General features: G+C 45.5%; 1 long non-coding RNA gene across 1 annotated transcript; it reads left to right on the plus strand.

Annotated features, from left to right (window-relative positions):
- Nucleotides 1-13,468: 13,468 nt before the first annotated feature.
- On the plus strand, nt 13,469-79,531 carry LOC140458999 (uncharacterized). Its single transcript, XR_011953808.1, has 3 exons — nt 13,469-13,571; nt 18,384-18,509; nt 79,326-79,531. It is a non-coding gene; the product is annotated as an uncharacterized lncRNA (long non-coding RNA).
- The last annotated feature ends 64,648 nt before the right edge of the window (nt 79,532-144,179 follow it).

Genomic DNA, 144,179 nt, shown 5'->3' on the forward strand with positions numbered 1-144,179 from the left:
TCTTGGATCATCACATGCATAACAATAAAATGAAGGGTATGTAGTTTAGTTTGATCTTACAGTTGGATAAAAGGTTGGCATGAAATCATGGCATGAAAAGTTGGCATGATAAGGTTGGCCGAAGGGTCTTGGGCTGTACTGTTCTGTGTTCTACGTTCTGTACAGTAAACTGGGTAATAAGCTCAGATCAGTGTAAAAGGGTATGGCATTCTGGAGGAGCTCGTGAACAGGAAACAAAACTAGCCTGATGGTAGGAGACAGAGGGTGATGGGAGACATGTTGCCTTTCTGACTGGAGACATGTTACCAGCGGTGGAGTGAGTCCCCTGTTGTTTGTCATTTGGATAAATGGTTTGGATGGGAATATAGGTTTCCTGGTAAGTAAGTTTTTTGGGTGACACTGAAATTGGTGGTAAAGTGGACAGTGAAGAAGGTTATCTATGATACAACAGGATGGACAGTACTGCTGGGATAGTGGCCTGAAGAATAGCAGATGGCGTTTAATTAGATAAAGGTGGGGTGTTCCATTTGGGTGAAACAAACCAGGGTGGGACTTGTACAGTTAATGTTCGGGCACTGGGTAGTGTTGTCAGTCAGTGAACCAGGTACACAGTTCATTGAATGTGGTGTCACAGGTAGACAGGCTGGTGAAGCAGGTGTTTGGGATGGTTACCTTCATTTGGGAGAGCATCAAGAGTAAGAGTTGGAATGTCATGTTGTATCTGTAAAAGACATTGTGGCAGCCACCATTAAAACATTGTTGATCAGGAGGAAGAACTCATCTAGTTCACAAACCTCCTTTAGGGAAGAACATCAAATATTCTCACCTGGTCTGGCCGACATGTGACTCCAGACCCACAGCAATATGGCTGACTCTGATCTATCCTCTGGGTAATTAGCAGAGGGGTCAAAGAACGTTCTTTCATGCAGTGACACCCACATCCCATGAATGAATATATAAAAATACCTATGTCCCTCCGTACCTCTGCAAACCCCTCCAGCTGCAGCAATCCATCCTGGCCACACTCTGTAACACTCTCACCACCTCCAGCACCTTCACCTCTCCCTGTTCCTATTGTGTCAATGAACCCTGACCATGATTCCCCTTCCCACAGCCCTCCTCCTGAGAGGAGACCCATTGCAATCCATTAAGATTTACTCCTAAAGTACTCTCTCACTTCAGGATTTTAAGTACTTTTTGATGATCTTCTCAGCCTCATAGTCTAGTATGATCCCTTTTGTCCTGAGTGAGGGATCAGTGGGAATTTCTTGCTGAGGGCTTTACTGTTTCAATCGAATGACTTTCTGTTGTGTTTTACACTGTTCCTTCAAATGGTTTCCACTGTTCATTTCCAGCCACATATTTCAGTCTGTTTAGCCTGTTTACTTTGGTCAGTTCTCCTCTCACACCCATGTAATTGGCTATTTTTGTTTCTAGTTGTAGCTTGTCCTTTCTGTGATTCACTTTAAATCTTTATATTTATTTAAACTGCACTTTATCACAATTTCCCGAAGGATCTCTCCAGGTGACATTACTCATTCACTAAGTTTCATCACATGGTCGCTCTGCGATAGTTATGTCTCTAGTCAGTTGCACAATGTGTTTTTCAAAGAAACACTGAAAAAAATTCTCCTAGCTCCTTTTCCAATATCAATGTTGTCCGTGTGATTGTCCCAGATTATACAAATATTGAAGTTTTCCAAAATTACCGCAATGCCCTTTTTAGAAAATTCCAACGGGTTCCTGTTTAATGCAGTGATGAGCAATGAAATGCTGTTCGGTGGCTAAAACTGTTCTGCTGCTCGTGTCCTTGGCAAGTCGTAGCCAGAATTTACATTCAGACTGACTTTACTTCATGATCTGAGGGCAAATGATTTCTCTTTGATGCCTTTGTTATCCATTATTGTTTGTGTTGTCCGTTTTGCCTGAGTTTGCACAAGATTGTGAACCACTGAATATTTTTGTTCACCCTGTATTCATCTCTCCCAGCTGTCTAAATCACTTTTATCTCTGTGTCTCAAATCCATCTACCTTATTACAGCGACGTTGTCCATTTAAAAAAAACCACAACTTACTCTTTCCCACAATTTTCTGTCACAAATCTATTCGCTGATGTACAATTTTAGTTCAACTCTGTCCCTTCCTGCTCCGTTCTGCTTGTCTTCAGCTGCACTCACATACTGTTCCGATGCTCCATGTTTTCTCTCTGGATTTGGAAAGCTCCTTTCACCTGAACCCTGTCCCTGCATCCTCTCTGTCAGTTTAAAGCCCTGTCCATAAACCTACCGACATGACTGGCCATGACACTGCTCCCAGCACGGTTCCAGTCGTACCATCCTAATGGATTATTTATTGAATCAGGTATGGGATGTAGGTGTCTCTGGCTGACCAGCCTTTCTTGCCCAGCCCTCGCTGACCTTGAGCTGAGTAACTTGTTCGGCTATTTCAGAGGGTAATTGGGAGGCAAACACTTTGCTGTGGGGATGTCGTGCAGACCATATCAGGATGGGCAGATGTCTTTCCCGAAATGACAAGTGTTTGGGTTTTTTGTACATCAGCAATGGTCTCATACTTATTTGTTTATTGTTAATTACTATTTTTAAAATTATTGATTTCAAATTCCACCATTTCTGCTGGTGGGATTCAAACCTGTCTCCCCTGAACATTAGCTGAGGTTTTGGGTACCTGCTCTAGCAATAATACCACTCGGCCATCACTTCACCTGCTCACAGGCTGCTCATTCCTCACCAGTTATATCAGTGCATGATGAAGCAAAACCTGTTCTTCCAACACAGTTGTGTGTGATCCGGATATCTTCCAGCACTCTGGTGATATCACTTAGTATCTTGCGCTCTCTCTCTCTCTCTCTATTGAAGCTACGCCAGAACCTGAGGCAACAGAATTCTCCACCCCAGAGAGACGAGGCACGTACCTGCCCAAATTGAACCTTTCTCTACCACTTCCCCTGGAAGCTCATTCCATAACTGCACCATCCTCTGTGTAGAAACTTTTCTCCTAAAATCGCTTTTAAGTCTTTCCTCTCCACCCCATATTTTTGCCCACTAGAACACAGAACATGACAGCGCAATGCAGACCCTTCGGCCTTTGATTTTGCACCAACGTGTGGAACCAATCTGAAGCCCAAGTAGCCAACACTATTCCAATTCTTGTCCAGATGCCCATCCAATGACCGTTTAAATGCCCTTAAAGTTGGTGAGTCTACCATTGTTCCAGATAATGCATTCCATGCCCCGACTATTCTGAGTAAAAAACCTACCGCTGGCATCTGTCCCATATCTATTTATTAATATTTATATCTACCTCAATATAAAGCTATCTCACCTCGTGGTAGGCATCGCCACCCAAGAGAAAATACTCTCACTGTCCAAACCATCTCACATGCTGATTATCTTATATGTCTCAATAAATTGACCTCAAACACATTCTTTTAAACAAAAACAGCTTGAAGTCCCTCAGCCTTTCCTTTCATAAGACCTTCCCTTCATACTGGGTAACTTCCTAGGAAATCTGCTCGGAATCATTTCTAAAGTTTACACATCCATCCTGTAATGCAGTGACCTGAAAAAATGTGGCCACACCCAGACTTTTGTACAGCTGCAGCATGATGTACTGGTTCTGAAACGCAATCCCTCCACCAAGACAAGCTCACACACTGAATGGCTTCTTAAAAAAGCCATAAACCTGGGTGGAAACTTTCAAGGATCTCTGTACATGGACATAGATATCTCTTTGTTCATCGACACTACCAACAATCTTACCATTATCCCAGTACCCTGTGTTCCTGTTACTCCCTCCAGAGTGAGTCGCCTCACACCTTTTCACATTAAACTCCATTTGCCAACTTTCAGTCCGGGTGTGCAGCTTATCTAAACCTTTCTGTAACCTACAACATCCTTCGTCAATATCCACAACTCTGCTGACCTTAGTGTCTTCTGCAAATTTACTAACTCATCCTTCAATGCCCTCATTCAGGTCATTTATATAATTGACAGCAACAGTGGACCCAAAACACATCCTGGCAGTACCCACCAGTAACTGAACTCCAGGATCGATATTTCCCATCAACTACTACCCTCTGCCTTCTTTCAGTGAGCCAATTTCTGATCCAAACTGCTAAATCACCCACAATCCCATACCTCCGTATTATCGGCAAAAGCCTACCGTGGGGAACCTTAACAAACGCCTTACTGAAATACATATACACCACACCAACTGTTTTACCCTCATCCATCTCTTTGTTCACCTTCTTAAAGATCTCAATAAGTTTTGCGAGGGCACGACTTACCCTTCACAAAACCGTTTCGACTATCCCTAATCAACTAACTCATCTCCAGATGATTATAAATCCTATCCCGGACAAACCTTTCCAACACTTTACCCAGAATCAAAGTCAGGCTCACAGGTCTATAACTACCAGGGTTGTCTCCACTCCCCTGCTAGGGCTGGCACGATGGCACAGTGCTTAGCACTGCTGCCTCAGAGCGCCAGAGAGCCGCCTTCAATTCCTTCCTCAGCCAACTGTCTTTGTGGATTTTGCACATTCTTTTCGTGTTTGTGTGGGTTTCCTCCTGCTGTTCCGGTTTCCTCCCACAATCCAACATGTGAAGTTTAGGTGAATTGGCCATGCTAAATTGCCCATAGTGTTAGGTGAAGGGGTAAATGTAGATAAACATGTTTATATAAATGTCTGTAGATTCACCCCTCAGTCTCTGATGCTCCAGGGAAAATAGTCCCAGTCTATTCAGCAACAACCATGGAAACATCTTATTAATCTTTTCTAAACCCTTTCGAGTTTCACAAAATCCTTTTGACAGCAGGGAGACTAGAATTGCATAGAGTACTCCAATTGTGTTGTAACGTAGTAATCTGAGTATCCCAGTCTTGGTGCACAGTAAGTCCTGGAATGAACAATTTGTTTAGCATCTTAGCCATATCCAGAAGTCATGCACATCGATGGCTTCATTGATCTTTAAGGGCCTCTACTTTGTCCTGAGTTAGTCGTTTACTCTTACTGTATCTATATTATCTAAAATCAGTTTTGGATTGTACTCTTCCTTATTTGCCGAGGCGATTTCATGTCCCCTTTCTGCATTCCTGATTTCCATCCTCCATCCCCTCTGGTCGTCAGGGATTCGCTTGATCCAGCTGGCTATACCTGACATGTGCCCCCTTTTCCTTGACCAGACCCTCAATGGACAGCCAGTGTTTCCGAATGCTGTCAGCATTAACCTGCACACAAACAGGAACATGCTGGCGCTGATCGCTCAGTTTAACTCACTTTTAAAATATTCTCACTTGCCAGACTTCGCTTTCTCTGTAAATAGACTCAGCAATCACCTTTTGAAAGGCCCTGGCTAACACGATCAAGATTAGACTGGCCCCATTTTATAACTTGAACCTGTGGACCAGGCCTATCCTTTTCCATCGCTGTTTCCAAACTAATGTAACTGTGATCACTTTGGCAAAATGCTTTCCCACTAACACCTCAGTGCCTTTCCCTACCTTGTTTCCCAAAGGGAGGTCAGATTTTGCCCAATTCTGTTTTCAGGCCATTTATATATTGATTGCAAGTTTACTGGAAATCAATTACCAAATTCCTCCCTTGCAAACGCTGAACACTGGCCGTCCTGGTCTAAGATGGAAAGTTAAAAAAAAATCTACCATAACAGCCCTATTATTATGATTGACATTTGAGATCTCCTGACATATTTGTTCCTCAGTCTGCCACTTGTTATTAGGGATTAGTAGGACAACCAAATCGAAGTGATGACCCATTCTTATTTCTCAGTTCCACTAACATAGATTCGCTGGGTGATCCCACAGGAATATCCTCTCTAAGTACTGCTGGGATGAGTCATGCAATCAAAACACACCACCACACATCCTGTCTTGCCTCCCCTTCGATGCTTCCTGCAGTCCCTCTACCTTGAAACAATGAGCTGCCAGTCCTGCCCCTCACTCAGCTGTGTTTCTGTAATAACTATAATATCCCAGTCCCATGTTCCAATCCATGTCCCGAGTTCATCGTCCTTAGCTGTCAGGCCCCTTGCATTGAAATAAATGCAGTTTAATCATTAGTGTTCCGCCATTCCCTGCTATGTTCTTGCCTGCCTTATCTCTTGAAATGGCTCTGTTTAACTTGTGTACCAGCATCAATCTTCTTTCTTACCCTTCGACTGTTTAAGATACAACACCCTGCCAGATTAGATTATATCCTGTCAATCAGCTCTAACAATTTGCCCCATCAGGATATGGGCCCCCTCCTGCTCCCAGTCCAGGTGCCTTCCCCACCCGGTCCACCTGTGCTGACACCTTCAGGGATCTTTGAGTTGTCCACTGAGGTCCCTGTATTCCTCAGCACTCCGCAAGGTCCAAGCATTCATTTTGTCTGTCCTTCGCTTATCGTACCGCCCACAGGGTATGACCTTACATTGATCAGAACTAAACTCTGCTCAGATTATCATCAGATCGTCATCAGACTGTAGCCTGAGATCATCCCCCTCACTCTGAACAACACCCTCACCTTTCATGTCATCTGCAAACAGACTAATGATATCTTCTGCTTTCACATCGAAGTTATTATTCCCCAGAATAACCAGCAATCGTTCCTGCACAGATCCCTGTGGTACACCCGCTGGTGAAACAATTTCAAACACGAAAAAGATTATCCACCAATTTTGTATCCAATTTGCCAACTTGCCTTGGATCCCATGGGCTCTTTCCTTTTGGATCTGCCTTCCATGTGGGAACTTGTCAAAGGCCTTAATGAACTCCATGTAACCCACATCATCTGCACTGCCCTCTTCAGTATTTTTAGACACCATTTCAAAGAGCTATACTGAATTCCTCCTATAGTATCTTCCTCTATCAAATCCGTGATGACTTATCCGAGTTGATCCTTGCATTTGCAAATTTTGATTCATCCTCAGGGTGGTATCCAATGATTTCCCTCCCCCTGCTGTCAGACTATCTGCTCTGTAATTACCTGGCCTATCCCTGCTGCCCTTCTTGAACAAAGGAAACACTTTAGCGATCCTCCAGTCATTCGGCACTTCACCTGTGGCCAGCAAAGTAGTAAACATATCCACCAGTGCCCCAGCAATCTCCTCCCTTACCTCCCGTAGCAGCCTGGGATACATTTCATTGGGCACTGGGGATTTCTGCACCTTTTTATGCCTGTGAAAATACTTAGTACCCCCTCCTTATTGATCTTAACATGTCCTAGAACCTCATCATCCTGTCTGATATCCCCGGCTACAATGCCTTTCTCATGTGTGAATACAGATGGGAAGTATTCATTGAAGACCTCACCTCCGTCCTCTGGCACCATGCACAGATTGTTTCTTTGGTTTCTAATAGGCCTCACCCTTTCCTCAGTTACCCTTTTAATCTAACTATACTGACAAAGTACCTTGTGGCCTTTCCTTCATAGGATCTGACAAGGATATTTCACAGCCATTTCTAAGGACCCCTTTGCACTCCCTGTCCTTGTGAATAGCTTCACCTGGTTTTATTGCACTGTGTTTTCTTCATCAAACTCACGATATCGCCTGATCTGTATTTGCTGGTCTTGCTGCCTTTACTACTCCCTCGTCATGAACACAATGGGATGGGGTCCTGTGAAATGAGGATCAGGCGTTAGGTAAGAAGTTAAAAAGCAGGACCTCAAGGGCAGTGATCTCTAGATTACTCCTGGTGCCAACTGCCCCAGTGAGGATAGACATAGAAAGATAGGCCGGGGGGTGGATGTATGCCTGAGGAGCTGTTGGAGGGGGCAGGGTTTTCAGTTCTGGATCATTGGGATCTCTTCTGGGGTAGAGGTGACCTGTATAAGGAGGGGATAGGTTAGGCGTGAACCAGAGGGGCACCAGTATCACTGTGGGGAGATTTGCTCGTGTTACCCTGGGAGGTTTAAACTAGTTTGGCAGGAGGTTGGGACTCTGATTAAGAGAGGGACCATCGAAAACTGAGGAGAAAATACATTAGCCATCGAGAGCAAGTTTCCTATTCAGGATATCCAGGGGGCACAGACGAGGGAGGGAAAAGACTTCTGGTTTAAATTCATTTATTTCAATGCATGAGGCCTGACTGGTAAGGCAGATGAGCTCAGAGAATGGATGAGATCTGGGGACTGGGATATTATAGCGATAACTGAAACATGGCTGAGAGAAGGGCAGGACTGGCAGCTCAGTGTTCCAGGCTACAGGCGGGACAGAAGGACATGTAAGTGAGGAGGGGAGTTGTCCTTTCGATAAGGGAGGACATAACACCAGTGCTTAGACAGGATACACTTAAAGAGTCATCAAATGAGGATACATGTTTAGAACATAGAAACAAACCAGGGGACTGTATTATAGACCCCCAAATAGCCGGCAGGTACTAGAGGAGCTGATGTGTAGAGAGATTGGAAATACCTGTCAGAATAATAGAGTAGTATTGGTTGGAGATTTTAATTTTCCCAGCATTGACTGGGTCACCCACAGGGTAAAAGGCCCGTACTGAGCGCAATTTGTCAAATGTGTCCAAGAATGTTTGCTAAATCAAGATGCAACTCTAACAAGGCCCAACTCTACTCCTGCACGTGCAACACTGGACCTCCCCTCAGAATATGTGGTCGGGCAAGTGTCAGTCAGACAGCACTTTGGGTCCAGTGACCACAACTGTCTTAGTTTTAACATAGTTATGGAAAAAGATCAGACAGGTCCACAGATTAAGGTGTGAAACTGGAGCAGGGCCAGGTTTGGGGCCATGAGGCAGGATCTAGCAGAGGTCAATCGGGTGAATTAAAAATAACACAAAACCAGGTTATACTCCAACAGGTTTATCTCACAGCACCAGGTTTCAAAGCGCAGATGATCATCCTAAAAGATGAAAACTTAAACTAAATGTGTTTGGTATTACATTCCATGACACTGCAATCCTGTTGCTATAAATTCTGTGCCTTATGGTTGTGCTCCATAACCCCCTGATGATGCAGTTCTCTGAAACCTTGTGCCTCCAAATAAACCCGCTGGACTGGAAGCTGGTGTTGTGTGATTTTTAACTTTGCCCATCCCAGTCACCACCGGCTCCTCCACATCATGCTACCGTCAACTTGGTGAGTCTGTTTGAAGGAAAAGGAATGACTGGCAAATAGAAGCCTTTTAAAAGTGTGATATTAAGAATTCAGGGCAAATCTGTCCCTGTTAGAGTGAAGGGAAAAGCGGGCAGGTTTAGGGATTCGTGGCTTATGAGGGATAATGAAGTTCCGGTCTGGAAAATGAAGATGGTATACATTGGATTTAAGCTTTCCATATCTACCTCACCTAGCTCACCAGACTGATTGACACAATCAATCTGTGAAGACCCTACAATCCTCACAGGTCCCTGCAGCATTCCGATCTGTAGAACCTGCTCCAATGCCTGTGGCTCTCCCAATCCAGCTCCTATAAGACTCCCTATCTGTGTGACATCCAACCGTCGCCAGCACACACCCTGTCAATGCAAGCTCCTCCAGTCTCTCTATAAATCCACCCATCTCTATAACCTTCTCCAGCTCTTACACCTCTATCTGTGTAAACATCACCGTCCTCTACAACATTTCCCACTTTGACCAACTGTAAGAGATTACTAATGCCCCCTTATCTGTGACACTGTCTCCAACCAAAATTGCCCTTGTTATCTCCTGGAAAATCTGTCCGATTCCACATCCTCCATGTCTAAATAACCTGTACAACCTAAACCTTCCTGTATCTATAAACATCTACTGTCACGACTACCCTCCATATGTCTGTATGTTCTTCCCATCTGTACAACCGTCTTTACCTCTGTCATCTGCTCCGGTCCCTAAACAATCCCTGTCTGTGTAAACCTCCCCAACCTAACAACATCCTTATCCCTGGAAAGTGCTCCATCCCTCCCAATCATCTTTGCTCAGTGAAACCCCTCCAGCTCTCCACATCTCTGCAGGATCCTGCAGTTCCACAAAACATCCCTCTATGTGGAACTTCCACGAGAGACCACTAACCACCAAATTTCTCATCCCCTGCTTATCCCTCTATCTCTGTTCCCAGCTTCAGTCCCGACAACCCTACTTCCATATATAACATCATCAAGTCCTTGCAATCCTCCAGATCTGAGGAAACTCCAGCAGACATTGTCACTCCCTCATGATCTATGACTGCCTACAGTGATTTGAAACTTCTGCAATTCAATAACATCTCCAGTCTCCGTGCTCCTGCCGATCATGGTGAACTGCTCCAAACCTCTCAACCCTCCCTGCCTGTGTTCATCATCAAGTTGATACAACTCATCTCATGTCTGTAGTGCCCTGCAGACCCTACAATCCTCCCCGTTTTTGTGAATTCTGCCAATCACAATTACTGTCCCTATCTGTGTAACTGCCTCCAGTTACTACAGCCTCTTTACTGTGTTGCCCCCATCAGACCCTAAAGCCATGCTATCTGTGTAACCTCCTTCAGGTCTATATCCTCCAACTTGCTGAAACCTGCTGTCACCATTGCAATCCCCATTATTACTCAACATTGCTCCGTCTTTAAAACCATCCCTATCAGTGTGATCTCCTCCACTTTGTACAACACTCCCAGTCTGTGCAATGGGCGATGCATGGTTTCATAAATGGGGAATTTTTAAAAAATCTGTTGGATTCTATATTTTGGTGTGACCATAATAGGCAGAATATATAAGGGTGGGGGAGGCTAGTAGCAGTCGAAGTATATTTGAAATTTCGGAAGCATTTTGATAAGTTTCAAAAGGGGCGAAATATTAGCTCGGGAGAGAATAGGGACCCTGAAAGGTCAATGATGTGATGTATTGAACAGAGTTCACATTGGATAACAGGATGGTTTAAAATGAAAAAAGATTGATAAAACCTTGGGACATGATCAGATGCATCCCAGCGCTCAGTGAGAAGCTCGGGAGGAATTTACAGGGCACGTCACCGAAATATGTGTATCATCAACAGCCACTACAGCCCAGTGAGACTGATGGAAGAGGTGGGTAAGTTGTTGGAGGAGATTCTGAGAGAAAAGATCATCATGCATTTGGAAAGGCAAGGATGGATCAGCGATAGTCAGCATGGCTTTGTGCATGGGAAACCATGTCTCACAAACTAGATGGAGTGTTTGTGGAGGTAGAAAAATGATAGATCAAGGTGGAGCAGTGGATGATGTCCACATTAACTTTAGCAAGGCCTTTGACAAGGTTCTGCATGGCAGACTGGTTAATAAGTTTATATCACACATAATCAGGGATCGGTCACCACCTGGATACAAAACAGGATTGACTGTAGGAGACAGAGCATGTTCATAGAGAGTTGCTGCTCAAACTGTAGGCCTGTAACCAACGGTGTGTCATGGGGTTCGGTGCTGGGTAACTGTTGTGCATCATTTATATGAACGGTTTAGATGATAATACAGGAGTCATGGTTAGCAAGTTTGTAAGTGAGACTGGAAGTGGTGGTAAATTGGACAGTGAAGGGGATTATCTGAGAGTGGGCCAGTGAGTTTACGAATAGCAAGTGGAGAAATACACAATGTTGCACTCTGGTAAAGCAGACCAGAGCTGGAGTTGTACAGTCAGAGACCCAGGGATGCAGGTAAAAGGTTCTTTGAAAGTGGTGTCACAGGTAGACAGGTTGGTAAAGCAGATGTTTGGGATGGTTACCTTCATTGGTCAGTGCATTGAGATTAGGAGTTGGGATGTCATGTCATGTTATATCTGTACAGGACATTAGTGAGGCCATCATAAAAATAGTGTTGATTACATGGAAAAAGTTAACTGGTTCATGTCTGTCCTTGAGGGAAGGACATCTGATATTGTTACCTGACATCTGACACCATGGTTCACGTGTGACTCCAGACCCGTAGCAATATGGCTGACTCTGATTTGCCCTCTGGGAAATTAGCTGTGGGGCAAAGAATGCTGACTCAATCCGTGACATCCTTATTGAATGAATGAATAAATAGAAAATACGTGTCCCTCCCTACTACTGCAACCCCCTCCAGCGCAGCAATCCGTACTGGCTTTGTAACACCGTTCAGGCCCTTGCCCCTCTCTGTAACACTCTCACCACCTCCAGCACCTTCACATCTCCCTGTTCCTATCATCTGATTAAACCCTGACAATGTTTCCCCTTCCTACTGCACTCCTCCTGTTAGTATCCCAATAGCAATTCCTTTAACAAATACTTCCATATTACTAAAGCATTGGCTTCTTCAGAATTGTTAGGGTTTTTTTTGTCTTCTGCGCATCGCTTAAAGAAGTCTGGTAAATCCTGGGAATTACTGAACCAAGACCATTCAAAGTGGGGGAGGAGCATTGGGATGGCGTCGAGCAGTTGGACACTTGATGTGGGGAAAAAGGTGAATCCAGGAGAAAACAGCACAAGGAGCGCGTTGTCACACCAATGTCCCAGCCATCCCCATCCCACAGCCACCTTCTGCCCCAAGTGTGGAAGGCCACATCGGTCTGTACAGCCACCCACGGAATCCCCTGAGAGTGGGAGAGAGTCAGCCTCGTTTGTGACCCACCGCCAATGGAATGGTAAGATAGGGAAGTTGAATCCCCTTTCAGTTGTCCTACTGTCTTTGTTACAAATTCCAATAAGTCCCTGTCCAATTCATGCCTCACAATGTAATTCTGTAATGGGGCCTTAACACTGCCCTTCACCTTCTCTGTTCTGAGTCTTATTACCCAGGATTTGGTTTCCTCATGATTGATAATCTGAGGCCCCATATAATCCCATTGTTATCCCGAACGATGAGAGTTTCCCATTCTCCTTCCCACTCTGCCTGACTTTCCACAATGTTGAGTAGCCGTGAATATTAAGGCCCCACCTTTTGTTCACCCTGTGACCACGTCTCCCTGATGGTGATTAGATAGAAATCAGAGTCACACGAGCATATCCCTTCTTACAAATGCTTCGTGCATTCAAATTATGAAATAGTAATTTACTTTTGAAATCACAAATTCTTGTCACAAACCTATCTGCTGATGTATAGTTTTAGTTAAACTTAGTCTCTTCCTGTTTGTCCACAGCCACAGCCCCATGTTTCAATATTGACACTGGTCCCAGAAATGTACCATCCCAATAAAATAACTGATTCCTCCCTGAGTACTGGTAGCAGTGCCCACTGCATCAGACCTACTTCTTCTGACACCATGGTTTGTTCCTGAAATCTTCCAGCACTCTGGTGATATCACTCAGTCTCTCTCCATTTGGTATCCCTCACTGTGTGGGTCTAATTGCTGCCTCTGTCAGCGTCTCTCACTCTTACAGCTACTCCGGATCCAGAGCCAAAATAATCCTCCGATCCGTAACAGCACAGACCAGGGATGGAGACTGGGACTTTTGTGATCTCTGTTGGACTCAGTGCTACTCTACATGAGGTATCCTCACTGCATCAGTCTAATTTCCCATTCTGTCTATTTCTGTCTCATGCAGGTAATCAGGATGTTCCTAACTCCTGTCTCATCCATCACCTCATTGAAGACGCTTGGTCAGCCAGATGGAGAGGGAGATCTGGAGCCTTCAGTAAATCCTGCAGCTGGTAAGATTACTCACAGTAAACAACACAGGGTGGAGTTAGTGGCCATCTTTATTCAGACCTGGAACACAGGACATAGTTACAATGCTGGGCAAGGAACAGCAACATTCTAGGCTTCATTCCCACCATATTGTGAGGGCCCTGCTGTCACCTCTGCTGTACTGGAACTCCCTGAGACTGCACAGGAGGTCCCAGGCATCAGTCTTGGCACATACTCTATGAGTGATCTCAGTAATATACTACAGTCCCGATAATCCTTCCTCTATTTGGAATCTCCTCTAGGACACACAATGCTGTCTGTCTCTGTCAGGTTCTCCAATCCCTGACACCCTAATCCCTAGAATTCTCCAGTAGATACTAAATTCCTTCATCCCTGTAATTGCCGAGCTCTGTCTATCCCTGTAAGCTCCTCCTACCAATGCCAACCCCCATGTAAATGTGTTTTGTCTCTAACCTCTCCATCCATCCCTATCTGGGTAAACTTCTCCAGCTCTTACAACCCTTCCTTACCTGTGAAAAAAATCGCAACCTCCTTATTGTTCGACTAATCTTGGATCTTAATCCATTTAAACTTCACCCTCTCCCTACCAACCCTCCCGACCACAGGAACCTTTCATTTTGTGCAACCCTCCCCATTTGTTTAACTGTCTCCGATCTGTGCAGCCTCCAGAACCGAGAAGCCTTCTTATATCTGTAAACATCTGTAGTCACTACAACCTTCCATATCTCTGTCAATATACACAATAAACTCCTAATGAAACACTCCCTGTCTGTGCCTCTCAGTCTGCCTGCCTCTCCCTATATCCATCCCTATCCCTATCTCCAGAATCTAATCCAGCTCCCTCTATCTCTGTAAATTCCTCCAATCCACAAACCCCTTTGTCCCATGAACATTATTGCCCAGATTTATCTCGAAAATCCTCGAGTCCCTGTAAGCCTCCCTATCTCTGCAACCTCTATCCATCCGTCCATCCTCCCACTACTGAGGAATGACTCCCTGTATTCGCCATAAGGCAGATGGAATGACAGGGAACAGATATGATGGAACTGTCATTCGGAGATGTAGCTGCAGAATGACCATCGCTGGGAAGGGAATATTGAAGGGTTGTTGGGATCTAGGGAGGACAGGCAAAAAGGCAACCAAGTTGTGAAAAAAGGATGAGGTTTATGAATTAATGAGATAGCCACGTGGAACTGAAGATCAAAATTTGGAGTCTATTTGGATGGAGCTGGGAATGAACAAGCAGCTGCAGCAATCATTGGCTGGAATTCTTTTAAAGGAATCAACCACTAATGGGAATGTCAACATGGTTACAGTCAGGACACTGAATGTACTTGTAGCAAGGGCAGTACAGTAACTGAGTGTGACAGTGGTCTCCATCCCGACTGGATAACTAATGAGTATCAGGGCTGTAATGGATGGAAGCCTGGGATTGGATACGAGATGGTTTTCTATAACTTCATAAGATGTTTATAAGATGATCAGAGGAATAGATAGAGTAGACAGTCAGAAACTTTTTCCCCGGGTACAACAGAGTGTTACAAGGGGACATAAATTTAAGGTGAAAGGTGGAAGGTATAGGGGAGATGTCAGGGTTGGGTTCTTTACCCAGAGAGTGGTGGGGGCATGGAATGCGCTGCCCGTGGGAGTGGTAGAGTCAGAATCATTGGCGACCTTTAAGCGGCATTTGGATAGGTACATGGATGGGTGCTTAATCTAGGTTAGAAGTTCGGCACAACATCGTGGGCCGAAGGGCCTGTTCTGTGCTGTATTGTTCTATGTTCTATGTTCTATCATATCAAGGGGACTGCAACAAATTTGTCCAGTGGAGTTCAAATGCTGTGTAGTAATAAATATCCAATAGACCCATTTTAGAGGAGTTTTGTGAGGAAAGACCCATAGTGTTATAATGCAGACATTGAGTTCGAGTTAAGACCATAACATGTCGGAGGGGAATGAGGCCATTTGACCCATTGAGGATGCTCTGCCCTTCAATCAGATCATGGCTGATCTGATACTCTCCAACTCTACATTCCTGCCTTTTCCACAAAACCCTTGTTTCCCTGATCCATTAACATCTAACCATCTCTGCTATCAATATTCTTAATGACGCAGCCTCGACATCCCCCCCCTGCAGTCAGGAATTCTCACAGATTCCCTACCCTCTGAGTGAAGACATTCCTCCTCATCTCCATCTTAAATGGGTGAGCTCCTGCTGGGATTTTATGCCGTCTGGTGACACATTCTCACACAATTGAAATGAAAGGAAGTGACAAAGGTAATTATTGCAGATGATATGAAAATTGATGGAGTTGGGGTGAATGAGCAAGGAGATCCAAGGTTGCAGGAGGTTACAGATCAGTTGGAAAGATGTGCAGAGAAATAACAAATTAAATTTAATCTGTCCAAGTGTGGCGTTATATCAAATTCATGAAGAAAGTTAGGATACTGAGGGACATTGATATACAGAAGGATCTTGGTGCACTGAGTGGTAAGGTCCTGGGGAGTGTTACTGAACAAAGAGACCTTGGAGTCCAAGTTCATAGTTCCTTGAAAGTATAATCCCAGGTAAATAGGATAGTGAAGAAGGTGTATATTCTGCTTGCGTTTACTGATCAGAGCACTGAGTAGAGGAGTTGGGAGGTCATGTTGTGGCTGTACAGGGCATTGGATAAGCCACTTTTGGAATATTGCATGCAGTTCTTGTCTCCTCCCTATCAGAAGGATGTTGTATAAATTGCAAGGTTTCAGAAAAGATTTACAAGGGTGTTGCCAGGATTGGAAGATTTGAACTGAAGGGAGAGGTTGAATGGGTTGGGGCTACTTGAGGCTGAGGGGTGACCATATAGAGATTTATACAATCATGAGAGGCATGGATAGGTTTAACAGACAAGGTCTTTTCCCTGAGGTAGTGGAGTCAGGGTGAGAAGAGAAATATATAAAAGGGACCGAAGGGGCAACTTTTTCAGGCAGAGGGTGATGCGTAAATGGAATGAACTGCTAGATGAAGTGGTGGAGACTGGTGCAATTACTGCATCTAAAAGGCATCTGGATGTGTATACGAACAGGAAGGGTTGAGGGGGATTTGGGCCAAGTGCTGGCAAATGAGACAAAATTATGTTAGTGTATGTGGGCAGCATGAACGAGATGGACCGAAGGCCCTGTTTCTGTGCTGTCCATCTCTATGACTGTAAATGTTTTCCATTTCTAGCCACACACTTCACTGTTTCCCCTGTTTACCTTGGTCAATTCTCCTCTCAAACACATGTCAATGGCTTTGGTTGTGATTGTTGGGTGTGCTTTATGGTCACTTTAAAAATCCATCATCTCGCTGAAATCCACTACACTACAATTTCCCAGAGGATATCTCAGTGGGACATTACTCGTTCACTCAGCGTCATCACCCAACGGTCGATCTGAGATAGTCACGTCCCTGGCCATTTACACAATATGTTATTCAAAGAAACACTGACACAAACACTTGAAGAGGAGTTCGGAGAATATCATTTTTGACAAAGATTGAAGTCTCCCAAAATGATCACATTGCCTTTGCATTAGTCAGGAATTCATTGGAAAGTGTAACAGTGTTGAGCAATGAAATGCTGTCAGGCAGCCTCAAAACTGTTCTCCTGCTTGTGTTTTTGACACGTGTTACTCATAATCTGCATTCAGGTTGATTCAGCTGCATCATCAGATGCCAAATGCTTTCTCTGTAATGCCTTTGTTCCCCATTACTGTCAGGGTTATCCATCCTGCACTCCTCGAGACCCCTCAAGAATGAGTACGATTGAATATTTATGTTCCACCTTTTGCTTCTCCTCTAACCACATCTTCCTGGTGACTAAATCTTATTTATCTCTGTGTCACAAGTCTATTACCTTATTGCAGATACTTTTTCCATTCCAAAAAAGAACATTGTAATGGACTTTTTTCCCAGAATGTCCTGTCACAGCCTAATTCACTGATGTACAGTTTTAGTTAAACTCTGTCCCTTCCTGTTCCTTTCTGCTTGACTTCAGCCACATTCCCATGCTGTTCCAATGTGTCCCCTTTTCTCTTTGGATTTGGAAAGCTCCTTTCACCTGAACCCTGTCCCTGCATCTTCTCTGTCAATTAAAGCCCTGTCCATAAACCCACCGACATAATTTGCCAGGATGCTGGTCCCAACAGTGTTGTTTTGAATTCACTCCATGGGATGTTGCTGTCTCTGGCTGGCCAGCATTTCACGCCCACCCTCGAGCTGCCATTGAGCCGAGTGCCTTGTGTGACTATTAGAGAAGGCAGTTTAGAGTCAACCCCATTGCTCTGGGTCTGGAGTCATATGTAGGTCAGACCAGCTGCCTATCGCAGATTTCGTTCCTGAAAGGATATTGAACATTCAGATGGGTATCCCTGCCACTGTCATTAAATTCTGGATGAACACTCTAGTGAGAGTAACACTAGGCCATCGCCTGTCCCACTGATAGCTCCCTCATCATGCCTGAGTACTAATCCCAGTGCACCATGAATCAATCCCTTTCTTCTTGACCATGGTTTGATCCTGACACCTTCCTGCAATTTGATGCTATCACTCAGTCTCACTCCATGTGGTATCTGTCACTATGAGAGTCTAATTGCTGCCAGTGACTGCAGCTTTTGTAGTTACTCCAGATCCTGAGCCAACAGAACTCTCCACTCCAGAGAGACGCAGCAGCACAGGCCAGGGATAGAGACTGGGATATTCCAGATCTCTGTGGTACTCAGCGCCATTCTCCCTGTACAACCCTCACTGCATCAGTCTAATTTCCCATTCTGTGTATTTCTGTCTCCTGCAGGTACTCAGGATGTTCCTGACTCAATAAACCTCCCAATTGTTGGATGTTTCATTCATCATCTCATTGAACACGATTGGTCAGCCTGGGGCAGGGAGATCTGGTTTTTTCAATAAATCCTGCAGCCAGGTAAGATCACTCACAGTGAACAGAGCAGAGCAAATTTAAGGGATCGAAGTTTAGTCCAGAAGACATTACACAGATATAGTATTGAAGGGTGAATACAGAGCATGATGGGTCAAGACTCAATCCACACTCTCTTGCTTACTTTCATCACTGCTGTACTTATGCTTCCTATGTCAATATAGGACGTTGACCGTTATCAATCCAGGCCTGTGCTGTCTTAGTGAGGATCGGGACAACAGAGGGGAAAGGAGGCCTCCCTTAAGAAGGTGGTATTGAAACCTGGGATCTTTCTGTTCTATATTTCCCCTCTCACACTTTCCCTTGTCTTGTGATAGAGTCATACAGCAAGGAGACATACCTTTCAGTCCAACGCATCTGTGCCAGTGTCTTGAATGCTTGTAATTCCCAGAAAAGTTCCAATTTCTGTCACTTCCACCCCTCCCATAATCCTGCTGTTTATTTGAAACCTACTCCAATGCTGACGACGCTCCCTATGTATAATTTGCTCCAAACTCGGTAACGTGCTCAATCTCAGTAACCTCATCCTGCACTCAGTACAATAATCTCTATTTCTGTAGTTTTCCACAATAACTACAGTCCACCCTGTCTCTGTGAAATCCTCCAGCCTGTACAAAAATACTCACCTGTGTACTTACCCCAAGCCCCAAGAGAACATGATATCACTGTAACCTTCTGCTGGCCAGATCACATTCTTGCCTCCTGGCCTATAGCACCACATGACCTCTGTAACCATCTCCCATCCCGACCTGACTCTTTATCTGTGTAAACACCTCCAGACCTTTTTCCAGCTGCAAAAACACTTCCCATCTCTGTGTGCTCCTCCCTGCCCCTCAAATACTCTCTCTTTGTGTAGCTCTGCAGTTTGGGATGGTTCAGTGGTAAGCACTGCTGCTTCACAGCACCAGAGACCCGGGTTCAATTCCCGCCTCAGGCGATTGACTGTGTGGAGTTTGCACATTCTCCCCGTGTCTGCGTGGGTTTCCTCCGGGTGCTCCGGTTTCCTCCCACAGTCCAAAAATGTGCAGTCCAGGTGGATTGGCCATGCTAAATTGCCCGTAGTGTTAGGTCAGGTGTATGGGTGGGTTGCGCTTCGGCGGGTTGGTGTGGACCTGTTGGGCCGAAGGGCCTGTTTCCACACTGTAAGTAATCTAAAAGTAATCTAATCCCTCCTTATTGGTGTAACCTCTTCCTGAAAACCTCTCAACATGTGGAGACCCCACAATCCTCCATATCTGTGTAATCCAACAGGTTCCCGCATTACTCTCAATCTGTAGAACCCAATCCAATGCCTGTGACTCTCCCAATCCAGTTCCTGCAAGACTCACTCTCTGTATAACAGTCTCCCGTCACTATCACCCACCCTGTCAATGTAAGCTCCTCTAGTATCTCCATAACCTTCTCCAGCTCTTGTACCCTATCTAGTAAACGCCACCCTCATCTATAACCCTCCCTCCGGTAGGAACCGTTCCACAGATTCATCACCCTCTAGCTGAATAAATTCCTCCAGATCTCCATTCTAAAGGGTTGTTCCTTCACTCTGAAGCCGTGCTCTTGAGCCCTGGTCTCTCCAGCAGTGAAAACATCTCCCCACCCCCGTCCACTCCATCTAGGCCCCTCAGTATTCTGTAAGTTTGAATGAGATCCTGCCACCGCCGCCTCTGAAAATTCATCAAGTACAGACTCAGAGACTTCACCAGCTTCTGATATGACAAACATTTCATCCTGGGCTCTTTCTTGTAAAACTAGTTCATGTACCCACTCAAATCCTTTGTCCAGACTGTTAATGTATAACATGTACAGGGTGGTCCCAACACTGACCTCTGCAGAGTTCCCCTCGTCACCAGTTCCCATCGTGAAAACGACCCCTTTATACCTACTCTGTCTTCTGCTAATTAGCCAATCCTCTACCCATGCCAAGCATGTTCTGAAACTGAAATTTCATTTCACAAACCCTGCTGGATTTGTTTTCCTGTCTGGCTGTGAATAAGCAGAGTAGATAAAAGGGAAGAATGGTTTGTCGGGATTTTCAAAAACCTTTCAACTGATCCCACTGAAGATGTGGATAAGCAAAATTGGCAAATGTGGGATTGGCGGGAATGTACTGGCATGGATTGGGAATTCTTTAACAGAAAACTAAGTGGGAATAAATGAATTAGTGCTTGACCCCCAACTAATCACAAAGGGATTCGATGCATTTGATGGATGGATAAAATCTACTGCTTCCATGTTTGTTGCTGACACAGAACGAGATGGGACAGTGACCCTGTGAAGGAGCAGAGTGGAGTGGGAGCTGGAGGATTGCACGTCCCTGGGAGTCACAGAGATGGTGACCCTGTCAGGGAACAGAGTGCAGTATGAGCTGGAGGATTACACTACCTGGGAGTCACAGAGACGGTGACCCTATGAGGGAGCAGAGCGGAGTGGGAGCTGGAGCATTACACATATCTGGGAGTCACAGAGATGGTGACCCTGTGAGGGAACAGAGTGGAGTGGGAGCTGGAGGATTACACGTACCTGGGAGTCACAGAGATAACTTTCTGTTCTGGGACCTGCCTGCACTGAGTTTGAAACAAGTGCAAGAGCCGTCACAGAAAATGCTGTAAGTTCATTGGCTGATAAATGCGCTGTTATTAGCGACTGTCAGTTAATTGCTATAAGTTAGCAAATTTTTTAAACTTCTCAAATAAGGGTTGAACACAAAAATAAGAGGGAGAAGTAAAATTGTGAGCCAATATAATAAATTACCCTCAGTAAGCCACAGTTGAATAAGGGATTTAAACATATTGTTATTTCCTGGATGTTAACTTCATTTTAAGTAATTAATTAAGTAACTCGAGACAAAATACATTTTAGGACATGTTTGTCAGATGGAAAATGTGTTCATAGCCCCTGCTCGTGTCCGAGATGGACACTGGGTCATGGAGCTCAGACAGTGACTAGAGACACTATGGGACATCTGTGATGCTGACATTAAGTGGACAGCACACACACACAGCAGATCACCCTGCAGTCATGACGGCCTGGAAGAAGGAAGGGTCTGGGGGACTAGGCAATCAGAGAGAAACAGTCTGGGAATACAAGCATATCCTGGTGTCTCCCTCCCAATTCAGTTTCCCAGTTTGGAAGCTGATGAAGGTATAGACTGCTCAAGGGCGGGCAGTCAGAGCCATGTCTGTGACACCAAAAGCAGCCTGACTGTACAGGAGGGGAGGGAGAAGGAAGGAGGAGCAATAGGCACAGGGGAGTCAGGAAAGTGAAGAAGGTGTCAGCCTGCCTGTAATTCCAGGATAGTGGGGTTAAGAATGTCACTGTGTCTGCAGGACATTCGTCTGGGGGACAGTGAAAAGTCAAAGATCATGCCCATGTTGGTAAGAATGACCTGGGTAGGAAGGGTGAAGTGGTCTGGAAGTCCGAACTTAGGGAGCTCGGTGGATGGTTAGCAAGCCCGTCCGCAAATGCAGCAATCCCTGGAATACTTCCAGGGCCGTGTCCAAGTGAGAACAGAACTCGGAGTTTTAGGTAGATGAGAGTGTGACTGAAACGATGGTGCAGCAGGAAGGGCTTCAGATTCCTGGGACATTGGAACTGGTTCTCGGGAAGTCAGCAACTGTACAAGCTGGATGGGCTAACGTGACGGAGCTGGGACTGAATTTCTTACGGGTTTTTTTTGGGAGGGATTAAAAATAACTTGGTGTGTGCTTAGGATCTAAAAAGAAATAGTATAGGAGACTACCAGGATTTTCAAAATAATGGGAGATACAATTGGCAATAATTTACAACAACACGGTTAACAGTGGAAGATGGAGTGAGAAAGAAAGCCATAATCTGAGGTAATCTGCATGGACCTGAATATTGGGAGTGTTCGGAGTTACAGAAGCAGTTTGGTGTGTGGAAATCTGATGTACTGATCACCGAGAGCTGGCTCAAGGAATGGCAGGACGGGATGTTAAATATTGCTGGGTATAAAATATTCCAAAATGATAGAAGGGAAGGGAAAGGATGAAGGTAGAAGTATTGGTTTAGATTAGCGTTAGTTAAGGAGTCCAAGAGAAAGAGGATCCGTCCAAGGACAGAATGAATTTGGCTGGAGCTACAGAACAAAAAGTTTACAATTACACTGTGAGGTAAAGTCTGTCAGCAAGCAACCAAAGAAATGATGGAGAGCGATGACAGTATTACAGATTAGTTATACTGAGAAACTTAATTTATTCAGATATTGACTGGGTTACTGGTGGTGCAGTGTCCTGAGGGGCGAGTGTTCCTGGATTACTTGGAGGAGAGTTCACTTCAGGAGTATGTGTCCAGCCCAAGAGAGCATGTACTGTTGGACCTGGTCCTTGGGGAAGAAGTGGGGCAAGTGTCAGTAGGGGAACGTTTTGGGGGGCAGCGATTATTTTATTGTAACGTTCAGGATGATGAGTAGAGACTGCCATGCAATAATTAAGAGTGAGAAACATTAGTTGATTGAGAGCAGCCTTCAATGGGGCAAGAATGAAGCTGGGAACTTTTCAACAAGGCCAGTGAAATGTTAGCTTTAAACAGTGTGAACCAGCTCAGATGTAGCTGGGATTATGGAGATGGGGTTGCAGTGTCACCATGACTGGGAAATGGATAATTAAAGGTTTTCCCCATTTCGACAGGAAGGATTAATAGACCAACACAATGAAGTAGCATTGTGTATAAAGGATGGAATCAGTAATATTGTGATGCTAATCAATTCACACACTGCTCCTCCCTGCCCTCACCCTCATCTCTGCGTATTGATTCTATCAGATATTGGTAACCTTTGAAAACTTCAGAAAATAGCAGTATAGACAAGATCAATCTGTCCACTGTCTGCATTGGACAAGAAGTAAAGTTGTTTTTTAAAGTCCAAGTTCTGTCTCCCCGGACACTATAGGACTTCAGCTGCAGATCCCGGCAACTTTTAAAAATGGTTTGAGAGTTTCTGCCTGTACTCCGCTTCCATGTGTGCCTCCCAGATCCCGAGCATACTCTGGGTGAAATTACAACTTTCCTCACCACTTTTCTGATATTTCAGCCAATTACATTAAATGTTCACCACTGGTAAAGCAGTTTATCAACAGGAACAAGATGTTATTTTCCTCTCTACACAGGCCCCTGCCAGAATGTGCACCCCGATCAAATCTCCTCTCAGCATCCTCCATTCCTATCTTTCCTCAGAACTGCACTTCCACTGTCACAGGGTAACGGATCTTTTACGTACCCTCTCCAGTCCAATTCCATCCTTCCCTGTGATGGGGTGACCAGAACTGCACATCATCCCCAAGCTGTGACTGAACTCATTATTTATGCATTTCCAGCATGAGTTTCCTGCTCTGAAATTCTGCCCTTTGGCTGATAGAGGAAATGACGCTATTTGCTACATTAACAAGATTATTGATGTTTCCAGCTACCTTCATTTATCCGCCCACACAGACTATGCTCTCATTTATTGTCCATTCCTCTCTATTGTTGATGTCCCCAAATGCCTTGCCTTGCACTTCTCTGGGTTGTTTGCTCCATTCACCTGGATCCCATAGTTTCTGTTTTTATTTTTTTAAAATTTTTTTTTACTAAACCCCACACTACCGCCTAACTGCGGTAGTGCTTATTTTTTCCCCAACACCCATGGTGTGTGTGTGTGTGCAGGTACGAGACACAGTGAAAGACACAAAGTGCACGAATCTTTATTCAATTTCCACCACCAGGAAGATAGGAAACCACCAGAGTGGCCAGTGACAAGCACTGCCCTTCACATCAAAGGGTAATGCTGTGTGATCAAAACAGTGAAGGGGAGGGTAGGGACTAAATCAAAATAGAGTTGGAGGAAGAAATAATACACTCCAGTCCCTGTGGCGCCCACCTCTCCCTGAACGACTCCAGGGTGTTGGTGGACACCGCGTGCTCCTTCTCCAAGGACACCCGGGCTCTAACGTAACCCCGGAAGAGGGGCAGGCAGTCGGCCCTAACGACCCCCTCCACGGCCCGCTGCCTGGACCTGTTGATGGCCAGTTTGGCCAGGCCCAGGAGCAGACCCACGAGGAGGTCTTCGGACCTGCCCTCCCTCCTCCGTACCGGGTGCCCGAAGATCAGGAGCGTGGGACTGAAGTGCAGCCAGAAACAGAGGAGAAGGTTTCTGAGAAAATCAAAAAGGGAGTGCAAACGCCCACACCCAATATATACATGGTCCACGGACTCCACAGCGCCAGAGAACAAGCAGTTGGGCTGGGAGTCTGTGAACCACTGCAACCTGCGGTTGCAGGGGACTGCTGCGTGCAGCACCCTCCACCCCAGATCCCCGAGAGAGAGGGGGAGGACTCCCGCGTAGAGAGCCTTCCACTGGGGATCTCCACCGCCCGGTGGCAAATGGGCACGCCAAGACGTGTCCGGGTGGTGGATGAGGGAGAAGAGGTGGACGGTGTGCAGCAGCAGTCGATACAGGGCCTTCCTTTTCACATCTTTGAAAGGGACAAAATTAAAATTCCGGAGGCGGCTCAGGTTGTGGGGCACAGGCTCCCGCGGGAAGTATGGGACCTTGGGGCCAATGTGAAATTCCGTCCAGGCCGAGTTTCTGTTTTTAAACTGTCTGCCATGGGATCGCTCATTAAATCCAATTAAGTCACATGCATTTCCAAGTTACTGCCTCAGACTGATATGGTCAGATTAATTACACTCGATCTTCCTTGCACAAATCCAGACCGACTGTCCTGGAGTCCCTGAGACTTCCTCAGTGACCGTTTATCCACTGTCTCAGAATTCCAGCCTTGACCTATTCAGTCAGTCCACATTAAACAAAGTTGCGGTATTAGCCATTCTCCAGGCCTCCAGCACCATTCCTGCATCCAATGAGGATTGGATAATGTAGGTGACTATAAAGCAGGAATTTTCCACGGCTCAATTTAACAGTTTGGAACGTTGTATTACCCCTTTTTAAGGATTTGAATCGCCTTTGTAATTCTCCACTCCAACTTTGTTGCTCCCAGTGTTTCACACTGCATCCCTACTTTGATTCAGACAAACAGAGGCCTAACCCATCTTATGATTTGGTCAAGTCTCACTTTAATCAGGATTTATGGAGGGTTTCTCTCCACAAGGTGAAGTGCATTTTCTCACGATACAATCCCCAATCTGCCTCATTAACTACCCTCCCTGCACACGTGGTTATCTTCTCATCTGACACTAACACGATGATTTTCCCCTTCGTCATAACAACTGTTCACTGACTGGATATCCCAGAATGCACCGGCCTCCCTGTTCCAGGTGCCATTAGTAAAAAGTCATTACACTCTTAGATTGTCAATTCGAAACACCCTGGACATGGCATAGGGGGTAAAACTGCGGCTTCACTTTGAGACCAAGCCACTGAGGTTCTGGTGGATGGCATGGGGCATGAGAGGTTCATTATCTTCCTCCAGGACTGGCAGGGGAGGCCATGATACTATACCCTGCCAGCTTGGTTGGTGGTTGACCCCTGTGTCAGTGAGGTGCCAGCCTGCTGGGTGAATGCCCCGCAGTGTTGGAAGGAGGTCAGTGACCTTCTCCACTCCACCATGGTAAGTACCACCATCTGCACTTTGTGAGCTCGCCCTCACTGTCTCTCTGTTACTGCACCCACCTCCCACAATGGCTCATGTTCTCCCACTCTCACTGAATGCAGCACCTTCTCTCGGTCTGTACCAGCTGTAACAAACAATTCTACCTCCCTTAATACCGCTTGGTAATTGTCACATTTCAGAAAGAACCACCCCACATGAGAGCAGAAAGAGCCAAGAGGGATAGGGGGCTCCCAACATTCTGCTTCTCGCCCCCTAACTGGTGAAGGATCCTGACCCTAACAACTACGAGAGGTTGTCTGAACGTTTCCAAGCCCCCGGACTGGAATCTGAGACTCCCCCTGTCTCACTGTGCTGGGCACCGTGACTGACCGTGTCCAAGCCCCCGGACTGGGATCCGAGACTCCCCCTGACTCACTGTGCTGGGCACCGTGACTGACCGTGTCCAAGCCCCCGGACTGGGATCCGAGACTCCCCCTGACTCACTGTGCTGGGCACCGTGACTGACTGTGTCCAAGCTCCCGGACTGGGATCTGAAACTCCCCCTGACTCACTGTGCTGGGCACCGTGACTGACTGGACAATGATATCAAGCTTCCTGAGTTTGTGTCTGTGCTAAACACAAAGACAAGACAGCAGGCGGGTGAGCCTAGTAGCTCTGGCTGCGGGGAAACACTGCGAAAGACAGGGTAAGGCGAGGCAATAATTCTGTGAACATTCAAGTCAGCTCAAAGTGAATGTGTAAAAAAACGGAGTGAGCAACCCAGTGGGACAGTCCATGAGCTGGGTGTGTGTCCCTGAGCACAGTGTCCTTGCAGCAGCATTGCAATGAGAGTTGTCAGTGCACCCTGAGCTGCAGCATTGAAGTGTAGAAGCGTACTGTCAATGGGTCGGAGATGTGCTGGGATGGCATGGTGAAGCTGGCATGTGTCAGATGTCAGCATTGGTGGGTGTGGAGTACATGCAGCTTCTGTTCATGCAGTTTCTCCCGAGACGTTGGAGTCCAGGATAGAAGTCTGCAGGAGCGAGCAGCAAGATGGAGTCACCAGATACCAGGTCTGACTTTCATGTCAAATTCTCTATATTGAGTTTCCCCACAGTGGGGGAGGATATGAAGCTGCAGGTTGATGGGGGGCGGGAGGGGGGATACACAATAATGTGCCTTTTGATCATCAGTAATCATTCAGTGAGCATCTCGTCACTCCTGCTCTCAAATCTTGTCTTAATGAACAGTCCAGTACAGGAACAGGCCCTTCAGCCCAGCAAGCCCGCACTGACACACGATGCCTTTCAAAAGTTGAAACAAAAGATTTTTTGCTCCAATACCCTCTATATCATTCTGTTCCCTACTTACTCATATCTGTGCCAAGATCCCTCTTCAACCTTGCTGTATTAGCTCCTTCCCCTCTATCAGTGCATTCCAGGCACTTCCACATTCTGTCTGGAACAGCAAAAATAAACCTTGCCGATCACATCTCCTGAACTTTCTCCCTTTTACCTAAAACCTACGGTCCTGAGTAATTGATATTTCTACTCTGGGGAAAAGCTTCTAACTGTCCTTCTATCTATGCCTCTGATAATTTTGTAAATATCTATCAGGTAGCCCCATAGCCAATGATGCCCAGGTGCAAACAAACCATGTGTGTTCAATTTCTCCTTTTGGCTAATACCCTCCAAACCAGACAAAATGCTGCTAAAACTTTTCCGTACCCTCTCCAACACTTCAGCATCGTGTGGCAACCAGTACTGTACACAATATTCTAAATGTTCTTCGAACTAAGTTTTTCTACAGCTGCAATATGACCTACTAATTTTCATACTGCATGTTCCGATGCCTGTCTGCAAGTTTGCCGTCAGTTTTCTTGATCACCCTCTCCACCCGTGTTACCACTTTTACGGAACTGTGGAGCTGTACACCTAGATCTCTTTGGATGTTGATGCGGCCAGTAGTTTTTCCATCCATTTTATACTTTTCTCCTGCATTAGACCTTCTAAATTGCATCACGTCACAATTGTCCAAATAAAGTTACATCGGTGTTCTCTCTGTCCAAGTCTGCAGCTGACCTATATCCTGCTGTATTCTCTGGCAATCATCCTCACAATCTGCAACTCCGCCAATCTATTTACAGATCTCCAGTCACAAAAACACTGTTCCATCACTACTTTGCCTTGTGTGACCAAGCAGTTCTCTATCCATCTTACTAACTGACCGCTGATCCCATTTCACTTCACCTTCTGTATGAGCCTGCCATAAGGAACCATATCAAAGGCTTTGCTCATGTCCAAACGGCCAACATCCAGCCCCATGCCCTCATCAATCAATTTTGTCACTTCCTCGAAACATTCAATCAAGTTTGTGAGACATGATCTTCCCCATGCAACTGTGTTGCCTGTTGCTAGTAAGTCCATACTAGAGTACTGTTGGAGCTACACTCATTCAGGCAAGTGATTATTCCATCATATTCCTGACTTGAACCTTGGAGAGGAGATGAGATTCCTTACAGTGTGGAAACAGGTCCTTTGGCCCAACCAGTCTACACCAACCCTGCAAAGAGTAACCCATCCACACCCATTTCTCTATGACTAAAACAGTTCGCAATTTAATGTGGTCAATACACCTGACCTGCACATCTTTGGACGGTGCTAGGAAACCCATGCAGACACAGAGGAAATGTGCACAGTCCACACAGTTAATTACCCAAGGCCGGAATCGAACTGAGGACCGTGGTGCTGCGAGGGAGCAGTGCTAAACACTGAGCCACCATGTCGCTCTTGATAGCACCCGTAGACTGGGAGGTAATTGCGCCGTGAACGGTTACTGTACAGTGGGAGGTATGTCGGGGTGTGACTGTTATTGTACAGTGGGAGGTATGTCGGGGGGTGACGGTTACTGTACAGTGGGAGGTATGTCAGACCATGATGGTTACTGTACAGTGGGAGGTATGTTGGGCCGTGATGGTCACTGTACAGTGGGAGGTATGTCGGAACGTGACGGTGAGTGTACAGTGGGAGGTATGTCGGCGTGTGATGGTTACTGTACAGTGGGAGGTATGTCGGGGTGTAATGGTTACTGTACAGTGGGAGGTATGTAGGGGTGTAATGGTTACTGTACAGTGGGAGGTATGTCGGGGTGTAATGGTTACTGTACAGTGGGAGGTATGTCGGGGTGTGATGGTTACTGTACAGTGGGAGGTATGTCGGGCCGTGATGGTTACTGTACAGTGGGGGGTATGTCGGGGTGTGATGGTTACTGTACAGTGGGAGGTATGTCGGGCCGTGATGGTTACTGTACAGTGGGGGGTATGTCGGGGTGTGATGGTTACTGTACAGTGGGAGGTATGTCGGGCCGTGATGGTTACTGTACAGTGGGGGGTATGTCGGGGTGTGATGGTTACTGTACAGTGGGAGGTATGTCGGGGTGTGATGGTTACTGTACAGTGGGAGGTATGTCGGGGTGTGATGGTTACTGTACAGTGGGAGGTATGTCGGGGTGTGATGGTTACTGTACAGTGGGAGGTATGTCGGGGTGTGATTGTTACTGTACAGTGGGAGGTATGTCGGGGTGTGATGGATACTGTACAGTGGGAGGTATGTCGGGTTGTGATGGTTACTGTACAGTGGGAGGTATGTCGGGCCATGATGGTTACTGAACAGTGGGAGGTATGTTGGACCGTGATGGGTACAGTACAGTGGGAGGAATGTCGGGGTGTGATGGTTACTGTACAGTGGGAGGTATGTCGGGGTGTGATGGTTACTGTACAGTGGGAGCTATGTCGGGTTGTGATGGTTACTGTACAGTGGGAGGGATGTCGGGGTGTGATGGTTACAGTACAGTGGGAGGTATGTCGGGGTGTGATGGTTACTGTACAGTGGGAGGTATGTCGAGCTGTGATGGTTACTGTACAGTGGGAGGTATGTCGGGGTGTGATGGTAACTGTACAGTGGGAGGTATGTCGAGCTGTGATGGTTACTGCACAGTGGGAGGTATGTAGGGATGTGATGTTTACTGTACAGTGGGAGGTATGTCGGGATGTGATGTTGACTGTACAGAGGGAGGTATGTCGGGCATTGAAGGTTACTGTACATTGGGAGGTATGTCGGGCCGTGACGGTTGCTGTAGAGTGGGAGGTATGTTAGGCCGTGATAGTTACTGTACAGTGGGAGGTATGTCGGGGTTTGATGGTTACTGTACAGTGGGAGGTATGTCGGGGTTTGATGATTACTGTACAGTGGGAGGTATGTCGGGGTTTTATGATTACTGTACACAGGGAGGCTTGTCGGTCTGTGATGGTTACTGCACAGTGGGAGGTATGTCAGGCCGTGATGGTTACTGTACAGTGGGAGGTATGTCGGGGTGTGATGGTTACTGTACAGTGGGAGGAATGTCGGGGTGTGATGGTTACTGTACAGTGGGAGGTATGTCGGGGTGTGATGGTTACTGTACAGTGGGAGTTATGTCGGGCCGTGATTGTTACTGTACAGTGGGAGGTATGTCGGGGTGTGATGGTTACTGTACATTGGTAGGTATGTCGGGTTGTGATGGTTACTGTACATTGGTAGGTATGTCGGGTTGTGATGGTTACTGTAAAGTGGGAGGTATGTCGGGGTGTGATGGTTACTGTACAGTGGGAGGTATGTCGGGGTGTGATGGATACTGTACATTGGGAGTTATGTCGGGGTGTGATGGTTACTGTACAGTGGGAGGTATGTCGGGGAGTGATGGTTACTGTACAGTGGGAGGTATGTCGGGTTGTGATGGTTACTGTAAAGTGGGAGGTATGTTGGGTTGTGATGGTTACTGTACAGAGGGAGGTATGTCGGGGTGTGATGTTTACAGTACAGTTGGAGGTATGTCGGTGTGTGATGGTTACTGTACAGTGGGAGGGATGTCGGGGTGTGATGGTTACAGTACAGTGGGAGGTATGTCGGGGTGTGATGGTTACTGTACAGTGGGAGGTATGTCGAGCTGTGATGGTTACTGTACAGTGGGAGGTATGTCGGGGTGTGATGGTAACTGTACAGTGGGAGGTATGTCGAGCTGTGATGGTTACTGCACAGTGGGAGGTGTGTAGGGATGTGATGTTTACTGTACAGTGGGAGGTATGTCGGGATGTGATGTTGACTGTACAGAGGGAGGTATGTCGGGCATTGAAGGTTACTGTACATTGGGAGGTATGTCGGGCCGTGACGGTTGCTGTAGAGTGGGAGGTATGTCAGGCCGTGATAGTTACTGTACAGTGGGAGGTATGTCGGGGTGTGATGGTTACTGTACAGTGGGAGGAATGTCGGGGTGTGATGGTTACTGTACAGTGGGAGGTATGTCGGGGTGTGATGGTTACTGTACAGTGGGAGTTATGTCGGGCCGTGATTGTTACTGTACAGTGGGAGGTATGTCGGGGTGTGATGGTTACTGTACATTGGTAGGTATGTCGGGTTGTGATGGTTACTGTACATTGGTAGGTATGTCGGGTTGTGATGGTTACTGTAAAGTGGGAGGTATGTCGGGGTGTGATGGTTACTGTACAGTGGGAGGTATGTCGGGGTGTGATGGATACTGTACATTGGGAGGTATGTCGGGGTGTGATGGTTACTGTACAGTGGGAGGTATGTCGGGGAGTGATGGTTACTGTACAGTGGGAGGTATGTCGGGTTGTGATGGTTACTGTAAAGTGGGAGGTATGTTGGGTTGTGATGGTTACTGTACAGAGGGAGGTATGTCGGGGTGTGATGTTTACAGTACAGTTGGAGGTATGTCGGTGTGTGATGGTTACTGTACAGTGGGAGGTATGTCGGGCCGTGATGGTTACTGTACAGTGGGAGGTATGTCGGGGTGTGATGATTACTGTACAGTGGGAGGTATGTCGTGCTTTGATGGTTACTGTACAGTGGGAAGTATGTCGATATGTGATGTTGACTGTACAGAGGGAGGTATGTCGATATGTGATGTTGACTGTACAGTGGGAGGTATGTCGGGCTTTGATGGTTACTGTACAGTGGGAAGTGTGTCGGACCGTGATGGTTACTGTACAGTGGGAGGTATGTCGGACCGTGATTGTTACTGTACAGTGGGAGGTATGTCGGTGTGTGATTGTTACTGTACAGTGGGAGGTATGTCGGGGTGTGATGTTGACTATACAGAGGGAGGTATGTCGGGCATTGAAGGTTACTGTACATTGGGAGGTATGTCGGGCCGTGACGGTTACTGTAGAGTGGGAGGTATGTCAGGCCGTGATAGTTACTGTAATGTGGGAGATATGTCGGGGTTTGATGGTTACTGTACAGTGGGAGGTATGTCGGGGTTTGATGATTACTGTACAGTGGGAGGTATGTCGGGGTTTTATGATTACTGTACACAGGGAGGGTTGTCGGTCTGTGATGGTTACTGTACAGTGGGAGGTATGTCGGGTTGTGATGGTTACTGTACAGTGGGAGGTATGTCGGGGTGTGATGGTGATTGTACAGTGGGAGGTATGTCGGGTTGTGATGGTTACTGTACAGTGGGAGGTATGTCGGGGTGTGATGGTTACTGTACAGTGGGAGGTATGTCGGGGTGTGGTGGTTACTGTACAGTGGGAGGTATGTTCAGTTGTGATGGTTACTATACAGAGGGAGGTATGTCGGGTTGTGATGGTTACTGTACAGTGGGAGGTATGTCGGGTTGTGATGGTTACTGTACAGTGGGAGGTATGTCGGGGTGTGATGGTTACTGCACAGTGGGAGGTATGTCGGGTTGTGATGGTTACTGTACAGTGAGAGGTATGTCGGGCCGTGATGTTTACTGTACATTGGGAGGTATGTCGGGGTGTGATGGTTACTGTACAGTGGGAGGTAGGTCGGGCTGTGATGGTTACTGTACAGTGGGAGGTATGTCGGGTTGTGATGGTTACTGTGCAGTGTGAGGTATGTCGGGGTGTGATGGTGATTGTACAGTGGGAGGTATGTCGGGTTGTGATGGTTAATGTACAGTGGGAGGTATGTCGGGGCGTGATGGTGACTGTACAGTGGGAGGTATGTCGGGGTGTGATGGTTACTGTACAGTGGGAGGTATGTCGGGGTGTGATGGTTACTGTACATTGGTAGGTATGTCGGGTTGTGATGGTTACTGTACATTGGTAGGTATGTCGGGTTGTGATGGTTACTGTAAAGTGGGAGGTATGTCGGGGTGTGATGGTTACTGTACAGTGGGAGGTATGTCGGGGTGTGATGGATACTGTACATTGGGAGGTATGTCGGGGTGTGATGGTTACTGTACAGTGGGAGGTATGTCGGGGAGTGATGGTTACTGTACAGTGGGAGGTATGTCGGGTTGTGATGGTTACTGTAAAGTGGGAGGTATGTTGGGTTGTGATGGTTACTGTACAGAGGGAGGTATGTCGGGGTGTGATGTTTACAGTACAGTTGGAGGTATGTCGGTGTGTGATGGTTACTGTACAGTGGGAGGTATGTCGGGCTGTGATGGTTACTGTACAGTGGGAGGTATGTCGGGTTGTGATGGTTACTGTGCAGTGTGAGATATGTCGGGGTGTGATGGTGATTGTACAGTGGGAGGTATGTCGGGTTGTGATGGTTAATGTACAGTGGGAGGTATGTCGGGGCGTGATGGTGACTGTACAGTGGGAGGTATGACGGGGTGTGATGGTTACTGTACAGTGGGAGGTATGTCGGGGTGTGATGGTTACTGTACATTGGTAGGTATGTCGGGTTGTGATGGTTACTGTACATTGGTAGGTATGTCGGGTTGTGATGGTTACTGTAAAGTGGGAGGTATGTCGGGGTGTGATGGTTACTGTACAGTGGGAGGTATGTCGGGGTGTGATGGATACTGTACATTGGGAGGTATGTCGGGGTGTGATGGTTACTGTACAGTGGGAGGTATGTCGGGGACTGATGGTTACTGTACAGTGGGAGGTATGTCGGGTTGTGATGGTTACTGTAAAGTGGGAGGTATGTTGGGTTGTGATGGTTACTGTACAGAGGGAGGTATGTCGGGGTGTGATGTTTACAGTACAGTTGGAGGTATGTCGGTGTGTGATGGTTACTGTACAGTGGGAGGTATGTCGGGACGTGATGGTTACTGTACAGTGGGACGTATGTCGGGGTGTGATGATTACTGTACAGTGGGAGGTATGTCGTGCTTTGATGGTTACTGTACGTTGGGAAGTATGTCGATATGTGATGTTGACTGTACAGAGGGAGGTGTGTCGATATGTGATGTTGACTGTACAGTGGGAGGTATGTCGGGCTTTGATGGTTACTGTACAGTGGGAAGTATGTCGGACCGTGATGGTTACTGTACAGTTGGAGGTATGTCGGACCGTGATTGTTACTGTACAGTGGGAGGTATGTCGGTGTGTGATTGTTACTGTACACTGGGAGGTATGTCGGGGTGTGATGTTGACTGTACAGAGGGAGGTATGTCGGGCATTGAAGGTTACTGTACATTGGGAGGTATGTCGGGCCGTGACGGTTACTGTAGAGTGGGAGGTATGTAAGGCCGTGATAGTTACTGTAATGTGGGAGTTATGTCGGGGTTTGATGGTTACTGTACAGTGGGAGGTATGTCGGGGTTTGATTATTACTGTACAGTGGGAGGTATGTCGGGGTTTTATGATTACTGTACACAGGGAGGGTTGTCGGTCTGTGATGGTTACTGCACAGTGGGAGGTATGTCAGGCCGTGATGGTTACTGTACAGTGGGAGGTATGTCGGGGTGTGATGTTTACTGTACAGTGGTAGGTATGTCGGGGTGTGATGGTTACTGTACAGTGGGAGGTATGTCGGGGTGTGATGGTTACTGTACAATGGGAGGTATGTCGGGCTGTGATGGTAACTGTACAGTGGGAGGTATGTAAGGCCGTGATGGTTACTGTACAGTGGGAGGTATGTCGGATTGTGATGGTTACTGTACAGTGGGAGGTATGTCGGGGTGTGATGGTTACCGTACAGTGGGAGGTATGTCGGTGTGTGATGGTTACTGTACAGTGGGAGGTATGTCGGAGTGTGACGGTGACTGTACAGTGGGAGATATGTCGGATTGTGATGGTTACTGTACAGTGGGAGGTATGTCGGGGTGTGATGGTTACTGTACAGTGGGAGGTATGTCGGGCCGTGATGGTTCCTGTAAAGTGGGAGGTATGTCGGGTTGTGATGGTTACTGTACAGTGGGAGGTATGTCGGGCCGTGATGGTTACTGTACAGTGGGAGGTATGTCGGGGTGTGATGGTTACTGTAAAGTGGGAGGTATGTCGGGGTGTAATGGTTACTGTACAGTGGGAGGTATGTCGGGGTGTAATGGTTACTGTGCAGTGGGAGGTATGTCGGGGTGTCATGGTTACTGTACAGTGGGAGGTATGTCGGGCCGTGATGGTTACTGTACAGTGGGAGGTATGTCGGGCCGTGATGGTTACTGTAAAGTGGGGGGTATGTCGGGCCGTGATGGTTACTGTACAGTGGGGGGTATGTCGGGCCGTGATGGTTACTGTACAGTGGGGGGTATGTCGGACCGTGATGTTTACTGTACAGTGGGAGGTATGTCGGGGTTTGATGGTTACTGTACAGTGGGGGGTATGTCGGGCCGTGATGGTTACTGTACAGTGGGAGGTATGTCGGGGTGTGATGGTTACTGTACAGTGGGAGGTATGTCGGGGTTTGATGTTTACTATACAGATGGAGGTATGTCGGGGTGTGATGGTTACTGTTCAGTGGGAGGTATGTCGGGCCGTGATGGTTACTGTACAGTGGGAGGTATGTCGGGGTGTGATGGTTACTGTACAGTGGGAGGTATGTCGGGCCGTGATGGTTACTGTACCGTGGGAGGTATGTCGGGGTGTGATGGTTACTGTACAGTGGAAGGTATGTCGGGGTGTGATTGTTACTGTACAGTGGGACATATGTCGGGGTGTGATTGTTACTCTACAGTGGGAGGTATGTCGGGGTGTGATGGTTACTGTACAGTGAGAGGTATGTCGGGCCGTGATGGTTACTGCACAGTGGGAGGTATGTCGGGTTGTGATGGTTACTGTACAGTGAGAGGTATGTCGGGCCGAGATGTTTACTGTACATTGGGAGGTATGTCGGGGTGTGATGGTTCTGTACAGTGGGAGGTATGTCGGGCTGTGATGGTTACTGTACAGTGGGAGGTATGTCGGGTTGTGATGGTTAATGTACAGTGGGAGGTATGTCGGGGCGTGATGGTTACTGTACAGTGGGAAATATGTCGGGGTGTGATGGTTACTGTACATTGGTAGGTATGTCGGGTTGTGATGGTTACTGTACATTGGTAGGTATGTCGGGTTGTGATGGTTACTGTAAAGTGGGAGGTATGTCGGGGTGTGATGGTTACTGTACAGTGGGAGGTATGTCGGGGTGTGATGGATACTGTACATTGGGAGGTATGTCGGGGTGTGATGGTTACTGTACAGTGTGAGGTATGTCGGGGAGTGATGGTTTCTGTACAGTGGGAGGTATGTCGGGTTGTGATGGTTACTGTAAAGTGGGATGTATGTTGGGTTGTGATGGTTACTGTACAGAGGGAGGTATGTCGGGGTGTGATGGTTACAGTACAGTGGGAGGTATGTCGGTGTGTGATGGTTACTGTACAGTGGGAGGTATGTCGGGCCGTGATGGTTACTGTACAGTGGGAGGTATGTCGGGGTGTGAGGAACACTGTACAGTGGGAGGTATGTCGTGCTTTGATGGTTACTGTACAGTGGGAAGTATGTCGATATGTGATGTTGACTGTACAGAGGGAGGTATGTCGATATGTGATGTTGACTGTACAGTGGGAGGTATGTCGGGCTTTGATGGTTACTGTACAGTGGGAAGTATGTCGGACCGTGATGGTTACTGTACAGTGGGAGGTATGTCGGACCGTGATTGTTACTGTACAGTGGGAGGTATGTCGGTGTGTGATTGTTACTGTACAGTGGGAGGTATGTCGGGGTGTGATGTTGACTGTACAGAGGGAGGTATGTCGGGCATTGAAGGTTACTGAACATTGGGAGGTATGTCGGGCCGTGACGGTTACTGTAGAGTGGGAGGTATGTCAGGCCGTGATAGTTACTGTAATGTGGGAGTTATGTCGGGGTTTGATGGTTACTGTACAGTGGGAGGTATGTCGGGGTTTGATGATTACTGTACAGTGGGAGGTATGTCGGGGTTTTATGATTACTGTACACAGGGAGGATTGTCGGTCTGTGATGATTACTGCACAGTGGGAGGTATGTCACGCCGTGATGGTTACTGTGCAGTGGGAGGTATGTCGGTGTTTGATGGTTACTGTACAGTGGGAGGTATGTCGGGGTGTGATTGTTACTGTACAGTGGGAGGTATGTCGGGGTGTGATGGTTACTGTACAGTGGGAGGTATGTCGGGGTGTGATGGATACTGCACAGTGGGAGTTATGTCGGGCCGTGACGGTTACTGTACAGTGGGAGGTATGTCTGGGTGTGATGGTTACTGTACAGTGGGAGGTATGTCGGGGTGTGATGGTTATTGTACTGTGGGAGGTATGTCAGGACGTAACGGTTACTGTACAGAGGGAGGAATGTCAGGCCGTGATGGTTACTGTACAGTGGGAGTTATGTCGGGGTGTGATGGATACTGTACAGTGGGAGGTATGTCAGGACGTGACGGTTACTGTACAGTGGGGGGTATGTCGGGGTGTGATTGTTACTGTACAATGGGAGGTATGTCGGGCTGTGATGGTTACTGTACAGTGGGAGGTATGTCGGGGTGTGATGGTTACTGTACAGTGGGAGGTATGTCGGGGTGTGATGGTTACTGTACAGTGGGAGGTATGTCGGGGTGTGATGGATACTGCACAGTGGGAGTTATGTCGGGCCGTGACGGTTACTGTACAGTGGGAGGTATGTCTGGGTGTGATGGTTACTGTACAGTGGGAGGTATGTCGGGGTGTGATGGTTACTGTACAGTGGGAGGTATGTCGGATTGTGATGGTTACTGTACAGTGGGAGGTATGTCGGGGTGTGATGGTAACCGTACAGTGGGAGGTATGTCAGTGTGTGATGGTTACTGTACAGTGGGAGGTATGTCGGAGTGTGACGGTGACTGTACAGTGGGAGATATGTCGGATTGTGATGGTTACTGTACAGTGGGAGGTATGTCGGGGTGTGATGGTTACTGTACAGTGGGAGGTATGTCGGGCCGTGATGGTTCCTGTAAAGTGGGAGGTATGTCGTGTTGTGATGGTTACTGTACAGTGGGAGGTATGTCGGGCCGTGATGGTTACTGTACAGTGGGAGGTATGTCGGGGTGTGATGGTTACTGTAAAGTGGGAGGTATGTCGGGGTGTAATGGTTACTGTACAGTGGGAGGTATGTAGGGGTGTAATGGTTACTGTACAGTGGGAGGTATGTCGGGGTGTACTGGTTACTGTACAGTGGGAGGTATGTCGGGGGGTCATGGTTACTGTACAGTGGGAGGTATGTCGGTCCGTGATGGTTACTGTACAGTGGGAGGTATGTCGGGCCGTGATGGTTACTGTACAGTGGGGGGTATGTCGGGCCGTGATGGTTACTGTACAGTGGGGGGTATGTCGGACCGTGATGGTTACTGTACAGTGGGAGGTATGTCGGGGTGTGATGGTTACTGTACAGTGGGAGGTATGTCGGTGTTTGGTTACTGTACAGTGGGGGGTATGTCGGGCCGTGATGGTTACTGTACAGTGGGAGGTATGTCAGGCCGTGATAGTTACTGTAATTTGGGAGATATGTCGGGGTTTGATGGTTACTGTACAGTGGGAGGTATGTCGGGGTTTGATGATTACTGTACAGTGGGAGGTATGTCGGGGTTTTATGATTACTGTACACAGGGAGGGTTGTCGGTCTGTGATGGTTACTGTACAGTGGGAGGTATGTCGGGTTGTGATGGTTACTGTACAGTGGGAGGTATGTCGGGGTGTGATGGTGATTGTACAGTGGGAGGTATGTCGGGTTGTGATGGTTAATGTACAGTGGGAGGTATGTCGGGGTGTGATGGTTACTGTACAGTGGGAGGTATGTCGGGGTGTGATGGTTACTGTACAGTGGGAGGTATGTCGGGGTTTGATGGTTACTGTACAGTGGGAGGTATGTCGGGGTGTGATGGTTACTGTACAGTGGGAGGTATGTCGGGGTGTGGTGGTTACTGTACAGTGGGAGGTATGTTGAGTTGTGATGGTTACTATACAGAGGGAGGTATGTCGGGTTGTGATGGTTACTGTACAGTGGGAGGTATGTCGGGTTGTGATGGTTACTGTACAGTGGGAGGTATGTCGGGGTGTGATGGTTACTGCACAGTGGGAGGTATGTCGGGTTGTGATGGTTACTGTACAGTGAGAGGTATGTCGGGCCGTGATGTTTACTGTACATTGGGAGGTATGTCGGGGTGTGATGGTTACTGTACAGTGGGAGGTAGGTCGGGCTGTGATGGTTACTGTACAGTGGGAGGTATGTCGGGTTGTGATGGTTACTGTGCAGTGTGAGGTATGTCGGGGTGTGATGGTGATTGTACAGTGGGAGGTATGTCGGGTTGTGATGGTTAATGTACAGTGGGAGGTATGTCGGGGCGTGATGGTGACTGTACAGTGGGAGGTATGTCGGGGTGTGATGGTTACTGTACAGTGGGAGGTATGTCGGGGTGTGATGGTTACTGTACATTGGTAGGTATGTCGGGTTGTGATGGTTACTGTACATTGGTAGGTATGTCGGGTTGTGATGGTTACTGTAAAGTGGGAGGTATGTCGGGGTGTGATGGTTACTGTACAGTGGGAGGTATGTCGGGGTGTGATGGATACTGTACATTGGGAGGTATGTCGGGGTGTGATGGTTACTGTACAGTGGGAGGTATGTCGGGGAGTGATGGTTACTGTACAGTGGGAGGTATGTCGGGTTGTGATGGTTACTGTAAAGTGGGAGGTATGTTGGGTTGTGATGGTTACTGTACAGAGGGAGGTATGTCGGGGTGTGATGTTTACAGTACAGTTGGAGGTATGTCGGTGTGTGATGGTTACTGTACAGTGGGAGGTATGTCGGGTTGTGATGGTTACTGTGCAGTGTGAGATATGTCGGGGTGTGATGGTGATTGTATAGTGGGAGGTATGTCGGGTTGTGATGGTTAATGTACAGTGGGAGGTATGTCGGGGCGTGATGGTGACTGTACAGTGGGAGGTATGACGGGGTGTGATGGTTACTGTACAGTGGGAGGTATGTCGGGGTGTGATGGTTACTGTACATTGGTAGGTATGTCGGGTTGTGATGGTTACTGTACATTGGTAGGTATGTCGGGTTGTGATGGTTACTGTAAAGTGGGAGGTATGTCGGGGTGTGATGGTTACTGTACAGTGGGAGGTATGTCGGGGTGTGATGGATACTGTACATTGGGAGGTATGTCGGGGTGTGATGGTTACTGTACAGTGGGAGGTATGTCGGGGAGTGATGGTTACTGTACAGTGGGAGGTATGTCGGGTTGTGATGGTTACTGTAAAGTGGGAGGTATGTTGGGTTGTGATGGTTACTGTACAGAGGGAGGTATGTCGGGGTGTGATGTTTACAGTACAGTTGGAGGTATGTCGGTGTGTGATGGTTACTGTACAGTGGGAGGTATGTCGGGCCGTGATGGTTACTGTACAGTGGGACGTATGTCGGGGTGTGATGATTACTGTACAGTGGGAGGTATGTCGTGCTTTGATGGTTACTGTACAGTGGGAAGTATGTCGATATGTGATGTTGACTGTACAGAGGGAGGTGTGTCGATATGTGATGTTGACTGTACAGTGGGAGGTATGTCGGGCTTTGATGGTTACTGTACAGTGGGAAGTATGTCGGACCGTGATGGTTACTGTACAGTTGGAGGTATGTCGGACCGTGATTGTTACTGTACAGTGGGAGGTATGTCGGTGTGTGATTGTTACTGTACACTGGGAGGTATGTCGGGGTGTGATGTTGACTGTACAGAGGGAGGTATGTCGGGCATTGAAGGTTACTGTACATTGGGAGGTATGTCGGGCCGTGACGGTTACTGTAGAGTGGGAGGTATGTAAGGCCGTGATAGTTACTGTAATGTGGGAGTTATGTCGGGGTTTGATGGTTACTGTACAGTGGGAGGTATGTCGGGGTTTGATTATTACTGTACAGTGGGAGGTATGTCGGGGTTTTATGATTACTGTACACAGGGAGGGTTGTCGGTCTGTGATGGTTACTGCACAGTGGGAGGTATGTCAGGCCGTGATGGTTACTCTACAGTGGGAGGTATGTCGGGGTGTGATGTTTACTGTTCAGTGGTAGGTATGTCGGGGTGTGATGGTTACTGTACAGTGGGAGGTATGTCGGGGTGTGATGGTTACTGTACAATGGGAGGTATGTCGGGCTGTGATGGTAACTGTACAGTGGGAGGTATGTAAGGCCGTGATGGTTACTGTACAGTGGGAGGTATGTCGGATTGTGATGGTTACTGTACAGTGGGAGGTATGTCGGGGTGTGATGGTTACCGTACAGTGGGAGGTATGTCGGTGTGTGATGGTTACTGTACAGTGGGAGGTATGTCGGAGTGTGACGGTGACTGTACAGTGGGAGATATGTCGGATTGTGATGGTTACTGTACAGTGGGAGGTATGTCGGGGTGTGATGGTTACTGTACAGTGGGAGGTATGTCGGGCCGTGATGGTTCCTGTAAAGTGGTAGGTTTGTCGGGTTGTGATGGTTACTGTACAGTGGGAGGTATGTCGGGCCGTGATGGTTACTGTACAGTGGGAGGTATGTCGGGGTGTGATGGTTACTGTAAAGTGGGAGGTATGTCGGGGTGTAATGGTTACTGTACAGTGGGAGGTATGTCGGGGTGTAATGGTTACTGTGCAGTGGGAGGTATGTCGGGGTGTCATGGTTACTGTACAGTGGGAGGTATGTCGGGCCGTGATGGTTACTGTACAGTGGGAGGTATGTCGGGCCGTGATGGTTACTGTAAAGTGGGGGGTATGTCGGGCCGTGATGGTTACTGTACAGTGGGGGGTATGTCGGGCCGTGATGGTTACTGTACAGTGGGGGGTATGTCGGACCGTGATGTTTACTGTACAGTGGGAGGTATGTCGGGGTTTGATGGTTACTGTACAGTGGGGGGTATGTCGGGCCGTGATGGTTACTGTACAGTGGGAGGTATGTCGGGGTGTGATGGTTACTGTACAGTGGGAGGTATGTCGGGGTTTGATGTTTACTGTACAGATGGAGGTATGTCGGGGTGTGATGGTTACTGTTCAGTGGGAGGTATGTCGGGCCGTGATGGTTACTGTACAGTGGGAGGTATGTCGGGGTGTGATGGTTACTGTACAGTGGGAGGTATGTCGGGCCGTGATGGTTACTGTACCGTGGGAGGTATGTCGGGGTGTGATGGTTACTGTACAGTGGAAGGTATGTCGGGGTGTGATTGTTACTGTACAGTGGGACATATGTCGGGGTGTGATTGTTACTCTACAGTGGGAGGTATGTCGGGGTGTGATGGTTACTGTACAGTGAGAGGTATGTCGGGCCGTGATGGTTACTGCACAGTGGGAGGTATGTCGGGTTGTGATGGTTACTGTACAGTGAGAGGTATGTCGGGCCGAGATGTTTACTGTACATTGGGAGGTATGTCGGGGTGTGATGGTTCTGTACAGTGGGAGGTATGTCGGGCTGTGATGGTTACTCTACAGTGGGAGGTATGTCGGGTTGTGATGGTTACTGTGCAGTGTGAGGTATGTCGGCGTGTGATGGTGATTGTACAGTGGGAGGTATGTCGGGTTGTGATGGTTAATGTACAGTGGGAGGTATGTCGGGGCGTGATGGTTACTGTACAGTGGGAAATATGTCGGGGTGTGATGGTTACTGTACATTGGTAGGTATGTCGGGTTGTGATGGTTACTGTACATTGGTAGGTATGTCGGGTTGTGATGGTTACTGTAAAGTGGGAGGTATGTCGGGGTGTGATGGTTACTGTACAGTGGGAGGTATGTCGGGGTGTGATGGATACTGTACATTGGGAGGTATGTCGGGGTGTGATGGTTACTGTACAGTGTGAGGTATGTCGGGGAGTGATGGTTTCTGTACAGTGGGAGGTATGTCGGGTTGTGATGGTTACTGTAAAGTGGGATGTATGTTGGGTTGTGATGGTTACTGTACAGAGGGAGGTATGTCGGGGTGTGATGGTTACAGTACAGTGGGAGGTATGTCGGTGTGTGATGGTTACTGTACAGTGGGAGGTATGTCGGGCCGTGATGGTTACTGTACAGTGGGAGGTATGTCGGGGTGTGAGGAACACTGTACAGTGGGAGGTATGTCGTGCTTTGATGGTTACTGTACAGTGGGAAGTATGTCGATATGTGATGTTGACTGTACAGAGGGAGGTATGTCGATATGTGATGTTGACTGTACAGTGGGAGGTATGTCGGGCTTTGATGGTTACTGTACAGTGGGAAGTATGTCGGACCGTGATGGTTACTGTACAGTGGGAGGTATGTCGGACCGTGATTGTTACTGTACAGTGGGAGGTATGTCGGTGTGTGATTGTTACTGTACAGTGGGAGGTATGTCGGGGTGTGATGTTGACTGTACAGAGGGAGGTATGTCGGGCATTGAAGGTTACTGAACATTGGGAGGTATGTCGGGCCGTGACGGTTACTGTAGAGTGGGAGGTATGTCAGGCCGTGATAGTTACTGTAATGTGGGAGTTATGTCGGGGTTTGATGGTTACTGTACAGTGGGAGGTATGTCGGGGTTTGATGATTACTGTACAGTGGGAGGTATGTCGGGGTTTTATGATTACTGTACACAGGGAGGATTGTCGGTCTGTGATGATTACTGCACAGTGGGAGGTATGTCACGCCGTGATGGTTACTGTGCAGTGGGAGGTATGTCGGTGTTTGATGGTTACTGTACAGTGGGAGGTATGTCGGGGTGTGATTGTTACTGTACAGTGGGAGGTATGTCGGGGTGTGATGGTTACTGTACAGTGGGAGGTATGTCGGGGTGTGATGGATACTGCACAGTGGGAGTTATGTCGGGCCGTGACGGTTACTGTACAGTGGGAGGTATGTCTGGGTGTGATGGTTACTGTACAGTGGGAGGTATGTCGGGGTGTGATGGTTATTGTACTGTGGGAGGTATGTCAGGACGTAACGGTTACTGTACAGAGGGAGGAATGTCAGGCCGTGATGGTTACTGTACAGTGGGAGTTATGTCGGGGTGTGATGGATACTGTACAGTGGGAGGTATGTCAGGACGTGACGGTTACTGTACAGTGGGGGGTATGTCGGGGTGTGATTGTTACTGTACAATGGGAGGTATGTCGGGCTGTGATGGTTACTGTACAGTGGGAGGTATGTCGGGGTGTGATGGTTACTGTACAGTGGGAGGTATGTCGGGGTGTGATGGTTACTGTACAGTGGGAGGTATGTCGGGGTGTGATGGATACTGCACAGTGGGAGTTATGTCGGGCCGTGACGGTTACTGTACAGTGGGAGGTATGTCTGGGTGTGATGGTTACTGTACAGTGGGAGGTATGTCGGGGTGTGATGGTTACTGTACAGTGGGAGGTATGTCGGATTGTGATGGTTACTGTACAGTGGGAGGTATGTCGGGGTGTGATGGTAACCGTACAGTGGGAGGTATGTCAGTGTGTGATGGTTACTGTACAGTGGGAGGTATGTCGGAGTGTGACGGTGACTGTACAGTGGGAGATATGTCGGATTGTGATGGTTACTGTACAGTGGGAGGTATGTCGGGGTGTGATGGTTACTGTACAGTGGGAGATATGTCGGGCCGTGATGGTTCCTGTAAAGTGGGAGGTATGTCGTGTTGTGATGGTTACTGTACAGTGGGAGGTATGTCGGGCCGTGATGGTTACTGTACAGTGGGAGGTATGTCGGGGTGTGATGGTTACTGTAAAGTGGGAGGTATGTCGGGGTGTAATGGTTACTGTACAGTGGGAGGTATGTAGGGGTGTAATGGTTACTGTACAGTGGGAGGTATGTCGGGGTGTACTGGTTACTGTACAGTGGGAGGTATGTCGGGGTGTCATGGTTACTGTACAGTGGGAGGTATGTCGGGCCGTGATGGTTACTGTACAGTGGGAGGTATGTCGGGCCGTGATGGTTACTGTACAGTGGGGGGTATGTCGGGCCGTGATGGTTACTGTACAGTGGGGGGTATGTCGGACCGTGATGGTTACTGTACAGTGGGAGGTATGTCGGGGTGTGATGGTTACTGTACAGTGGGAGGTATGTCGGTGTTTGGTTACTGTACAGTGGGGGGTATGTCGGGCCGTGATGGTTACTGTACAGTGGGAGGTATGTCGGGGTGTGATGGTTACTGTACAGTGGGAGGTATGTCGGGGTTTGATGTTTACTGTACAGAGGGAGGTATGTCGGGGTGTGATGGTTAGTGTTCAGTGGGAGGTATGTCGGGCCGTGATGGTTACTGTACAGTGGGAGGTATGTCGGGGTGTGATGGTTACTGTACAGTGGGCGGTATGTCGGGCCGTGATGGTTACTGTACAGTGGGAGGTATGTCGGGGTGTGATGGTTACTGTACAGTGGGAGGTATGTCGGGGTGTGATTGTTACTGTACAGTGGGACATATGTCGGGGTGTGATTGTTACTGTACAGTGGGAGGTATGTCGGGGTGTGATGGTTACTGTACAGTGAGAGGTATGTCGGGCCGTGATGTTTACTGGACATTGGGAGGTATGTCGGGGTGTGATGGTTACTGTACAGTGGGAGGTATGTCGGGCTGTGATGGTTACTGTACAGTGGGAGGTATGTCGAGTTGTGATGTTTACTGTGCAGTGTGAGGTATGTCGGGGTGTGATGGTGATTGTACAGTGGGAGGAATGTCGGGTTGTGATGGTTAATGTACAGTGGGAGGTATGTCGGGGTGTGATGGTTACTGTACAGTGGGAGGTATGTCGGGGTGTGATGGTTACTGTACAGTGGGAGGTATGTCGGGTTGTGATGGTTACTGCATAGTGGGAGGTATGTTGGGGTGTGATGGTTACTGTACAGTGGGAGGTATGTCGGGGTGTGATGGTGACTGTACATTGGGAGGTATGTCGGGGTGTGATGGTTCCTGTACAGTGGGAGGTATGTCGGGATGTGATGGTTACTGTACAGTGGGAGGTATGTCGGGGTGTGGTGGTTACTGTACAGTGGGGGGTATGTCGGGCCGTGATGGTTACTGTACAGAGGGAGGTATGTCGGGTTGTGATGGTTACTGTACAGTGGGAGGTATGTCGGGTTGTGATGCTTACTGTACAGTGGGAGGTATGTCGGGGTGTGATGGTTACTGCACAGTGGGAGGTATGTCGTGTTGTGATGGTTACTGTACAGTGAGAGGTATGTCGGGCCGTGATGTTTACTGTACATTGGGAGGTATGTCGGGGTGTGATGGTAACTGTACAGTGGGAGGTATGTCGGGCTGTGATGGTTACTGTACAGTGGGTGGTATGTCGGGTTGTGATGGTTACTGTGCAGTGTGAGGTATATCGGGGTGTGATGGTGATTGTACAGTGGGAGGTATGTCGGGTTGTGATGGTTAATGTACAGTGGGAGGTATGTCGGGGCGTGATGGTTACTGTACAGTGGGAGGTATGTCGGGGTGTGATGGTTACTGTACATTGGTAGGTATGTCGGGTTGTGATGGTTATTATAAAGTGGGAGGTATGTCGGGGTGTGATGGTTACTGTACAGTGGGAGGTATGTCGGGCCGTGATGGTTACTGTACAGTGGGAGGTATGTCGGGCCGTGATGGTTACTGTAAAGTGGGGGGTATGTCGGGCCGTGATGGTTAATGTACAGTGGGGGGTATGTCGGGCCATGATGGTTACTGTACAGTGGGGGGTATGTCGGACCGTGATGGTTACTGTACAGTGGGAGGTATGTCGGGGTGTGATGGTTACTGTACAGTGGGAGGTATGTCGGTGTTTGATGTTTACTGTACAGTGGGGGGTATGTCGGGCCGTGATGGTTACTGTACAGTGGGAGGTATGTCGGGGTGTGATGGTTACTGTACAGTGGGAGGTATGTCGGGGTTTGATGTTTACTGTACAGAGGGAGGTATGTCGGGGTGTGATGGTTACTGTTCAGTGGGAGGTATGTCGGGCCGTGATGGTTACTGTACAGTGGCAGGTATGTCGGGGTGTGATGGTTACTGTACAGTGGGCGGTATGTCGGGCCGTGATGGTTACTGTACAGAGGGAGGTATGTCGGGGTGTGATGGTTACTGTACAGTGAGAGGTATGTCGGGTTGTGATGGTTACTGTAAAGTCGGAGGTATGTCGGGGTGTGATGGTGATTGTACAGTGGGAGGTATGTCGGGTTGTGATGGTTAATGTACAGTGGGAGGTATGTCGGGGTGTGATGGTTACTGTACATTGGGAGGTATGTCGGGGTGTGATGGTTACTGTACAGTGGGAGGTATGTCGGGTTGTGATGGTTACTGTATAGTGGGAGGTATGTTGGGGTGTGATGGTTACTGTACAGTGGGAGGTATGTCGGGGTGTGATGGTTACTGTACATTGGGAGGTATGTCGGGGTGTGATGGTTACTGTACAGTGGGAGGTATGTCGGGGTGTGATGGTTACTGTACAGTGGGAGGTATGTCGGGGTGTGGTGGTTACTGTACAGTGGGAGGTATGTTGAGTTGTGATGGTTACTGTACAGAGGGAGGTATGTCGGGTTGTGATGGTTACTGTACAGTGGGAGGTATGTCGAGTTGTGATGGTTACTGTACAGTGGGAGGTATGTCGGGGAGTGATGGTTACTGCACAGTGGGAGGTATGTCGTGTTGTGATGGTTACTGTACAGTGAGAGGTATGTCGGGCCGTGATGTTTACTGTACATTGGGAGGTATGTCGGGGTGTGATGGTTACTGTACAGTGGGAGGTATGTCGGGCTGTAATGGTTACTGTACAGTGGGAGGTATGTCGGGTTGTGATGGTTACTGTGCAGTGTGAGGTATGTCGGGGTGTGATGGTGATTGTACAGTGGGAGGTATGTCGGGTATGATGCTTAATGTACAGTGGGAGGTATGTCGGGGCGTGATGGTTACTGTACAGTGGGAGGTATGTCGGGGTGTGATGGTTACTGTACATTGTTAGGTATGTCGGGTTGTGATGGTTATTGTAAAGTGGGAGGTATGTCGGGGTGTGATGGATACTGTACATTGGGAGGTATGTCGGGGTGTGATGGTTACTGTAAAGTGGGAGGTATGTTGGGTTGTGATGGTTACTGTACAGAGGGAGGTATGTCGGGGTGTGATGGTTACAGTACAGTGGGACGTATGTCGGTGTGTGATGGTTACTGTACAGTGCGAGGTATGTCGGGCCGTGATGGTTACTGTACATTGGGAGGTATGTGGGGGTGCGATGATTACTGTACAGTGGGAGGTATGTCGTGCTTTGATGGTTACTGTACAGTGGGAAGTATGTCGATATGTGATGTTGACTGTACAGAGGGAGGTATGTCGATATGTGATGTTGACTGTACAGTGGGAGGTATGTCGGGCTTTGATGGTTACTGTACAGTGGGAAGTATGTCGGACCGTGATGGTTACTGTACAGTGGGAGGTATGTCGGACCGTGATTGTTACTGTACAGTGGGAGGTATGTCGGGGTGTGATTGTTACTGTACAGTGGGAGGTATGTCGGGGTGTGATGTTGAATGTACAGAGGGAGGTCTGTCGGGCATTGAAGGTTACTGTACATTGGGAGGTATGTCGGGCCGTGACGGTTACTGTAGAGTGGGAGGTATGTCAGGCCGTGATAGTTACTGTACAGTGGGAGGTATGTCGGGGTTTGATGGTTACTGTACAGTGGGAGGTATGTCGGGGTTTGATGATTACTGTACAGTGGGAGGTATGTCGGGGTTTTATGGTTACTGTACACAGGGAGGGTTGTCGGTCTGTGATGGTTACTGCACAGTGGGAGGTATGTCAGGCCGTGATGGTTACTGTACAGTGGGAGGTATGTCGGGTTGTGATGGTTAATGTACAGTGGGAGGTATGTCGGGGTGTGATGGTTACTGTACAGTGGGAGGTATGTCGGGGTGTGATGGTTACGGTACAGTGGGAGGTATGTCGGGGTGTGATGGATACTGCACAGTGGGAGTTATGTCGGGCCGTGACGGTTACTGTACAGTGGGAGGTATGTCTGGGTGTGATGGTTACTGTACAGTGGGAGTTATGTCAGGCTGTGATGGTTACTGTACAGTGGGAGGTATGTCGGGGTGTGATGGTTACTGTACAGTGGGAGGTATGTCAGGACGTGATGGTTACTGTACAGAGGGAGGAATGTCAGGCCGTGATGGTTACTGTACAGTGGGAGTTATGTCGGGGTTGATGGATACTGTACAGTGGGAGGTATGTCAGGACGTGACGGTTACTGTACAGTGGGGGGTATGTCGGGGTGTGATTGTTACTGTACAATGGGAGGTATGTCGGGCTGTGATAGTAACTGTACAGTGGGAGGTATGTAAGGCCGTGATGGTTACTGTACATTGGGAGGTATGTCGGATTGTGATGGTTACCGTACAGTGGGAGGAATATCGGTGTGTGATGGTTACTGTACAGTGGGAGGTATGTCGGAGTGTGACGGTGACTGTACAGTGGGAGATATGTCGGATTGTGATGGTTACTGTACAGTGGGAGGTATGTCGGGGTGTGATGGTTACTGTACAGTGGGAGGTATGTCGGGCCGTGATGGTTCCTGTAAAGTGGGAGGTATGTCGGGTTGTGATGGTTACTGTACTTTGGGAGGTATGTCGGGCCGTGATGGTTACTGTACAGTGGGAGGTATGTCGGGGTGTAATGGTTACTGTACAGTGGGAGGTATGTCGGGGTGTAATGGTTACTGTACAGTGGGAGGTATGTCCGGGTGTCATGGTTACTGTACAGTGGGAGGTATGTCGGGTCGTGATGGTTACTGTACAGTGGGAGGTATGTCGGGCCGTGATGGTTACTGTAAAGTGGGGGGTATGTCGGGACGTGATGGTTACTGTACAGTGGGAGGTATGTCGGGCATTGATGGTTACTGTACAGTGGGGGGTATGTCGGACCGTGATGGTTACTGTACAGTGGGAGGTATGTCGGGGTGTGATGGTTACTGTACAGTGGGAGGTATGTCGGGGTTTGATGGTTCCTGTCCAGTGGGGGGTATGTCGGGCCGTGATGGTTACTGTACAGTGGGAGGTATGTCGGGGTGTGATGGTTACTGTACAGTGGGAGGTATGTCGGGGTTTGATGTTTACTGTACAGAGGGAGGTATGTCGGGGTGTGATGGTTACTGTTCAGTGGGAGGTGTGTCGGGCCGTGATGGTTACTGTACAGTGGGAGGTATGTCGGGGTGTGATGGTTACTGTACAGTGGGTGGTATGTCGGGCTGTGATGGTTACTGTACAGTGGGAGGTATGTCGGGGTGTGATGGTTACTGTTCAGTGGGAGGTGTGTCGGGCCGTGATGGTTACTGTACAGTGGGAGGTATGTCGGGGTGTGATGGTTACTGTACAGTGGGAGGTATGTCGGGCTGTGATTGTTACTGTACAGTGGGAGGTATGTCGGGTTGTTATGGTTACTGTGCAGTGTGAGGTATGTCGGGGTGTGATGGTGATTGTACAGTGGGCGGTATGTCGGGTTGTGATGGTTAATGTACAGTGGGAGGTATGTCGGGGTGTGATGGTTACTGTACAGTGGGAGGTATGTCGGGGTGTGATGGTTACTGTACAGTGGGAGGTATTTCGGGTTGTGATGGTTACTGTAAAGTGGGAGGTATGTCGGGGTGTGATGGTTACTGTACAGTGGGAGGTATGTCGGGGTGTGATGGTTACTGTACATTGGGAGGTATGTCGGGGTGTGATGGTTACTGTACAGTGTGAGGTATGTCGGGGTGTGATGGTTACTGTACAGTGGGAGGTATGTCGGGGTGTGGTGGTTACTGTACAGTGGGAGGTAAGTTGAGTTGTGATGGTTACTGTACAGAGGGAGGTATGTCGGGTTGTGATGGTTACTGTACAGTGGGAGGTATGTCGGGTTGTAATGGTTACTGTACAGTGGAAGGTATGTCGGGGTGTGATGGTTACTGCACAGTGGGAGGTATGTCGGGTTGTGATGGTTACTGTACAGTGAGAGGTATGTCGGGCCGTGATGTTTACTGTACATTGGGAGGTATGTCGGGGTGTGATGGTTACTGTACAATGGGAGGTATGTCGGGCTGTGATGGTTACTGTACAGTGGGAGGTATGTCGGGTTGTGATGGTTACTGTGCAGTGTGAGGTATGTCGGGGTGTGATGGTGATTGTACAGTGGGAGGTATGTCGGGTTGTGATGATTAATGTACAGTGGGAGGTATGTCGGGGCGTGATGGTTACTGTACAGTGGGAGGTTTGTCGGGGTGTGATGGTTACTATATATTGGTAGGTATGTCGGGTTGTGATGGTTACTGTACATTGGTAGGTATGTCGGGTTGTGATGGTTACTGTAAAGTGGAAGGTATGTCGGGGTGTGATGGTTACTGTACAGTGGGAGGTATGTCGGGGTGTGATGGATACTGTACATTGGGAGGTATGTCGGGGTGTGATGGTTACTGTACAGTGGGAGGTATGTCGGGGAGTGATGGTTACTGTACAGTGGGAGGTATGTCGGGTTGTGATGGTTACTGTAAAGTGGGAGGTATGTTGGGTTGTGATGGTTACTGTACAGAGGGAGGTATGGCGGGGTGTGATGGTTACTGTACAGTGGGAGGTATGTCGGTGTGTGATGGTTACTGTACAGTGGGAAGTATGTCGGACCGTGATGGTTACTGTACAGTGGGAGGTATGTCGGACCGTGATTGTTACTGCACAGTGGGAGGTATGTCGGTGTGTGATTGTTACTGTACAGTGGGAGGTATGTCGGGGTGTGATGTTGACTGTACAGAGGGAGGTATGTCGGGCATTGAAGGTTACTGAACATTGGGAGGTATGTCGGGCCGTGACGGTTACTGTAGAGTGGGAGGTATGTCAGGCCGTGATAGTTACTGTAATGTGGGAGTTATGTCGGGGTTTGATGGTTACTGTACAGTGGGAGGTATGTCGGGGTTTGATGATTACTGTACAGTGGGAGGTATGTCGGGGTTTTATGATTACTGTACACAGGGAGGATTGTCGGTCTGTGATGATTACTGCACAGTGGGAGGTATGTCACGCCGTGATGGTTACTGTGCAGTGGGAGGTATGTCGGTGTTTGATGGTTACTGTACAGTGGGAGGTATGTCGGGGTGTGATTGTTACTGTACAGTGGGAGGTATGTCGGGGTGTGATGGTTACTGTACAGTGGGAGGTATGTCGGGGTGTGATGGATACTGCACAGTGGGAGTTATGTCGGGCCGTGACGGTTACTGTACAGTGGGAGGTATGTCTGGGTGTGATGGTTACTGTACAGTGGGAGGTATGTCGGGGTGTGATGGTTATTGTACTGTGGGAGGTATGTCAGGACGTAACGGTTACTGTACAGAGGGAGGAATGTCAGGCCGTGATGGTTACTGTACAGTGGGAGTTATGTCGGGGTGTGATGGATACTGTACAGTGGGAGGTATGTCAGGACGTGACGGTTACTGTACAGTGGGGGGTATGTCGGGGTGTGATTGTTACTGTACAATGGGAGGTATGTCGGGCTGTGATGGTTACTGTACAGTGGGAGGTATGTCGGGGTGTGATGGTTACTGTACAGTGGGAGGTATGTCGGGGTGTGTTGGTTACTGTACAGTGGGAGGTATGTCGGGGTGTGATGGATACTGCACAGTGGGAGTTATGTCGGGCCGTGACGGTTACTGTACAGTGGGAGGTATGTCTGGGTGTGATGGTTACTGTACAGTGGGAGGTATGTCGGGGTGTGATGGTTACTGTACAGTGGGAGGTATGTCGGATTGTGATGGTTACTGTACAGTGGGAGGTATGTCGGGGTGTGATGGTAACCGTACAGTGGGAGGTATGTCAGTGTGTGATGGTTACTGTACAGTGGGAGGTATGTCGGAGTGTGACGGTGACTGTACAGTGGGAGATATGTCGGATTGTGATGGTTACTGTACAGTGGGAGGTATGTCCGGGTGTGATGGTTACTGTACAGTGGGAGGTATGTCGGGCCGTGATGGTTCCTGTAAAGTGGGAGGTATGTCGTGTTGTGATGGTTACTGTACAGTGGGAGGTATGTCGGGCCGTGATGGTTACTGTACAGTGGGAGGTATGTCGGGGTGTGATGGTTACTGTAAAGTGGGAGGTATGTCGGGGTGTAATGGTTACTGTACAGTGGGAGGTATGTAGGGGTGTAATGGTTACTGTACAGTGGGAGGTATGTCGGGGTGTACTGGTTACTGTACAGTGGGAGGTATGTCGGGGTGTCATGGTTACTGTACAGTGGGAGGTATGTCGGGCCGTGATGGTTACTGTACAGTGGGAGGTATGTCGGGCCGTGATGGTTACTGTACAGTGGGGGGTATGTCGGGCCGTGATGGTTACTGTACAGTGGGGGGTATGTCGGACCGTGATGGTTACTGTACAGTGGGAGGTATGTCGGGGTGTGATGGTTACTGTACAGTGGGAGGTATGTCGGTGTTTGGTTACTGTACAGTGGGGGGTATGTCGGGCCGTGATGGTTACTGTACAGTGGGAGGTATGTCGGGGTGTGATGGTTACTGTACAGTGGGAGGTATGTCGGGGTTTGATGTTTACTGTACAGAGGGAGGTATGTCGGGGTGTGATGGTTACTGTTCAGTGGGAGGTATGTCGGGCCGTGATGGTTACTGTACAGTGGGAGGTATGTCGGGGTGTGATGGTTACTGTACAGTGGGCGGTATGTCGGGCCGTGATGGTTACTGTACAGTGGGAGGTATGTCGGGGTGTGATGGTTACTGTACAGTGGGAGGTATGTCGGGGTGTGATTGTTACTGTACAGTGGGACATATGTCGGGGTGTGATTGTTACTGTACAGTGGGAGGTATGTCGGGCTGTGATGGTTACTGTACAGTGAGAGGTATGTCGGGCCGTGATGTTTACTGGACATTGGGAGGTATGTCGGGGTGTGATGGTTACTGTACAGTGGGAGGTATGTCGGGCTGTGATGGTTACTGTACAGTGGGAGGTATGTCGAGTTGTGATGTTTACTGTGCAGTGTGAGGTATGTCGGGGTGTGATGGTGATTGTACAGTGGGAGGAATGTCGGGTTGTGATGGTTAATGTACAGTGGGAGGTATGTCGGGGTGTGATGGTTACTGTACAGTGGGAGGTATGTCGGGGTGTGATGGTTACTGTACAGTGGGAGGTATGTCGGGTTGTGATGGTTACTGCATAGTGGGAGGTATGTTGGGGTGTGATGGTTACTGTACAGTGGGAGGTATGTCGGGGTGTGATGGTGACTGTACATTGGGAGGTATGTCGGGGTGTGATGGTTCCTGTACAGTGGGAGGTATGTCGGGATGTGATGGTTACTGTACAGTGGGAGGTATGTCGGGGTGTGGTGGTTACTGTACAGTGGGGGGTATGTCGGGCCGTGATGGTTACTGTACAGTGGGGTGTATGTCGGACCGTGATGGTTACTGTACAGTGGGAGGTATGTTGGGGTGTGATGGTTACTGTACAGTGGGAGGTATGTCGGTGTTTGGTTACTGTACAGTGGGGGGTATGTCGGGCCGTGATGGTTACTGTACAGTGGGAGGTATGTCCGGGTGTGATGGTTACTGTACAGTGGGAGGTATGTCGGGGTTTGATGTTTACTGTACAGAGGGAGGTATGTCGGGGTGTGATGGTTACTGTTCAGTGGGAGGTATGTCGGGCCGTGATGGTTACTGTACAGTGGGAGGTATGTCGGGGTGTGATGGTTACTGTACAGTGGGCGGTATGTCGGGCCGTGATGGTTACTGTACAGTGGGAGGTATGTCGGGGTGTGATGGTTACTGTACAGTGGGAGGTATGTCGGGGTGTGATTGTTACTGTACAGTGGGACATATGTCGGGGTGTGATTGTTACTGTACAGTGGGAGGTATGTCGGGGTGTGATGGTTACTGTACAGTGAGAGGTATGTCGGGCCGTGATGTTTACTGGACATTGGGAGGTATGTCGGGGTGTGATGGTTACTGTACAGTGGGAGGTATGTCGGGCTGTGATGGTTACTGTACAGTGGGAGGTATGTCGAGTTGTGATGTTTACTGTGCAGTGTGAGGTATGTCGGGGTGTGATGGTGATTGTACAGTGGGAGGAATGTCGGGTTGTGATGGTTAATGTACAGTGGGAGGTATGTCGGGGTGTGATGGTTACTGTACAGTGGGAGGTATGTCGGGGTGTGATGGTTACTGTACAGTGGGAGGTATGTCGGGTTGTGATGGTTACTGCATAGTGGGAGGTATGTTGGGGTGTGATGGTTACTGTACAGTGGGAGGTATGTCGGGGTGTGATGGTTACTGTACATTGGGAGGTATGTCGGGGTGTGATGGTTCCTGTACAGTGGGGGGTATGTCGGGCCGTGATGGTTACTGTACAGTGGGGGGTATGTCGGGCCATGATGGTTACTGTACAGTGGGGGGTATGTCGGACCGTGATGGTTACTGTACAGTGGGAGGTATGTCGGTGTTTGATGGTTACTGTACAGTGGGGGGTATGTCGGGCCGTGATGGTTACTGTACAGTGGGAGGTATGTCGGGGTGTGATGCTTACTGTACAGTGGGAGGTATGTCGGGGTTTGATGTTTACTGTACAGAGGGAGGTATGTCGGGGTGTGATGGTTACTGTTCAGTGGGAGGTATGTCGGGCCGTGATGGTTACTGTACAGTGGGAGGTATGTCGGGGTGTGATGGTTACTGTACAGTGGGCGGTATGTCGGGCCGTGATGGTTACTGTACAGTGGGAGGTATGTCGGGGTGTGATGGTTACTGTACAGTGAGAGGTATGTCGGGTTGTGATGGTTACTGTAAAGTGGGAGGTATGTCGGGGTGTGATGGTTACTGTACAGTGGGAGGTATGTCGGGGTTTGATGTTTACTGTACAGAGGGAGGTATGTCGGGGTGTGATGGTTACTGTTCAGTGGGAGGTATGTCGGGCCGTGATGGTTACTGTACAGTGGGAGGTATGTCGGGGTGTGATGGTTACTGTACAGTGGGCGGTATGTCGGGCCGTGGTGGTTACTGTACAGTGGGAGGTATGTCGGGGTGTGATGGTTACTGTACAGTGAGAGGTATGTCGGGTTGTGATGGTTACTGTAAAGTGGGTGGTATGTCGGGGTGTGATGGTGATTGTACAGTGGGAGGTATGTCGGGTTGTGATGGTTAATGTACAGTGGGAGGTATGTCGGGGTGTGATGGTTACTGTACATTGGGAGGTATGTCGGGGTGTGATGGTTACTGTACAGTGGGAGGTATGTCGGGTTGTGATGGTTACTGTATAGTGGGAGGTATGTTGGGGTGTGATGGTTACTGTACAGTGGGAGGTATGTCGGGGTGTGATGGTTACTGTACATTGGGAGGTATGTCGGGGTGTGATGGTTACTGTACAGTGGGAGGTATGTCGGGGTGTGATGGTTACTGTACAGTGGGAGGTATGTCGGGGTGTGGTGTTACTGTACAGTGGGAGGTATGTTGAGTTGTGATGGTTACTGTACAGAGGGAGGTATGTCGGGTTGTGATGGTTACTGTACAGTGGGAGGTATGTCGGGTTGTGATGGTTACTGTACAGTGGGAGGTATGTCGGGGAGTGATGGTTACTGCACAGTGGGAGGTATGTCGTGTTGTGATGGTTACTGTACAGTGAGAGGTATGTCGGGCCGTGATGTTTACTGTACATTGGGAGGTATGTCGGGGTGTGATGGTTACTGTACAGTGGGAGGTATGTCGGGCTGTAATGGTTACTGTACAGTGGGAGGTATGTCGGGTTGTGATGGTTACTGTGCAGTGTGAGGTATGTCGGGGTGTGATGGTGATTGTACAGTGGGAGGTATGTCGGGTTGTGATGCTTAATGTACAGTGGGAGGTATGTCGGGGCGTGATGGTTACTGTACAGTGGGAGGTATGTCGGGGTGTGATGGTTACTGTACATTGTTAGGTATGTCGGGTTGTGATGGTTATTGTAAAGTGGGAGGTATGTCGGGGTGTGATGGATACTGTACATTGGGAGGTATGTCGGGGTGTGATGGTTACTGTAAAGTGGGAGGTATGTTGGGTTGTGATGGTTACTGTACAGAGGGAGGTATGTCGGGGTGTGATGGTTACAGTACAGTGGGACGTATGTCGGTGTGTGATGGTTACTGTACAGTGCGAGGTATGTCGGGCCGTGATGGTTACTGTACATTGGGAGGTATGTGGGGGTGCGATGATTACTGTACAGTGGGAGGTATGTCGTGCTTTGATGGTTACTGTACAGTGGGAAGTATGTCGATATGTGATGTTGACTGTACAGAGGGAGGTATGTCGATATGTGATGTTGACTGTACAGTGGGAGGTATGTCGGGCTTTGATGGTTACTGTACAGTGGGAAGTATGTCGGACCGTGATGGTTACTGTACAGTGGGAGGTATGTCGGACCGTGATTGTTACTGTACAGTGGGAGGTATGTCGGGGTGTGATTGTTACTGTACAGTGGGAGGTATGTCGGGGTGTGATGTTGAATGTACAGAGGGAGGTATGTCGGGCATTGAAGGTTACTGTACATTGGGAGGTATGTCGGGGTTTGATGGTTACTGTACAGTGGGAGGTATGTCGGGGTTTGATGATTACTGTACAGTGGGAGGTATGTCGGGGTTTTATGGTTACTGTACACAGGGAGGGTTGTCGGTCTGTGATGGTTACTGCACAGTGGGAGGTATGTCAGGCCGTGATGGTTACTGTACAGTGGGAGGTAGGTCGGGTTGTGATGGTTAATGTACAGTGGGAGGTATGTCGGGGTGTGATGATTACTGTACAGTGGGAGGTATGTCGGGGTGTGATGGTTACGGTACAGTGGGAGGTATGTCGGGGTGTGATGGATACTGCACAGTGGGAGTTATGTCGGGCCGTGACGGTTACTGTACAGTGGGAGGTATGTCTGGGTGTGATGGTTACTGTACAGTGGGAGTTATGTCAGGCTGTGATGGTTACTGTACAGTGGGAGGTATGTCGGGGTGTGATGGTTACTGTACAGTGGGAGGTTTGTCAGGACGTGATGGTTACTGTACAGAGGGAGGAATGTCAGGCCGTGATGGTTACTGTACAGTGGGAGTTATGTCGGGGTTGATGGATACTGTACAGTGGGAGGTATGTCAGGACGTGACGGTTACTGTACAGTGGGGGGTATGTCGGGGTGTGATTGTTACTGTACAATGGGAGGTATGTCGGGCTGTGATAGTAACTGTACAGTGGGAGGTATGTAAGGCCGTGATGGTTACTGTACATTGGGAGGTATGTCGGATTGTGATGGTTACCGTACAGTGGGAGGAATGTCGGTGTGTGATGTTTACTGTACAGTGGGAGGTATGTCGGAGTGTGACGGTGACTGTACAGTGGGAGATATGTCGGATTGTGATGGTTACTGTACAGTGGGAGGTATGTCGGGGTGTGATGGTTACTGTACAGTGGGAGGTATGTCGGGCCGTGATGGTTCCTGTAAAGTGGGAGGTATGTCGGGTTGTGATGGTTACTGTACTTTGGGAGGTATGTCGGGCCGTGATGGTTACTGTACAGTGGGAGGCATGTCGGGGTGTGATGGTTTCTGTAAAGTGGGAGGTATGTCGGGGTGTAATGGTTACTGTACAGTGGGAGGTATGTAGGGGTGTAATAGTTACTGTACAGTGGGAGGTATGTCGGGGTGTAATGGTTACTGTACAGTGGGAGGTATGTCGGGGTGTCATGGTTACTGTACAGTGGGAGGTATGTCGGGTCGTGATGGTTACTGTACAGTGGGAGGTATGTCGGGCCGTGATGGTTACTGTAAACTGGGGGGTATGTCGGGACGTGATGGTTACTGTACAGTGGGAGGTATGTCGGGCATTGATGGTTACTGTACAGTGGGGGGTATGTCGGACCGTGATGGTTACTGTACAGTGGGAGGTATGTCGGGGTGTGATGGTTACTGTACAGTGGGAGGTATGTCGGGGTTTGATGGTTCCTGTCCAGTGGGGGGTATGTCGGGCCGTGATGGTTACTGTACAGTGGGAGGTATGTCGGGGTGTGATGGTTACTGTACAGTTGGAGGTATGTCGGGGTTTGATGTTTACTATACAGAGGGAGGTATGTCGGGGTGTGATGGTTACTGTTCAGTGGGAGGTGTGTCGGGCCGTGATGGTTACTGTACAGTGGGAGGTATGTCGGGGTGTGATGGTTACTGTACCGTGGGTGGTATGTCGGGCTGTGATGGTTACTGTACAGTGGGAGGTATGTCGGAGTGTGATGGTTACTGTTCAGTGGGAGGTGTGTCGGGCCGTGATGGTTACTGTACAGTGGGAGGTATGTCGGGGTGTGATGGTTACTGTACAGTGGGAGGTATGTCGGGCTGTGATTGTTACTGTACAGTGGGAGGTATGTCGGGTTGTTATGGTTACTGTGCAGTGTGAGGTATGTCGGGGTGTGATGGTGATTGTACAGTGGGCGGTATGTCGGGTTGTGATGGTTAATGTACAGTGGGAGGTATGTCGGGGTGTGATGGTTACTGTACAGTGGGAGGTATGTCGGGGTGTGATGGTTACTGTACAGTGGGAGGTATTTCGGGTTGTGATGGTTACTGTAAAGTGGGAGGTATGTCGGGGTGTGATGGTTACTGTACAGTGGGAGGTATGTCGGGGTGTGATGGTTACTGTACATTGGGAGGTATGTCGGGGTGTGATGGTTACTGTACAGTGTGAGGTATGTCGGGGTGTGATGGTTACTGTTCAGTGGGAGGTATGTCGGGGTGTGGTGGTTACTGTACAGTGGGAGGTAAGTTGAGTTGTGATGGTTACTGTACAGAGGGAGGTATGTCGGGTTGTGATGGTTACTGTACAGTGGGAGGTATGTCGGGTTGTGATGGTTACTGTACAGTGGAAGGTATGTCGGGGTGTGATGGTTACTGCACAGTGGGAGGTATGTCGGGCTGTGATGGTTACTGTACAGTGGGAGGTATGTCGGGTTGTGATGGTTACTGTGCAGTGTGAGGTATGTCGGGGTGTGATGGTGATTGTACAGAGGGAGGTATGTCGGGTTGTGATGGTTACTGTACAGTGGGAGGTATGTCGGGTTGTGATGGTTACTGTACATTGGGAGGTATGTCGGGGTGTGATGGTTACTGTACAATGGGAGGTATGTCGGGCTGTGATGGTTACTGTACAGTGGGAGGTATGTCGGGTTGTGATGGTTACTGTGCAGTGTGAGGTATGTCGGGGTGTGATGGTGATTGTACAGTGGGAGGTATGTCGGGTTGTGATGATTAATGTACAGTGGGAGGTATGTCGGGGCGTGATGGTTACTGTACAGTGGGAGGTATGTCGGGGTGTGATGGTTACTATATATTGGTAGGTATGTCGGGTTGTGATGGTTACTGTACATTGGTAGGTATGTCGGGTTGTGATGGTTACTGTAAAGTGGAAGGTATGTCGGGGTGTGATGGTTACTGTACAGTGGGAGGTATGTCGGGGTGTGATGGATACTGTACATTGGGAGGTATGTCGGGGTGTGATGGTTACTGTACAGTGGGAGGTATGTCGGGGAGTGATGGTTACTGTACAGTTGGAGGTATGTCGGGTTGTGATGGTTACTGTAAAGTGGGAGGTATGTTGGGTTGTGATGGTTACTGTACAGAGGGAGGTATGGCGGGGTGTGATGGTTACTGTACAGTGGGAGGTATGTCGGTGTGTGATGGTTACTGTACAGTGGGAGGTTTGTCGGGCCGTGATGGTTACTGTACAGTGGGAGGTATGTCGGGGTGTGATGATTACTGTACAGTGGGAGGTATGTCGTGCTTTGATGGTTACTGTACAGTGGGAAGTATGTCGATATGTGATGTTGACTGTACAGAGGGAGGTATGTCGATATGTGATGTTGACTGTACAGTGGGAGGTATGTCGGGCTTTGATGGTTACTGTACAGTGGGAGGTATGTCGGACCGTGATTGTTACTGTACAGTGGGAGGTATGTCGGGGTGTGATTGTTACTGTACAGTGGGAGGTATGTCGGGGTGTGATTGTTACTGTACAGTGGGAGGTATGTCGGGGTGTGATTGTTACTGTACAGTGGGAGGTATGTCGGGGTGTGATGGTTACTGTACATTGGGAGGTATGTCGGGGTGTGATGGTTACTGTACAGTGGGAGGTATGTCGGGGTGTGATGGTTACTGTACAGTGGGTGGTATGTCGGGCCGTGATAGTTACTGTACAGAGGGAGGTATGCCGGGCCGTGATGGTTACTGTACAGTGGAAGGTATGTCGGGCCGTGATGGTTACTGTACAGTGGGATTTATGTCGATATGTGATGTTGACTGTACAGAGGGAGGTATGTCGGGCTTTGATGGTTACTGTACAGTGGGATTTATGTCGATATGTGATGTTGACTGTACAGAGGGAGGTGTGTCGGGTCGTGATGGTTACTGTACAGTGGGAGGTATGTCGAGCTGTGAAGATTACTGTACAGAGGGAGGTATGTCGGGGTGTGATAGTTACTGTACAGAGGGAGGTATGCCGGGCCGTGATGGTTACTGTACAGTGGGAGGTATGTCGGGGTGTGATGGTTACTGTACAGTGGGAGTTATGTCGGGCCCTGACGGTTACTGTACAGTGGGGTGTATGTCGGGGTGAGATGGTTACTGTACATTGGGAGGTATGTCAGGACGTGACGGTTAATGTACAGTGGAGGTATGTCGGGCTGTGATGGTTACTGTACAGTGGGAGGTATGTCAGGACGTGACAGTTACTGTACAGTGGGAGATATGTCGGGCTGTGACGGTTACTGTACAGTGGGAGGTATGTTTTTTTTGATGGTTACTGTCCAGTGGGAGTTATGTCGGGCCCTGAGGGTTACTGTACAGTGAGGTGTATGTCGGGGTGTGATGGTTACTGTATAGTGGGAGGTATGTCAGGACGTGACGGTTACTGTACAGTGGGTGGTATGTCGGGCCGTGGTGGTTACTGTACAGTGGGAGGTATGTCAGGACGTGACAGTTACTGTACAGTGGGAGGTATGTCGGGCTGTGACGGTTACTGTACAGTGGGATGTATGTCAGGCCGTGATGGTTACTGTACAGTGGGAGGTATGTCGGAATGTGATGGTTACTGTACAGTGGGAGGTATGTCGGAGTGTGATGGTTACTGTACAGTGGAAGGTAAGTCGGGGTGTGATGGTTACTGTACAGTGGGAGGTATGTCGGAGTGTGACGGTGACTGTACAGTGGGAGGTATGTCGGGCCGTGATGGATACTGTACAGTGGGAGGTATGTCGGGGTGTGATGGTTACTGTACAGTGAGAGGTATGTCGGGCCGTGATGTTTACTGGACATTGGGAGGTATGTCGGGGTGTGATGGTTACTGTACAGTGGGAGGTATGTCGGGGTGTGATGGTTACTGTACATTGGGAGGTATGTTGGGGTGTGATGGTTACTATGCAGTGGGAGGTATGTCGGGGTGTGATGGTTACTGTACAGTGGGAGGTATGTCGGGGTGTGATGGTTACTGTACAGTGGGAGGTATGTTGAGTTGTGATGGTTACTGTACAGTGGGAGGTATGTCGGGTTGTGATGGTTACTGTGCAGTGTGAGGTATGTCGGGGTGTGATGGTGATTGTACAGTGGGAGGTATGTCGGGTTGTGATGGTTAATGTACAGTGGGAGGTATGTCGGGGTGTGATGGTTACTGTACAGTGGGAGGTATGTCGGGGTGTGATGGTTACTGTACAGTGGGAGGTATGTCGGGTTGTGATGGTTACTGTACAGTGGGAGGTATGTCGCGGTGTGATGGTTACTGCACAGTGGGAGGTATGTCGGGGTGTGATGGTTACTGTACGGTGAGAGGTATGTCGGGCCGTGATGTTTACTGTACATTGGGAGGTATGTCGGGGTGTGATGGTAACTGTACAGTGGGAGGTATGTCGGGTTGTGATAGATACTGTACATTGGGAGGTATGTCGGGGTGTGATGGTTACTGTACAGTGGGAGGTATGTCGGGGTGTGATGGTTACTGTACAGTGGGAGGTATGTCGGTGTGTGATATTTACTGTACAGTGGGAGGTATGTCGGGGTGTGATGGTTACTGTACAGTGGGAGGTATGTCGGGGTGTGATGGTTACTGTACAGTTGGAGGTATGTCGGGTTGTGATGGTTACTGTAAAGTGGGAGGTATGTTGGGTTGTGATGGTAACTGTACAGAGGGAGGTATGTCGGGCTTTGATGGTTACTGTACAGTGGGAGGTATGTCGGTCTGTGATGGTTACTGTACAGTGGGAGGTATGTCGGGCCGTGATGGTTACTGTACAGTGGGAGGTATGTCGGGGTGTGATGATTACTGTACAGTGGGAGGCATGTCGGGTTTGATGGTTACTGTACAGTGGGAAGTATGTCGATATGTGATGTTTACTGTACAGAGGGATGTATGTCGATATGTGATGTTGACTGTACAGTGGGAGGTATGTCGGGCTTTGATGGTTACTGTACAGTGGGAAGTATGTCGGACCGTGATGGTTACTGTACAGTGGGAGGTATGTCGGACCGTGATTGTTACTGTACAGTGGGAGGTATGTCGGGGTGTGATTGTTACTGTACAGTGGGAGGTATGTCGGGGTATGACTGTTACTGTACAGTGGGAGGTATGTCGGGGTGTGATTGTTACTGTACAGTGGGACATATGTCGGGGTGTGATTGTTACTGTACAGTGGGAGGTATGTCGGGGTGTGATGGTTACTGTACAGTGGGAGGTATGTCGGGGTGTGATTGTTACTGTACAGTGGGAGGTATGTCGGGGGGTGATCGTTACTGTACATTGGGAGGTATGTCGGTGTGTGATGGTTACTGTACAGTGGGAGGTATGTCGGGGTGTGATGGTCACTGTTCAGTGGGTTGTATGTCGATATGTGATGTTGACTGTACAGAGGGAGGTATGTCGGGCTTTGATGGTTACTGTACAGTGGGATTTATGTCGATATGTGATGTTGACTGTACAGAGGGAGGTATGTCGGGTCGTGATGATTACTGTACAGTGGGAGGTATGTCGAGCTGTGATGGTTACTGTACAGTGGGAGGTATGTCGGGTTGTGATGGTTACTGTACAGTTGGAGGTATGTCGGGGTGTGATGGTTACTGCACAGTGGGAGGTATGTCGGGGTGTGATGGTTACTGTACGGTGAGAGGTATGTCGTTCCGTGATGTTTACTGTACATTGGGAGGTATGTCGGTGTGTGATGGTTACTGTACAGTGGGAGGTATGTCGAGCTGTGATGGTTACTGTGCAGTGTGAGGTATGTCGGGGTGTGATGGTGATTGTACAGTGGGAGGTATGTCGGGTTGTGATGGTTAATGTACAGTGGGAGGTATGTCTGGGTGTGATGGTTACTGTACAGTGGGAGGTATGTCGGGGTGTGATGGTTACTGTACAGTGGGAGGTATGTCGGGTTGTGATGGTTACTGTAAAGTGGGAGGTATGTCGGGGTGTGATGGTAACTGTACAGTGGGAGTTATGTCGGGTTGTGATAGATACTGTACATTGGGAGGTATGTCGGGGTGTGATGGTTACTGTACAGTGGGAGGTATGTCGGGGTGTGATGGTTACTGTACAGTGGGAGGTATGTCGGGTTGTGATGGTTACTGTAAAGTGGGAGGTATGTTGGGTTGTGATGGTTACTGTACAGAGGGAGGTATGTCGGGCTTTGATGGTTACTGGACAGTGGGAAGTATGTCGGACCGTGATGGTTACTGTACAGTGGGAGGTATGTCGGACCGTGATTGTTACTGTACAATGGGAGGTATGTCGGGGTGTGATTGTTACTGTACAGTGGGAGGTATGTCGGGGTGTGATTGTTACTGTACAGTGGGAGGTATGTCGGGGTGTGATTGTTACTGTACAGTGGGACATATGTCGGGGTGTGATTGTTACTGTACAGTGGGAGGTATGTCGGGGTGTGATGGTTACTGTACAGTGGGAGGTATGTCGGGGTGTGATTGTTACTGTACAGTGGGAGGTATGTCGGGGTGTGATGGTTACTGTACATTGGGAGGTATGTCGGGGTGTGATGGTTACTGTACAGTGGGAGGTATGTCGGGGTGTGATGGTTACTGTACAGTGGGTGGTATGTCGGGCCGTGATAGTTACTGTACAGTGGGAGGTATGCCGGGCCGTGATGGTTACTGTACAGTGGGAGGTATGTCGGGCCGTGATGGTTAAAGTACAGTGGGATGTATGTCGATATGTGATGTTGACTGTACAGAGGGAGGCATGTCGGGCTTTGATGGTTACTGTACAGTGGGATTTATGTCGATATGTGATGTTGACTGTTCAGAGGGAGATATGTCGGGTCGTGATGATTACTGTACAGTGGGAGGTATGTCGAGCTGTGATGGTTACTGTACAGTGGGAGGTATGTCGGGGTGTGATAGTTACTGTACAGAGGGAGGTATGCCGGGCCGTGATGGTTACTGTACAGTGGGAGGTATGTCGGGTTTGATGGTTACTGTACAGTGGGAGTTTTGTCGGGCCCTGACGTTTACTGTACAGTGGGGTGTATGTCGGGGTGTGATGGTTACTGTACAGTGGGAGGTATGTGAGGACGTGACGGTTACTGTACAGTGGGAGGTATGTCGGGACGTGACAGTTACTGTACAGTGGGAGGTATGTCGGGCTGTGACGGTTACTGTACAGTGGGAGGTATGTCGGGTTTGATGGTTACTGTACAGTGGGAGTTATGTCGGGCCCTGACGGTTACTCTACAGTGGGGTGTATGTCGGGGTGTGATGGTTACTGTACAGTGGGAGGTATGTCAGGACGTGACGGTTACTGTACAGTGGGAGGTATGTCGGGCCGTGATGGTTACTGTACAGTGGGAGGTATGTCAGGATGTGACAGCTACTGTACAGTGGGAGGTATGTCGGGCTGTGACGGTTACTGTACAGTGGGAGGTATGTCAGGCCGTGATGGTTACTGTACAGTGGGAGGTATGTCGGATTGTGATGGTTACTGTACAGTGGGAGGTATGTCGGAGTGTGATGGTTACTGTACATTGGAAGGTAAGTCGGAGTGTGATGGTTACTGTACAGTGGGGGGTATGTCGGAGTGTGACGGTGACTGTACAGTGGGAGGTATGTCGGGCCGTGATGGATACTGTACAGTGGGAGGTATGTCGGACCGTGACGGTGAGTGTACAGTGGGAGGTATGTCGGGGTGTGATGGTTACTGTACAGTGGGAGGTATGTCGGGCCGTGATGGTTACTGTACAGTGGGAGGTATGTCGGACCGTGACGGTGAATGTACAGTGGGAGGATGTCGGGGTGTGATGGTTACAGTACAGTGGGAGGTATGTCGGGGTGTAATAGTTACTGTACAGAGGGAGGTATGCCGGGCCGTGATGGTTACTGTACAGTGGGGGGTATGTCGAGCTGTGATGGTTACAGTACAGTGGGAGGTATGTCGGGGTGTGATAGTTACTGTACAGAGGGAGGTATGCCGGGCCGTGATGGTTACTGTACAGTGGGAGGTATGTCGGGCCGTGATGGTTACTGTACAGTGGGAGGTATGTTGGGCCGTGATGGTTTCTGTACAGTGGGAGGGTTGTCGGGCCGTGATGGTTACTGTACAGTGGGAGGTATGTCGGGGTGTGATGGTTACTGTACATTGGGAGGTATGTCGGGCCGTGATGGTTACTATACAGTGGGAGGTATGTCGGGCCGTGATGGTTACTGTACAGTGGGAGGTATGTCGGGACGTGATGGTTACTGTACAGTGGGAGGTATGTCGGTCTGTGATGGTTACTGTACAGTGGGAGGTATGTCGGGGTGTGATGGTTACTGTACAATGGGAGGTATGTCGGGGTGTGATGGTTACTGTACAGTGGGAGGTATGTCTGGGTGTGATGGTTTCTGTACAGTGGGAGGTATGTCGGGGTGTGATGGTTACTGTACAGTGGGAGGTATGTCGGACCGTGACGGTTACTGTACATAGACAATAGACAATAGACAATAGATGCAGGAGTAGGCCATTCTGCCCTTCGAGCCTGCACCGCCATTCAATATGATCATGGCTGATCATTCCTAATTAGTATCCTTTTCCAGCCTTATCTCCATACCCCTTGACTCCACTATCTTTAAGAGCTCTATCCAATTCTTTCTTAAAAGAATCCAGAGACTGGGCCTCCACTGCCCTCTGGGGCAGAGCATTCCACACAGCCACCACTCTCTGGGTGAAGTAGTTTCTCCTCATCTCTGTCCTAAATGGTCTACCCCGTATTTTTAAGTTGTGTCCTCTGGTTCGGCACTCCCCCATCAACGGAAATATGTTCCCTCCTGCCAGAGTGTCCAATCCTTTCATAAGCCTATACGTTTCAATCAGATCCCCTCTCAGTCTTCTAAACTCAAGGGTATACAAGCCCAGTCGCTTCAGTCTTTCCGTGTAAGGCAATCCTGCCATTCCAGGAATTGACCTCGTGAACCTACGCTGCACTCCCTCAATAGCCAGAATGTCTTTCCTCAAATTTGGAGACCAGAACTGTACACAGTACTCCAGGTGTGGTCTCACCAGGGCCCTGTACAGCTGCAGAAGCACCTCTTTGCTTCTATACTCAATCCCTCTTGTTATGAAGGCCAGCATGCTATTAGCCTTCTTCACGACCTGCTGTACCTGCATGCTTGCCTTCATTGACTGGTGGACAAGAACACCCAGATTTCTCTGAACAGCCCCTTTACCTAATTTGATACCATTGAGGTAGTAATCTGCCTTCCTGTTCTTGCCACCAAAGTGGATAACCAAAGTGGATAATACATTGGGAGGAATGTCGGGCCGTGACGGTTACTGTACAGTGGGAGGTATGTCGGGCCGTGATTGTTACTGTACAGTGGGTGGTATGTCGGGGTGTGATGGTTACTGTACAGTGGGAGGTCTGCCGGGGTGTGATGGTTACTGTACAGTGGGAGGTATATCGGGCCGTGATGGTTACTGTACAGTGGGAGGTATGTCCGGGTGTGAAGTTGCATACTGTATGCGCTGTACAGAGTATGATTCTGCTGCTGCTGATGGCCCTCTGCACCTCATGGCTGCATCATCATTAATTATTCAATCTGTTTAATTTCTATCCCATTCAGTACTGAAGGGGCTACATATCATAGTGAGGAGGGTCTGCAAAATGTGAAGGTAACCCTTGCTCCCCATTGTGCATTGACCATTCTTATTGATATTTGAGATGGAGGGGTGTATCTGCAGCAGACAGATCGGTGATGATGTGATCAATTATATATTCCCTTTTATTGCTTCCACCCTATCCTGCTGCAGAGCAGTCTCGCAACCACAGGATCCAGCACTATCACTAGATTCGGTTCCTTTCAGGATGGGAACAGGCCCTTCAGCTCAATCCGTCCACACCGACCATCTCTGACTAATGCACTGAAGACTATGGGCAGTTTAACGTGACCAATTCAACTGAGGTGCATATCTTTGGACTGTGGGAGGAAGCCCACGCTGACAGAGGGAGAATTTGCAAACTCCACACAGGTATTTGCCTGAGGCTGGAATCGAACCTGGGACCCTGATGCTGTGAGGCAGTAGTGCTAACCACTGAGCCATTGAGCCACCACCCCGCCCCACCCTATATTGACTATATACCAATGAGCAGTCGCCCTTTGTCTGGCTTTGTCCTGTCAGTGGGACAGAACCTACCAGAGAGGGTGGTGATGTTGCCTGGGACATTGTCCTGTTCACAAAATCCTGCTTTACAGACAATATCTGACTGTTGCTTGATTAGTTCATGGGAAATATATAACAGGTCACTTTCACATTTTCTGTAATGAAGAGTTAATATCACTTTATTTCTTACATATTTTAAAATAAACCAACCATCATTGTTTTTCAGTTGAAAACAATTGAAGTGAACAATAATTGAATTACCAGAGCGCACACTTAACTATTACACAATTCAGTGACTGTAGTAAACAACCGATTCATGTACAGATCAGTGAACACACCATCTTGTAGGCAGCAAAGCTGTTGAAAATGACTTTGAGGAAAAGCCTGAATTCCGACACAGTGTTATTGGGTCTCACTAGGACCTCCAAAACACTGGCCATCTCCAAAATCTGACAAAGAGCTTCCCAACTGGAGCTGGGCAGTTGCACACACACTCCCTCAGAATAGACTGATTAGAGGTACACCTGAACAACAGGGAGATGTGTGTAGGGCAGACTGGTCAATGGACTAGCACATGGCACTGGTCCAGATGCAGTTCAATATTTATAACATTGACCTATAAACAGCCATATCTTGCAAGTAAATCTCTTCTTGCGTGCCACCTAAACTCTGTAATTCTGCACCTTCGACCCGATCCTGAATGAATGTGTTGTAAAGGTGATGGACTCCTGCAGCACATGGCATCTTACATTGAATCCCTCATAAACCATATCTAGTGTATGTTAGCCCCACAATGTCAGTATCCAAACAGAATTGTGCAGCTCTAGTGATGGCCAGCATGATCCCAGCCCAACAACCTTGTGTTTGAATTGAGCTGGAAATCTCTGTGTAAATGTTTGCAGCATTGTTCTAAACATTAACAGCAAAGTCTCTTTACTAAAGATCCGATATCCTTTCATAATACCAACTTATAGTTTGTCCAACAAGCATAAAATCCATCCATTTATTCAGTACACTGTTATAACAACAATATGATGAAAACTCACAGTAAGTAGCATTGAAATGATGAGTCTCATTGCCACACCCAAGAACAAATTACAATTAAGTACAAGAACTTTGAAAATATACAATTATTTCCCTTGTATTAATATTGTTAACAAATAGTCGATTTTCCTGCTCCTCAGATGCTGGCTGAACGTCTGAGTTTTTTTTCAGAATCACACTTTTTGTCTCTGATCTCCAGCATCTGCAGACCTCACTTTCTCCCTGCTAAATATTCACTCATAATAATTTTCGTGGCAACAATATCACTGTGTGTTTAAACAGTTCCAGTCAGATATGAGTATGTTTTCAGTTGCTTCTGTCTATCTCAAAGCTCAGTAATGTGGGATGAGAATGCCAGTGTCTGTGTGATGCTCAGTATGTAGGCCATGCCTCTGAGAGACTGACAGATTGTTTCAAACAGCATATCCCTTCAGCTGTTCACAACATGCAAGGTACTGCCTGGACCAACCAGCCTGAGCTCACAAAACCCAAAACACAGTGTCCAGTATTGAACAGGTCGAGTAAAAATTTTTCTGTTAATTTATTCATGAAATGTGATTGGGACGGCATTTATTGATAGATAGGGAACTTAAAACAGTGACACTGAAGGATCGACAATATACTTCCCAATCAGGATGGTAGATAGCTTGGAACAGAACGCGAACACGGTGGGGGTCCCGTGTATCTGCTTCCCTTGTCCTTCTCGATGGTCGGGGGTTTCAGAGGTACGTTGTAAGGAGCCTTGATAAATTTCTGCAGAGCATTGATTAGATGGCAGGTATTTCTGCTACTGATCGTCAGTGGATGAGGGGTGAAGCTGCACTCACACAGGCAAATGGAAGTATTTAATCACACACACATTCAACATGTGTCTTAGCAATAGGTGACAGGCTTTTGGAAATTTTGAGGTGAGTTATTCCTGCAGAATTTCTAGTCCCTGACATATTCTTGTAGCCAATGAAGTTATGTGCGTCAAAAAGTGGCGCTGGAAAATCAAAACAGGTCAGGCAGCATCTGAGGTACAGGAGAAGTCAATGTTTTAGCATAAGCCCTTCACAGGAATAGGTAATGAAATCATATGGTCAGTCCAGTTCAGGTTAACGATAATCCCCGCAATATTGTTTGGTGTTTGTTCAGTGATGGTGGTGGAATTGAACGTTAGAGGATGTGGTTCAATTTTCCATTGATATCAGTAATCGTTGTCTGGCACATGTGTAATGGAAATGGGATTGTCACTGTTAAGCACAAACCTGCATATCTCCAGGTTCTGTTACATTTGGACAAGGACTGCTTCAGTATCTGAGTAAATCATGAATGGTGTTGAATACTGTCCAATCATTGGCAAACATCCTCACTTGTGATTTTACAGTCATTTATGAAGCAGCTGAAAATTATAGGGCCTAGGGCAGAGAGCACTCACAGCTCACTGATGCTGTCCCTCTCTCTGAGCTAGGAAGCTTGCTTCTAGTTCCACCTGCTCCAGAGGTGTTTACCAACATATCTGAATGGAATTATATTACAATATCTATCACACAGAGCTGCGTGAGGATTTGGTTAGCTCGATCAGTTGGATGGTTGGTTTATAATACAGATTAATGCCAACAGTGTGGGTTCAATTCCTTGGGTGACTAAAGGACTGTCCTACTCAATCTCTCCCTTACTTGAGGTATGATAACTGTCCAGTTCAACTACCGCCAGTTGTCTCTATCATTCTGTAGGAGTATGGTGTCCTACCTTTACATTTCTGATCTACAGGCTTACCCAGCAACCCCGTCCCTGGGGAACTGCGGTGAAGCTGAGATGGCTGCTCTCCACCAACCCCAGCCACCTTCCTTTGTACCAGGTATAACTCATGCCAGTGCAGACGATTCCTATTTGCTCCAGGTTTGACGTTAATCCTGGATATGACATTTGGTCAAATGCAGTTATGATCATGTAAAAAGTGCAGTCACTGTCACCTCACCTCTCGAATTCAGCTGTGTGTTCTCTTGTTGTATATCATTAAACCAAGGCTTCAATGAGCCCAAGGGATGAGAGCCCAAACTGAGCTTTAGTACTAACCGAACAGGTTAGTACTGAGGAAGTGCTGCTTGACCCCACTGTGGGTGACATCTGTTATTCCTTTATTAATGACAGGGATTAGAGCAATGGGGTAGTCACTGATTGTCCGATGTTTTGTCTGTGTGTCTACAAAACACACCCGGATAGTTTCCAACATTGTCAGGTAGGTCCCAGTGCTGTATCCCAGCAGGAACAGCCGGAATGGAATGTTATCATGGCCCACAGCCTTTGCCTTCTCCAATCCCTCCAGCTGTTTGTAGACATCACACAAAGTGAGTCGGATTAGCTGAAGACTGCCATCTGGAGGAGACTAAAATAGATCATCCGATCGATATTTCTGCCTGAACATTGCTATGAATGTTTCAGCCTTAGATTTCTATTGTTGTGCTAAGCCCTTCCATCATTCAGGAAGGTGGTATTGGTGTATTCTTCTCCTCCAGTGAGTTGTGTGATTGTCCACCACTACTCACCCAGATTGTAGAGATTAGGTCTGATTCACTGGTTACATCTGTGTCTCATTTGCTATTTATACCATGTGATGAGTAAGTGGCCCAATTTAGTTTTTTTCATCTCATTCGGAGGTGTATTTGGTGCTACTATAGTCAGACCTTCCTGTTTTCTCCATTTATCAAGGGTGTATCCCTGGCTTGACGGCCAGGATAACGTGAAGTATATGCCAGACAGTGATAGTGAAAATTATACTGGAGTACAATTCTGCTGCTGTTGGTAATGACCCGAACCACCTCATACAGGCCAGTGCAAAATTCCAAAATCTATTGGAGCACAGTGATGGTGTCACATATACACAGGGGTCTTCACAATGTAAAAGTGGAAAATGTCTCCAAAAATACTGTGTGCGGTAGTTCACCGTTCCCAATACAGTCATTGAACAATGTGTTTGCAGCCGGTAGGTTGGTGATGGTGAGGTCAAGGATGTTTCTACCTATCAGTCGTTCCCCCCTGACCCGGTGCAGACGCAGTGAAGCAGTTGTGTCCTTTTAAATCGACCACCTCGATCAGTAATGCTGCTGCTGAGCTCCTCTTGGTGGTGGTTTTGAAATGGCCCACACAGTATACATCCGCCAGCTCTGTCAGTCTCTTTGCTTCCTCCAAGTGTTGTTCAATGTAGAGGTACACTGAGGCAGGGGAGTCAGCAGGTGGTTTCCGTGTCAGTGTTTGATCTGACACCGTGAGACTGAGGGAGGGGAGTCAGCAGGAGGTTTCTGTGTCAGTGTTTGATCTGACCCCGTGAGTCTGAGGGAGGGGGTCAGCAGGAGGTTTCTGTGTCAGTGTTTGATCTGACCCCGTGAGGCTGAGGGAGGGGAGTCAGCAGGAGGTTTCTGTGTCAGTGTTTGATCTGACACCGTGAGGCTGAGGGAGGGGATTCAGCAGGAGGTTTCTGTGTCAGTGTTTGATCTGACACCGTGAGGCTGAGGGAAGGGAGTCAGCAGGAGGTTTCTGTGTCAGTGTTTGATCTGACACCGTGAGGCTGAGGGAGAGGAGTCAGCAGGAGGTTTCTGTGTCAGTGTTTGATCTGACCCCGTGAGGCTGAGGGAGGGGGGGGGGTCAGCAGGAGGTTTCTGTGTCAGTGTTTGATCTGACACCGTGAGGCTGAGGGAGGGGGGGGTCAGCAGGAGGTTTCTGTGTCAGTGTTTGATCGGACACCGTGAGGCTGAGGGAGGGGGGTCAGCAGGAGGTTTCTGTGTCAGTGTTTGATCTGACACCGTGAGGCTGAGGGAAGGGAGTCAGCAGGAGGTTTCTGTGTCAGTGTTTGATCTGACACCGTGAGGCTGAGGGAGAGGAGTCAGCAGGAGGTTTCTGTGTCAGTGTTTGATCTGACACCGTGAGGCTGAGGGAAGGGAGTCAGCAGGAGGTTTCTGTGTCAGTGTTTGATCTGACACCGTGAGGCTGAGGGAGGGGGGTCAGCAGGAGGTTTCTGTGTCAGTGTTTGATCTGACACCGTGAGGCTGAGGGAGGCGAGTCAGCAGGAGGTTTCTGTGTCAGTGTTTGATCTGCCACCGTGAGGCTGAGGGAGGCGAGTCAGCAGGAGGTTTCCGTGTCAGTGTTTGATCTGACACCGTGAGGCTGAGGGAGGGGGGTCAGCAGGAGGTTTCTGTGTCAGTGTTTGATCTGACACCGTGAGGCTGAGGGAGGGGGGTCAGCAGGAGGTTTCTGTGTCAGTGTTTGATCTGACACCGTGAGGCTGAGGGAGGCGAGTCAGCAGGAGGTTTCTGTGTCAGTGTTTGATCTGACACCGTGAGGCTGAGAGAGGGGAGTCAGCAGGAGGTTTCTGTGTCAGTGTTTGATCTGACATAAGAGCTTCAAACCTCCTCCATACCTACCCCCTTTGCTATCTCTCTTTCCTTCCCCAAACCCTACGTTCCTCTCTATCTCTATAACCTCTTCCAAACCTTCCACCCATCCCATCTATATAACTTCCTCCAGCCCCTACTGCCTTTGCTATCTCTATAACACCCTCCATGCACTGTACCCCTTTTATATCTCTCTAACTTCCTTCAAACCCGACACCCCTCCCTATTTCTTTAACCCTTTCCAAATACTGCACCCTTTCCTAGCTCTCTAAACTCCTCCAATCACTACTCCCTTCCCTATCTCTTCAACCTACTCTCGCCCCTGCACCACACTCTATTTCCTTAACCCATTCTAAACCCTGCTCTCCTCCCTATATTTCTGAACCCTCTAAACCCTATACTTCTCCCTACTTACTCAACCCCACCTAACCCTTTCCCTACCTCTCTAATCCCCTCCAATCCCACACCCTTCCCTATCTCACTAACCTGTTCCAAACCCTATGCTACTCCGTATCTCTCTCAAACCCTGCACGCCTCCCTATCTCTCTAACCCCTCCAAACCTACACATTTCCCTATCCGTCCAACCCCCTCCAATCCGTAACCCTTCTCTATCTCTCCAACCTCCTTCAAACCATATACAACTCCATAACTCTCTCAAACCCTGCACGCCTGCCTATCGCTCTAATCCACTCCAAACCCTACACCCCTTCCTACATCTCTAAGCCCCTCCCAAATCATATACTACTCCCTATCTCTCTCAACCCGCTCATACTACCCGCTAATGTTTTTTCACGCCTCATATTTACGCTTCCACTTCCGTTTTAAGTTTAGCCTTACACAAATGGTAATTGCCTCCATTGACCTGCTCAATTTGTACCTGCTTTAAGCTTCTCTTTCCGATTTAATTCCTTTCTTTCTGCAGCAACTGACTCCATAATGACTAATAATGCATCACCACCTCCTCCTTTACCCCTCTCCTCTGCTGCCTATAGTTCTTGCACCGCAGAATATTGAGTTGTCAGCCCTGACCTCCCTCATGCACATCTCTGTAATGGCAAAAATGTCACAATTCCACGTGTCAGCTCATTCCCTTATCACATCTGCCTGTCCGATAACATACCCAACATTAAGGGAAAGCACATCCAGCCTGGAATATATTACCTGGAATACTCTGTACTTCGGAGTTCTTCAGTCATTGACTGCTCGTTATCAAGCTGCCTAATCCATGAACCAAAACTGTAACTCTGGGACTGAATGAATATTTGTTGAATAGTAATTTCGTTTTCAGTAAATGTATTCATCAAATGCAACTTTCCAGAACTGAACGGTCAGCTCTAAATACAGCGAGTTTCTGCTGATTAATTGCCTGCTTAGTGTTCAGAGGGGACAGCCCTTTGTAATGGAGAAAGTGAGACCTGGAGATGCTGGTGATCAGAGTTGAAAAGTGTGGCGCTGGAAAAGCACAACATATCAGGTGCATTTGAGGAGCAGGAGAGTCAAAGCTTTGGGCATCAGCCTTTCATCAGGAAGGCATTGGTGCCTTCCCATGTTTTCCATTCCATGATTAACAGGTTATAGGGAACAATATGTGTTCAGAAAAGCAGCACTGTATAGAGCCCTGAAATGGAAAGCAGTCAATCAGATAGTTGGACAGTGAGTAGACATGGTGAGGTGAAGTACAGACTGATTGAAATACACACATAGGGATAGATAAATCTCCTAGGCGAGACGGGATCCACCCTGGCTTCCTACAGGAAGAGAGCGAAGAGATTACTGTGCCTTTGGAGATGATCTTTGCGTCCTCACTCTCCATTGGAGTAGTGCCAGATGATTGGAGGGTGGCAAATGTAACTCCCTTGTTCAGGTAATGGAATAGGGATAATCCTGAGAATTACAGACCAGTCAGTTTACATCAGCATTGGGCAAAGATTTGGAGAGGATTCTGAGAGTCACAATTTATGATTACTTCCAAAGCAGTTTGGTTAGAAATAGTCAGCATGGCTTTGTGAGGGGCAGGTCATGCCTCACGAACCTTACTGAATTCTTTGAGGATGGGATCAAACACATTGAAGAAGCGAGAGTAGTGGATGTGGAGTACATGGTTTTTAACCAGGCGTTTGGTAAATTTCCCCATGGTAGGTTCATTCAGAAAGTAAGGACGCATCAGATACAGGGAAACCGGCCTGTCTTGATGAAGAATGGACTGGTCCATAGAAGACAGAGGGGGATGGTAAATGGCAAGTATTCAGTCTGGAGCTCGGTGACCATTGGTGATCCATTGGGATCGGTTCTGGGGCCTCTGCTGTTTGTGATATTTATAAATGACTTCGATGAGGAAGAGGGAAGGTGGATTAGTAAGTTTTTCAAATTAACAAAGTATGGTGGAATTGTGGGTAATGTGGAGGTCTATTGTAGTTTGCACTGGACATTGACAGGAGGGTGAACTGGGCTGATAAGAGACAGTTGGAGTTCAACCTGGAAAATTGTGAAGCAATTCGGTTTGGAAGGTCAAATTTGAATGCATAATACACGGTTAAATGTAGTATTCATACGTTGTGGAGTAACAGTGGGATCTGATGATCCATGTCATAACTCTCTCAAAGTTGCCACCCAGGTTGATAAGGTTCTTAAGAAGCCGGATGATGTTTTCATTAGCATGGGGGTTGAGTTTAAGCAGTGAGGTTATGCTGCAGCTCTATGGAACATGACTTGATAGAGGTGGACAAGATGATTAGAGGCATGGATAGAGTGGATAGCCAGAAGCTTTCACCCAAAACGGAATTGGCTATGATGAGTGGGCAAGATTTTAAGGTAATTGGAGGAATATTTATGGGAGATGTCCGAGGTAGGTTCTTTACGCAGAGAGTGTGGGTGTGTGGATAGACACATGAATGATCGTATAATGAACGGTATGTAGGTTAGTTTGATCTTAGAATAGGATAAAATGTCGGCAGGACGTCAAGGGCTGAAGGGCCTGCACTATGATTCCTGTTTCACCAAGCTTGTAGGTTCTCATCAATTCTTGTGTGTGAGGGAGTGATGTGTGTGAGATCAGGAAGCTTTGACGAGGTATTAGGTCAAAACTTACATTTACGTTGTGCATTGTTACAGTTACCTGAGTGCCAGTACAATATGTGTAGGTCACCACAAAACCAAACAGAATCCGCCAAGTTCAGTTCTTAACGTGCTTCTTGGCCTGCCGTTTGCTGCTGTTTTCTTCAGATATATTCTGTTTGGTGAACCGTGTATTAATCTCTGGTCATCCACAGAGATGTAAAATTTCATTTTGATACTGGTGATAATGAAGGTGACATTTATTGGGTATGGTTTCAGAGGTTTCTTTGTGAGACTCAAGAAAGTGCATCAGACTCTCAACATTTTAACGTCTTTTCCCAGCATCTGGTCCAGGGTGCAGATGTATGGAGTCTGGGAGGTAGGCCAGGTGTCAGCACCATCAGTAAGTTGTGCGGTGTGATTCTGACACTGCATGTCGACACATCTGCCCACTGGGCCAGGCTCTGACTGAAGATGGTTTTTTTAAAAACCTGGTTACTGGTTAGCCATTGATATCTAATTTGGACATTATTTGTAGCTACACTGAGACCAGTGATAGTCTGTTAGCGAGCTCCCACCTTTCCCAGGGTGGATTCCAAATCATTTTTTGTGAAGAAATGTTTGACTAACTGCCCTGACCCAGGTTAGAAACTCTTTGCACAGATTTAGGAGCAGGTCAGTGTGTCACTCAGCATTACAGGCAACTGTGAATTCCAGTAACACTGTAAATGATTCCAAATCTTTTGGAAGCCATTTTTAGCGTAGCTCATTGCAAGGTGTTGAGTTTACTGACCGGAACAATAATCAACTATTAGCTATGTTTCGTGAATTGGACAAAAATGAGATATGAAGTATGATTATTCAACTGAGCAATAATCTCTGAAAACAATTGGGTCGATTCTATATTTATGGGAGTAATGTATAAACTCCTATCAATTTTTTGTAACACAAAAATAAAGAATGCACATTTTATTTTATATCGAATAAAGAACATGGTACCTAACTGCTGTGATCAGAATTATATATTCAATGTCAGGATTCAAAACAATGCATTGCCACTCCAACATTTTGAAAATGGTCGGCTTCTCAATGATTCTATGTTCAGAGTGAGTAAACGATTGGACAATCAAATGAAATTAGCGTTCTTATACATCTATATATAATCAATCAGTTAAATTTCTCAGTGAAATGTACAAACTTCAGCTAATAGCCAGCAACTTAGAAATGGCAATAATTCAACATGCACTGTGAATGATTTATGTTATCAAGTTTTAGTGAAGAATAATTTGAAAACTGCCGATTTTTAGAAAGAATGATACTTAATATGAAATGTTGACAGTGAACAAAAAGGACACATTATGGTGTGAGGGAAAAGTCAGAGCTTTTCAAAGAGATTTGTGCCAAAGCAATGATATATTTGTTTTCGTTATCAGAACATAACATTTAAAATATTCATGTTCTGAGTAATAAATAGACTACATGATGAGACTGACCTTGCAATATTTGCATTTTAAATGTTTATCCTGCACCAAATAATCAGATATTTGCGAGCACTTAAAATGGGAAAAAATTCGATACTGATTTTTATTTGCATCAGACACATGATAGAGTACAAGCCTTTAAAGTACAGGAGGAGGCCATTGGCCACTGTGTGTGCACCAGCTCCAGTAATGTTTCCCAAGCACCTTCCATTTGCCAGCCCTATCTCTGTAGCCCATTAAATTCATAATTTAAAAATATATATCCAATTCTTTATTGAATCGTCATCTACAAATCTCCCAGGCAGTCTAATCCAAATCCTAACAACTCTCTCAATAAAGAAATATTTTTGTATCTCAGTCCCAGCTCTTTTGCTGACCATTTTGAAATTAGAACTCCTTGATGCTGTAATGCCAACTAACGGAAACAGAGTTTTCCTGTTTTACTCTGCAGCTTTCTTCATACTTATGAGCACCACAATAATTCACATCTTTGTCTGTTCTGCTCCAGGAAGAATAAGCCTTGCAAGAACTGTAACAAACACTACATCGGAAAAACAGGCAGAAAACTAGCCACCTGGATGCATGAACAATAACTAATCAGAAAAAAGACATGACCCACTATCACTAGATCCTTACATACGGATGAGGAAGTATATCATTTTGACTGGCTCTGCACATCCATCTAGGACCAGCCAAAGAAAGACACGCACAAGAATTCCGAGAAATATGGCAATCCAACCGGAACTCTATCAACAAACACATCGATTTGATTCCATCTAACACTCTCTGAGGAAACAGACCAGGCATGAAATCACTAATACTGGAAATTACATCACTGAATCAAGGAAACCTAAACACTTAAATAGAAAGTGGGACATAAACTTGCATTTCACCGGAGTCTCACTGATAATGTTCACTCGGATAGTGATGAACCATCGGAAAATGAACTCTCCAACTCAGCGAGCAAACTGACATTCAGAAGAAAATAAATTTCTCTCGTCCTTTCTTTAACTAAATCCTTCATTCCAGTTAAGATTCTGACTATTTATAAGGTTATTGGTATTCTTCTGCAAAGTATTGTAGTGTCGGTCTGATTGTGTGTGTGAATGTGTGTGTGAGAGAGAGAGACAGAACAATCCTCTGTAATCTCGGAATTACTCCCCGTGCCATATGGAAAAGAGGTAAGGATAAGGATGGCGGTATAGCTTAACATGTTATTAAAAGTCTAGTTCATGGTTGCTGGTTTCAGATTTTTGGATTATTGGGAATTCTTCCAGGACAGATGGGACCTGTACAAAAAAGACAGATTGCATCTTAACTGGAGGAGCAACAACATCCTTTTGGGGAGCTTTGCTCGAGCATGTCGAATGGATTTAAACTAATAAACCAGGAGTTTGGTAACCAAAGCAGCGAGTCAGAAACTGAGTAGAAGGTTGAGATGAATAGCACATCAGGCATGGACAGTCTAATGACCATGCTGAGGGAAGGAATCATATCAGTTCACATTGTGAGATGGAAGTTGGAATAAATGATAGAGATGAGGCTCAGGTTTATCAGCGATTCACAAATGAGGAAGAAGAGTGTGGGGTTGTGAGGGATTGAGGTGTGAGAGATCAGGAAGACAATGCACAAGAAAATATTAAAGGGTAAATTTTGAAGGGATGGAGTGGAGTGGGGAATTCTGTGATAAATAACTGGCAGCAAAACACAGGAAAACTTGCTTTTTATCAAAGTGAATATCTGGGAAGTAATTTATTATGCTTCAGAGAAATAGCACCCTCATAGCTAGAAGTCTGCATTATATTGAAGGAAAATCTGTGTCCATGACATTGCTGTAGCTATAATAATGGTGGTAAACAGCTGGAAAAATGCTCGTGTTGTTGTTAGACAATGCTTGCACTGAGCATGTGAAATACCCTGGATGTTCCCAGAGATGGCTTGGATGCTGGAACTCCATGAGATGATTCTGGTTTGTGATCTCGCCACTTACTGAGTCCAGTCAAAGGAACAAACCAGCAACTGCCATTGCTTATTGCTTCAGAATATATCAGAGCATTCATGGCTGCCAACGCATAGAATCATGAAACGAATTAAAGGCCTATCACGTCTGTGCCAGCAAGTGCACATCCAAAGGCTTTGTAAATGTTTGTGAGGTTACCTCCCTCAACGACCCTCCTAGACAATGCATTCCAGATTCATACCACTCTCTCAGTACGAAACACATTCCACAAATCCTCTCTCAAATCCCTGCCTTTCACTTCAAAAATGTGTTCCTTTGTTTTTGACCCTTTGACGAAGGGAAACAGCTTCTGTTTATTCATCTTCTCCATAGCCCTATACTCCAGTATACCTGTAGCAGGTTCCCTCCTCAACCTTCCCTGCTGCAAAGAAAAAACGAGCAAATTTAGCCCTCCCCATTCATAGTTTGAGTACTCACTTGTCCTATTACTTCTGACATGCATCATCCCACATTTATTAGTGTTAAATTTAATCGGCCATTGATCTGGCTATCTGAATAATCTATTTATATTCTCCTGATTGTGAGCCACTCAGATCAGCTTTGTGTCATCCACAACATTGGTCAGCATTCCACTGCCCCCCCCCCCTCCCCATTTTCCACATGCTCACCATCGTCATTTATGAATATCACAAACAAACCGTGATTTCCTTCCTGTTTCCCAGATGTTATTCAGAGGAAGATTTGAGAATTCCAGTCCGTTTTTTCTTATTTTGGCCAATTTACAGAGTGATTTGGTTAACATCTTTTATGAGGAAGCCAGAAATAACATTTTTGACACAGAGTTGAATTCACCTTTTACACTTTCCATGTTTTATTCATAAAGCTTGTAAATAATTTAAGATGAACTAGGGTTTGGCATCTTGCGCTGGATCATTAACATTTTGGAGGCACTGCAATAGCCAGAGCTGGAGACATTTTTCATCTGCAGGATGGACACAGACTAATTCATTGTTTGTTTAAATCAGCTAGTGTGATGAGGATAAATACTCAATTAAATTCTATGTTATGGACAAACTGAAGGAGATCAAATCATATTCTCATGTCTACCTTGAATTGGAAGCAAATACATACTGTAAAGAAAAATCAAAAATGTTGAAACACCACACAAGACAAGAAAAGAAATCCTCTGCACTTGATACAGAAAGATAGAGTACATGTATCATCTTAACAAGAATCAAGTGATAGAAAAGAAAGAACATGAAATCTTTTCTTAATTTTGAATGGAAACCTGATCTCGATTTTCCTGAACAGTGAAGTTTTCGCACCCAATCCCGCTTCCCCAAAAACAAGATTTTCCCTATCAATAAAACTTCATCGTTCATTCTTCCTCCTTCGTCCTACTCTTTCCTCACACTCCTACTTCCCTTGCACTACCCCTTCCGCTGCTACATGCTCTTCCACTGATGATTTCCCTTTACATCCTCCTTCTGCCACTCCCACCGTAAGTTACACCAATTCCCCAATTACTCCCACTTCATCTGACCATCACATTCCCTTTTTGCTTTACAACTGGGATGATGGGAGCCGCTGGCTTCTGTTCTGCTATTGATCATCAGTGAATTTTGAGATTGGGATGATCAATGTCCAATCGAAACAGACAATAATGTGTATCTGTCACTGAGAGATGCACCGTGAACAGGATTGTTTTGTTCCCCATGTTCCAGAGTGGAGTGTCTTTCTGTCTCTGTGTCACAGTGAATAACCAAACAGACTCATCACAAATAGGATGAACCTTTCCTCAAAATCAGAAGTCCATGCATCAGTTTTCCCTTAAACGTTGTGAGTACAGTGAGCACATGTTTCAAACAAGCCGTGTTTTACACTTTTGCTTTTTATTATTTTAATGGTTTACCTCTTTTGAGGTGAGATCAGAGTAATTTCCCTTGCATCAAAGTAGTATTTGATTCATGTGGCATCACGGACCCTGAGTAAACAGGGGTCAATGGGAATCGGAGGAAAATCTGTCCTGGTAATTTCCTCACTGAACGATGACACCTTCCCCAGAGCTTTTGAGAATGACAAATAAACTCTGCCCTTGTTAATACCTGCCAAAACCATGGATGACTTTGTCCTGTTGATAGCATCAACATTTATTATGTTTTCACAGTTTTGTCTAAAATCTCAGAAAAGTAAGACTTTGCTGATTGAGTGTCACTCCAATGAAATCAGGGTATTACAATAAGATTACGTTCATTTTCATTCAGTTACTTCCTGAGGACTGATCATGTGATTGCAGTGCCAGTGATATCAACATTTTATCTGTTCAAATGCATCACATCTCATTGGCTCAAGGCTGCACCACTCCCCAATTCTATTTCTTTCTCCGGCTCATTCGCCATGCTCATCAGATATATGAGGTGCACAAGATGCAATAACACAGAGATGTCTATGACCCCTTGGAACCTACCTTCCCACCCGTGCTCTGCACTCGGACTCCATCCCCTCCCCCAAATGCACCTCCTGTCGTTCCTTCAGCCTCCGTTCTACCCTTCCACACTCTGATGTTGAATGTTATGTACCTAACAATGGTCTCAGCGTTATCCCACTGAGCCCCGACTTTAATGAATTTCTGGTACGGCATGACGTTGAACTCTTCTACCACCATCTTCTCCTCGGTGCCCATTTCTTTGGGCAAAGATTCTGTTACCTGTTCCACAGACTCTTCGAATAGCTCCAATACTCTTCCTCCACCTGGACCTCTCCCTCTGCTGTTTGCTTGAACTCAATCTGTTCATTGAGAATGTTCGATGTGACATTGGTTGTCTTAATTTCTCTGCATCCCCTCACCCAATCCAAAAAATCACCCTCTGAACAGGCTGTATGCCGTGTGCTTTGATCCAAACCTGTCTTTGTTATTCAGCCTGTGCTGGTAAGGGTGATGCTGCTGTCGTCTGGTGGACTGACCTCTACATTGCAGAGACTGAGGGCCAGCTCTCAGTTATCTCCTCATATCACCTGCTAGTCCCGGCCATGACCACATCAGGCCATTGTATCAACTATGATAATTGACCACATTTCATCTGGTCATTCACACCGTACTTGCCCCCACCTAACGGCCCCCAAGCTGATGGTCCTCTGATAGCAGAGCTCACTTCTATCTCCTCCTGAAAATCCACAAACAGAGCTGCCCGGGCAGACCCATTGCTTCAGCCTACTCCTGCCATACAGAGGGGGTGCATGGATACACACGTGGGCTCCAGTCATACCTGTTTCTTCAAGGGGTATGTCGACAATTCCCTGTTCCACTTCTATTCCAGACCCATCCACAACTCTTTCTCCAATGCATAGTTTACATCATTGATTCTGCTTCTCTCTCGTCCTGAATTTGAAAAACAAACATCGATTTCACTTCCAATTTGCATCCATCCTTCACTTTCACCTAGGCTTTATCTGACTCATCACTTCCATTCCGCAGCATCTCTGTTTCCATTTCTGGGGATCGACAGGCCACTAATATCTAGTATTATCCAACTGACTCCCACAGCTACCTGGAGTATACACCCTCACAACCTGTTTATTGCTCATACTCCATTCCATTCCACCTATTTTTCTGTCTCCACCGCATTGCTTCTGATGATGTCAATTTCCAAAATGTCCACCTTCTTCCTCAACTGAGAATTTCCCAGCACTTTTTTCGAGAGGGCCCTCAACCAGGTCTGACCCACCTCTTGCATTTCTAATTTCATCGTCTCTCTACCCTCCTGCAACAGCGTGACAATTCCTCTTGTCCTGGCCTACCATCCCATCAGCATTCACATGAAGTGGATTATCAGCCACCATTTCCCCCACCTCCAGCAAGATGCCATCACCAGATACATATTTTCCTCCTCAAAATTGTCCGCCTTCTGGAGGGACCAGGACACCCTGGTTCACTCTTTATTCACTCCCATTACCCCCGCCCTCACTCCCACCACAGGCCCACTTCATTTGCCGCTGCCTAAAGTGTAACATGTTCGCACTTCTGTCCTCCTTTCTCACTATCCAAGGGCCCAACCACACCGTACCGATGAAGCAGCACCTTTCCGAAATTTCCCACAATTAGTCTACTCGATTCGCTTCTCACAATGTAGTCTTCTCTACATTGGGGAAACTAACGGTAGCCTGGGGGACCACTTCACTGAACATCCAAAGTGTACATATACAAATGACTCTGAGCTTCCAGTTGCCTGCCCGTTTAATACCGCATCCTGTTCCCTGGCCAATATCTCAGGCTTGATGCAGTGTTCCAGGAAACGTCAATGCACACTGGAAGAACAACGCCTCATTTACCGTGTGAGGACCCTACAGCCCTTCAGACTCAAAATCAAGTTCAATTATTTTCGGCCCTGAACTCCCCAATGTCCTCACCCCCGACCAATAATACACCAGGCCTAGTTCTCACATCGCCTTCCATTACACACCCTCTACGTTTAGCCACTAACAATCTCCATTAACAGCTGTCCAGCCCCTTCTGCATATCAACCACCATTTTCCTAGCTACCATCAGTTCTGAGGAAGGGTCACTGAACCTGAAACGTTAACTGTGATTTCTCTTCACAGATGCTGCCAGACCTACTGAGCTTTAGAAGCAACTTCTGTTTTTGTTTCAACATTTTCATGGCACGTTTTCACAATCCAATACGTCATCAATATTTAGAGCCTTGTCAAACATAGGAACTTTGTAATTTTTCATTTAATGTCCATAACAAATGACTCGAGATCCAAGTGAGACAGGGGCTTTGCTGTTATCGTTCAGATCAGACAATTTGTCAGAGTTCAGAAAGAAAAAGAAATCGAAAGAGCTGGAGCAAAACTCAACAAATTTGGCAGAATTTGAGCAGAGATGCACAGACTTAACCTTTGACTTTTCAGAAATTTCACATCATAATCAATATGTTAACTCTGTTTCTATCTGCAGATACTTCTTCATGTTTTTATTTTGTTTCTCCACCATTTTCAGTTTGTATCTCATGTTTGCATATCATTTTATCTCATGTTTCTTGACAGGTCCATTTGCTGACCTTGGTTATATTTGGACACTGTTGTCCTATTACAGTTGGTGTGTCTGTGACACGTGTATTAAGGCCGAAATCCGTTTCTTCCATAAGATTCAAAGGGGGAAAATAAACATGTTTCTGAATATCCTGTAAATCTAAGAAAACCACTTTGTTTTAAAACACTTTTCATTGCAACTGAACTTTGTGACATAATAAGAATCGATTTTTGTTGATGGAACAGTCTGTGTCCTTTATTGAACAAATTTGTCTCCCGCCCTCCGTAGGCTTTCAGTACACATCACTGAATTATTACAGCAAAGGTTGCGGAAACCCAACCCATTGTCTCTTCCAGCTTAGAATGAGCTGTATCTCTTACTGTTATTCTGTATACTGGCAACTGAAAGCATTCTATTCGTGTGACATGGTAACTGCTCTGCCCAGGACCATAAGAAACTACAGGTGGTTGTGTGCATAGCACAGACCATCACGGAAGGCAACCTTCCATCCATTTATACTTCTTATTGTCACCGAAAGGCTGATAACATAAAAAAAAATCTCTCTCAAAAAGGTAATGATTTCCGACAACCTCTTCCAACAGGAAGAAGATAGAGAGGCTTGAAAACATGGACCAGCATACTCAGGAACACTTTCTTCCCTACCGTAATTCGACTGACGAATTGACATCTCTAACTTCAAATAATACTCGTCTTGCTAATAGCGATCTTGTTTTGCACATCTCCTGTGCAGCTGTAACCTTATATGCCTCATTCTGTTGAAGTACCTCATGAGCTGTGTTTTTTTGTCTACTCTCATGTTCCTGCACTACTCACAAAACAAAGCTTTCCATTATACATTTGACTAAAATAAATCAAATAAAACACGTGGACTACAGTGGCTGACAGTCTTCTCAAGAGCAGCTAGAAAAGCGAAGTAATGCTGACCCAGTCAGTGATACCCATATCCCATTAACGAATATAAGAAGATGACCACCGTTTAGGGCCGAGAGACAGGGAGATAAAATCGCTTTAAACATTGTCTTAGACATATACAGGTTTCCCTTCATTGAACAAGCCTGTTTCCCCCCCTCCATAGGCTTTCAATACATATCACAGAATTATTATAGCAAAGGTTGAGGAAACTCAACCCATTGTCTCTTCCAGCTTAGAATGAGTTGTATCTCTACTGTTATTCTGTATACTGGCAACTGAAAGCATTCTATTCATGTGACATGGTAACTGCTCTGCGATTTTAAGTACAGTGTTCCTTTCATAAGCCGATATGTTGTAAAGTGAAGAAGCATTCATTTGTATGGGAAAAATTTCGGCAATCTTCGTAAAAGTGAAAATCCTCTTTGGATTTCTTTTGATTAGCGAAAACAGATTAGATTAGATTAGATTACTTACAGTGTGGAAACAGGCCCTTCGGCCCAACAAGTCCACACTGACCCGCCGAAGCGCAACCCACCCAGACCCCTACATCTACCCCTTATCTAACACTACGGGCAATTTAGCATGGCCAATTCACCTGACCTGCACATCTTTGGACTGTGGGAGGAAACTGGAGCACCGGAGAAAACCCACGCAGACACGGGGAGAATGTGCAAACTCCACACAGTCAGTCGCCTGAGGCAGGAATGTCCTAATGTAGGTTATTTGGAAAGGAAAGCGGGGAAAAGCGAATTTTTCAAAAGCAGGGGATACCTGTATTTACGTGGGCATGTCATCAGAAAACTTGCAGCTGGCGTTGTTTGGAATTTGGCAACACAGCCGTGTGTGGACAGGGAGTATAGTAGGGGGCTGAGGACACAGCCGTGTGTGTACAGGGAGTACAGTATGGGGCTGAGGACGCATCCTTGGGGTATCCAGTGTTGAGTGTGATTGTGGTCGAGGTGCAGATACCTATCTTCACAGATTGTGGTCTGTAGGTCTGAAACCGGGGGATCAAGTTTCAGAGAGTGGAGCCGCGACTAAGGTCACGGAATTTTGAGATCAGTCTGGAGGGGATAACGATATTGAAGGTGGAGCTGTAGTCAGTGAGCAGGATTCTGGTGTAAGTGTCCTTGTTGTCAAGATGTCCCAGGGATGAGTGCAGGGATTGGGGTATGACATCCGTTCTGGACCTGTTACATCAGTAGGCAAATTATAAGGGTTCAGGTCAGGCTGGGAGACTGGAGCTGATGTGGGCCATAACCAGCCTTTCAAATCACTCCATGTTTATTGAGGTCAGAGCCACTGGGCGGTAGTCATTAAGGCACGTTACATGTGCTTTCTCACTTACAAGGATGATGGTGGTCTTCTCGAAGCAGGTTGGGACTTCAGCTTGTAAGAGGGAGAAGCTGCATTTGTATATGAATACCTCTACCAGTTGGTCCTCATAGGCTCTGAGTACACAGCCGGGAACATCGTCCAGGTCTGTCACTTCCCTTGTCTTGACTCTCAGGAAGACTGATCATGGATGCAGAGGTGACAGCGGGCACAGATACATCCGAGGCTGTCGGGGCAGGTTTCAACCTGCCATCACACAGTCATTCATCATAGACATTCCTTCCCCCAGCTCTCTCCATCATCATCAACACACAGTTTGTCCAGACAGAATGCCATCAATAGACTGGGATTGTGCACAATAATGAAGTAAACTCACCACAAAACGGGGCAGGGTGTGCTTCTACTGAGAGTCAGTGGAGTAGGGAGTGAAGACTTTGCAGGTTTAATTCCACTCAAGCCATTGCTTCAACCTGAATGGAGTCAAGCACCTTGAGTGTTGTGTCTTGTAGGTGGTGGACAGTCCTGAGGGAGCCAGGAAATGTATTACACATGGTCAAATTGGACAAAGGAGCTGAGGGCAGTTTTGCTAAGTTTGAAGATGATGCAGTGATGGTTTGCTGGGAAGATGATATTGAGGAAGTGGGGAGGCTGCAGAAAGACTTGGACAGTATTGGACTGTGAGAAAACATGTGGCAGATGGAACACAATATGAAATCGTGTGAGATTATGCTCCTTGATAGGCAGAATAGAGGCAGACACTGTGTTCTAATAGGATCCATTAAATCTGAAGCACAAAAGGATTTTGAAGCACTCGTCCTCCCTTATGGTTAATGTTCAGGTTCAGTTGGCAGTTACGAAAGCAAATGCAATGTTCACGTTCATTTCAAGAGAACAAGAATACAAGAGAGGAGACGTACTGTTGAGAATGTAATGGGCAATGGTCAGACAGCATTTGGCATATTGTGAACTGCTGAGGGATGACGGCTTGTCATATGAGCGGCAGTGTGTGTACTCGATGGAACTTTGAAGAATGGCGGGGGGGGGAGCATCTGATTGAAACTGATCGATTACGGCAAAGATTGATACAGTCAGTGTGTAGAACATATTTCCACTAGACAGAGAGACAATGCTAAAACAGCACAGTGCAGAATTGTAAGTCTCTGATCTGCTCTTGTAAGTATAAGTTGATTTGACTTCACGTTCTGGTCAGTGGTAACCCCTGTGATATAGACTGTGGGAGGATTCAGTGTAGCCAGTAGTCCATTAATCTGTTGAATGTAAGCTACTATCTGTGAGTCTCACCTGGCGGGAGTACATTGTCTCTACTATGATTGTCATTTGTAATCTGGTCATTTTGAAGGATTGAGCCTGTTACACCAGTATTGTTGATTTTAACTAAAAAGGTGCAATTTATCACAGCACTTAGCAACAATATGTCATCGAATACGGAACACCTTTCCAATAACAGAAAAAGTCTAAAATATTCACTATTAGAAACACTGTTTTCCTGTTCGTGTTCAAATCAGATAATCTGTCCCATCGAGATGCTCAACTTGGAACTATATTTTTTAAAAATATATTTTTTGGATGTGGGCATCACTGGATGGGCCCAGCATTTCTTGCCCGTCCCGAGTTGACCTTGAGAAGGTGGTGGTGAGCTACCTTCTCGAACTGGTGCAATCTACATGCTGTGCGTTGACCCACTAGTGATGAAGGAGGGAATTCTAGTGGTTTGAACCAGCAACAGGGAAGGAACTGCGATATATTTCCAAATCAGGATGTTGGCTGGTTTGGAGGGGAATTTGAAGTTGGTGGTGTTCCCAAAAGTCTACTGCTCTTGTTATTCTACATGGAAGTGTTCGTGAAATTGGAAGGAGTTCTCTGAGGATCTTTGTGGAGTTTCTGCATTGTGTCTCGTAGATAGTACGCACTGCTGTTCCTGAGCGACCATGGTGAAGGGAGTGAATGCTTGTGAATGTCATGCAAATCAAATGGGCTGCTTTGTCCTGAATGGTGTCAAGTTTCTTTAGTGTTATTAGGGCTGCACTCAATCAGGCAAGTGAGAATTATTACATCTCATTCCTGACTTGTGCCTTGTAAACGTTGGACAGGCTTTGGGAAGTCAGAAGGTGAGTTAATCGCGCAGTATTCCTAGTCTCTGATCTGCTCTTATCTGTGGCGAGTCCAGTTGAGTTTATGGTCAATAATACCTCCCAGGATTTTGATAGTGGGGAAATTTAGTGGGGATAAGGCTGCTGAATAACAAGTGGTTATATTGTTTCTTATTCATGATGGTCATTGTCTGGATTTGTGTGGCACGAATGTTACTTGCAACTTGTCAGCCCAAGCCTGGATAATCCCCACTCCCGACCTTATGATGGAAGGACGGTCATTGTTGAAGCTGCTGAAGATGTTTGGACCTAGAACATTATCCTAAGGGACTACTGCAGAGATGTTCTGGAGCTGAGATGACTGACCTCCAACAACAATGTCCATCTTCCTATCTGTCAGGTATGACTCTATTAATGCAGTGTTGGCCTGAGATACCGTTTTTGCTTGGGGTCCTTGACGTCACATTTGGCAGAATGCAGCCTTGAGGTCAAGGGCTGGAATTCAGTTCCTTTTTCTATGTTTGAACCAAGGCTGTGATGAGGTCAGGAGCTGAGTGACCCTGGTGGAACACAAAATGGGCGTCCCTGAGCAGGTGCTGCTTGATAACACTGTTGATGACACCTTCCATCACTTTACTGATGATGGAGAGAAGACTGATGAAGCGGTATTGGGTCGGGTTGAATTTGTCCTGCGTTTTATGTACAGAACATACTTGAGCAGTTTTCCCCATTGTCCGTTTGTAACTGTACTGGAACAGCTTGTCTAGGGAAGCGGGAAGTTCTGGAGTACAAGTCTTTGGGACTATTGTCGGCATGTTATCAGGGTTATAGCCTTTGCAGTATCCAGCACCTTTAACCGTATCTTGATATCAGTGAATCGAATTTTCTGAAGACTGTATCTGTAATGATGGGGACCACGGGAGGAGGCCGAAATAGATCATCCACTCAAAACTTCTGACTGAAGATTGCTGCGAAAGCTTCAGCCTTAACTTTTGAACTGATGTTCTGGGATCTTCCATCATTGAGGATGGGGATATTTGTGGAGACTCCTACTCCAGTGAGATGTTTGATCATCCACCACCATCCATGATCAGATTAGGAGGACTGCAGAGCTTAAATCTGATGCATTCATTGTGGGATACAATGCTGTTTACGTTATTTGGCACGCAAGTATTTCTGTTTGGAAGCTTCAGCAGATTAACATTTTATTTTTGTATATTCCTGGTTCTGCTCGTGGCATGCCCTCCTGCACTCTCCATTGAACCAGAGTTGATCCTCTACCTTGAGGTATTGTTTGAGTGGGGGGATATGATGGGTCGTGACATTACAGTTTGTGCTGGAGTACAGTGCTGCTGCTATTAATGATCCACATTGTCTTATGGATGCTAGTCTTGAGTTGCTGGATCTCTTCGAAATCAGTGCCATTTAGCATGGTGATAGTGCCACACAACACAATAGAATTTATTCCGAACGTGACCACGAGACTTTTACCGATACTGTCATGGACAGATACGTCCGCAGTTGGTAGATTGGTAAGGATGAGGTCATGTATGATTTTTTCCCCTCCTGTTCTTTCCCTCACCACCTGTTGCAGACCCAATCAAGTAGCTATGTCCTTTAGGACCCGACCAGCGTGATCAATAGTACTGCTGCCAATCCATTCTTGGTGGTCGACTTTGAAATCTCCAGGCCAGAATACACTTTGTGCCCTTGCCTCAGTCAGTGCTTTCTCCAAGTGTTGTTTAACATCGAGGAGCACTGATTCAGATGAGGAATGACGTTACGTGGTAATCAGTAAGAGAATTCTTTGTCCATGTTTAATCTGAAGTCATGGGACTTCATTAGGTCTGGAGTCAATTCTGGAGACTCCCAGAGCAACTACCTACCGACTATATCTCACTGAGCTGCCCCCTCTGCTGGATCGGTCCTGCCTTTGGGGCAGGACATACCCAGGGATGGTGATCGTGGTGACTGGGTTATTTTTGTAAAGTATGATTCCTTGAGTATGTCTATGTCAGGCTGTTGCTTGAATAGCCTGTAAGGCAGTTGTCCGAGTTTTGGCACTAGCCCTTAGATGATAGTAAGGAAGACTTTGGAGGTTCTACAGTGATGTTTCTAATGTTGACATTTCCAGCGCACACTTTGATGCCAGGTGGTCCAGTCGGTTTCATTTCTTTGAAACTTTGTAACCATTGGTACAACTGAATGACTCACTGGACCATTTCAGGGGGCGATTGGGAGTCAATGACGTTGCTTTGGGCCTGGATTTGCATATCAGCCAGACCAGGTGAGGTTAGAAAACTCCTTCATTGAAAGATATTAATGATCCAGATGGATTTTTCTAAAAATCAGCAATGATTTTATTTTCAAAGGTAGATTCATAATTCCAGGGATATTTTAAAATTATTGAATTCAATTACCACCATCTGCAGTGGCGGGATTCGAACTTGGGTCCAATGGACAGAAGCTGATTGATCTGGATTGGTGATCTATTGGTAACACCATGAGGCCTACTTGGAACCACATGCTGTACTAAACTGCTCTTTCTTGTGTTAGCCTGTTTTTCATTCATTGATTATGTTATTCTGGAATTTCATCCATCATTAAATCCTGAATGAAATACACAGTCATGAACGTCGTCTCGACTGCTTGAATTTCATTCAATCTGTTTGGTTTGAACAGACATTTCAAGGCAGCTGCACATCAGAAAAGAACAGGAAGTAAGAATGGCTGACTGTGCACTGTACCTGTCACCGGACCAGCATGTCTGGGTATGTCAGTTCGTCTGACCTTCGAGTAGGATAAAAGATTGGCAGGATGTCAAGGGTGGAAAGGTCTGCAACGTGCTGTACTGTTCTGTGTTTTACGTTTCACCCAGCCTGTGGATTCTTATCAATTGTTGAATGTTTGAGGGAGTGATATGTGTAAGATCAGGAAGCTGGGGAGGGGCGTTAGCTCAAAACTTCCAGTTATGTTGTTCATTGTTCCATTCACCTGAATGCCAGTATGTGCGGTGTCCTACATCAGGCAGGCTCCGCCAAGTTCAGTTATTAACGTGATTCTTGACTTGTCATTTGCTTCTCTTTTCTTCAGATACAATCTGTTGGGTGACCCATGTATTAATCAGATGTTTGCTAAGTTAAGTGAATGAGGCAAAAATAAAACATCAACTATGATTATTCAACTGAACTATAATCTCTGAAAAGAATTAGGTTGATTCTATATTTATGGATCAAAAATATAAACTACTGTCAAGATTTTCTAACACAGAAATAAAGAATGTACATTTTATTTTGTATCGAACAAACAACATAGATGAAACGTTTTTGGTGATCAGAATTACATACACAATGTCAGAATTCAAAATATTGCATTGTCACTCCAACATTTTGAAAGTTGTTGGCTTTTGAATGATTACATGTCCAGGATGAGCAAACGATTGAACAATCAAATACAATTAGCGTTCTTATGCATTTATACATAATCAATCAGTTTAATTTCTCACTGAAATGTACAAGCTTCAGCTATTTGCCAGCGAATTAGAAATGGCTATAATTCAACTTGCACTGTGAATATTCAACTAAATAAATGATTTGTGTTATCAAATTTTGGTGAACAATAATTTGAAAACGTTTAATTTTTAGAAAAAAATTTATTTAATTTGAAATGCAGACAGTGAAAAAAAGTGATAAACAAATTATCGTATGAGTGAAAAGTCAGACCTTTTCAAAGAGACTTGTGCCAAAGCAATGACAGATTTGTTTTTGTAATTGGAATTTAACATTTAAAATATTCATGTCCTGAGCAATAATTAGACTATTTAATGAAGAAGGTCTTACAATACTTGCATTTTAAATGCTTATGCTGCACTAAATAATCAGATATGCGCGAGCATTTACAATGGGAAATAATCGTATACTGACTTTTATTCACATCAGACACATGATAGAGTGTGTGCATCAGCTGCAGGAATGTCTCCAAAGCCCCTCCTATTTGCTAGCCTTATCTCTGCAGCCTGTTAAATTCATATTTCCAAATACATATCCAGATCTCTTTCTGATCTTCATCCAAAACTCTCCCAGGCAGTCCATTCCAAATCCTAACAACTCTCTCAATAAAGAAGTTTTTCCTTATCTCAAACCTGGTTCTTCGGTTAACAATCTTGGAATTAGAACTCCTTGATGCTGTAATGCCAACTAACGGAAACAGAGTATTCCTGTTTTACTCTACAACTTTGTAACCATTGGTACAACAGTAGGGGAGAAAAAAAAAAACATGTCATCTGCACTTGATGGAGATTTAGAAATATATAGTACATGTACAACCTGACCAAGGACCAAGTGATAGAAGAGAGAGTACAAGAAATCCTTTCTTAATTTTGAATGAATTCCAGAAACCGATTTTCTTGAATTCTGATGGTTTCTCATCCAATCTCACCATCCAGTCTTTTCTGCGTATAAACCAACATTTTCCGTATTACCATCAGTTCTGAGGAAGACGCACTGGACCTGAAACGTTAACTCTGATTTCTCTACACAGATGCTCCCAGGCCTACTGAGCAATTGCAGCAACTTCTGTTTAGTTTCAACATTGTTATCGCAAGTTCTCACAATACAATACGTCATCGATATTTAGAGCCCTGTCAAACAGAGGAACTTTGTAATTTCTCATTTAACGTCCATAACAAATTACTCAAGATTCAACAGAGATAACAACTTTGTTGTTATCATTCAGATCAGACACTTTGTCACAGTTCAGAAAGAAGAAAGAAATCAAAAGAGCTGGAGCAAAACTCAGTAGATCTGGCAACATCTGAGCAGAGATGCAAAAAATTGACATTTGATTCTAATAGGACTTTTCAGAACCATGTCACATCATATGACATATGTTAATTCTGTTGCTCTCTGCAGATACTTCCTCATCTTTTTCGTTTCTCCAGCAATTTCTGTTTATATTTCATGTTTCCATTATCTCTCTATTTCATGTTTCTTGACAGGTCTACACATTGAACTTGGTAATATTTGTGCAATATCGTCATTTCTCGTTCTCTTACAGTTTGTATTCCTGTGACACTTGAATTACAACCGAAATCTGCTTCTTCTTTAAGATAGAATGTAAAAACAATTCTGAACATCCTATAAATCTCAGGAGATCTATTTTTTAAAAAAATATGTTTTAGAGGCAGCTGAACTTCATGAAATAATACCGATAGATTATTGATGATGGAACACTCTGTGTCCTTCATTGAATAAGCTTGTCTCCCCACTCTACAAATGTTTTCAATGCATGACATAGAATTATTACAACAAAGGTGGTGAAAGCTTAGCCCATTGTCTCTTCCAGTTTGGAATGAGTGATATCTCTACTATTATTCTCCTGTATTGTCCCCATGGCCCTGCACATTTTCTTATTAGTATCTGTTTTTAATTGTAAGTATCCTGCAAGATATGAACAATATGATCAACCTCAAACAAAAACAGACGTTGGAGGGAAAGCTCAGCAGGTCTGGCTGTAGCTATGAAGAGAAATCAATGTTAATGCTTCAGGTGCGGTGACCCTACTCAATCTGTATTTCCAATGATTAAATGGTGTGTATATAAAATAGAAAATATCTTTGTTGTGAACTATACTTAATTCTATCTGACGTTAAGAGTGTTGATGACATGTGGAATATCATCGTACTCCTCCTGCAGTCTCCACAGCCACTGCCCCCATTCTTCCCTAACTCCCAGCCAAACGTGACTCATTAATTCAAAAGTCTAAATGACTTTTGGTTTTGGACTGAGGAGAAAAAGCGTAAAAATTACTGCTTTATAGCAAATAAAACAGCTTTAAAATGTTTGTCCTTTTCTATAAATTAATTACTCAAGCATATTATGAATGAAAGATCCAACCTTTCTTTATTAGAGCAGGGAGAGGAACATTCAGAGAAAATCACACTTCCTGTCTACGTGCAGAGCAACTGTACCCAGTGACAGTGTGTTGGCTGGCGTTTCTTCCCGTGGAGGAGAGATCAGCACAGTAACAACATCCTGATTTTGTTTCTTTTTTTGTGGAGGGGCGGAGATTCGGGGTAAGATGGTGACAGCATTGCAAATGTACAACAGGGCAGTCATCTAGCCTGCGTTAAGAAAACGTCCATCACTCTCCCTCACAACTGACTTCACGAGAACAATTGGTGATGGGAGATGTGATCAATAGCGAGCGATGTCATCAAAAAGTCCAGTCCAGTTATATTGTGAACTTAATGCGCTGTATTAAAGCTTGAACAGTTTTCTCAGTGACAGTGATTGATGTCAGTCTCCATGCATTGTAACTGTGTCACTGGAGGGTTTCCCTCTCCTATTGGTGAGGGGCTTCACTCAGTGCGCTATCCCAGTGTAGGAGCAGATGCATCAGCTCCTACAATAACAAAGATCAGCAGCTGCACAGACGTGGAGAGGACAGATCTGAATCTGAGAATAATGGACTGAATAATTAAACCAATGGAGAAGAGGCTTTCCTTGGGACTTTTCAAAATTTTTCTCTGTTGGGAATTTCTACCATATCGGATATTAGCGGTGCTGGTTATTATTTTGGGCGGGATGGAGGGTGTGTTAATAACCTATTCTCGCTATTGTTGGTGTTTTCTACCTCTGTCCATTGATTAATCCCATAAACAATTTTGAACATCATTGCAATTGCTGTTATCAATATTTGTCAAAGAAAGAAACTATTGTCTTCGATTCAAATTGCAGTCTTCATTCATCTGAAATGCAGACCACTCCCTTACAAACATCTGAGAACAAAACTGTGGACAACCTCAGGATCCCATTTGGCCCTGAATTGATTTATGTCTTGTGTTATCTCTGTCACGAACCCTGTCCACTACCAGCTCATAATATCCCCAGTCTCCATCTCTGTGTCAGTGCTGTGTCTGAACAAACCATTGTCTGCACATTGGTAAAATTCAGACTTTATATTTCAAGCTCTATTCTGGCCACTTTTACAGTTACAAGTATTTTAATCACAAAATTGTTCTTGTCTCGGACGTTACTTCATGATTAGGACAATGTATCAGAGTAAGAATGTCGCTTGATGTAATTCAGGAGCAAAGCTTATCGAACGAAAGACATTGTTTCAAGCGATTTGTTTCAAGTCCTACCACAGATGATGGCAGAACTTCAATAAAAATGATAAGAAATGGAATAAAGTGCATTTCACGAAAAAGAGCCATAAAACCCGCATTTTGTCTGACAATCTTGCTGTTTCACTGATGACATTAAAGAAGTCTAATGTTACTACCCGGTCTGGGTTAAGTGTGACTTCAGACCCATATCAATGTGCTTTCTTTTATAGTGGCTTGTGGAATGGCCTCACAATCAGGACAATTAGTGATGATTAATAAATGCTGCCCTTGGCAAAGATGCCGACTTCCCATGGAATAACAAATTTGAAGCTTAAACCAAATAAAAGAAGATGCTGGAGATCTGAAATTGCATAAGAAATGCAAAGCAAAGAACAGATAGTGCTGGGAGCTTTCCTGAACTGAAAACAGTTGGAACATAGTGTGAATAATGCTGGTGACAGGGAAGTCTGCTGTGAAAGGGAGGAGGAGTGAGCTAAATCGATAGAGAAAGAGAGAGATAGAAGAAAAAGAACAAACAAAGGGAATGATGATCAGCTGGGATGGAAATAAAATGTGAGATCCAACTCATTTATTTTCAACTTTTCCCATCTTCCTGAATATCTTGCCCATGCCGGTACATGTATACCCCGCTTTTCAAATATTCACTTTTTGCCACTTCCCTTTCCGAAAAACCTCCATTACGTCCTGTTTTCGCTAACCAAAGGAAATCTGAAGAAGATTTTCACTTCTACCAAGAAAGATGATTTTTCCCACATAAATTAATGCTGCTTTGCTTTATGCCATAGCAGCTTATGAAAGGTTTTGTAGGAACACTCTACTTTCAAATACCGAAGGTAACCTGTATATATCTAAGATCACGTTTAAAGTGATTTGATCCCACTTGTCTGTCTTCGCTGAGTGTCGTCATCTTCTTAAATTTATTAATGCGAAATAGGTATCTCTGGCTGGGCCAGCATTAATTCACTTATTTGATTGCCCTTGAGAAGACCTTGAGCCTCAATGGCACTTACACAGAGTGAGGCACTCAAGGTGACAGCTGCACAGGAGGTGTGCAAAGCAAGGTCGACTTTCGCAAGATTAATATTATTTGAAAAGTTAGAGATGTCAATTCGTCAGTGTAATTAAGGTAAGGAAGATGGTGTTCCTGAGCATGCTGGTCCATGTTTTCAAGCCTCTGTATCTTCTCCCTTTTGGAAGAGGTTATAGGAGATCATTACCAGTTTTTGAGAGATATTTGATGTGCCCGCCTTTAGTTCACAATGAGAAGTATAAATGGATGGAAGGTTGACTTCCATGATAGTCTGGGCTGTGCACACAAACGTCTGTAGTTTCTTCTGGTCCTGGGGAGAGCTGTTACCGTCACACTATTATGCACATGAATAGAATGCTTTCAGTTGCCAGTATGCAGAGCGTGGGAGAAGGCAGTTCCAAAATATTTAGATGTAGCAATTGGCTATTAAATGGATATCCAACTTCTAGTTTCTGTTTTGACAACAATTGAAATTTAACCAATGTTGCCAACATCCAGCCAAAGAGACATCACATGCTTCAAAACAATAGAGAAGCCATCACCATCACAACGAGGGAGAGCTAGACAGACACGTATAAGGAGAGAGAATACAAAACGAGGGAAACAGAATGACAGTCAGTAAAACAGAGAAAGGAAACAAAACAAAAAACAGTCACATGGACAGGGAGAAGGGGAGATAGTAAGTTCTGGGAAAGAAACAAAAGACAGAGAAAAGGAAACAGACAGTGTGAGAGAAATAGTGAGACACAAAGCACACAGTGAGCTGGGGGTGGGGTCACAGTGAGCTGGGGATGGGGTCACAGTGAGCTGGGGATGGGGTCACAGTGAGCTGGGGATGGGGTCACAGTGAGCTGGGGATAGGGTCACAGTGAGCTGGGGATGGGGTCACAGTGAGCTGGGGATGGGGTCACAGTGAGCTGAGGATGGGGTCACAGTGAGCTGAGGATAGGGTCACAGTGAGCTGGGGATGGGGTCACAGTGAGCTGGGGATGGGGTCACAGTGAGCTGGGGATGGGGTCACAGTGAGCTGGGGATGGGGTCACAGTGAGCTGAGGATGGGGTCACAGTGAGCTGGGGATGGGGTCACAGTGAGCTGGGGATGGGGTCACAGTGAGCTGGGGATGGGGAATGGGAGGTGCTGGGGGTGAGGACCAGAGATAACTCGGAGTGAGCTGGGAGAGGAAGACGAGGATTTACTTTGACCTGTACCAAGGTGTACAGGCTGATCATAGTAAGCAAGGATGTGCAGAACAATGGCTGTAAAATATGTCTGAGAGGCATGTAGGTTACGCTGCACACGGCGTGCGCGAGGCGAGATCAACATGAACAAGATCAGTATTATCTGAGATTAGAGAGTACATTCTTCCGTCTAATAACAGTCAGGAAGAAACTTTTAATGAGCCAGCTGCTCTGTGTTTTCAAGCTTCCATATCTTTTAGCCTGATGGAAGAGGTTGTGGGAGACCATTACTGGGGTGTGATTGGTCTTTGATAATGTTAGAACAAAACATTCCAGCTCAGAAACAGGCCATTCGGTTGTCCGAGCCTGTGCCGATCCAAATCCTCTATCTAAACCTGTCGCCTATTTTCTAAGGATCTGTATCCCTTTGTTCCCTGCCCATTCATGTATCTTTCCAGAAACATCTTAAATGGAACCACTGGTCACAGTTCTCCATTTTGAGAAACTCCCTCCCCTTACTATTCTCTGCCTCCTGTTGCCCAGCCAGTTCTTTCTCCACGTAGCTAGCGCACCATGTGACTTTCACTTTCTCCATAACCCGACCGAGGGGAAACATACCAAACGCCTTCTTGAAGGCCATGTACATGACATCTACAGTATCTCCCTCATCAATCACTTTTTTTCACTTCCTCAAAGAATTCTATTGAGTTGTTAAGACATGACCCTCTCTGCACAAAACCATGTTGTCCATCACTGAGAAGACTATTTTCATCCAAATGAGAGTAGATCCTATCCCTCAGTATCTTCTCTGGCAGATTCCCTACCCCTGACATCAGTCTCACTAGCCCATAATTAACTGGATTATCCCTACTACCTTTCTTAAACAAGGGGCTTCACAATTTTCCAGTCTTCCACGACCTCGGCCGTGTTCAAGGATGCTACAAAGATATCTGTTAATGCCCCAGATATTTCCTGTCTCCCTTCCCTCAGTAATCTGGGGTAGATGTTGGCAGCTTTTCTGCGGCAACGAGCCATGTAAATGGAATCAATGGTTGCGATGTTAGAGTCCGTGTTGGTCAGAGCTGTGCATCCAACCTTCTGTAGTTTCTAACAATCCTGAGTAGAGCAGTTGCCGTACCAGGCTGTTATCCACCAGGACAATACGCTCTCAATGGTGCATCTGTAGAAGTAGTGTATGCTGATTTTCCTGTATCACCTCAGGAAGGAGAGGCATTGTTGAACCTTCCCGACCATCGGACCTATGTGAGACGTTCAGGACAGGTTGTGAGTTATCATCACTCCGAGGGACTTGATGCTCTGCACTCAGACAGAGGCTTTTAGTTTGACAGATAATATATTAGCATGGAATGACCGTGGGTTAACACATAGAAATCGGAGAGTCAGGATTACTGGATCTTCATGATAAAGGTGTATCGACTGGATTACCACAAATATCAGGCCGATGGCATCAGTTATTTACAATCTGCACTGATAGCCTGACGGCGGGAGCTGAGTGCAATATACATCCGAGTTTGTAGATGACACTGAGAACCAAAATTCAGGCTGTTATTTAATGGAGAGGACTCCCAAAAAAAGGAGCAGTACAATGAGATTGGATTGTTCATGTGCATGAAACGTAACGTCAGCATGCTGATGTTGCAAGTAACTAGGTTGGTTCATGAGGCGGGTTCCTGGTAGGAAAGGGTTGATTTATTGTTTGCATCGAAAACGCTGGGGCGATTATTCATTGCAGTTGAAATGCATAAGGGTGATCGTACTGAAATTTACAAGATACAGAGGGGGCTTGACAAGGTAAATGCTGAGAAGGTGTTTCCCCTGAGCCTCGAACTCAAGGAGATAGATACCGAATAACGAACACCAATTTCAATCTATTCTCAGAAGGTAGTGAATGTCTAAAATTCCCTATTCCAAAGGAGTTGTGGAGGGATACAACGAATTGCGTGGGAAAGCGGAGTTCAGACATGTTCTTATTAAATGAGCGTTCAGGCTTGAGGGGCCGAATGGCCGACTCCTGTTCCTTTTTCTTGCATTCTTATGTTATGCTTTTGGAAAGTAACGGGTTATTTTCCTGGAAATCGTATTGTACAATGTTGCATTCAGGGAGACCAGAAGATTTCTTTGAGTTAGCCCTTGGTGGGGTATGGTGGTTGTATTCACTGTGAATCTGGGTCTGGAACATGACTCACATATGGAGCAGAAGTTACAGCGAGGGGAAGCCTGGAATGAAGGATTGAGGTTGGTGGCCACTTTCTGACCCAGCCTGAATGTTCTAAGTACATTTCTGAAACTGCACCTAACCATCGGAGTGACCTCGATCTGCCCCTGTGTAGCAGGGCCGAAGGGCTGAATAGAACATCAGAACACAGGGCTGAGGGTCACGAGGGGGCCATTCGGCCCTTTGATACTACTCCACACGTAAATAAGGTCGTGACTCATCTCATTGTGGTCCCAGCTGCATTTTTCTCTCCATGCACCATTATCCCTGATTCACCTGTCTATAAACAATCAGACGAGGCCAGCCTTGCTTTCATATAAAGATTCAACCATCCCAAACTTCTGAGAAAGAGAATTCCCACTTCAATGAAATCCAACTTTGACAATTTCTCCTCAATCCGGTTCTGACTGAAGTTGGAGGGTGTCAACAGTTTCCTTTTCTATTCCCACTTCTCCACTGCTCATAGCACATTTTAAATGTAACCAGATTGGTGATATGACCGATTATAAAGGTTTCAGACTGGGCCAGATTCAGTGACAGGGACAAGTCAGGCACATTTCTTTCATCAACCGCAGGTAACTATTTGGGCTAATGGAGCAGTATGGTGGATTTGTGGTTAGCACTGCTACCTCATATCAGCAATGAGCTGAGGTCAATTCCAACCTCATCCAACCCGCTATGTGGAGTTTGAACATTCTTCCCGTGTCTGTGTGGGTTTCTTCCACGTTCTCCAGTTTCCTCTCATATTCCAAAGATGTGCAGCTTAGAGTGATTGACCATGCTAAATTACTAAGAGTGACGAGGAATGTGTAGGTTAAGTGCGTTAGTCATGGGAAATGCAGGGTTACATGGATAGGGTAGGGGGGCATGTCTGGGTAGGATACTGTTCGGTGGATTTGTGTGGACTCGATGGGCAGAATACCCTGCTTCCACACTGTACGGATTCGATGACAATGACTTCAAGTTTGGACTATGCAAACACCATATGGATATCTCGTTGATCCATTCACCTCAAGGCATTGTATATTTCAATAAGATCAGCTCTCATTCCAAGAGTAACCTGTTAAAGTCTCCATATTGTCAGTCCTTCATCCATGGAATAAGTGAAGGGAAGCACCTCTGAATTGCTCCCAATATTACTATATCCTTTCTCAGATCAGGATACAAAAATAAAACTAATCTCACACATCGATCAGTCGGTTTATGTTTATTTTCTCAGGGTGCAGTGAGTCTTTGAAACACTCTTTCCTGCAGTGTATTCGAGGCAGAGATATTGAATATTTTTGAGGCAGGTTCACGAATCACAAAGGAGTCAAGGATTATCGAGGAATGGGTAGCAATATGCCTTGTGGAGAAAATGTAGTCAGTGGTACTGAATGGCACGGCTCCAGAATATCCAGGAATTAAATGAAATGATAACATCGATAAAGTTTTAACGGAGAAGCAAGACGGCAGCGATCTGAAAGGTCTGCTTTGCTGTGCTCTGAATCACAGTGGTAATCTAACCTACCCCACAACAGTCATTCACTTAAAATTGAACACTAAATGAGCTATAGAACCCTTACTAATTCCGTTTTGTCAAGTGGAAATAACAAAACATGGGAAAGGATCGAGTAAGTCCCAACATGCAGGGCAACGTCAGAAGCTGTCAGTATGCCTGAGGCTGTAGTTGCAACCCCCTCTGCTCGTTCGATGGACCCAGTTACTCACCAGGCCTTGGTCACCGAGTTAATCAAGTTACGTGAAATGATTGAAACCATGATTGAAGAAATATTCAGGAGGAAACTAGAACCACTCTCAGCCGCGCTCCAAAAACATGAACAGCAACTTGAAAGCCTTGGAAACAGAACGGATGAGGTCGAGCGCCAAACTGCAGAGGCAGAGACTGTGATCGATTCCTCTAAGGAGCGGATCCTCGCCCTTGGAAAACAGGTCCGTACCTTAACTGAAAAAGGTGACGACCTCGAAAACAGGGGCAGAATTAAGACTGTTCATATCATCGGCCTGCTGGAGACATAAGGTGTTCAGCCAGTGAGTTTTTTTCGAGAACTGGCTGCCGTGTTCCTTCACTTCGAAGCTGAAGAGGGACGAGGGAAGAGTGAGTCAGTTCATCGGGTTATGGAGCGTAGGTCAGACTCAGACCAAAGCCCTCACCCTGTCCTTGTGCGATTACGTAGTTGCAGAGACAATCAAAGACTTATGGAAGCTTCCAGAACACAGGGAAAAGATCCGACGAGGACTCCAGAATTATGCTCTTCCAGGTCTTTTCAGCGGCAGGAATTGAGAAAAGAAAATCTTTTGATGATATCATGAGAAGATTAAGGGAACTTGAGATTCAGTATTCCTTCATGAACGCAGCGGTGCTCCATATGCTTTCAATAGTTCTATGCACTGGTGGATCTTTCAATAGATCCATTGACGATCCAGAGGACGCGAAAACTTTGTGGACACTATAAAGCAGGCTGGATGCTTTAATGGATATCGACAATCATGTTTCTCTCGTTTTAAAGAACGTTTGTTGAATCTTTCTGGTATTAAGTAATATTAAATTACAGTCAGGGATGGGTAGAGTACTCACTGTTAACTTGATTAATCTTGCTACTCGTTTTTCTCTTGCTTAGTTTGTGTGTCGGGTTCGGCTCAAGCTGGAGGGAGTTATAAAGCTGATCATGAAGACTGAATGCCTACCTAAAGGCATTTCAATCCAGATTTTTGTGTTTAATTGCCAGGGATGTAGTATTGATAATGGGGCAGCAGATAAAGATTTGTGACGTGCAAATGCACCCGGGGGGGGGGGGTGTTAAATGCCTCTCCTGATTGCCATTGGCACTTTGTAGCCTGTATTCTGTTTGTCTTTATATGTATTTAGTTGTAGAAAGTTTTGAAAGCTTGTTAGTTGTAGTAGTTTTAGTTAGTATGTTTTTTTTAGGCTCGATGAGTCTTTTTTCATTGATGCTCAGCAATGTGTAATTTGAGTTCTTCCTCTCTGGAGTTCAAATGTTGTTCCAGTGCGTAATGGCTAATGTCATGCTTAAATGGTGTATCTGGAGCATTAAGGGGAGGCAGTAAAGAGGAAAAAGGTACTTTCTCGCCTTAACAATGAGAGGGTGGATCTTGTCCTATTGCAGGAGATGCACATTGATGACAAGGAACATTTGACATTGCAGCAGTTTGGGTTTGATCGGGTTTATTTCTAATCATTTAATACTAGGAGTATGGGAGAAGCCATACTGGTGAGGAAGAATCTTCCATTTAAATTACGAGATTGTTTTAGGCATCCACGGGAGGATCATAATCCTCAAACATATATGGGGAAGAAATGGTATTTTGAATGTTTATTGTCCCCTGGTGCACAGCCTTAAATTCCTGATAGATGCATTTACCAAATTAACTAATATTTCTTCGCAGCACATTATTGTAGGAGGAGACTTCAATTGTCTTTTGCAACCACGGTGGACAGAATGCCCAAAATCCCCAGTACCATCTTTACGATCTGAGCAGTTAGTGGATTTTTGTGTGGAACTGGGGCTGGTAGATGTTTGGAGGCAGATCCATCTCATAAATAGGGATTTTACTATTTTCTTTAACCCGCAGAAATGCCACACGAGGGTTGATCTCTTCCACACCTTGCAGCAATCTTCAATTCGGTGGTGTTCTGTACAATTAGGAATATTACCATTTCTGACCATGCAACAGTCTACTTATTGGTTAAGATTAAGGGCAATATAACAGATTCGAGACAGTGGCGAATGGATCCCTTTATTCTTAAGGATAGAAAGTACATTGAGTATTTCTGTAATGAATTCAGATCTTTCTGAGCCATTAATTCAGATTCAACCAGTAACCCATCCATTCTATGGAAAATTGCTAAGGCTTATGCCAAAGGAATAATTATTTCTAAGGATATGGCAGAAGTTGGAGCAGGAACGCTTGCTCCAGGCACGTTTGAAGGCAGCTGAGAGGGCATACTGTGATAGACCCTCGGTGGCTCGGCTGCAGAGGATCACAACACTTCGGTCTACAATGAATTCCACGCTCACACAGACAGCCAAGAAGGAACTTACTTCTGCAAAACAAAGTCTGTTTGAGCATGGTGATAAGCTGGACAAGTATTTAGCCTATCTTGCGAGGTAAAAGAGAGCCCCAAAGCCACTACCTCAATTAGGGAAGGTAATGGAACCCTTACCTGAAATCCCATAAAGGTTAAAGCAGCATTTCGGAGATTTTACTCCGAATTATATCAGACTGAGCATTATGAGGAGAGGTGGACTACGATGGAGTCTTTCTTCAAGAACTTGGATCTTCCAGGGGTAAGCCCCAAATAAGTGTCTTGCCTTAATGCACTATTGTCAGTGCTGGAGGGTGTAGAGCAGCTTCAGGGCGTAAAGGCGCCCGGTCCTGACGGATTTCCAAGTGAATTTTTATGTGGAATTTATAAATCTATTGTCAGGGCCGATGCTTACCATGTTAGTCACTCACACAGTCACGACTGCATCCTACCATCCTTAAGAGAGGTTCATGTCTCTCTTATTCTTAACAAGACGAAGACACCGGAAGATTTTGCTTCTTATAGGCCCATCTCACTTTTAAATGTTGATTTCAAAATCCTGTCTGAGACCCTTACATTACGGCTGGAAAATGTGTATCCTTCCATTGTCAAACTGGACCACACCAGCTTATAAAGAGCTGCAGATACACGAACAATATTCGGAGATTACTCAATATGGTCCCAGCGTGTCCAGAACAAATTATACAGGTATTAGTGATCCCTTTAGACGCAGAGAAGGCATTTCATTGGGTTGAGTGGCTGCATCTCTTCTATATGTTAGAATGGTTTGGTCGAGGCAAAGTTTTTATCAAGTGGGTTAGGGCCCTTGAAAGCGATCCTCTGGCCACGTTTCTCACCAATGTTGTGAGATCCTATAACATTAATAGTCCTAGAGGCAGTCCAAGGTAGACCCCTTCTGCAAGTGTTGTTTACATTGGTGATTGAGGCATTGTTGAAGGCCATCTGCAGGGATCCCAACATAGCTGCCCCAGAAGTGGGAGTGAAGTCACGTAAGATTACATTGTCTGCAGATGATGGTTTAATATTTTGTTAAATCCCACAGTTTTGGTACCTCACCTCATGTAATGCATCAGTTCGAATGGTGCCTTTTCTGGCTGTACAATTAATTTTACAAAGTCTCAGGCCATGTCTGTGGGCGATCTTGGGGAAATACCTGATGATGATGGAGAAACTTGGTTACTTTTTCAATGGTCCTGGGGGTATGGGGATATTCTCTATTTAATTACATTTATTAATCCTATCTTTGAACTTACATTTAATGAGGAATTCATGCATTTGTTTGACAAAATTAAACAAAACCTTCGAAGATGGGAGGCACTTCCAGTGTCCTGGCTAGGTCGGATAGCTCTTTTTAAAATGAATTCCCTCCCATGTTTGCGATACCCCGTGTGAATGTTTTGTTTAATGTTTCCCAGGCAGACATTTAGGAGACTTAATGGATGATTTAGCTTTTTGATTTGTCACCATAAGCTACCCGATATCATGTTAACCAAGTTACAATGACCCCACAGTTTGTGGTGAGTAGTTCTCCCGGATATTAACATCTATCAATTAAGCTCTTCTTTACCCGATGTTAGTGAGGCCTCGGCATCAATATGGTTAGATATTGAAGCTTCTCAGGCAAAGTGCTCCATTATTAGTCTGATATTCATAGACAAAATGAGGACAGGTACAAAGAATTGCCATTTTCCAATGAGTATCAATGATTTTAAAGTAGGGAGGGCAATGTGTCCGATCGAGGGCAATATTGCCACACATCATTTCTTATCCAAAAATGTGGTGTACCGTGTTTCCGACCGGGGATACTGGATTCCATGTTTAAACTATGGGAAACTCGTGGGTATATCTTGCTACGATGATTTATCTGAGGGAGAAACAAGGAAGTCCTTTGATCAAATAAGTGTTAACTATAGACTACCGAGTAGAGATCTCTTCTGTTTTCTTTTCATCAGATCAGAGATATTATTCAAAACAGAACCACGCTTTTAACAGACCCGTACAGATCTGATACAGAGAAGAGGGTGCTTAGTGCTAAGAACACACTCTCTGTCAGTACCCTTTATCATTTGTTGGAGAGTGGGTCCTCAGACGAGACTTTGTGCTTTTCTGAGGTCTGCAAAGAGATTTGGGCGTTCAGATCTCTTCGGACACAGGGGAGGATATTTGTGAAAATGCAAGAAGGATGTCGATCTGCGAGAAGTCTCTTGCCATGTAGTTGAAGATTCTTCATATATTTGGCCCCTGATCCTCTCTCAGAATTCAAGATGGGAATATGTCTTAAATACAGATTGACTATGGGCACTCTTACTCATTCCACCAGCGCTATAGGAGCGGTGTGTTCGATGGGATTGAGAGAATTTTGGAGACCGAATTGGAGCTGGATCAGGTTTCCCTTTTCCTGGGCCTGCCCAGTTTACCTTACTCACATGTGCATTTGAAAAAAAATACTTCGATAGCCTCACTCTCTTTGTTCAGAAAAAAGGTTCTGTTGTGTTGGGTGTCTGAAAATCCCCTGGGTTTATTGGGTTGTCGTCACCTCTTCAAGGAGCATAGCTCTTTGGACCTTTGTAAAGGTATGTTGCACCAGAAAATAAAGGACTTTTATAAGACATGGCAACCCTTTTTGAATTACCAAATAAGGACTTTTATATAGCTATGACGAACTTGACTAATGAATCTAATGTCCACAGAGGAAGAAGTACGAACAAATGAACGTGTATTAGTTAAGGTTCTAGAAGGTTGAGAGCTATAGTTTTGTTACACTGAGTTCTACTATTTGTTTTTTTAATTTTTTTAAATTTTCCTTCGGTCCGTTGATATACCTTGTTTTTTTTTAATGTACATGCACATGGGTGTAACTGTGTTCAATTTGCATTGTTTTCCGAGTTCACTGAAGCACTAAAAAGATTTTCTCTGAATAAAAATATTTTTGAAAAAAATAAAATGTTAACATGGATAGAATAGAGTCCCAAAGGACCACTTTCTCATTAGTGAGACCAGAAATTATGGTGTATCTTAAGGATCATCACACCACGGGTGACAGGATGACGTTAAGAGAGCGTCCCCTTCGTGGAAACCTCTGTCTGATTGGGGAATTGAATCTGCGCTGTTGGCCTTCCTCTGCATCATAAGCCATCCATCCAGCCAACAGATTGCGAGACTGTGTAACTGCTATAGATAGAAATAGCCAAAGTCAAAGTAAAATATAAATTTTGATAAGAAGGAAAAAAGGTACAATTCAGATAACGGTCAAGATAATGGCTGAGGAAGAAAAAATGCTTCGCTGGAAATTGTATTTTATAGCGAGACAGTTGATTGGATGCTATATTTGGTTGAATATAATAAGGTGACCCAAGCGAAATAACCAAAATTAATAATTGTGATTAGAGATCGATATCTATAAAATATAAGTACATTTTTGTCTGCTCTGTGTGTGGCATGCTAACCATTGTCTGAAAGTAAAAAGTTGATGGAATATTCTTTTTGATGTTTGGTCCCCATGGGAAATGCATCCCGAACACATGCTTGAAGAAACCCAAGGTAGGAAGTGTGTGAGTGTTGTCTGGTCAGTGACAGGAAACCAGAGGGCTGAAAATGATTGAAAGTTCCTGCAACGTGAAGCTCAGAAGACAGTCAGATCATCCTCCATCTTATTAAATGGTACAGCACATTTGAAGGCCTGAATGGACTCATGATGGATTTTCGTTGCATGTGACTTAAAAAGAAATACTCTGTTCCTTCACCTAATGTTTTACACACTGGGGCACTATCATTTTCCTGAAACTGGGAATTATTTGGAATATTATTTGGAATATTCCATAATCAGCATTCTCCAGACAATTCTACCATCTGTGGGCATATTACAAAGGCAAGAGACACAGAGAGAGAGGGGTGGGTGCTGCACGCAGGAGTGGGAGTGGTGGAGCATGAGCCTTGTACGGGTGTCGGTGCTGGAACAGACATACATTTAGCACGAGGGACCAGAGAGCATACAATGACCTTATCCTCACAGAGTGGGGAATGTTATTGATCTTTGTCTTGTATTGCTGGACATTGCTACAGATCGCAGGTGCTACACTGAGCTGGGTGGTGAGCTCAGATCATGCTCGGTGGGACTGGTGGTGTGGCCCACTCTGTGAAGAGATGTACTAACTCATCCACCAGGATATCTGTGACCCTGTTGACAAACTGTGGTGTAATTGACCCTTATCTGCTATGCTCTGGGTAAACTGTACATGGCAGCTCCAAACTGAGGAAAGCTCAATCGAATGCCCATCGTCCTTTTAAAGAAGGCACCAGTGCAAGGGATAATGGAATGTCCAGGGGCCTCCGGGCGATGGTGGGTACCTCCAGCCAAGATGGGTGAGAGAATGGGGCTAGCATTGAATGAGAGGGACACCATGGGGTAGAATGGGTAGTTAATGAGGTGAGTTCGATATGATAGCACCAGGAAACTAGCTCGGCCTCGTGCAGACAATCCCCCGTCACACTCAATGAAAATCACTCCAAGACAAATTATTGTTAGATTCAACCCGACGAGTTGAAGACTCTGCTGCCCTCATTCACAGTTACAGAGCTGCAGAATAAATCCTCATCCACAACTCTCTATCATCTGAACTCATTACTATATTCCATTCACCATCACTCCTAGTAATACTGACTTATTTTGCCGGATGCTATTGAAATGTCTATATCTCAGCATTCTGAAACCTGTGAAATTATCCTTCCAAGACATTGTTGCTCAATTTCACCCTTCATGTCTATACTCAAAACCACTTTCATTTATGGTCATGCACAGAGACAGGCCATTCAGCCAAAACTGGTCCATACCAACCAAAATGTCTGTCCACATTAACCCCATTTCCCTTGGCCCATATCCTTCTCTGCCTTTTCAATTCATATATTGTTTGAACAAAGTACAGCGAGATTTTGTGATGTCAAGAAAGGCCTCAGGAAAAATCTCACTGAATCTACCATTCATCTCACCCCAGCAATAAGATTACACAGAAACAATTTGACTGGAGTTTATAAACAAGATTTATTTGCAAACACTGGTCGGAGATGTGTATGAAAGTCAATACTGCAGTGAAAAAATGTGTACGTTCTAAACAGGAAATTAGATATATAAGCGTTTGCAGGCAAAACTCAACGGGTCTGGTACTATTTGAAGGAAGAAAGTCAAAAGTTTGGCCCTCGAAGAGCACAGCGGGTCAGGGCGCATCCATTGTGCAGGAAAGTCTATGTGTCGGTCATAAGCCCTTCATCAGGAATTCATTTCAGAATTCATTCTTTCCTAATCCTGTGTAGGAAGAGAGTGAGTCAAAATTTTTAATTTGGGAATTCTTCACCAGAACAGTTTTTGTTTTCGATCTCCAGTATATGCAGCAAATCAGCAATTATCTTGCATGCTGCAGTATTAATGGACAACTTGGAAGAAGGGGAAGGGGTGAGGACAGAAGAGCAGGCAATGCGTCAGTCACAGCTTAAGTTCCTGTCCACCAGAATGTGAATTCTGGGGTGGAGGTAAAGGAGGGCTTGTCGGCAAGCACCACACTGGAATTCGGCATCATTTGAACTGATGTGACAGATCCAGAGAAAGTGGGAGGATGCAGTTTCTCTCGCAGCTGGTCATTGAGTGGCACAGTGGCTAGCAATACTGACTTACAGCACCAATGACCTGGGTTAGATTCCACCCTTTGGTGAAACTCTGTGCGGTGTTTGCACCTTATCTCTGTGTGTGCGTGAGTTTCCTCTGGGTGCTTGGTTTTCCTCTCACAGCCAAAAATGGCCAGATTAGATTTAGTGACCTCACGAAATTGCTCTGTAGTATCCAGGGATGTGCAGGTTTGGTGGATTGTAGAGTTACCGGGGTAACCTTTGGGTTCATTGGTCAGGATGTTATCTGGAGGGTCAGTGTGGACTCGGTCGGCCAAATGGCCTGGTTCCACACTGCAGGGCTTCTCTAATTTCTATGTAGCTGTCTGTTTGAAAACACTTCCCAGGAGTCTAACTATAAGCGCTAATACAATTTGCCTCAACAAAATGTTACATCTTCCGTTTGTCTAACATGAACTCCATCCGCCACTCCTCGGCCCTTTAGCCTATCTGATCAGCGTACCGTTTTACTCTGAGTTAACCACCTGCACTGTCCACTACCTCACCAATTTTGGTGTTATCTGCAAACTCACAATTCCTACTGTATTCACATCCAAATTATTTATATAAAATGACAAAAGCCATTCGATCCTTGTGGTCCACTGCTGGCCACAGAACTCTAGTCCAAAACTATATAACACTTCACAAACATTTCCTTCGTCTACTATCCTTCGAGCCAATTACCTCCAACTCTCCCTGTATTCCATTTGATCTCACCATGTTAACGAGTTTATCATGCAGAACCCTTTTGAATGCATTACTAAAGTCTATATTCTATTCTACATTTCTATTTCTGTGCCTTTGTCAATCTTATTCGTCACTTCTTCAAAACGATAAATCAAATTAGTGAGACACGATTTCCCACACACAAAGTCATGTTGATTATCGCTAATCGGAATTTGCATTTCTAAACAAAAGTAAATGCAGTCCCTCAGAATCCCCTCCAACAACTTACCCACCAATGACATCAGTCCCACTTGTCTACAGTTTCCTGGTTTTTCCTTAGCAATTGTTCTAAAGCAATGACACAACCTTACCTGTGACTGTCCATGATACAAATATCTCAGCCAGAGACCGAACAATTACTTCTCTAGCTTCCCAACAGATCTGGGATACATCTGATTAGTTCATGGATCATAGGACAGTGCAGCACAGGACAGGCCCTTGAGCTGTTGATGTTGTGCCGGCAGTTTATCCAACTCTAAGGTCAGACTAAACTTCATGCCCTTCATTGTACTAAAATCCACGTGCCTAACCAAGAGTCACTTAAAAGGTCAGCGGGGATTATCCACCTTAATGCACTTTAAAACATCCAGTTCCTCATCTTCTGTAATATAGACAATTTTCAAGATATCACTATTCATTTCCCCAAGTTCTCTACCTTCAATATCCTACTCCACAGTACATACTGATGCAAAATATTTATTCAGTATCTCACCGATCTCCTGTAGTTCCACACATAGATCAACATTGCTGATCTTTAAGGGGTCCTGTTCTCTCCCTAGTTATTCTTTTGACCTTATTGTAATTGTAGAATCTCTTTGGAATGTCCCTTACCCTATTTTCGAAAGATATCTTATGTCCCCATTTTGCCCTCCTGATTTCCCTCTTGAGCATTAGCCCATATCCCTGGTACTCCACGATGGATTCACTCGATCCCGACTGTCTGTACCAATCACATACTTCCGCCTTTTCTTGAACAGAGCCCCAATTCTGCTCGCCATTCAGCATTCCCTACACCAACCTGCCTTACCCTGCTCATAGGCAGGAACATTGTGTCGCTAGACTCTGTAACTCATTTGTGAAGGCCTCCCACTTTCCCGCCAACAGCTTCTCCAAAGCAGCTTTTCAAAGTGTCAAAATAAAACGTTCAAAGTTGGCCTGAGTCAACTTACAACTTTAAAATTTATATTAGGAGTATTTTTGTCCGTAAGTATTTTACAACTGATAGTTACTGCATAACAGGCTCAAAAAGCAGAATGGCCTCCTCCTGTCCCTCTGTAACAGACTTGAGAGGCTAAATGGCCTCCCCTTTGTAACAGGGGAGTGGGAACACAATGACTTCCTCCTGTCCCTGCGCAGCACTCCAGATGCTCTGAATGATGTCCTAAGGTTATGGAAGATTTTGACAACCGTGCACATCAAACTAAGAGCAACATTACACAAAGTAAATGGACAATAAATATATACACTGGTTTATTGGCTCTGGAAATTACCCCACCAGTCACCTTATGCAGCGGGTCTGTTACTTTTTCAATCTCGCCGTTTATAAACAGTATGTAATATACATAGTCCTGCAGTGTTCTGGCTCTACTCCCACATGCACGGAAGAAACAATAAGAATATTGAAAGATTTATGGTCCATCCCTCAGCAACGCCCATCCATTCCACCCGCACCGAATAAATGTTCACTTTTATTGGGATATGAAAAGTGATGTCAGGAAGGGGTTAACTGGACCTGTTTGTTCAGTGACTGTGATTAATGTTAGTCTCCATGTGTTGCAATTATCCCAGTGGACGGTTTCCATCTTTTAATGAAAACTGGGCTCCGTTCAATGTGTTATTGCACAGTATGGTGGGAGCATCACCAACAGTGTTAACAGGAATCAGCAGCTCCAGAGACCACGGGGGGAGAGATCAGAGTCTGAGCACAAGAGACTGGAATGTTTCAACAATGAATAAGAATCTGAGAACATTAGACTGGAATGTTACAGCAATGGATCACAATCTGCGAACATTCGATTGGAATGTCACAAGAATGGACAACAGTTTATACAGGGATGTTTGGCTTCTTTCTCCATATTATGATCGATGGCCATTATTGCGGCGGATCAAATATGCACTTTACATTATACAATATTTTTATTATCCAATTCTGGCTTCCGTTGGTGTACCTGGTAAGTCTCACTGTTCAGTCATTAATTCTATAAATCATGTTTGACAATAATACTGTTCTTTCATTGACCCTACCCTCCTTGCCACTGTTATTGTTCCTTCTAAGACTCTAAATCCACATATTCACTTGACAAACCACTACTAAATTGTGAATTCACTCTCTCCCTCCTTGCTTCTGGCAGTGTTACTTATGGGTTGCTATGTTGACTTGCTCAGTTTCAGCTGTGAACCATGATCCCTTGTATCACTGCACTTGCTATCTAATTATTGATAGAATTGAGGTCACTATCTTCTGTTCTGGTTACAAACTACATTTCCTTCCTCTGACTCCATCTCATCCCCGACCAATATATGAAGCTTAAATAGACAAATAACAACAGTGGTGATCCCTTTGGACATGAACCAATTCCTGACACTATAGACTGACCATTCCTAATTATAACCACTGATAAATCCAGTATATACTTCACTGGCTCATTCCATCTTCTACTTCAACCATGAGCTGTGAAATACAGTCTTAAAGATGGCATTCGCCTGTGGCTGACACTCACAGCTGCAAACGTGCAAAACAACTCAAAGTCAATACTCCACAGTTCATATCTGATATCACACAGAACTCCCCATCCATCCATCATTCCTGTGCATACTGATCTATAATGCTATTGGGTCTGGCAATGCCTTTATTTAATATTCCCAAGAACGTCATTAACAGCTGCCCATGACTATCTCTCTCTGTCCATTATACCAAGCCCTTACAGTTGTTCACATTTGAACTGATTTCCTCCATGTGTGCTCTCTCTTAGACAATAATGTTCACATCTAACACTGCCCCAGAACCACACACAAACGCACACATAAAACCCCTTGTTTTGAACTGATGCATGGAGATACAGAGACATTAATTTGTGGGAGCCCATTTACTGTCAGTCGCAGTATGGGCGCCAAATTGCCCCGTGTTAGTCAGTTACGCAGTGCAAATTTGGCAGCAATATACCGGCAAAGTATTGCAATACTGCCATGCTGGGCAGATAGTCCACCTTACTGAGCAATACACTAGCAGAGTCTGTACAGTTCCCCATGTGGCCAGATATTCCACCTTATCGAGCAATACACTAGCACAGTCTGCACAGCTGCCCATGCTGTGCAGATAGACCAGTTTACTAAGCAATACACTGGCACAGTCTGCATAGTTCTCCACGCTGGGTTGTCTACTTGTCCCAGTGTATAGTTTCTGTGTTTGTTCTGTGAGGCAAATTCAGAATTTAGTGAATAAATGTGGTCAGCTGATCTGGCAATGCCTTTATTCAATGTTCTCATTTTTGTGAACTGACCCGCCAAGGTTTCACTGCTCCAGATAGACCCACTCCCTTGTTTTTTCACATATTTCAACAACATGCTCTGGTTTTGTCTTAATTGTCCGTTTTTATCTTTAACGTGAACGTCTCTGTCCTTCTGTATCTTCCTCTGGCCTTTGTTTTTGGTTGTGTATTGTATCGAATACTGGTATTATGCAGTTCAGAAATAATGTAATGGTGTGAATCTGGCTGTTGTTCACTTCCCGCTGTGTCCCATCTGGTCCTCCATGGACAGGGGAGGGAGTGCTGGGCTGTTGTTCACTCTCTGGTGTGTCCCTTGAGGTGCTTCATGAAGAGGTGCGTGTGTGTGCAGGGCAGACGTTCACTTCCCGGTGTGTCCCACGTTGTCCTCCATGTTGGACAGCGGTGTGTGTGCTGGGCTGTTGTTCACTTGCTGGTGTGTCCCATGTGGTGCTCCATGGACAGGGGATGGTGTTTCGGGTAATTGCTCACTTCCCAGTGTGTCCCAAGTTGTGCTTCATGTTGGACAGGGAGTTTCAGCATCTTTGACTCATGTATTTAAAACTTGGTCTGTGCCTGTCTACTGAACGCCTGTGTTTGTCCCTCACAGCTGATCACGTGGTCAGAAACACGAGGAGGATCCTGAAGTATAATTATAAAGGAGTACATATCTCACTTTTAGTGGACGGAAGTCTGATTGTCTCCTGTTATTGAAAAGTTAGTGGAGGGACTGGGGATCATTTGCTGGAGGTTGTGCTGTGAGCTGCCTCAGACATTCAGGGAGACCAGAGGATTTAGTGACCCAACTCTGGATGGAGCATGGAGACTGTAGTTACAACATCAGGGTCTGTAACATAAATAACAAATGGAGCAGAGGCTGCAGAGCATGGAAGCTTTGAAACCACGGAGTGAGTGTGTGTGGGGAAAGGGATCTGCCAAATCTGTCTGTGTCTTAACGTGAGCACAGACGCTCACTCTCATCCTTAAACACACACACACACACACACACACACACCCTCTTTCGCTCACACACATAGAAACAAACATACATATCCTCTCTTTCTCACTCGCACGCCACCCTCCCCCCCAAACACACACACACACTCCGCATCTCTCGCACAGACACACCTATAAATCTGGGAGGCTAATTTGCGTTTGCAGATTTATATTTGTGGATAGATTGTATTTTGTTCAAAACAACATTCAATTTGTACGCAGCCAATCATTGTGGTATTTTATAAAATCCTGTTTTGGAAAAAAAACCAGGATGACTCTAGGGTAAAACAAGTCAGACTCCACACAAGACCTTCCATGATTTGTGCAGGGAAGGTCACATCTTAGCAAACGTAATAGAATTCTTTGTGGAATGACAAAGTTGATAGTGGATAGTTGTCATATACATGGATTTCAGTAAGGCGTTTGATGAAATAGACTGATGGAGAAGGTGAAGTCTCCGGGCTCCATGGTGTACTAGCTAGATGGGTTAGAGAACTGGCTGGGTAACAGGAGACAGAGAGTAGTAATGGAAGCAAGTTTCTCAAAATGGACAACTGTTCTGTGTGGTGTTTGACAGGGAACCGTGCTGGGACCACTGTTGTGATATACTTGCATGATCTGAAGGAAGGTATAGGCGGTCTGATTAGCAAGTTTGCAGGTGACACTAAGATTGGTAGGGTAGCAGAAATTTGAGGGGACTGTCACCGAACACAGCTGAATAGAGATAGATTGGAGAGTTGGGTGGAGAATGGGCAGATGTGAGGTGATGTATTTTGGAAAATCCAATTCGAGAACGAATTATACAGTAACTGGAAAAAGCCCTGGGGAAAATTGATGGACAGAGTGATCTGGGTGTTCAGGTCCATTGTTCGCTGAAAGTGGCAGGTCGACCTGCTGCGCTTTTCCAGCAACACATTTTTCAGCTCTGATCTCCAGCATCAGCAGTCCTCACGACAATGAGTTGCAGAGCAAAGTGTGCAGAGATCTATGAAACTTTTTAAGAGGAACACAGATACTTTGAGTGAGGAGGCGAATGTCTGGCAGACGGAATACGATGTCAGTAAATGGGAATTCATTCATTTTGTTAGGAGTGCCAGTAAAAAAGGATTATTACTTATATGGTAAAACGTTGCAGCATGCTGCTCTGCAGAGGGACCTGGGTGCCCGTGTGCATGAATCACACAAGCTTGGTCTGTAGGTACAGCAAGTGTGTATGTCGAAGGCAAATTATATGTCGTTGCTGAAGGGATTCAATTTAAAATCAGGTAAGTTATTTTGCTGCTATACAGGGTGCTGGTGAGGCCACACCTGGAGTATTGTATGAGTTTTAAGCTGCCTTACTTGAGAAAGAATGTACTGGCACTGGATGGGGTTGAAAAGAGTTTCACTGGTTTGAATCCGGAGTTGACAGCTAATTTGTTGATTTTTCAGATAGTTCCGTTACTCTGTCTGTTATCCTCTTGTGTTTGTGTTATATTCAGTTGCATCACACCTGAGATATCCACCTTACACCTGCTTAAGTCAATGAGCAAAGGTTGGGTCTGCGCTACTTCCTTGAAATGATTTGATGAGGTCTGTCCTGGTCCATATCAGTGTGTGACAGCTAGATCTAATATACTGCATGGGTTGAGAATGGGAGAGTTTATAGGAAAACGTGAATCAGTATAAACAGTTCTATATATTTTGGAGTGGAAATCAATGACTAACATGATAATCCAGGAATTGATGTGTGGACCCCAGCTATTCAGAAAGCATGGCAAGCATTTGTTCAAGGGCATTGTATGTAACCTTTACAAATCCGCTGATGGCCCGAAATTGAGATTGAGAGTGGGTGATCAGGTTGTAAAGAAGTTCAAAGGTGATTGAGAAAATTGGAGGGAATGTGCAAATACGTGGCAGGTGAAGAATAATGTGGATAGACGTGACATTGAGCACATTGCTTGGAAAAATAAAATAATGGTTAATATTTTAAAAGGAATTGATGTAAACCTGTTGCTCTGTGAAGAGACTTATGTGTATACCTTTGTTGACTTCGTCACCAAATGGACGGACAGAAGTTCCTATTTCATTTTTTATCCAGATTGTTAATCACTTCAAAGGATATAGAGTATACAGTGTTTGGGCAAAGTCAATTGAAGAGATGTTTGGCCAAAAGCTAGAGTGGGGAATGCTCAATGTTTTGGATGACCTACCCCTTTCCTGATGTTTCTGTGCAGTATGTGGGAAAGCTCTGTAATTGTTGTTACAAACTCTCAGATGTTAGGAAGGAGGTCTCTGAAGGGTCAACAGGACTGCGTTTCCCATTCCTTTTTCCGATACACAGGTTGGTGCCCGGAGTTCTGTCCAGGTTCATCATTTAAGACCTCGGAACAGTTTGGTACAATGGCCTTGCTTGACAGTTTCGGAGACGACTGATGAGTTTACCACATGGCTTTGTATCTGGAGTCACATTTAGGCAAGGCCAGAAAGGCACGGGAGATTCATTTCCAGAATGTACAATAGGGAAGAACATTTATGTTGACAATTGACATGGGCTTCAATGTCAGTAACACCGGCACCTGATTTTACATCAAGATATTTTATTAATTGTTTCTAACATCCACCAGCTGCCAAAGCATTAAGCTGGTCTAGATTAGCAATCCAGTGACATTTCCACAACAGTATCATCTCCACATGGGGACCTATGGGAAACCACGCTGAGCTGGTTATTTCTTCGCTGCTTGACACCTCTGGCAGAAAGAACTCTCATCAATTTGATTGTCGTGATGGGACTGAGTGGGTGGTATTTGGTCAGCTTGTGATTATTCCCCTGTTAGGGGATGGTACATAGCTGAGTAATTTTACACATTGCCAGGGAGATGTCAGAGTTGGAGCTGGAATGACACAGCGTCCCCAGGGACACGGCTTGTTGTGCAGCACAAGTCTTCAGTCCTTTTGCAAGAATGGTGTCGGGGGCCATTGCCTTTGTCGCATCTACTGTGTTCAGCTGTTTCTTCATGTCACGTGCAGCTAATCGAATTGGTTGAAGACTGGTGATTCTGTGGGAGTCATTCAAGCAACACTTCTGCCTGACGATGGTGCAGACACGGCATCTTTGTCTTTTACACTGATGTACAGGAAGGTTCCATTCTTTCGATGAATGGTAGAGCAATAGCCTCAGCAATAGCCTCAGTGGGCGGCATGGTGGCACAGTGGTTAGCACTGCTGCCTCACAGCGCCAGAGACCCGGGTTCAATTCCCGCCTCAGGCGACTGACTGTGTGGAGTTTGCACGTTCTCCCCATGTCTGCGTGGGTTTCCTCCGGGTGCTCCGGTTTCCTCCCACACTCCAAAGATGTGCAGGTTAGGTGAATTGGCCATGCTAAATTGCCCGTAGTGTTAGGTAAGGGGTAGATGTCGATGTATGGGTGTGTTACACTTCGGCGGGGCGGTGTGGACTTGTTGGGCCAAAGGGCCTGTTTCCACACTGTAAGTAATCTAATCTAATAGCTGCTGAGATGTTAGCCTAACAACCCCAGTAATGCTCTGGTGACCTGATTTCGAATCCTGTTAGAGTAGATGGTGGAATTCAAGTCGAATACATGTTTGGGATTAACAGTCTAATGATAAGATCATGAATCAATTGCTCATTGTAGGACAAACGCATCTGGTTCACTGATGGCCTTAAGGAATGGAACCTGCCATCCATACCTGCTCTGAGCACATGTAACTCCAGACCCACAGCAATGTGGTTGACTCTTAACTACTCTCTGGGCAATAAATGATGACATGAACAGTGACGCCCTGATCCCATTGAACAATGTTGTTTTTAAATAATATTTGTGGAGTCCTCTTTTATCGTCAGTTGTTTCATAGTTCAACTCCGTTTCTGACTGGATGTGGCAGTACTGTAGAGCGTCTATCTGATCTGTTTGCTTTGTCATCATTTCTCCCGGTCTATCAGATATTAGTCCTGCAGTTTGGAATGTAAGTACAGTGGTCACGTGCTGTAGCTTTGAATGGATTGTCATCAGTTTTAGGTATATCTAGTTCTGACCCTAGTACATTCACCAACTCGTCTCTGAAACATCGATCATCTTAATGGGATTGATAGACTGAGGGATTATCGTGGGCATAAAGTTACAGATTATGATTCAATACAATTCTCCTTCTGTACAGCTGTGATCGACAGTACCACATGAATTCCCAATTTTGAGCTGCAATTTCTGCATTGCAATTCAGCCGTCTATCCCCCAGTTCACACCGAGACCCATTCACCAAGACCCCTTCACCATGACCTTCTCTAGTTTCGAATGTGGTAACACTTCCTTTTTTGTATTCTCATTCTTCTGAGCGTTTGTCCATGATGTCACACCTCTTAACTGTCATGATTCTCAAAACCCCAAAGAATATTCTGCCAGGCAGAACCGTACATCCGTGGTTAGTGCGGCTGCCTCACAACACTACGGATCCAAGTTCGATTCCATCCTTCAGCAACTAAGTGCGTGGAGTTTACACGTTCCCTGTGTCTGCGTGGGTTTCTTCCAGGTGCTTCATTTTCCACCCACAGTCCAAAGACATGCAGTTTAGGTGCATTGGCCTTATTAAATTGTCCATAGTGTTCAGGGATGCGTAGGTTGGGTCCATTAGTCAGGGCTACGTGTACGATATGGGAATGGGTCTGGTTGGTTTAGTCTTCAGAGAATCGTTGTGGACTTGTTGGGCCGAAGAGTCTGTTTCCACATTAGCGATTCTAATTCTAACATCCATATGGATCTCTTCAGTTCCAGTTGTGCCACCTTCGGTGCTTAGATTGAATGTGTTTCTCTCTGTTTCTCTCCATTGTCTTCATTAAGAACTCTGTAGCGTCAATAATGCCAGTCCTATGTCGTTTCAGAACCAATGAATTTCTACATCTTGCGTTATTGTTCACTCCCCGGTGTATGGCGTTCCATGATGGACAGGGCATTTCAGCAGCTTGGACACACCTCTTTCAAGCTGTTCAAAACAAGAAATTGCTGGAGAAATTCAGCAGATCTAGCAGAATCTGTGGGGACGGAGAAAAAGAGACTCTGTTTCAAGTCCAGCGAGACCCTTATTCAGAACTGAAAAGAACTCCTTAATCCCTTGACAAAAGTGGACGAGGGATGATGGGAAACAGAGCATGTGGAGATGCAATGCCACAAAGGAATTAGCTTTTAATTGTGGTGAACGAGAAACGTTTGTAAAATGGGCGTAAATTAAAGTGTAAATGGGAGAAATGGCTTCTCTCTATTGAGTGCAAGATAAACAAGTCACAGACTTTAAAAATGGAGAACAGCCATAATGGGGTCAGGCTGTGTAATTATGGAATTGAATATTAACTCCTACAGGCTGTAATGTACCAAAGTGTAAAGTGAGGTATTACTCAAGCTTGGGTTGTGCTTCTTTGAAACATGACAGCAGCTCAGGAACGAAAAGTCAACATGAGAACAACGAAGGTTATTGAAATGGAAAGCAAGGGGAAGTTCAGGATTATTCCAACAGACAGAGTGGAAGAGTTCCTTAAAACAGTCTCTGTTTTGTCTCCCAAGTGTAAGGGAGACGGCATTGTGAGCAGCAATGACAGGAGACTGGATTGAACGAATACAAGTGGAATGCTGCTTCAACTGGAAGTTGTGATTGAGGCCTTGTACAGTGAGGAGTGAAGAGGTTATTGGGCAAGTGCTGCACCTTCTGCAATTGCATGAGTAGGTGCCATGGGGGGGGGGAGTGGGGGGGAGTGGGGAAGTGTTCAGGGTGATGCGGGGGTGTCACAGAAGGAATGGTCCCCGTGAAATGCTCACAGTGGACGGGAGGGGAATATGCATTTGATGATGTAGTCCTGCTGGAGGTGGTGGAAGTGGCAGAGAATGATTCCATGAATGTGGATTGTAGTGCAGTAGGAAGTGATGACAATGGGAGATATATCATTGTTCTGGGAAGGAGGGGACGGACTAAGGGCGACACTGTGGGCTATGGGAGAGTGACACCTGAAGGCCCTGTCCACCGGAGTTAGGGGATTTCTGGTTTGAAGAAAAGTGAGGTCACGTCAGAGGCAGTTCACTGGAATGTGACATCATCAAACACAATCAACAGAGATGTAGAACCTGGGAGAATGGAGTCAGCCTCCGCTGATCATGTGTTCATCCACATGCAGAGGTTCCTCCTGAATGATTGAAAAGAACCAAACATTTAAATTGAGGATTAAATTTCACATCTGGTCTGAAGAGAGATGTGGAAATAGATCCAGAGGAAGGTCAGTGGACATACAGGAGCAGACTTTCAAGCAGATATCCCATAACGCTCAGCAATTAATGTTTCTGTTCAAAAAGAAGGACTCGGAAGAAGATGAATTGCTCGTGGTTGTCAAAATCTGTCAAGGATACTATTCAACCGCAAATTAACGAGCATTAGTGCGTGCCCAGATTTAGGATATTTCAGGGACCGTGAGCAGATTCTGGGCATGAATTTCAGCTGTGCTTCCTAAATTACCCGCAGAAACCCCAGCCATTACTGCTCCATCCTCTTCCCTGCTCATCTCCCCTTCCTTGTTCCAGGTTATCCGTCTCCAATTACAGAGCACATTCTCTCATATAATGGTTCCGATTATATGGTTCTGAGTCTACCTTCCCTGCACGAGCATCAAGCTGCGTTTTGCATTGCCACTTTGCCTCTGGTCTCAGTGTGACTCTGCCTCTGTATTCGTGTTGTATTCCACCTCCCACTCACATCTCATTTCGGAAAGTTTCCTTCTTGGATTAAACCTGCTTGAAAACACCTCTCTCCCTTTCCACTGAATTCACACTGTGATCCAAATTTCAACAAGTATACTCAGCCTTCATCTCACTCTGCTAAAGGCAACTGCATGCTGACCGTGTGGTATAAGAATTCCCTTTCTTACTTGGATTTGGCCAGAGATACGCTTTCAGTGTAGGGATCATTACCCCCTTTCGACAAAGAAATTCAAGTGTTTGACTTCCTAAATGGCACTGGTAAGGATTTCACGCTGTCTTAGTTTTGTTACTTTGAGATAAAACAAATCACAGTATGAAGTTATGTCTCTGTTGTTTACCTGTCATTTTGAATATTATTTCACATTTGCAGTGCTTACGGTTAAATGCTTATTCTTGAAGTTAGTATTAGATGGAGTGGAGGAGTTTGAAAAGAGACGTTATAGAAGTTTATACAATCATGATAGGCATGGATTGGGTGGAGAGCCAACGTATTTTCCCCCGGAGAGGGGGGGACGGGGCAGGGATTCAAATATAGAGTACATCGCTTTATGGTGAAAGAGAGATGTAAAAGTGCCAATGGAGCAGCTTTTTCACGTATAGGGTGATGTGTATATGGAATGAGCTGCAAGAGGAAGAGTGGTAGATGAAAGCACAGCTACAACATTTAAAATACATTTGGACAAATATATAAATGGGAAATGTTTAGAGGCATATGGGGCACGTGAAAGCAGATGGGACTAGTTTAGTTAGGCATGAACAAGTTGGACCAAATGGTCTGTTCATGCGTGATGTGACTGTGTGAATCTAGAAAGCGAGGAAAAGGGGGAACAAGAGATATGATGTAAGTAAGTTGGCAAGAAATATGAAAACAAGCATCACAAACTTTTCTGTGCATATAAAAGAAGTTCAAAATGAGTATGTGACCTTAGGTAGAAATGAAGTCTGGAAAGTATTTTGAGGTCATTTGAAGGATGTGACTGGGGAACTGGCTACAGAGAACAGACATAAATTACACCAGTACTTTGCATTGTTCCTCACAGGGGAAGGCACTGCAAGCATGACAATGATATAAACAAAATGTAAATAAAAGGAAAGTTTTTGAACTGTCTCTAACAAAAGGAACAAGGTTTTTTGACAAACAGATAAGAGTAAGGATAGACCGGTCAGCAGTAATTCATAGTTTTTTTTTAAAAAACGTGGTTACAGAGTGGCTGTTGATAGTGTGTGAACGATTCCATAACTCTCTGGATTTCAGTAGTATTCCAGCGAAACTGGAGAACCTCCAATGTGGTGCCTGTCTTCGAGAAAGGAGCGAGACAGAAAGCAGGAACCAGTTAGCCCAACCATAATTACCTGGAATCTGCGAGAGTCTGTTATTAAGGCAAAAATTCAAGGGCATTTAGAAAAGCTTCACGCAGAGTCAGCATGGTTTTGTGAATGGGAAACTATATTTTGCCTGCAAAGTTATTCTGAGAGCCCTGAAAATGTAACATGTGGACTTGATAAAGGGGAACTGGTAGGCATGCGGCTTACCAGAGATCTTCCACAAGGTGTCACAAAATAAAGGTTCTTACACAAGATAGAAGCTCGTAGTGTTACGGACAATGTATTAGCATTGGATTACGGGTGGTTAGCACATAGAAATCGGACAGTCAGGATTAATGGATCGTTATGATAAAGACATATCTACTGCGGTATCACAAATACCAGTCCGATGGCATCAGTTATTTACAGTATATTCTGATAGCCTGATGGCGAGAGCTGAATGCAATATATATCCGAGTTTGAGGATGACACTGCGACCCAAAAGGCAGGCTGTTATTTAATGAAGAAGACTCCCAACAAAGGAGCAGTAAAAAAGGATTGGAGTGTTCCTGTGTATAAAACTTAAAGTCATTGTGGTGATGCAGCAAGTAACTAGAATGATACAGTACGCAGGTTCCTGGGATGAAAGGGTTGAATTATTGAATGCATCTAAAATGGTGAGGCAATTATTCATTGTGCTTGAAATTAATGAGCGTGATATTACTGAAACGTAAAGGATACAGAGGGGGCTTGACAAGGTAGATGCTGAGAATGTGTTTCCACACCTGGGCAGAGTCTCAAACTCAGAGACAGAATAAGGGATATCGACTTTAAACTGAAATACAAAAAAAAAGTCTTCTTTCAGAAGGTCGTGAAGTCTGAATTTCACTCACCAGAGAGTTGTGGAGGCTGGGTCATTGAATGTTTTTACAGATGGGCTGGATTGATGTTTGACATATCAGCGAGTTGTGGGATATGAGGGGTGAACAGGAAAGTGGCGTTGAGCCCTGGAGGCTGAGAGAGCGCCCCCATCATGGTGACCTCTGTCAGTATGGGGAATTGAACCTGCGCTATTGGCCTCCCTCTGCATCACAAACCAGCCATCCAGCCAACTGAGTGCGAGCCCGTGTAACTGTTTCAGACAGAAACAATCACAGACAAAGGGCAAGAGAAACTTTCATAACAAGGAAAATGGTACAATCCAGGTAACGGTCAAGGTCCTCGCCGAGGATAAAAATGTTCTCTGCTGGAAATTGTGGAAACAAGTGTTTAGATGCTATCCTGAGCTGAATGCAAAAAGGTGATGCAAACAAAATAACCAGAATAATAATTGTGTTTAGATATCGACAACTATTAACTAACAGTAACTTTCTGATTGGTCTGTGTGAAGCATGCTTATTATTGCATGAAAATAGAAAGCTGATGGGACATATTAGATTACTTACAGTGTGGAAACAGGCCCTTCGGCCCAACAAGTCCACACCAACCCGCAACCGAACCATACATTTACCCCTTACCTAACACTGCGGGCAATTTATCATGGCCAATTCACCTGACCCGCACATCTTTTGACTGTGGGAGGAAACCGGAGCACCCGGAGGAAACCCATGCAGACACGAGGAGAACGTGCAAACTCCACAGAGTCAGTCGCCTGAGGCGGGAATTGAACCCAGATCTCTGGCGCTGTGAGGCAGCAGTGCTAACCACCGTGCTGCCCATGTTGGTAGGAGAGTCCGCCCCCATGGGAAATGCCTAAGGAACACATGCTTGAGAAAACCCCGGATAAAAATGCCTGAGTGTCATTTGGTCAGTGACAGGAAGCCGGGGGCTGAATGACTGAAAGTTGCTTTAACATTGAGCTCAGGAGACAGTTAGATCACTCCCGATCTTATTAAGTGGTAGAGCACGTTTGAAATACGGAATGGCCTCATGATGGATTTCAATTTCGTGTGCATGTAATTTTAATCTTAAAAAAAAACACGCTGTTCCTTCCCCTCATGTTTTCCACACTGGTGCACTGTCATTCTCCTGAAACTGGGAATTGTTTGAAACGTTATCTGGAATATTCCATAATCAGCACTCTCCAGAGCATTCTATAAATTTGTGGGGGTATAACAAAGGCTAGAGAGAGGAGGAGGGGGATGTGCTGACTGCAGCAGTGGGAATGTTGCAGGATGAGCCTTGTTCTGAGGTAGGTGCTATAACAGATATACAGTGAGTGTGAGGGAACAGAGAGAATACGATGTCCCTTATCCTGACAGAGTGGGGAAGGCTATTGATGCTTGTCCTGTATTGCTGGACATTTCTTCATACCACATATACTGCACTGGGCTGGGTGGTTGAGCTTGGTGGGTCTGGTGGTGTGGCTCCCTTTGAGAAGAGAATGGTCCCCCTCTCTACTACTCCGTCCACGAGGACATCATTGCCCCTGTCGACAAACCCGTAGTGTAATTTGCCCTTATGGATGGATAGAACTCTTAAAGATGGTGGAATCAAGGGTGACAGGGATTAGGCAGGAACAGGATACTGATTGTGGATAATCAGGCATAATCATAATAAATGTTGGTGCTGGCTCGAGGGGCCGCATGGCCTACTCTTGCGCCTATTGTCTATTGTGTATTATGTATTGTCTTATCTGCCATGCTCGGCCTAAACTGGGCAGGGCAGTTCCGAACTGAGAAAGCTCAATTATTTGCCCACTGGCATTTATTTTTGGCATCCGTGCTCGGGATCACGGAATATCCAGGGATTTCCGGCGATGGTGAGTACCTCCAACCATGATGAGTGGGTGAATCAGTCTGGCCTTGAATGATAGGGACATCATGCGGTGGGTGAGTAGTAAATGAGGTGAGTTCGATCAGGTAACACCAGGAAACTAGCTCAGTCTCAAACAGACATAACCTCTGTCACTCAATGAAAATGACACTGAGAGAAATTAGTGTTAGATTCAGCCCAGAGTCAAAGACTCTGCAGACCCCACTCCCAGGTACAAAGTTGCAGAACAAATCCTCATGCAAAACTCTCCATCATCTGAACTCACACCAATATCCCATTCACCCAGCATTCCTGGTAATGTTGGCTTATTTTGCCAGATGCTATCGACATGTCTACATTCAGAATTCTGAAACCTGTGAACATATCTTTCCATGACATTCGGTCCACATTCACTCCATATCCCTGCACTTGGCCCATATCCTTCTCAGCCTTTCTGTTCCATGCGTTTTTCGAACAAAATGCAGTGAGATTTTGTAACATCAAGAAATGCCTCAAGAAAAATCTCGCTGAATCTACCATTCATCTCACCACGGTGCTCAGTTTATACAGAAAGTTTGAATGCAGCTTAGAACCAAGAATGAGAAGCAAACACTGGTGGAAGATGTGCATGGAAGTCAATACTGCAGGGAAATCTTTGTGTACGTTAAAAACAGGAAATTAGATACCCAAGGGTTTGCAGAAAAAACTCAACGGGTCTGGTTGCAGCTGAAGGAAGAAAGTCGAAAAGTTTGGGCCCCGAAGAGCACAGCAGGTCAGGCAGAATCCGAGGAGCAGGAAAGACTATGTTTCAGATAGAAACCCTTCATCAGGAATTCACTTTAGAATTCACTGCATTTGCAGTTGTCACTTTCTCGCAATCCTTTGTCAGAAGGGAGCAGAGTCAATGTTTCAAATCTGGGGAGTCATCATCAGAACAGTACTGTTTACCGATCTCCAGAGTATACAGCTCTTTGTTTTATTTTAGATCAGCAATTATCTTGCATGCTGCAGGATGAATGGAACACTTGATCTGGAAAGGAGGGGAAGGTGTGAGGGCAGATGTGCAGACAATGTGTCAGTCACAGCTTAAGGACCTGTCCAGTGGAATGTGAATCCTGGGGTGAAGGGAAAGGAGGGCTTGACAGAGGTACCACGCTGGAATTTGACACCACTTGATGTGACAGATCCAGAGAAAGCTGGCGAAATCAATCACTCTCTCTGATGGTCGTTAGGTGGCAAACCCGCTCTCAATACTGTGTTAGGACACCAATGACCTTGGTTCGATTCCATCCTTTGGTGACACTCTGTGCGGTGTCTTCAATTTTTTGCCGTGTTTATGTGGGTTTCTTTCGGGTGCTTAGTTTTCCTCCCACAGTCTAAAAATACACAGGATAGGTTCAGTGGCCTCACTAAACTGTCCCACAGTATCCAGGGATATGCAGATTAAGTGGATTGTCAAAGGGAAATGTAGAGTTACCGGGGTAACGTATGGGTGTGTTGGTCAGCATGTTATCTGGAGGGTCAGTGTGGACGAGATGAGCCAAATGGCCTGTTTCGACACTGCAGGGTTTCTATTGTTTCTATTTAGCTGTCTGTGTTTGGAAACACTTCCCAGGATCCTGCCTACAAGTGCTGACCCAATTTGGCTCAGAAAAATGTTACACCATCCGTTTGTCTGACATGAACTCCATCAGCCACTCCTCGGCACTTTGGCTCATCTTATCAGGGTCCCGTCTTACTCTGAGTTAACCATCTTTACTGTCCACCACCTCACCAATTTTGGTGTTATCTGTAAACTCACAAACCATTACTACTTATATTCACATCCAAATCATTTACAGAAATGACAAAATTCATTAGATCCTTGTGGTACACTTTTGGTCACAAGCCTCCAGGCCAAATAAAGTATGCTGCACCAGAATTACCTTCATCTCTTACTTTTGAGCGAATTAACTACAACTCTCCCTGTATTCCATGCGATCAAACCATGCTTAACAGTTTACCATGCGGAACCTTTTTGAATGCCTAATTAAAGTCCATATTCTATTCCACAGTTCTATTTTTGTGCCTTCATCAATCTTATTCGTCACTTCTTCAATAAACTAAATCAAATTATTGAGACAAGATTTCTCACAAGCAAAATCATGTTGACTATTGCTAATTGGAATTTACCTTTTCCTAAACGAGTAAATCCTGTCCCTCAGAATCCCCTCCAACAACTTACCCACTAATGACATCAGGCCCACCGGTCTATAGTTTCCTCACTTTTCCTGACTGAGTGTTCTTAAACAATGGCACAACCTTACCTGTGGCTGTCCATAATAAAAATATCTCAGCTAGATATCACATAATGGCTTCCCCAGCTTCCCAACAGATTCTGGGGTACACCTGATCAGGTCATAGAACACAGAACAGTGTATCACAGTACAGGCCCTTAGCTGTTGATGTTGTGCCGGCAGTTTCTCCTCCTCTAAGATCACATTAACCTATGTGCTCTTCATTGTACTTACTTCGAGTTGCCTATCCAAGAGTCACATAAATGGTCAGAGGGGGTTATGCACCTTAATGCATTTTAATATGGAAAGCTCCTCATCTTCTGTAATATGGACACTTTTCAAGATATCACTATTCATTTCCCCAGGTTCTCTACCTTCCATATCCTACTCCACAATATGTACTGATGCGAAATACTGATGTAGCATTTCACCATTCTCCTGTACTTCCACACATAGGTCACTTTTCTGATGTTTAAAGGGCCCTGTCCTCTCCCTAAATACTCTTTTGAGCTCAATGTATTGGTAGCAATTCTTTGGATTGTCCCTTACCTTATTTTCGAAAGATATATTATGCCCCCAGTTTACCCTCCTGATTTCCCTCTTGAGTATTAGCCGACAACCCTGGTACTCCTCAATGGATTCACTCGATCTCTGCTGTGTGTACCTATCATATGCTTCCGTCTTTTTCGTGAACAGAACCTCAATTCCGCTCGCCATCCAGAATTCCCGACCAGCCTTGCATTGCTCATGAACCGGAACATACTCTATCTAGACTCTGTAATCTCATTTGTTGAAGGCCTCCCACTTTCCTGCCACGAGCTCCTCACAAACAGCTTTTGAAATTGCCCATATAAAATGTTCAAAGTTGGCCTGATTCAATTTAGAACTTTACCATTTATGTCAGGACGGTTCTTTTGAGTATTTTAAAAGTGGTAGTTACCGAATAACAGGCTCACGAAGCAGAATGGCCTCCTTCGTTCCCACTGGAACAGACTCAATAGGCTGAATGGCCTTCTGCTGCCCCTCTGCAACAGACCCGAGAGGCTGAATGGCCTCCCTCTGTCCATTTACAACAGACCCAAGAGGCTGAATTGTCTCCTCCTATCCCTCTGCAACAGACCTGAGGGGCTTTATGGCCTCCCACTGTCCATCTGTAACAGTGTCGAGAGGCTGATGGCCTCCTCCTTTCCCTCTCTGACAGACATATGGGGACAGAATTTCCTTCTCCTGTTCCTGAGCAGCAGTCTCAATGCTCTGAATGATGTCACAAGTAGCAGCACTGCACAACGCCAATGGGCAATAAATAGTGTACACTGGTTTATTGTCTATGCAAGTGTCTCCACTGGTCACCTTATGCAGCCGGTCTGTTTATTTATCTCTATCTTCCTTTACAAACAGTATGTAATATAAACAGTCCTGCAGTGTTCTTGCACTACTCCCACATACACGGAAGAAAGAAGAAGAAGATTGAAAGATTTATGGTCCATCCGGAAGCAACATCCATCTATTCCACCCAGACTGAGTAAATGTTCCCTTTTATTGGGGTAGTAAAAGTTACATATGGAAGGGGTTAACTGAGCCTGTTTGTTTAGTGACTGTGATTAATCCCAGTCTCCATGGATTGTAATTAGCCCAGTGGAGGGGTTCCATCTTTTAATGATAAATGGGTTCCGTTGAATGTGCTCTTCCACATTATGAGTGGGGGCACCACCGACAGCATTAACAGGGATCAGCAGCTCAAGAGATGCAGTGGGGAGAGATCAGAATCTGAGCACAAGTGTCTGGAATGTTCCAACAATGAGTCAGAATCTGAGAACATTAGACTGGAATGTTCCAACAATGAGTCAGAATCTGAGAACATTAGACTGGAATGTTCCAACAATGAGTTAGAATCTGAGAACATTAGACTGGAATGTTCCAACAATGAGTCAGAATCTGAGAACATTAGACTGGAATGTTCCAACAATGAGTCAGAATCTGTGAACATTAGATTGGAATGTTCCAACAATGAGTCAGAATCTGAGAACATTAGGTTTGAATGTCTCAAGAATGGACAGGAGTTTATATTGGGATGTTTGGATTCTTTCTACATATTATGATCGAATCCCATTATCGCTGCAGATCAAGTATGCACTTTACATTATTCAATATTTTTATTATCCTATCCTGGCTTTCGCTGGTGTCCCTGGTAAGTCTCAATGTTCAGTCATTAATTTTATAAATCATGATTGACTGTAATACTGTCCTTTCATTGACTCTACTATCATTGTCGCTGTTATTGTTACTGCTGAGACTAAATCGAGATGTTCACTTTACAAACCACTACTAACTGCAGCAATGAACTTGTTAATTCACTCTCTCGCTTCTTGCTTCTGGCAGTGTTACTCATGGGTCACTATGTTGACCTGTCCAGTTTCAACTGTGAAACATGATTCATTGCATCACTGCCCTTGCTGTTGAAATATTTAAAGCATTGCGGTCACTGTGTTCTGTTCTGGTGACAGGTTGCATTTCGTTCCTCTGACTACATCCCATCCCCGGCTAATACTGAGGCTGAAATACACTGGAATAGTCTACACAGCTCCCCATGCTGGGCAGACAGTCCAGCTTACTGAGCTATACACTGGCATGGTCTGCACAGCTCTCCATGCTGGGCAGATAGTTTACTTTACTAACTAATACATTGGCATAGTCTGCAGAGCTCCCCAGTTAGTCCCACTGCCCTGCCTTTTTCCCCATATTTCACCAATATGGCCTATTTCTGCCTTAATTATCTGGTTCTATCTTTAATGTGAATTTTTCTGTCCCTCCGTATCTTTCCCTGGCTTTGAGTTTTGGCTCCCTAATGTATCGAGTGCTGACATTGTGAAACTCAGAAGCAGTGAAATGGTGTGTGGGGGCTGTTGTTCACTTCCCCGCGTGCCCCGTGTTACATGTTATATATGCAATCCTGCAGTGCTCTTGCACTACTCCCACACACGGAAGAAAGAAAAATGGTTGACAGTTTAATGATCCATGTTGGACAGGAGGGATTCAGCCGTTTTGACGCACGTCTTTGAAACTTAGTCTGTGCCTGTCCACTGAACGCCTGTGTTGGTCCCTCTGAGCTGATCGTGCTTTCAGTAACACGAGGAAGCCTTCGAGTATTATTGTAAAGGGGCAGGCATCGAACTTGCGTCGGAGGCTGAGGGGTGACCTTATAGAGGTTTGCAAAATTATGAGCGGCATGAATAGAGTAAATAGACAAAGTATTTTCTCTGGGGTCGGGGAGTCCAGAAATAGAGGGCAGATGTTTAGGGTGAGAGGGGAAAGACACCTAAGGCGCAACCTTTTCACAGTGTAGTACATGTCCGGAATGAACTGCCGGAGGAAGTGGTGGAGGCTGGTACAATTGCAACATTTAAGAGGCATTTGGGTCAGTGTATGAATAGGAAGAGTTTGTATCGATATGGGCTGGGTGCTGGCAGGTTGGACTAGATTGTGTTGGGATATCTGATCAGCAAGGACAGGTTGCACCAAAGCGCCTGTTTCCATGCTGTACATCTCTATGACTCTATGATTCTATGAAAATCTTCTGACTGACTCCTGTTATTCAAAAGTTAGTGGAGGGGTTGGGATGGTTTGCTGGAGGTTGTCTGTGAGCTGCCCCAGACATTCAGGGAGACCTGAGGATTTTGTAACCCAACTCTGGATGGAGCATGGGGACTGTCGTTCCTGATGAAGGGCTTTTGCCCGAAACGTCGATTTTGAAGCTACTCGGATGCTGCCTGAACTGCTGTGCTCTTCCAGCACCACTAATCCAGACTGTAGTTACAGTACCTGGGTCTGTAACATGAACAACAAAGGAGCAGAGGCTGCAGAGTGTGGAAGCTTTGAAACCAGAGCGTTAGTCTATGTGGGGAAAGGGATCTGCCAAATTGGTCTGTGTCTTAACGAGGACACAAGCACCTGCCAACCTTGCATGCACATGTGCACACACAGACACGCACACTGTCTTTCTCTCTCTCACACACACATACACGCGCTCTCTCTCTCATTCTTCTCCCACCCCCGCGCACACACACTCCGCATTTCTCACATGCACACACACATAAATGTGGGGGGTGAATTTGAATTTGCAGACTTGTATTTGCAAATGCATTCAATTTTGTTTTAAAAGAACATGCATTTTGTAGGCAGTCAGTCAATGTAGCATTTTATAAAGTTCTGCCTTGGAAATAAAACCCGTCTGATTCCAGAGTACAGCACAGACAGACTCCAGACAAGACCTTCCCTGGTTTTGTTCCGGGGAGGTCACATCTTCGCAAACATAGTAGATTTCTTTATGGAAGTCAAAATTGATAGTGAGGAAAAGGCTGTAGATGTTATATGATGGACTTTGGTAAGGTATTTGATGAGGTAAGCTGATGGAGAAGGTGAAGTTGCAAGGGGTCCAGGGTCTACAAGCTAAATGGATGGAGAATAGGCTGGGCAGCAGCAGACAGAGAGTAGCAGTTGAAGGGAGTTTCTCAAAATGAAGAACTGTTCTGGGTGGTGTTTCACAGGGTTTAGTGCTGGGACCGCTATTGTTTATGATATACATAAATGAATGTGTAAAGGTGGTAGGTAAAGGTGGTCTGATTAATAAGTTTGCAGATGGCATGACGATTTGTAGAGTTGCAGAAAGTGAAGGGGACTTTCAGATAATGCAGCAGAAAATAGATCGATTGTAGAGTTGTGCAGAGAAATGGCAAATAGTGTTCAATCTGGACAAGTGTGAGATGATACCTTTTGGAGGATCCAATTCAAGAGTGAACTTTATGGTAAATGGAAAAAGCCCTGGGCAAACTAATGTACAGAGAGATCTGGGTGTTCAGATCCATTGTTCCTTCGAGGGGCAGGTCGATAGAGTGGTCAAGGATGCATACAACATACTTTGCTTCCTGCATTCCACCATTTTAAGAAGTGCAGAAAAGAGAAAGTGGCGAAGTACAGACCAGTTAACTTGTCATCCACAGGAGGAATCTGTTGGAATCTATTGTGTACCAGAGATGACAGGACATGTTACAGTTGTGTACGGCTTTGGTTCGACCACATTTGGAATAGTTCGCACAGTTCTGATTGCCAACTTACCAAAAGCATGTGGATGTTTTGGAGATGGTGCAGATGAGTTTCAGCAGGATGTTTCCTGGTATTGGAGGCAACTGGCTACGAAGAGAGGTTTGGTAAATTAGGATTATTTTCATTAACTGACGGAGGTTTGGGGGACCTGGTTGTGTTCTACAAAATCATGATAGGTATAGACAGGGTGGATAGCAAGACGCTTATTCCCAGAGTGGGGTACTCAATTTCTAGTGGTCAGGAATTCAAGATGAGAGGGAAAAGGTTTATGGAGATATGTTCAGAAAGTTCTTTACACAGAGACTGGCAGATGCCTGAAACGCATTGCCAGCGGAAGTGGTAAATGTGGTCACGATAGCGAAATTTAATATGTATCTAGACAGATACATTAATGGATAAGGAGCAGAGGGATACAGATGCTTTGAAAATAGTTGACTGGTTTAGATAGAGGATCTCGATCGGTGCAGTCTTGGAAGGCCCGAAGAGCCTGTTCCTTTGCTGGAATTTTTTTTTGGTTCTTGGTAAATACTGGCGAAAACTGTCTGTCCATATTTGAAAGGAAAATGAAAACAAGGCCAATTGTGGCACAGGGAATGTGTGGACGGGATAATTTATTGTAGAGAACAGAAAATTGACAGGGAGACGAAACTGTGACATTATGTCTGCCTTCACGGACGAAGACCCAGAAAATATCCCAGAAATACCACAGCCGTTTGTAACTAAACACTAAAATCATTCATACTAGTGACGTGGTAGTATATGACAACATACCTGGATTGAGGATTGATAAATCTGACAGTTCAGATGTACTTCACACTGCAATTTCAGAGAAAGCAGCAATACACTGATGGATTGGATTGTGGATGACTGTATTTATCCGTATTCAATTTGAAAGGATATAAATGCATTCCAACGATTTAAGAAGGGAAGATGAGGGAGAGTGGAAAACTACAGATCAGTTTATTTGTGATCCGTTGGAAGTAATCTTTTGCAATCTATCATAAGAAAATGTGATCTTGGACACTGAGAAAGTTATAGCAAACTTCAAGAGAATTATTCTGCATTTATGAAAGGGAAGTTATCATTTAGAAACGTTCTGTTTGAAGATATATCTTGTTGACTTAAACATAGAGAAGCAATGGATGCCATGTAGTCAGATATTCAGGAGGAATCTTAATCAGTCCACACAGTAAGTTAGCAGAAAACATTAAAGCAAAGGGTATTGGAAGGAACATATACAAACTGGGAAGGTAAAAGTTACGTTTGTCTTCATTTAAAGGGAATCCGAATACAGACAATGAATGGTCAACTAGAAACAAAGCATTAACTTGCTCTCTCTTTACGGATGCTGTCAGACTCAATGTGATGACTAGCATTTTTTAGTTTCAGTACAGATTCCAGCTTCTGCAGTAATTTGTTCAGACGAGCAGTAAAATCATTCTGCACTAGTTACACAGAGTGCTGGTGAGACTGTACCTGGAGCAGAAAAATGTGTTGCTGGAAAAGGGCAGCAGGTCAGGCAGCATCCAAAGAGCAGGAGAATCGATGTTTCGGGCATGAGCCCTTCTACAGGAATGCTTATGTCCAAAACGTCGATTCTTCTGCTCCTTGGATGCTGCCTGACTTGCTGCGCCTTTCCAGCAACATATTTTTTCAGCTCTGATCTCTAGCATCTGCAGTCCTCTCTTTCTCCTAGACAGTACCCGGAGCATTGTATACAATTTTGATGTCTTTATCGAAATAAAATATACCGACCCCATATCCTGAATGGACATTCTCCACATTAATCCCTCAGATAGCAAGGTTTTCTGCTGACGAAACTTGGCCTGAGATCAAGGCGGGAATCTCTTGGTGAAGCTGGTGAACATTGATATATGAGAGAATCATGTCTGTTTTACTTGGGAGAAGGAGGATGCAGAAACAGAATTCGAGAAGATGGACTCAGAAGCTCTTGAGCAGATTGATGTAAGATGTGTACAGGGATTTATAGATTTGGCTGATATAAAATTGGACACGTCCCTAGTTCCAGCTCAGTTACATCTCAGGCTGCTGATGTAGACAAGGGATGAAAGGCACTGATGAAAATGTTTAAATACAATCTGGTCACAGGTAAGGTGCTGAGGACTGGAGAACATCCTTTATGGGAAGGGCTGTAGAGAATGACCAAGGAACTACAGACCTTTGAGTATCAGATCAGTGTTCGAGAAACTATTGCAGAAAATAGGTGGTTGTTGAAGCCTGTTTCTGTGTCAGTGCTGTGTCCCTAATTATTTGTGGTATTCATAAATGATATAAATGTGAATGTGAAGGGGCATGGGATCAGTGTAATAATTAGGTTTGTGTCTGACACATAGATTATTCGAGTGGTTGGCAGTGAGGAGGAAGGTCTTACGTTACAGGAAGATGCGGATGGAATGGTCAGATGGGCAGATTAATGTCAGATGGAATGTAACCCTGATAAATATGAGATGATGCACTTTGGTAGAATTAACCAGACAGTGGAGGACTCAATAAATGGCAGCAGACTCGCAAGTTTAGAGGGTGCTTCTGCACACATCCTGGAATATGACGGGACTGTGTAATAGATTAGTAAAGAGGTAATTGGAGACAGCAGGCATAGCCTTTACTAATCGTGGCATAGATTACAAGAGTTATATAGCACTTTGGTTCGGCCAAAATGGAATACTGTGTGCAGTTCAGGGATCCATATTGCTGGAAAGATGTGAATGCACTGAATGTGGCAAGAGGAAATTCACCAAGATGTTCCCTGGAATGGAGCATATCAGCTATGGAGAGAGGCTGGATCAGCTCGGGTTGGTTACTTTGGAGCAGAGAAGACTGAGGGGAACGTGATTCAGAAGGGTAAGATTACGAAGGGCATGGATAGGTTGGATAGACAGCAGCGTTTCCTTTAAGTCAGAGGGTCAAGAACAAAGAAGCACGCTTTTAAAGTGAAGGGTTTGAGGTTTAGAGAGGATTTCAGGATGGTTTTACACTCAGAGGATGTTGGTGTCTGCAATGCACTTCTTGAGAGGGAAGTTGTGGGTCATCGCACAGCCGTTAAAAGGTACGTGGAGAAGTACCTGAAGTGTAATAACACTCACGTCTATGGGCCTGATGCATTAAAGTGGGATGAATGTGGATTGTACCATATTTCTGATTGTACAGAGATTGATTCTGTGATTGTATGGCTGTGGAAGGTCAATCATTGAGCAGCTTAAGACAGGAAATGATGGGTGTATGAAGCGTACATTAACAAGAGTGAAATGTAAAAGCTTCTCAACATAGAGTATACCAAGGTGAAATGTTAGAGAAGATCATTGTATCTTCCTTGTAGGCTGAAACCAGAGAACAGGAAAATGGCAGGACTATGAAGCAACCACTTCTTTTCTGCCTTCACAAAAGAAAACGTTTCAAAAATTAAACTCCAAGCACTTCTCAGGACACTGAAAAAAAGTAAAAAGAACCAAATCTGTACATAAATAGTTTTGGAGAAATTATTTTGACTGAAATCTGATTCATCCCCATGACCTGTTAATCTTCTCGTTGATTACTAAGGGAGGTGGCCAAGGTAATAATGAATACTCTGTTTATCCTCTTCCGAATGCGTGATAATTCTGGAACTGAATTCACAGATTTTCACAGCAGCAAATGTAATCTCAGTATTTCTAAAGGAGGCAGGGAAACAAAGTCTGCTTAGCACTAAAAAAGCAATCAGGGCAATACAAGAGTCTATTAGAAAGGTCGCATTTTCAGGGAACTTTGAAAATTACATTAATCATAAAGTAATAAACATAGATAAATTCATTGCCGAATTATTAAACGCCACTCATATTTGAAAAACTGAATGGGAAATAAATAATGGCGCATCAATTGATGCAGTGAACTTGGATTATCAGAAACATTATTGAATTCCCAAGTCTAATGTTGTGACAATGCTACTCCTTTAACAAGTTTATTATGGCCTTGTTTTATTTTTCATGGATGTCTTAAAAGCAGCGAATCCAAAAATTTTGGGTTTGACTACTTGGGAATGCTTTCAAGTCTAAAATAAAAGCACGCATAATGAGGAGCAAGATATCGTAGGTCTGGTCATGTACAATGAGACCAGAATAATTATTCACATCATAGTGAAGGAGTGATCACAGTATGGTTGACATTAGAATACAGATGGAGAGTGTGAAGATAAAATCCAAAACCAGGTTGCTGTGCTTCAGGGAGACTATAATAGAATGAGGGAGGAGTTGGCTAAAATTACCTCGAAACAAATACTTCATGTTGGGAGAGTTGACAATCAGTCGAGAATTTTCAAAGGAGATTTTTAATTTCCGTGGCAAAAGTATATTCTAGTGAAAAGGAAAGACTCTAAGAAAATGGGTAATCTGTCAATTGTATTGAGGAAATAAGGGACGCTATCAAATTGAAAGAGAAGGAATGCGAACTGGTCAAGAACAGCAGAAACCTAAAAGATTGGGGAAAACATTAAAGGTTAACAGAATGCCACAAAATGAACTATAAAGAAAAGTATGAATGGACACGAGAGAGAGAAAAAAAAGAACTGAATATAAAAATGGATAAATGATGGTATATGCCGTAAATGTATAGATTTAAAAAGCATGACTCAAGTACATGTTGGTCTTTAGAGGATGGGAATGGACATTTAGTTAGTGGATATGACGAAATGGCCGAGGCATTGAACAGGTGTTTTGTATCTATCATCATAGTGGAGGACACTAATAGCATGCTAGTAATTGCCAAAGAGACAGAGGTACGTGAGGACCTTGGAAACATTCATTATTGTGGAAGAGATAGTGTTGCGCAAGCTAACGGAGCTGAGGGTAGGCAAGTCTCCTGGCCCTGATGGAATGCGTCCCAGGGTTCTAGAAGAGAGAGCAAGAGGAATAGTAAATTCAATTGTGGCAATTTAATAAAATTTGATGAACTCCAGGGCAGTTCTAGCAGATTGGAAAACAGCAAATGTGACACCACTGTTTAAAAAGTGAGGTAAACAAAGTATGTGGAATTATAGACCAGTTAGCTTTTCCTGTGTAGTGGGGAAACTGCTTGAGTGTATTATCAAGGAAGAAATAGCAAGGCATTTCGATAGAAATCGTACTATTGCGCAGATGCAACATGTGTTCATGAAGAACAGGTCATGTAAACAGATCTTTTGGAAATCTTTGGAGACAGTATGAGCAAGGTGAACAACGAGGCCCCAGTGGCTATGGTGTACCTAGATTTCCAAAAGATCTTCAACAAGTTGACACACAAGAAACTGCTGCATAAGAAAAAGGTGCATGGTGTTACTGGTTAAGTATCAGCATAGATAAAGGATTGCTGGATTACAGGAAGCTAATTTTGAGTGTACGTGAGTGATATTCTGGCTGACAATCAATACCTAGTGGTGTGCCTGTGTGATCGGTGTTGGGGCCACAATTATTCACAAATTATATGGATGATTTGGAGTTGGAGAGAACGTGTAGTGTGTTAAGGTTTGCAGATGACACGAAGATGCGTTTCATAGCAAAGCATGCAGAACACAGTGAGACTTCGTGGATTAACATAGATATTCTGAGTGAGTGGCTAAAGGTCTGGCAGATGGATGACAATGTTGATAAAGATGATATCATCCATTTTTGGGAGTGCCAGTAAAAAGGATTATTACTTGAATGGTAAAACATTGCAGCATGCTGTCATACAGAGGGACCTGCATGCCCATGTGCATGAATCACAGAAGGTTGGTCTGCAAGTACAGCAATTACTGAGGAAAGCAAATGGAATGTTGCCCTTCAATACCTTTGTATTGAGGTTATAAGCAGGGACGTTATGTTGCAGCTGTCCAGGGTACTGATGAGGCCACACCTGGAGTACAGCATACAGTTTTGATCTCCTTACTTCAGGAAGGCTATATTGGCACTGGAGGGGGTGCAGAGGTGGTTTATTCGGGTGATTCCATAGGTGAGGAGGTTAGCTTATGAAGTGTTACTTTGCAGACTGGAACTATATTCATTGGAATTTAGCAGAATGATGGGATGATCTCATAGAAACATATAAAATTATGCAGGGAGTATATACGATAGAAGTAGACAGGATATTTTCACTGGCAGGTGAAGCTAGGACAAGATGGAATGACCTCAATATTAGAGGGAGTAGATTTAGGATTGAATTGAGAAGGAACCTCTTTACCCAGAGATTTGTAATCTCTGGAATTATGGGGATTATATGAAATACTTGGAACACCAACATTAAGTTGGGTTAATCTGTTGGGTTTTCGGAGAGGTTATTCTGTATTGTATCTACTTCTGTTTGCGTCTTACCCAGTAATCTTGCAAAGACATTCTGTTTTATTTAAAACTAAGTGATTTGACCAGCTACATCACTTCTGGAATATCCGCCTTACACTTGCTTAAGTCAACGAGCAAAAATAGGGTCTGTGCTACTTCCTTGAAATGATTTGAGGGGGTCTGTCCTGGAACATAACAGTGTGCAACAGCTAGATCTAATATGGGTTGAGAATCGGAGAGCTGACAGGGAAAAGAGAATCAGTATAAACCGTTCCATATATTTGGCAGTAGAAAGCAATGACTAGCGGGATAATCCAGGAATTGATGTTCGGGCCCCATCTATTCAGAAACAGATCAAGCATTTGTTCATGGTTATTAAATGTAATCTTTCCAAATCTGCTGATGGTACCAAACTGAGATTGTGAGTGGATGAGGAGGATATAAAAACGTTTCAAGGTGATTGAGACAAGTGGACGAAATGGTAAAATACGTGACAGATGAAGAACAATGTGGATAGACGTAACATTGAGCAATTTGGTAGGACAAATAGATGGACAGGCTAGCATTTCAAAAGGAATTAATGGAAAGAAGTTGCTGCATGATGTTACTTATGTGTATACTTTTGTTGACTTTATCACCAAACTCCAAGGTCCATGCAGAGCAGTGAGTTCTGAAGCCAGAAGTCAATACTGGGATTGATATTGGCACACTGACCAGTATACATAGACCCACCAAGTGGGGAGATATATCATTGAAAAGGAGCTCTATCTCCTTGTACACCAGTCACAGAAAGCAATACTGCTGCAACAGAAAGCAGGTAGAAAGATAAATAGTATGCTGACCTTCATCTCTGGGGGATTTGAGCCCAGGTGTGTCTTACCGCAGCTACACAGGCCCTTGGTGAGCCCCCATCTCAAACATTGTGCAATACAGTGTGCAGTATTGGCCTCCTTACATAATAAAGCACAAACCTGACATTGAGGGAGTGCAGTGAAGGATGAACAAACTGATCTCTGGGATGACAGGCTTGTTGTGGGAGCAGAGTTTGAGGCGACTGGGCCTGTATTCCATGGAGTTTCGGAAAATGGGTGGAGATCTCAGTGAAATATATAAAACTCTGACAGGGTGAAACAGATTGTCAGTGGGGATGATAATTCCACTGGCTGGGACGTCTAAAACAAGGGTCACAGTATTAGAAACAGACAAGCCACTCTGCATTGAGATGAGAATAAATGTCTGCACTCGCAGACTGGTGAACCTGGGGAATTCTGTCCCACATATGACTGTGGAAACTAAGGCACTGAATATAAATAAGGATTTCTAGACACTAAAGGGGTGAAGTTGCAGCAGGTGTTTGGTGTGGAAATACAGGATCAGCCATTGTTATCTTGTATGGGAGAGCAAAATTGACAGACCAAAGTTCCTACTTCATATTTTTTCTGATATATGATCACTTCAAAGGATATACAGTATATATTGTTAGGGAAAAGTTAATTGAAGAGTTGTTTAATCAAAACCTAGAGTAGGGAAGTCTCAGTGTGTTGAAAGGCCCACTCATTTCGCGATGTTTCTGTGCAGTCTGTGGGAAAGCTCTGTTAATGTTGTCATAAACTCTCAGATGTAAGGAAGGAGGTCTCTGCAGTTTCGACAGGACTGTGCTTCCTATTCCCTTTTCCGATACAGAGGCTGGTGCCGGGTGTTACCTCATTTTTGTCCATTAAGACCTCGGAGAAGTTTAATATAACGGCCTTGCATGGCCGCTTCAGAGACCATTGAAGAGTTTAGCACATTTCTGTGAGTCTGGAGTCACTTTTTGGCTTGACCAGGAAAGCACGGGGGATTCACTTCCTGAATGTGCATTGGGGAAGGAAGCTTACGTTGACAATGGACATGCGCTTCAAGGTCAATATTACTGGTACCAGATTTTAGATCTCGATATTTTATTAATTGCTTCTAACTTCCACCAGCTGCCAGAGCATTATTCTGGTCTGGATTAGTAATGCAGTGACATTTTCACAGCAACACCGTCTCCACATGGGGTCCTATCAGACACAGCACTGTGCACGTTATTTCTGTGCTGGTCTACAGTTCCGTCAAAGGAATTCCCACCAATTTGATTATCGTGATGGGACTGAGGGGGTGGTAATTGGTCAGATTGTAATTATTCTCCTCTTAGAGTCGGGACACTTCTGTGTAATTTTCCACGTCGCCAGGGAAATGTCAGAGTTGGAGCTGGAATGAAACAGCGTCCACAGAGACACGGCTTGTTGTGCAGCACAAGTCTTCAGTTCTATTGCAGGAATGGTGTCATGATCCATTCCCTTTTTCGTATCTATTATGTTCAGCTGTTTCTTCATGTTACGTGAAGCGAATCGAATTGTTTGAAGTCGGGCACCTGTGCTTCTGTGGGGATCATCCAAGTAACACTTCTGGCTGAGGATGGCGTATAGACTGCATCATTGTATTTTACACTGATGTGCTGGAAGTTTCCATTTTTTCGGGGAATGTTAAAGCAATAGCCAAGTGGTGTTGCTGCTGATGTATTCCCTCCCACAATCTAAAAATGTGCAGGTCATTGGCCTTGCTAACCCCAGTAATGTTCTGGTGACATGAGTTCGAATCCTGTTAGAGTACATGACGGAATTCAAATCCAATAAATGTTTGGGATTAAGAGTTAATGCTGATCATGAATCAGTTGCTGATTGTGGGAGAAATCGATTTGGTTGACTGATGTCCTTTAGTGAAGGAAACTGGCATCCAAACCTGCTCGGCCCACATGTAACTCCAGACACACAGCAATGTCATTGAATCTTAACAGTCCTCTGGGCAATAAATTCTGACCTAGTAAGCGACGCCCTAATTCGAATGAACATTGTTTTCAAATAATATTTGTGGAGTCCTTTTCTCTCGTCAGTTGTTCCATGGTTCTACTCGATTTCTGACTGGATGTGGCAGGACTGCAGAGCTTCGATCTGATCTGTTTGATTTGTATTCATGTTGCTTTCTCTATCAGATATTAGTCTAGCTGTTTTGA

This window comes from Chiloscyllium punctatum, chromosome 34 (genome assembly GCF_047496795.1).
Source record: "Chiloscyllium punctatum isolate Juve2018m chromosome 34, sChiPun1.3, whole genome shotgun sequence".
Classification (NCBI taxonomy): domain Eukaryota; kingdom Metazoa; phylum Chordata; class Chondrichthyes; order Orectolobiformes; family Hemiscylliidae; genus Chiloscyllium; species Chiloscyllium punctatum.